Source organism: Ranitomeya imitator, chromosome 1, assembly GCF_032444005.1.
Source record: "Ranitomeya imitator isolate aRanImi1 chromosome 1, aRanImi1.pri, whole genome shotgun sequence".
Classification (NCBI taxonomy): domain Eukaryota; kingdom Metazoa; phylum Chordata; class Amphibia; order Anura; family Dendrobatidae; genus Ranitomeya; species Ranitomeya imitator.
Genome location: NC_091282.1, coordinates 483775724 through 483878764, shown reverse-complemented (window position 1 = coordinate 483878764; position 103041 = coordinate 483775724). Strand labels below are relative to the sequence as shown.

At 45.2% G+C, this 103041-nt stretch overlaps 1 long non-coding RNA gene across 1 annotated transcript; it reads right to left on the bottom strand.

Annotated features, from left to right (window-relative positions):
• Positions 1-28082: 28082 nt before the first annotated feature.
• On the bottom strand, positions 28083-94993 carry LOC138676411 (uncharacterized). Its single transcript, XR_011320783.1, has 3 exons — positions 94933-94993; positions 34768-34934; positions 28083-29143 (listed from the first exon to the last, which is right to left on the bottom strand). It is a non-coding gene; the product is annotated as an uncharacterized lncRNA (long non-coding RNA).
• Positions 94994-103041: the final 8048 nt, after the last annotated feature.

Here is a 103041-nt window from a genome sequence, read left to right as displayed (position 1 = left end):
CACACTGACCTTTATCGCAAGGAGACTTCTGTTAATGCCCTGTTGCACGCCACCTCATCACATCCACATTCCACCATTAAGTCGATACCAGTGGGACAGTTCCTCCGAGCTCAGAGGATTTGTACTACCGAGACCTTATTTGAGAGACGGGCTGTGGATTTTGGGGAGAGATTCTCTGATCGAGGATACAGCAGGAGATGCATCAAACGCGGATATGTGAGAGCAAAAAAAAGCCTCCAGGGATGATCTGCTGGCAAAAAGGGGGAGAGAAAATAGATCTGACCGAGAGGAGTCTGGTGAGCTGAGATTCATATCCACTTTCAATCATAGATGGGATCTTATGCGATCAATTCTTGATCGCCACTGGTCCGTCTTAAAGACCGACCCTATCTTACAAAAGTGTCTTCCACCACGCCCACTCATGACAGCAAGACGAAGCAATAATTTAAAGGATATGCTGGTCAAGAGTCACTATATGGCCAAGACTCCTAACCCCTTTAATATTCATGCACCAAAGGTGGGTTTTTATCCTTGTGGTGATTGCCTGGCATGCAAAAATCTTAGGTGTGCCACATCCTTTACATCCTCTGATGGCTCGAGGGACTTCAAAATTTGCGACTATATCACGTGTCACACTTCCTTTGTAGTGTATTGTGCAGTGTGAAAAAAGAAAGGAATGTCCAGCTTCACCGAGTCCGTAAAAAAGAGTTTTCTTTATTCACAAACTTTAAACATGGAGGATACAGACTTCAGCACAACCATATGGGTAAGAATCTCAACGCGTTTCTGGAGACTAGGCTCCCTTAATCATGACATAGGTCGCCTATTTGTTTCTATTGCTTTCATAGGCCAAAAAGACGGGGAAGACCAAGCATAAGAAGTGTGCATTATGTTCTGAACCCCTGCCTGATATCCTAAAAGATTATGCCAGTATTGCATAAGTAGCACCTTGCAGGAAGAGGGGTCGGTCAAAATGGAGGACATTTGTTTAATGATCCGAAAGGAAATACAGTCCTTTAGTGGCCCCTCCATGAATGTAGAAAAGAAATCCAGCAAAAGATTACCTTCACCCAGAGCTGACACTTCTTCTGAGAGTGGAGAGAGAGACTCAGATCACAAACTTCTGGTTCTTCAGATGAGGAAGACTGTGTGTTTTCCAACAGAGGGGGTTAATAATCTAATTAAATCTGTAAGACACAATGGGTCTATCAGAATCCAAAGAACACCAGACTCAGCAAGAAGTTATGTTTGCGGGTCTCTCCCAGCGGAAAGGTCTTGTCGTGTTCCCAGTAATCCAGACTATTAACCCTTTAACCCCTTCCCGACCTGTGACACAGCGTATGCATCATGAAAGTCGGTGCCAATCCGACCTGTGACGCATATGCTGTGTCACAGAATGATCGTGTCCCTGCAGATTGGGTGAAAGGGTTAACTCCAATTTCACCCGATCTGCAGGGACAGGGGGAGTGGTACTTTAGCCCAGGGGGGGTGGCTTCACCCCCTTCCCCCCCCCGTGGCTACGATTGCTCTGATTGGCAGTTTCACTTTCAACAGCCAATCAGAGCGATTTGTAATATTTCACCTATTGGGGTCCAATTTCTCCTGTTACCCTTGTGAAAATAAAATAATTTCTCTTTCCTCAAAATGATGTTTTAGCAAGCAATTTTTTATTTTCACAAAGGTAACAGGAGAAATTGGACCCCAATAGTTGTTGCCCAGTTTGCACTGAGTATGCTGGTACCCCATATGTGGGGGTAAACCACTGTTTGGGCGCACGTCGGGGCTCGGAAGGGAAGTAGTGATGCTTTGAAATGCAGACTTTGATGGAATGGTCTGCGGGCGTCACGTTGCATTTGCAGACCCCTGATGTGCCTAAACAGTAACCCTCTCCTCCCCCACGAGTGACCCTATTTTGGAAACTAGACCCCCAAAGGAACTTATCTAGATATGTGGTGAGTACTTTGGACCCCAAAGTGCTTCACAGAAGTTTATAACGCAGAGCTGTGAAAATAAAAAAATAATTTCTCTTTCCTCAAAATGATGTTTTTGCAAGCAATTTTTTATTTTCACGGCTCTGCGTTGTAAACTTCTGTGCTCACCACATATCTAGATAAGTTCCTTGGGGGGTCTAGTTTTCAAAATGGGGTCACTTGTGGGGGGTTTCTACTGTTTAGGCACATCATTGGCTCTGCAAACGTAACATGATGCCCGCAGACCATTCCATCAAAGTCTGCATTCCAAAACATCACTACTTCCCTTCTGAGCTCCGACGTGTGCCCAAACAGTGGTTTCCCCCCCCCACATATGGGGTATCAGCGTACTCAGGACAAACTGGACAACAACTTTTGGGGTCCAATTTCTCCTGTTACTCTTGTGAAAATAAAAAATTGTGGGCTAAAAAATAATTTTTACCCCTCGCCATGACAGCACCCTACAGGAGAGAGGGATCCGCCCCACAGGAACAGGAAACCTACAGAAAGATAAAGGGGGGCAGTCTGCCTTTCCTCCTCAGTTTTAGGTTTTCTGTTCCTGAGGGAACGACAGGATTCTAGAAGCTACAGATGTACCTGGGCATGCCTGTGCAGTCTATTCGGAACGGCAGGGGCTGCAGCCTGGAAGCAGCGTCGGGGGAGTTCCGCTAGACGGCTCCCTCCTCGTCTGGGAGGCATGCATATGGCCGGGTCCGGAGAAAGCCGCCCGGCATCTGCATTATGCGGCGGCTTCAGCGTGGAAGATCCTCGCCCGGCAGAAGGGGTGAGTGAGAGGAACTTCCTGAATGGCGGTCCGGGGCTGGAAGGCCGCACCGCGCGTGCGCTGACCGCCATAAGTGAGTTCACCCCGGAAGTAGATGCTAAAGCAGGCCGAGATCAGCGGTGGGGGAAGCGCGAGTTCGCGCATGCGCAGTACCGCTTAAAAAAAAAAATTTAAAACCTTTTTTTAAAAATTGGCGCTCCATATAAACCGGCTGACCACTGTTACCTGCGATGCAAGATGTGATCTCCAGGTGCCATGGATCCTGCAGCAGGAGATCCAGTTCCCACCAAGGATCGCTCCAGCAGAGGATCATCAGATACCGGTCGAAAGAGCGACACTGTGGATAAATCCAAATGATCTCGGCCGTCTGATCCGGTAATAATGGCTTCACTGGGTGAGTTTATAACTGCCTATTAAGCTGACGCCATCTCCCCTCCTTTCTCTCTCTTTCTCCTTCTCTCGCTATGTCTTATTTTGATCAGGCCAAAAAACGACAAAAAACTAAACATAAGGAATGCGCCTTATGTTGCCAGCCCCTACCAGACTCATACCCAAAAAAACTCTGCAAAGATTGTATAGCAGAAACCACACAAGGAGCGGCGGTGTCTATTACGGACTTACGCGCCATTATTAGAGGAGTTAAAGGCTATGTCACAGGATAAACCACAAAAATGTAAATCCAAAAGGCCAACGCCTTCGTCAGATTCTGATAAGTGAACAAGCTGTACTCTCAGATATCTCTATAGCCTCTTCATCATCATCATCATCTTCACAAATCGAGGGACGTTCATGTTTCCCCTTAGATAGTGTGGATAATCTAGTGAAATCAATAAGAGACACTATGGGGTGTGAGGAGACAAAGGGCGCACAAACCACGCAGGATATGTTTGCGGGTTTGGCGGAGAGCAAAAGGAAATGCTTTCCAGTCATCCCAGCAGTGAAAGCATTAATAAAAAGAGAGTGGGAGAAACAAGATCAGAGAAGTTTTTTACCCTCTGCGTCAAAACGGAAATACCCGTTTAGTGACGATGAGTTACTTACGTGGACCAAAATCCCTAAGGTTGACGCAGCTGTTGCCTCTACCTCTAAGCCGTCTACATTGCCTGTTGAAGACACGGGATTGCTCTCAGACCCTCTTGATCGCAAAGCCGAGTCGTCCCTTAAAAGATCCTGGGAGGCAACTACAGGCATATTCAAGCCAGCAATAGCGAGCACTTGTACCGCCAGGTCAATGCTCATCTGGATTGACCAGCTAGACCAAATATTGAGAATAAAATTTCACGGGAAAAATTACGATCTGCTATTCCCTTAATACGAGGTGCAGCAGCCTTTATGGCGGACGCGTCCGCAGATTCTCTCCACCTGGCAGCAAGATCTGCAGGTCTTGTAAACAGTGCAAGACGGGCGTTATGGATGAAGAGCTGGAAAGGGGACGCACAATCAAAATCTAAGATATGCGCAATCCCATGTGAGGGTGAGTTCCTTTTTGGCAAAACCTTAGATGAGATACTCAAGAAGGCAAAAGACAGGAAAAAAGCTTTTCCTGATACCTCTATTCCCTTTTATAGGAGAGCCTTTAAGAGAAGGCCATTCGGCAAGAGAAGGCAGACGGACAGGTCGGCAACATGGTTCCCTAAAGAAGACCGAGAGGTACCATGTTCAGAAGACCCAACCCCCCCCAAAAGAAAACAAATACTGAGGATATAACCATTCCAGTAGGGGGCAGATTAAAATCTTTCGCCACCCAGTGGGAAAAAATTACAACCAGTTCGTGGATTTTAAACATAATCAGAGATGAATAAAATTACAATTCTCTCGCTTTCCCCACAAATCATATATTATAACATCACTCAGCTCGCCTATACAACAAGAGGCTCTTGAGATTGAAATTCAAACTCTATTATCAAAAGGGGTTTTAGTCCAAGTTCCGAAAGGACAGGAAACTAGAGGATTCTATTCTCCTTTATTCTTAATTTCCAAACCTGATGGTTCATTCAGAACAATCATTAACCTCAAAAAGCTTAATTCATTTATTAAAAATAATACATTTAAAATAGAGTCTATAAAATCCACCATAAAGCTACTCTTTCTAAACTGTATGATGGGAGGTATTGATCTAAAAGATGCTTATTACCATCTCCCTATTCATGACAGATACCAGAAGCTCTTCAGGGTAGCGGTGACAATCAAAGGCAAGATTTGTCATTTCCAGTATGCAGCCATGCCCTTCGGCCTTTCTACAGCGCCAAGGATTTTCACCAAAGTGATTCTAGAGGTGATGGCTTATCCTCGCCAAAATGAGACATTAATTGTGCCCTGCTTAGATGACTTTTTAGTCATCGGAAATTCAGTTTCTCAGTGTGCTGACCGTTTAGCTCATGCAATTTCATCTCTACAGGATCTAGGTTGGATAATCAATATCGACAAATCCAGACTGGCTCCACTGTCACTCCAAGCGTTTCTGGGTTTCCATCTAGACTCCATAACTCAAAAATGTCTGCTCCCTCAGGTAAAAATCTCACTCATCAGACATAGTCACAACAGCAATAAATAATCCACACATGACCCTAAGGAAAGCCATGTCATTACTGGGATCTCTTATTTCCTGTATCCCTGCAGTCCAATGGGCACAATACCATACCCGGACACTGCAGCACCAAATCCTCCAAGAGGAAAGACGGCTACTTAGCTTAAATGCAAAGATAACGTTGTCCCAGGAAGTTTTATCTTCTTTAACGTGGTGGCTGGATTCTAACCATTTGAGTGGTGTTCCATGGGTAATAACACCATCTCATACTATAACCACTGACGCCAGTCCTCACGGATGGGGCGCTCATATGGGGAATGATTTTTGCCAAGGGTTATGGGACACGGAAGAATACCACAACTCATCTAATCTAAAAGAACTAAATGCAGTAAGATACGCCTTATGTCATTTTCTCCCACAGCTCCGGGGAAAAGACGTTCGAATCCTTTCTGACAACACCACCACAGTGGCTTATATAAACAGACAAGGAGGTACTCAGACTCTGATGTCTTCCGCTGGGAAAATTCTGGATTTGGCAGAAAAACATCTATTATCCCTCACTGCAGTTCCCATAAAGGGGGAAAACAGCCAGCAGGCAGACTTCTTAAGTCGACATACCTTAAGGCAGGGAGAGTGGTGCCTAAACCATCATATCTTCCAACAGATAGTATCCCTATGGGGTCGTCCGCAAATATATCTCTTCGCCACGAGAAAAAACAGGCAAATCCGGAAATTTGCCTCCCTATCGTTAGCAGATCATCCGGACATTCTAGACTCTCTCCAAACCCCTTGGCAATACAGTCTAGCATACGCCTTCCCTCCGATAATATTGTTACTACAGGTTATTTGGAAGATCAGGGAGGATGGAGCGAGAATTATACTAATAGCACCATTCTGGCCCAAAAGGCCATGGTTCTCATGCCTACAAGCCATGTTGGTTTCGGACCCTTGGGTCCTCCCCTCGACACCCAACCTTCTCTTCCAGGGTCCGTTTCTCCACCCCCACGTGGACAATCTCCATCTGACGGCCTGGAATTTGAGAGGCATATGCTAAAACTAAGGGGATTCTCCGAGCGACTAATTGACACACTCCTCCAAAGTAGAAAACATTCTACCACAAAAATTAATACAAAAATTTGGAAAAAATTCCTACAGTTCCATAAATCTCCCAACACATCAGAAATTCCAATACAATGACCCCCTGCAGACTGTGAGCCCTCGCGGGCAGGGTCCTCCCTCCTTATGTACTCGTGTGCCTTGTTATCTGCTCATGTTTAATGTATTTGTCTATATTTGCCCCGTATTCACATGTAAAGCGCCATGGAATAAATGGCGCTATAAAAATGTATAATAATAATAATATTGGAATTCCTTCAAAAAGGGAGGGAACTAGGTTTAGCTGTAAATACGTTAAAAGTTCACGTATCCGCACTAGGAGCCCTCTATGGCCATAATATTGCGGGAAATAGATGGGTATCCTGTTTTATCACGGCTTGTGAAAGGATAAATCCTGTTAATATACCTAGAATTCCACCCTGGGATCTAAATTTAGTTTTACAAGCCCTAACAGACTCTCCATTTGAACCAATAGATTCAATATCCATTAAATACCTATCACTAAAGACGGTCCTCTTGGTAGCACTGACTTCAGCTAGGAGAATCAGTGACATCCAAGCTCTTTCTATAGATCCACCTTTCCTGCTAACTTTTCAGGATAAGTTGATTCTTAAACCAGACCCTTCCTACCTTCCCAAGGTAGTGAAGAAATTCCATAGGTCACAAGAAATAGTCCTGCCCACCTTTTTCAGTAACCCTTCCACTCCTGAGGAATGCAAATATCACACTCTAGATGTTAAAAGAGTAGTTTTAAAATACATTGAAAGGACTAGGAGCTGGCGACAGTGTAGGGCTCTGTTTATATCCTTTCAGGGTCACAAGAAGGGTCATGCAGTCACAAAAAGCACCTTATCCCAGTGGATCAGGGAGTCTATTACACTGGCTTACTCCGCGAGGAAAGAAAACCCTCCGGAAGGCATAACGGCACACTCTACCATAGTTATGGCATCCTCCTGGGCTGAAAGAGGAGACGTCCCAATAGAAAGAAAACATATGTAAGGCGGCGACTTGGTCAGATCCTTCTACTTTCTATAACCACTATAGGCTTGACCTATCATCTATTTCTGATCTAGACTTTGGCAGGACTGTCCTCAGCACGGTGGTCCCCCCCTAGGTGATGGTCTCTGAAAGATCTCCTGTAGGGTGCTGTCGTGGCGAGGGGTTAAAAGCCGGATTACTCACCGGTAATACTCTTTTAGTGAGTCCACGACAGCACCCTATTACATCCCTCCCTAGGTTAATATAGTATATTATAATAAAGTAAAAAGTTCCTCTTACTAGATATAGTGCAAATAAGTTTAAACTTAAATAATGATATTTTGCCTAATACTGGCGGTCCTCCGGGTACTCTGAAATCAAAACTGAGGAGGAAAGGCGGACCGCCCCCTTTATCTTTCTGTAGGTTTCCTGTTCCTGTGGGGCGGATCCCTCTCTCCTGTAGGGTGCTGTCGTGGACTCACTAAAAGAGTATTACCGGTGAGTAATCCGGCTTTTTGAGGAAAGAAAAATGATTTTTTATTTTCACGGCTCTGCCTTATAAACTTCTGTGAAGCACTTGGGGATTTAAAGTGGTCACCGCACATCTAGGTTAGTTCCATGGGAGGTCTAGCTTCCAAAATTGGGTCACATGTGGGGGAGCTCAAATGTTTAGGCACACAGGGGCTCTCCAAATGCGACATGGTGTCCGCTAACGATTGGAGCTAATTTTTCATTCAAATAGTCAAATGGCGCTCCTTCCCTTCCAAGCCCTGCCGTGCGCCCAAACAGTGGTTTACCCCCACATGTGAGGTATCAGTGTACTCAGAAGAAATTGCCCAATAAATTTTAGGATCCATCTTATCCTGTTGCCCATGTGGAAATAAACAAATTGAGGCTAAAATTAATTTTTTTTGTGAAAGTGTTTTCATTTTTACGGATCAATTTGTGAAGCACCTGGGGGTTCAAAGTGCTTACTATGCATCTAGATAAGTTCCTTGGGGGGTCTAGCTTCCAAAATGTGGTCACATGTGGGGGAGCTCCAATGTTTAGGCATACAGGGGCTCTCCAAATGCGACATGGTGTCCGCTAACGATTGGAGCTAATTTTTCATTCAAAAGTCAAATGGCGCTCCTTCCCTTCCGAGCCCTGTCGTGCGCCCAAACAGTAGCTCCCCCCCACATATGGGGTATCGGCGTACTCAGGACAAATTGTGCAATAACTTTTGGTGTCCAGTTTCTCTTTTTACCCTTGGGAAAATAAAAAATTGTTGCTAAAAGATCATTTTTGTGACTAAAAAGTTAAATGTTCATTTTTTCCTTCCATCCTGCTGCTGTGAAGCACCTGAAGGGTTAATAAACTTCTTGAATGTGGTTTTGAGTACCTTTAGGGGTACAGTTTTTAGAATGGTGTCACTTTTGGGTATTTTCAGCCATATAGACCCCTCAAACTGACTTCAAATGTGAGGTGGTCCCTAAAAAAAAAAAAAAATGGTTTTGTAAATTTTGCTGTAAAAATGAGAAATCGCTGGTCTACTTTTAACCCTTATAACTTCCTAGCAAAAAAAAATTTTGTTTCCAAAATTGCGCTGATGTAAAGTAGACATGTGGGTAATGTTATTTATTAACTATTTTGTGTCACATAACTCTCTCGTTTAACAGAATAAAAATTAAAAATTTGAAAATTGCGAAATTTTCTAAATTTTAGCCAAAATTCCATTTTTTTCACAAATAAGCACAAAAATTATCAACCTAAATTTACAACTAACATGAAGCCCAATATGTCATGAAAAAACAGTCTCAGAACCGCTAGGATTCGTTGACGCGTTCCCGAGTTATTACCTCATAAAGGGACACTGGTCAGAATTGCAAAAAACGGCCAGGTCATTTAGGTCAAAATAGGCTGGGTCATGAAGGGGTTAAGCCCCAATGGTGGCTTGCATGTTAATGACGGGCCAATTTTTACAATTCTGACCACTGTCCCTTTATGAGGTTATAACTCTGGAACGCTTCAACGGATCCCGGTGATTCTGACATTGTTTTCTCGAGACATATTGTACTTCATGATAGTAGTAAAATTTCTTTGCCTTTTTTTCACAAATAAACGCAGGTAATATCAATTTGGTGAAAATGTTCCAACTTTGAATTTTTATGCCCTTAAATCAGAGATGTCAAACAAAATACTTAAGTAACATTTCCCACATGTCTACTTTTACATAAGCACAATTTTGGAACCAATTTTTTTGTTTTTTTTGTTAGGGAGTTATAAGGGTTAAAAGTCGACCAGCAATTTCTCATTTTTACAACACTCTTTTCTCTTACCCCCATGACGGCACCACGGAGAGAGAGGGATCCGCCCTCAGGGACAGGAAACACACAAGATAAAAAGGCGGAACCTCTCCTCCACCTCAGTTGTGGGATAACAGGGACCATCGGGCCGAATTCAGGCAGTGGGGGGCCCTGCCGCGGTCATAGATGTCTCCCTCCCTGAAGGCACTTTCCGGGGTCGGCGGGCCCTGCAAGTATGTGCAGAGGGGAGGCAGTGAAGAGGACCGAGTCTGCCTCTTCTCTTTCCACACAACAGCCGGTAATAGGTAGCGGTGGCTACCTGGTGCGATACCGCCGGTCTGAGGGCTCGTGGGAGGTGGTGACGCCGGTCACCGACAGGAGGTTCCAGCATGGAGTAGCAGCGGCGGCTGCGGCATCTTCTCCGACGAGCCGGCATCAAGAGAGAGCGCGCAAGGAGTCGGCAACTTTCTGCGCAGGCGCGGACGGGTCACTTCCGGGGCGGCGCAGGGCACCTCTGGGTAAACCGAATGCTCCCTTGCGCCGGTCGCCGAGGATATATTCGGCAGGGAAATCAAACAGGGAAATGGTTAGAGCGACCATGGAGAATTTTTATTCGGACCCAGCCTAGATGATATTCTTGAGAAAGCGGTAGATAAGAAAAAAGCTTTTCCGGGATTTCCAAATCCATCCTATAGGCGGCCCTTTCGAGGGAAGAAATTTATGCGAAGACGTCCCCCAAAAAACCAAAAAGAGGGATGGGAAGATAAAAAATTTAAAAGAGGAGGTTTCTTGTTCAACAAGCCAGATAATAAAAAACAACCACAATGAAGGTGCGCCCCAGGTAGGAGAGAGACTCTTACTTTCTCCAAACCTGGGAAAAAATCTCCGGAAGCACTTGGGTTTTAAATATAATAGAGATGGGCCTGAAGCTGAAGTTTCACACAAGACCACACCATCAATTTGTAGTGACGCCACAAAGGAAATCGGAGATAGAACAACTAAGCATCCACAAAGAAGTCCTCAACCTTCTGGAGAAGAAAGTCCTACAGGAAGTTACACAACAGAAGGAAGCAACAGGGTTCTACTCTCTGCTTTTTCTTCAGACGAAGCCAGATGGAACTTTCAGAGCAATAATAAACTTGAAGAAATTAAACAAATACCTAGTAACAGAAAAATTCAAGATGGAAACAATAAAATCATGTGTCCGAACCCTTCATCCGTCTTGTTTTATGACCGTCATAGACTTAAAAGACGCATACTATCATGTGCCGATCCATCCAGATTACCAAAAATATCTCAGGGTGGCAGTAGTGATACAAGGGAAACTGAAACGCTATCAATACAGAGCGCTTCCGTTTGGCCTGGCCATTTCCCCGAGGGTATTTACAAAACTAATGGCGGAAGTAATGGCCCACATAAGGGAACAGGATATATTGATTGTCCCTTATCTGGACGACCTAGTGATGGGCAGATCTCCTCTCCATTGCAGCCAGCAACTAGACAAAGTAATGTCAGCCCTATCAAATCTAGGATGGTTATTGAATCTGGAAAAATCCAGACTTATCCCAACACAAGTACAACAATACTTAGGGATAATAATAGACTCAACAAAACAAGAATGTCGTCTTCCAGAAATAAGTGTCCAACATGATACAACTAGTGGACCATTTGAGTCACTCTCCAGTCGTTACTTTAAGAAAAGCAATGTCCATACTAGTGTCAATGACGGCTTGCATCCCAGCAGTCCAATGGGCTCCGGGTCACTCCAGAGATCATCCTACCTTCCCAAAGTGGCATCAAAATTTCACAGATCCCAAGAAATAGCTTTACCATTTTACCATCCTTTTGCCCAAATCCTAAAAATGAAAAAAAAAAAACTCTGCACACACTAGATGTGAAGAGATGCCTGACACACTATTTATCAGCAACGAGGGAGTGCAGGAAAGGGAGGGCTCGGTTTGTCTGTTTTCAGGGATCAAACAAGGGTCATAAAGCATCAAAAGCCATGTTGGCGAGATGGGTAAGAGATGCCATCACCCTGTCATATACCTCATCCAAGGAACCTGTTCCAGACACAATTAAGGCCCATGCAACCAGGTCGGTGGCAACCTCTTGGGCAGAACGAGGTGGAGCATCGATTGACCAGATATGTAGAGCAGCCACTTGGTCTTCTCCCTCTACATTTTCCAAGCACTACCAACTTGACCTATCTCCCGCTTCGGACTTAACCTTTGGTAGAAGGGTGCTAGAGGCAGTAATCCCACCCTAAAGTACTCATTCTTTGAAATTCTCTCTGTGGTGCCGTCATGGGGGTAAGAGAATATCGTAGTTACTCACCGATAACGGTATTTCTCTGATCCCATGACGGCACCCGTATATTCCCTCCCTTCACGTGTGGGTGTGCACACTACTAATGCTTTAGTCACGTGGTGCCGCCAAAAAAATTGTGTATATGTGTGTATATATATATATATATATATATATATATATATATATATATATATATATATATATATATATATATATATATATATATATATATATATATATTAGTATGTGTGTGTATATATGTGTGTGTGTATATATATATATATATATATATATATATATATATATATATATATATATATATATATATATATATATATATATATATATATATATATAATTTATTTTCCCTTTCGCCACGACAGCACCCCACTGGAGAGAGAGGGATCCGCCCCGCAGGAACAGGAAACCTACCGAGAAATAAAAGGGGGCGGTCCGCCTCTCCTCCTCAGTTTAGGTTTCCTGTTCCTGCGGGAACAATCCAGGAACGACAGGACGACTACACGTACCTGGGCTAGCATGCCGCCTGTGCGGTGTCCGTGAGAACGGCAGGGGCTGCAGCTCAGAAGCAGCGTCGGGGGAGTTCCGTTAGATGGCTCCCTCCTCGGCTGGTGGATAGAGCAGACGGCCGGGTCCGGGGAGGGCCGCCCGGCGTCTTCTCCTGCGTGCGGTGCGGCCAGGAGCCAGGTAAGAGATCCTCCATTGCGGTCCGGCGCTGAACCCCGGGCCACGCATGCGCCGACCGCCGCAATACTGGCTACCCCGGAACTGAAGGAGCACTTCCGGGGCGCCTAGGCCGGATCTGGGGCGGGGGAGCCAGCGGCGACCCGCGCATGCGCATTGCGCAGCGGGAAAAAAAAAAAAAGGGCGCAATATTTAAAAACGCCCAGAAACAATAATGCGGCGATGCAGAGATGTCATCCCCAGGTGCCATGGACCCCACAGCTGGAGACCCAGTGCCCCCCACCAAAGATCACACCAAAGGATCCTCGGAGTCCGCTCGTAAGAGTGACGGTTCCAGAACAGGATCTCGGCCTTCTGATCCGGTACTATTCGCTTCACTGGGTGAGTGTTTAAACTCTGCCTATTAAGCTGACGCTGTCTCCCTATTTCTCTCTTTTCTCTCTCTCTCGCTACTTATTACGCCTAGTCTAAAAAACGACAAAAGTCCAAGCATAAGGAATGTGCCTTGTGTAGCCAGCCCCTTCCGGACTCATACCCCAAAAAACTGTGCAAAGACTGTTTTAAGGAAACAACTCAGGGAGCGACAGTGTCCGTTACGGACTTACGGGCCATTATTAGAGAGGAGCTTAAAAATATGACCCAGGAAAAACCGCGTAAAGCTAAGTCCAAAACACCAACACTTATGTCAGACTCCGAAAGTGACCAGACGGTACTGTCAGAAGCCTCCCTATCATCATCATCATCATCATCATCTTCCTCAGAAATCGAGGGGCGTTCATGTTTCCCCTTAGACAGTGTGGACAACTTGGTAAAATCAATCCGCAATACCATGGGGTGTGAGGAGGTAAAGGGTGCGCAAACCACGCAGGAAATTATGTTTGCGGGTTTGGCAGAGAGAAAGAGGAGATGTTTTCCGGTTATACCAGCGGTGAAAGCATTAATTAAAAGAGAGTGGGAGAAGCAGGATCAAAGAAGCTTTTTGCCCTCCGCGTCTAAACGTAAATATCCGTTTAGTGATGAGGAGCTCCTTACTTGGACCAAAGTCCCTAAGGTCGATGCAGCCGTAGCTTCTACCTCCACGCAATCCACTCTGCCTGTGGAGGATGCGGGACTTCTGGTCGATCCATTAGATCGCAAAGCTGAATCATCCCTTAAGCAATCTTGGGAGGCGGCTACAGGAATTTTTAAACCTGCAGTAGCCAGCACCTGCGCTGCCCGGTCAATGATCATTTGGATTGATCAGTTGGACCAGGAGATCGAAAATAAAGTTTCGAGAGAGAAACTTAGAGCGGCCATCCCCTTAATACGTGGAGCAGCAGCTTTTATGGCGGACGCATCTGCCGACTCTCTTCGGTTAGCAGCGAGATCTACAGGCCTTGTGAACAATGCAAGACGCGCACTTTGGATGAAAAGTTGGAAAGGGGACGTGCAGTCTAAATCCAAAATATGCGCAATCCCATGCGAGGGTGAGTACCTCTTTGGCAAGACCTTAGATGAGATACTCAAAAAGGCAAAGGACAGGAAGAAAGCTTTCCCTGATTCCTCTATTCCCTTTTACAGGAGAGCCTTAAAGAGGAGACCGTTTGGTAAAAGGAGGCAAACGGATAGGTCTACAACATGGACTGCTAAAGAGGACAGGCAAAGAGGTACCATGTTTAGAAGACCCAACCTCCCAAAAGACAATAAATTCTGAGGATATACCAGTAGGGGGCAGACTGAAATTTTTCGCCACCCAATGGGAAAAAGTAACATGTAGCTCGTGGGTTTTAAACATCATCCGAGATGGAATTAAACTACAATTCTCTCGTGTTCCCCACGAGTCATATATTATAACATCCCTCAGCTTGCCTGCACAACAGGCTCTGGAGCTCGAAATTCAAACCCTATTATCAAAGCGGGTTTTAGTCCAAGTCCCCGAGGGACAGGAAGGCAGAGGATTCTACTCTCCCTTATTCCTGATTTCTAAACCCGACGGTTCTTTCAGGACCATCATAAACCTTAAAAAGCTCAATTCAGTTGTTAAAAACCATACATTTAAGATGGAATCCATTAGATCCACTATAAAACTCCTCTTTCCAAACTGTATGATGGGGGCATTGATTTGAAAGATGCTTATTATCATCTCCCTATCCATGACAGATACCAAAAGTACCTCAGAGTAGCAGTGACAATCAACGGCGAGATTCATCATTTCCAATATACAGCCATGCCCTTCGGCCTTTCAACAGCACCGAGGATCTTTACCAAGATAATGCTAGAGGTGATGGCCTACCTTCGCCAAAAAGAAACCTTAATTGTTCCCTATCTGGATGACTTTTTGGTCATTGGAAATTCAGTTACTCAATGTGCTGATCGTTTGGCTCATGCAATTTCCTCTCTACAGGATTTAGGCTGGATAATCAATACCAACAAATCCAGACTCACTCCGCTATCCTGCCAGGCGTTCTTGGGGTTCCATCTAGACTCCGTATCTCAAAAGTGTCTCCTGCCTCAGGTAAAAATACTACTGATCAAACACAAAGTCCTAGCGGCGATAAACAATCCACGTATATCCCTAAGACAAGCTATGTCCTTACTAGGATCTCTTATCTCTTGTATACCTGCGGTAAAATGGGCTCAACATCATACCCGTACACTGCAACACCAGATTTTACAAGAAGATAGACGGTTATCTGGTCACCTAAATGTGAAAATAACCTTATCTCGGGAAGTTTTAACATCCTTAACGTGGTGGCTGAATTCAGACCATTTAATGAGTGGTGTTCCATGGATAATAACACCATCTCATACCATAACCACGGACGCCAGTCCTCATGGATGGGGCGCTCATATGGGGAATGATTTTTGCCAAGGGTTATGGAACATGGAGGAAAGCTGCTACTCCTCTAATGTTAAAGAATTAAATGCAGTAAAATACGCCTTATGCCATTTTCTCCCACAGCTACGAGGGAAAGACGTCCGAATCCTTTCCGACAACACCACCACAGTGGCGTATCTAAACAGGCAAGGAGGCACGCGATCAGAGACTCTGATGTCTACTGCTACAGAAATCCTGAATCTAGCAGAAAGTCACCTAACATCCCTTACTGCACTGCACATAAGAGGGGAAAACAACCAGCAGGCAGACTTCTTAAGTCGACACACCTTGAAACAAGGAGAGTGGTGCCTAAACCAGCAGATTTTTCGGGATATAGTATCCCTATGGGGTCAACCTCAAGTAGATCTCTTCGCCACAAGAAGAAACAAAAAAGTCCGGAAATTTGCCTCCCTATCTCTAGCGGATCATCCGGACATTCTGGACGCTCTCCAAGCCCCTTGGCAGTTCAGTCTAGCATTTGCTTTTCCGCCGATCATACTGCTGCCCCAAGTCATTCGCAAAATCAGAACCGAAGGAGCGAGGGTGATACTAATAGCTCCATTCTGGCCCAAGAGACCATGGTTCTCGTGGCTGCAAACCATCTTCTCTTCCAAGGTCCGTTTTTCCACCCTCAAGTGGACAGTCTACATCTCACGGCCTGGAATTTGAGAGGCAGATGCTAAAATCAAGGGGGTTCTCGGAGGGATTGATAAACACACTCCTCCAGAGTAGAAAACCTTCCACTACAAAAATTTACACAAAAATATGGAAGAAATTCCTACAATTCCATACATCTTCAAACACCTCAAATTCCGATACAGTCTATCCTGGAATTTCTTCAAAAAGGGAGAGAACTAGGTTTAACTGCAAACACCTTAAAAGTTCATGTTTCAGCACTAGGAGCTCTCTATGGCCATAACATTGCGGGGAATAGATGGGTATCCCGATTTATTACAGCCTGTGAACGGATAAATCCAGTTAATATACCTAGAGTTCCTCCCTGGGATCTAAACTTAGTTTTACAAGCCATAACAGACTCTCCATTCGAACCAATAGATTCAATACCAATCAAGATCCTATCACTAAAAACGGCCCTCTTGGTAGCACTGACTTCAGCCAGGAGAATCAGTGACATCCAAGCACTCTCTATAGATCCACCTTTCCTGCTAACTTTTCAGGATAAGTTGGTCCTTAAACCAGACCCTTCCTACCTTCCCAAAGTAGCTAAGACATTCCATAGGTCTCAGGAAATAATCTTGCCCACTTTCTTCAGTAATCCTTCCACTCCTGAAGAACAAAAGTACCACACTCTAGATGTTAAAAGAGTAGTGTTAAAGTACATTGAAAGAACCTGTAGCTGGCGACAGTGTAGGGCTCTGTTTATTTCCTTCCAGGGTCACAAGAAGGGTCATGGAATAACGAAAAGCACGTTATCCCGGTGGATCAGAGAGTCTATCAGACTGGCCTATTCCGCGAGTAAAGAAAACCCTCCGGAAGGCATAACAACGCACTCTACCAGAGCTATGGCATCCTCCTGGGCAGAAAGGGGAGAGGTCCCAATTGAGACTATATGTAAGGCGGCAACTTGGTCAAATCCCTCTACATTCTATAATCACTATAGGCTTGACCTATCGTCAACTTCTGACCTAGACTTTGGCAGGACTGTCCTCAGCACGGTGGTCCCCCCCTAGGTGATGGTCTCTGTAAGATCTCCAGTGGGGTGCTGTCGTGGCGAAAGGGAAAAAGCCAGATTACTCACCGGTAATACTCTTTTAGTGATTCCACGACAGCACCCTCTTATATCCCTCCCTATATTAATATAGTACTTACTATTGAGTAAAATTCTTTTAATCATATATGAGCAAATAAGTTTGAAATGAAATAAAATTATATTTGCCTAATACTGGCGGTCCTCCGGGTACTCTGAAATCAAAACTGAGGAGGAGAGGCGGACCGCCCCCTTTTATTTCTCGGTAGGTTTCCTGTTCCTGCGGGGCGGATCCCTCTCTCTCCAGTGGGGTGCTGTCGTGGACTCACTAAAAGAGTATTACCGGTGAGTAATCCGGCTATATATAGATAGATATAGATAGATATATATCTATATATATATATTTGTACATGTAAATAACCAATTAAATTACAGCTGAAGTCCTTACAAGGCTCTGTAAATCAACTGAGGTGGAGGAGAGGTCCCGCCTTTTTAACCTGTGGGTTTCCTGTCCCTGAGGGCGGATCCCTCTCTCTCTGTGGTGCCGTCATGGGATCAGAAAAACACCGTTATCGGTGAGTAGCTACGATATATATATATATATATATATATATATATATATATATATATATATACAATTTGTTTTTTTTTACCAAGGGTAATAGGAGAAAATGGACCCCAAAAGTTGTTGTACAATTTGTCCTGGGTAGGCCGATACCCCATATGTGGGGGTAAACCACTGTTTGGGCGCATGGGAGAGCTCGGAAGGGAAGGAGCGTTGTTTGACTTCTCAATGCAAAATTCACAGGAATTGAGATGGGACGCCATGTTGCGTTAGGAGAGCCACTGATGTGCCTAAACATTGAAACCCCCCTAAAATTGACACAATTTTGGAAAGTAGACCACCCTAAGGAACTTATCTAGATGTGTTGTGAGAGCTGTTGTGAGTTCTGTTTTTGGGCTCCCTCTGGTGGTTAATGATGGTACTGGGTGACTTGTCTTTCCTGGGTCTCTGGGTTCCACCTGTTCCATCAGGATATGGGAGTTTCCTATTTAACCTGGCTTTGCTGGCATTTCCTCGCCGGTTATCAATGTATCCAGTGTCTTGTTACCTCTGCTCCCTGCTCCTAGAACCTTCTGGTCAAGCTAAGTTTGGATTTTCCTGTTTTGGTGTTTTGCTTTATTTGGTTTTTAAGTCCAGCCTGCAGTTATGTTATTCTTTGCTGCTGGTTGCTCTAGTGGGCTGAAATTGCTCCTCATGTACCATGAGTTGGCACATGAGTTCAAGTAATTTCAGGATGGTTTTTTGAAGGGTTTTTCGCTGACCGCGCAGTTCACTTTTGTATCCTCTGCTATCTAGCTTTAGCGGGCCTCATTTTGCTGAAACTGTTTTCATAATGCGTATGTGCTTTCCTCTCATTTCACCGTCATTATATGTGGGGGGCTGCTGTTTCTGTGGGGTATTTCTCTGGAGGCAGGAGAGGTCTGTGTTTCTTCTAATAGGGGAAGTTAGATCTTCGGCTGGAGCGAGACGTCTAGGATCATCGTAGGCACGTTCCCCGGCTACTTTTATTTGTGTGTTAGGTTCAGGGTCGCGGTCAGCTCAGGTTCCATCGCCCTAGAGCTTGTTTGTATCTGTGCTTGTCCTTTAGTGATCCCCTGCCATTGGGATCATGACAGTATAACCGGCCCACAAAGTGTTTAATTGTATTGGCTGAAGTAGGAGGATAAGTAGTCTGAGGAAGTTTTTTTTTTTTTTTTCTCTTTCCCTCAGAGTTTGCTGCCTAGCCTTATTGCAGCCTGGCTACTTCCTCCTCCTCTTAATCTTTGAATGGCTCTGATCCCAGCTGTTTATCATGGACGTCCAGAGTTTGGCTTCCAGCCTGAATAATCTTGCCGCTAAGGTTCAAAATATACAGGATTTTGTTGTACATGCTCCTATGTCTGAACCTAGAATTCCTGTCCCAGAGTTTTTTTCTGGAGATAGATCTCGTTTTCTGAATTTTAGGAACAATTGCAAGTTGTTTCTTTCTTTGAAATCTCGCTCCTCTGGAGACCCTGCTCAGCAAGTCAAGATAATTATATCTTTCCTGCGGGGTGACCCTCAGGATTGGGCATTTGCATTGGCACCAGGGGACCCTGCGTTGCTTAATGCGGATGCGTTTTTTCTGGCATTGGGTTTGCTCTATGAGGAACCTAACCAAGAGATTCAGGCTGAAAAAGCTTTGTTGGCCCTCTCTCAGGGGCAAGATGAAGCAGAAATTTATTGTCAAAAATTTCGTAAGTGGTCGGTGCTTACTCAGTAGAATGAGTGCGCCCTGGCTGCAAAGTTCAGAGATGGCCTTTCTGAGGCCATTAAAGATGTTATGGTGGGGTTCCCTGCGCCTACTGGTCTGAATGAGTCTATGACTATGGCTATTCAGATTGATCGGCGTTTACGGGAGCGCAAACCTGTGCATCATTTGGCGGTGTCGTCTGAACCGTCACCTGAGATAATGCAATGTGATAGAATTCAGTCCAGAAGTGAACGGCAAAATTATAGGCGGAAAAAAAGGTTGTGCTTTTATTGTGGTGATTCAGCTCATGTTATATCAGCATGCTCTAAACGCACAAAAAAGGTTGATAAGTCTGTTGCCATTAGTACTTTACAGTCTAAGTTCATTCTGTCTGTGACTCTGATTTGTTCATTATCATCCATTTCCGTCGATGCCTATGTGGATTCAGGCGCTGCCCTGAGTCTTATGGATTGGTCATTTGCCAATCGCTGTGGGTTTAGTCTGGAGCCTCTGGAAGTCCCTATTCCTTTGAAGGGAATTGACTCTACACCTTTGGCTATGAATAAACCTCAGTACTGGACACAAGTGACCATGCGTATGACTCCTGTTCATCAGGAGGTGATTCGCTTCCTGGTACTGTATAATTTGCATGATGTCCTAGTGCTTGGTCTGCCATGGTTACAAACTCATAATCCAGTCCTTGACTGGAAATCGATGTCTGTGTTAAGCTGGGGTTGTCAGGGGGTTCATGATGATGCACCTCCGATTTCTATCGCTTCATCTACTCCTTCTGAGATTCCTGTGTTTTTGTCTATCGGGATGTTTTTGAGGAGCCTAACCTCAGTTCGCTTCCTCCTCACAGGGATTGCGATTGTGCTATAAATTTAATTCCAGGCAGTAAATTTCCTAAAGGTCGTTTGTTCAATCTGTCAGTGCCAGAGCATACTGCTATGCGGGATTATGTTAAGGAGTCCTTGGAAAAGGGACATATCCGTCCATCTTTGTCCCCTTTGGGAGCAGGTTTTTTTTTCGTGGCCAAAAAAGATGGTTCCTTGAGGCCTTGTATAGATTATCGTCTTTTGAATAAGATTACCGTAAAATATCAGTATCATTTGCCATTGTTGACTGATTTGTTTGCTCGCATTAAGGGGGCTAAATGGTTCACTAAGATTGATCTTCGGGGTGCGTATAATCTTATACGAATAAAGCAAGGTGATGAGTGGAAAACCGCATTTAATACGCCTGAGGGCCATTTTGAGTATTTGGTAATGCCTTTCGGACTTTCTAATGCTCCTTCAGTCTTCCAGTCCTTTATGCACGATATTTTCCGTGAATATCTGGATAAATTTATGATTGTGTATTTGGATGATATTTTGGTTTTTTCTGATGACTGGGAGTCTCATGTTCAGCAGGTCAGGAAGGTGTTTCAGGTCCTGCGGGCCAATTCCTTGTTTCTAAAAGGCTCAAAGTGTCTCTTTGGAGTCCAGAAGATTTCTTTCTTGGGGTATATTTTTTCCCCTTCTACTATTGAGATGGATCCCGTCAAGGTTCAGGCTATTTGTGACTGGACGCAGCCTACATCTCTTAAGAGTCTACAGAAGTTCTTGGGCTTTGCTAATTTCTATCGTCGTTTTATAACTAATTTTTCTAGTGTTGTTAAGCCTTTGACGGATTTGACTAAGAAGGGTGCTGATGTTGCTAATTGGTCTCCTGCGGCTGTGGAGGCCTTTCAGGAACTTAAGCGCCGGTTTTCTTCTGCTCCTGTCTTGCGTCAGCCAGATGTTTCGCTCCCTTTTCAGGTTGAGGTTGATGCTTCCGAGATTGGAGCGGGGGCGGTTTTGTCACAGAGAAGCTCCGATGGCTCAGTGATGAAGCCATGCGCATTTTTTTTCTAGAAAGTTTTCACCGGCTGAGCGGAATTATGATGTTGGTAATCGGGAACTTTTGGCCATGAAGTGGGCATTTGAGGAGTGGCGTCATTGGCTAGAGGGTGCTAGACATCGTGTGGTGGTCTTGACTGATCACAAAAATTTGATTTACCTTGAGTCTGCCAGGCGTCTGAATCCTAGACAGGCTCGTTGGTCACTGTTTTTCTCTCGTTTCAATTTTGTGGTTTCATACCTGCCAGGTTCAAAGAATGTGAAGGCGGATGCTCTTTCTAGGAGTTTTGTGCCTGACTCCCTTGGAAATTCTGAGCCCTCTGGTATCCTTAGGGATGGGGTGATTTTGTCTGCTGTCTCCCCAGACTTGCGACATGCTTTGCAGGAGTTTCAGGCGGGTAAACCTGATCGTTGTCCGCCTGAGAGACTGTTTGTTCCAGATAATTGGACCAGTAGAGTCATCTCCGAGGTCCATTCTTCTGCGTTGGCAGGTCATCCTGGAATATTTGGTACTAGAGACTTGGTGGCCAGGTCTTTTTGGTGGCCTTCCTTGTCGAGGGATGTGCGTTCTTTTGTGCAGTCTTGTGAGGTTTGTGCTCGGGCTAAGCCTTGCTGTTCTCGGGCCAGTGGATTGTTGTCACCTTTGCCTATCCCGAAGAGGCCTTGGACGCACATTTCCATGGACTTTATTTCGGATCTCCCGGTCTCTCAAAAAATGTCCGTCATCTGGGTTGTGTGTGATCGTTTTTCTAAAATGGTTCATCTGGTACCCTTGCCTAAGTTGCCTTCCTCCTCTGAGTTGGTCCCTCTGTTTTTTCAGAATGTGGTTCGTTTGCATGGGATTCCTGAGAACATCGTTTCTGACAGGGGATCCCAGTTTGTGTCTAGATTTTGGCGGACGTTCTGTGCTAAGATGGGCATTGATTTGTCCTTTTCGTCTGCATTCCATCCTCAGAAGAATGGCCAGACTGAACGAACTAATCAGACCTTGGAAACTTATTTAAGGTGTTTTGTTTCTGCTGATCAGGATGACTGGGTTACCTTTTTGCCGCTGGCCGAGTTTGCCCTTAATAATCGGGCTAGTTCTGCTACCTTGGTTACTCCTTTCTTTTGTAATTCGGGGTTTCATCCTCGTTTTTCCTCTGGTCAGGTGGAACCTTCTGATTGTCCTGGAGTGGACATGGTGGTGGATAGGTTGCATCGGATTTGGAGTCATGTGGTGGACAATTTGAAGTTGTCCCAGGAGAAGGCTCAGCAGTTTGCTAATCGCCGTCGCCGCGTGGGTCCTCGACTTCTTGTTGGGGACTTGGTGTGGTTGTCTTCTCGTTTTGTTCCTATGAAGGTCTCTTCTCCTAAGTTCAAGCCTCGGTTCATCGGTCCCTATAGGTTCTTGGAAATTCTTAACCCTGTGTCGTTTCGTTTGGATCTCCCGGCATCGTTTGCTATTCATAATGTGTTCCATCGGTCGTTGTTGCGGAAGTATGAGGTACCTGTTGTTCCTTCGCTTGAGCCTCCTGCTCCAGTGCTGGTGGAGGGAGAATTGGAGTATGTTGTGGAGAAGATCTTGGATTCTCGTGTTTCCAGACGGAAACTCCAGTATTTGGTCAAGTGGAAGGGTTATGGTCAGGAGGATAATTCTTGGGTGGTTGCCTCGGATGTTCATGCTGATGATTTGGTTCGCGCTTTTCATAGGGCTCATCCTGGTCGCCCTGGTGGTTCTCGTGAGGGTTCGGCGACCCCTCCTCAAGGGGGGGATACTGTTGTGAGTTCTGTTTTTGGGCTCCCTCTGGTGGTTACTGATGGTACTGGGTGACTTGTCTTTCCTGGGTCTCTGGGTTCCACCTGTTCCATCAGGATATGGGAGTTTCCTATTTAACCTGGCTTTGCTGGCATTTCCTCGCCGGTTATCAATGTATCCAGTGTGTCTTGTTACCTCTGCTCCCTGCTCCTAGAACCTTCTGGTCAAGCTAAGTTTGGATTTTCCTGTTTTGGTGTTTTGCTTTATTTGGTTTTTTAGTCCAGCCTGCAGATATGTGATTCTTTGCTGATGGTTGCTCTAGTGGGCTGAAATTGCTCCTCATGTACCATGAGTTGGCACATGAGTTCAAGTAATTTCAGGATGGTTTTTTGAAGGGTTTTTCGCTGACCGCGCAGTTCACTTTTGTATCCTCTGCTATCTAGCTTTAGCGGGCCTCATTTTGCTGAAACTGTTTTCATACTGCGTATGTGCTTTCCTCTCATTTCACCGTCATTATATGTGGGGGGGCTGCTGTTTCTGTGGGGTATTTCTCTGGAGGCAGGAGAGGTCTGTGTTTCTTCTAATAGGGGAAGTTAGATCTTCGGCTGGAGCGAGACGTCTAGGATCATCGTAGGCACGTTCCCCGGCTACTTTTATTTGTGTGTTAGGTTCAGGGTCGCGGTCAGCTCAGGTTCCATCGCCCTAGAGCTTGTTTGTATCTGTGCTTGTCCTTTAGTGATCCCCTGCCATTGGGATCATGACAGAGAGCTTTGAACCCCCCAAATATTTCACTACAGTTTATAACGCAGAGCCGTGAAAATAAATATTTTTTTTTCCCACAAAAATAATATATTAGCCCCCAGTTTTGTATTTTTCCAAGGGTAACAGGAGAAATTGGACCCCAAAAGTTGTTGTCCAATTTATCCTGAGTACCCTAATACCCCATATATGGGGGGGAACCACCGTTTGGGCGCATGGCAGAGCTCGGAAGGGAATTAGCGCCACTTGGAATGCAGACTTGGATGGATTGGTCTGCAGGCATCACATTGCGTTTGCAGAGCCCCTAATGGACCTAAACAGTAAAAAAAAAAAAAAAAAACAAGTGACCACATATTAGAAACTAGACCCCCTCAAGGAACTTATCTAGATGTGTTGTGAGAACTTTGAACCCCCAAGTGTTTCACTACAGTTTATAATGCAGAGCCGTGAAGATAAAAAATCATTTTTTTCCCTCAAATGTTTTTTTTTTTTTTAGCCCCCAAACTTTTATTTTCCCAAGGGTAACAAGAGAAATTGGACCCCAAAGGTTGTCCAATTTGTCCTGAGTACACTGATACCCCATATGTTGGGGTAAACCCCTGTTTGGGCGCATGGAAGGGAAGGACCACTGTTTTTACTTTTTCAAAACAGAATTGGCTGGAATTGAGATCGGACGCCATGTCGCATTTGGAGAGCCCCTGATGTGCCTAAACAGTGGAAACCCCCAATTCTAACTGAAACCCTAGCCCTACCCCTAGCCCCAACCCTAAGGCCGGCGTCACACTAGCGAGTTTTACGGACGTTGCAAGCAGCATGGCATCCATCATTAATGTGGATATGCTCCTCATCCTGGTCCAAGAAAGGCCTGAAATCTGGGACCAGTGGGATCCAAACTATTCCAACCGGGCCAGGAAAGGGGCAGCTTGGAGGACCATCTGTGGGATCCTATTCCCAGATTATGCCCAACGCACACGTGCGGAGCTGACACAACTTTGTAAGTACACTCATGTTGCGACATTAATTAACCTTGAAAAATGCTTTACCTACATGATTTCATGCAGATTATTTTTTTGGCTTAGTCTGGGTTTTGTTTTTTTTTTTGGATTTTTGAGCAAAAACAAAGATGCTGAACATGAGAAAGGGTTTACGTACATAGGTAATATAGATGTTGCGTTGGGTACTATTTTTGGGAACGCCAGACTGGTACAGAGGGGAGTGGACCCTGTCCTTGTGGTGTTTCATTTCATTGTGTAGAATGTGTTTGTTGTTTTCATCAATTTAAACTTTAGGAAATTCATTTAAGAAGGCATTTTATTAGCATCGTTAAAATATGATCAATCAATGCCAACTGTTTTAAGCAATGTGCAGAATGAGCTTATAGAATTTTTGTTACCATGTCATTGCAGTGGAAGATGTTATGACACGATGGCGCAGCATCAGGGACCAATATCGCCGGGAAAGGTAGCAGCGAGAAAGAAGTGGGTCAGCAGCTCCAACCAAAAAATGAAAGTATGTACCGTATACTATGATCGGCTTTCCTTTTTGGATCCCAGTATAGATCTAAGACCGTAAGTAAAAACATCACAACACTATTATTATTTATTATTATTTTATATTGTTATAGTGCTATTTATTCCATGGCGCTTTACATGTAAGGAGGGGTATACATAATAAAAACAAGTACAATAATCTTAAACAATAGAAGTCATAACTGGTACAAGAGGAGAGAGGACCCTGCCAGCGAAGGCTCACAATCAACAAGGGATGGGTGACAATACAGTAGGCAAGGGTAGAGCTGGTTGTGCAGCGGTTTGGTCGATCAGTGGTTACTGCAGGTTATAGGCTTGTCGGAAGAGGTGGGTCTTCAGGCTCTTTTTGAAGGTTTCGATGGTAGGTGAGAGTCTGATGTGTTGTGGTAGAGGGTTCCAGAGTAGGGGTGATACGCAAGATAAATCTTGTATACGATTGTGGGAAGAGGACATAAGAGGGGAGTAGAGAAGGAGGTCTTGTGAGGATCGTAGGTTACGTGTAGGTAAGTACCGGGAGACAAGGTCACAGATGTATAATACATTTCAAAAACCTGACCTGCACATCCAAACATAGACTGAGTGTGAACAGGTGCTGAACCCAGAGTCGCCAACTCGTATATAGTTAAATAAATAGGGCAGCACACTGCAGCGCCAAAACATGTAAACTTGAAAAAACGAAATTTGAACTGCATTACTGCACTAGAAATATGAAAAATGAGAGCTTTTAGCGCACAAAAATGGCCAATTTTATGTGTACCTCGTAGCCACGTTAAGGCATCTCTCTTATACGAGGTCCTAAGTTTGACCTACCTCACTGAGAATAAACGTCTCCATCTGAATGGGTACATGCAAAAACCTCTTCTTGGACTCAAATTCTCTCTCTATGTGGAGGGGTATTGGACCTACTATAATTAAAACACCTGAAGCTAGGAGGCGGGGAGTGCACGATCAGAAGGCTAGAGAATACATTTCAAAAACCTGACCTGCACATCCAAACATAGACTGAGTGTGAACAGGTGCTGAACCCAGAGTCGCCAACTCGTATATAGTTAAATAAATAACTATATACGAGTTGGCGACTCTGGGTTCAGCACCTGTTCACACTCAGTCTGTTTGGATGTGCAGGTCAGGTTTTTGAAATGTATTCTCTAGCCTTCTGATCGTGCACTCCCCGCCTCCTAGCTTCAGGTGTTTTAATTATAGTAGGTCCAATACCCCTCCACATATAGAGAGAATTTGAGTCCAAGAAGAGGTTTTTGCATGTACCCATTCAGATGGAGACGTTTATTCTCAGTGAGGTAGGTCAAACTTAGGACCTCGTATAAGAGAGATGCCTTAACGTGGCTACGAGGTACACATAAAATTGGCCATTTTTGTGCGCTAAAAGCTCTCATTTTTCATATTTCTAGTGCAGTAATGCAGTTCAAATTTCGTTTTTTCAAGTTTACATGTTTTGGCGCTACAGTGTGCTGCCCTATTTATTTAACAGATGTATAATAAACTTATGTTAGCAATTGACTCAACTATTAGGGTTATTTTATTTTTTTCATAACAGAACACAGTCCAACCTCACTGAGAGGGAGACCGGCTCTGACTTGGAGGTTGTCATAGATCCGGTTGGTGTAGAAGAAGAGGTGGCAGGCCCATCTTTCTCCTCTTCTACCTCCATCCTTCCTGGACCATCGGCTTCTGCATCCCAGGAGACAGCAACAAGTGTCCAAGATGCAGCACCACCACCCTCAGCAGCACCTGATCCTGTAAGCCAGGAAGAGCATGGACACAGCAGCAGCCCTACTGTCCCACTGGTGTCCTCCCCACAGGCAGCTGGGCCTTTACGTAAAGGCCGCAGAAGGAGAGAGCTGCAAGACAGTAGGAGGTATGTGGACGCTGGGGTTCTCAATTATTTGGCCAGGGCAGCTACGGATGATGGTGTGGAGGCCTTTGCTCGCAGCCTGGCCCGGTACCTTCGTCCCCTTCCCCATGAGGTGAGGCTATGTGTGAGAGGGTGTATTCAAATCCTGATTGATTTATGCACCTTCCCAAATGACCCCTATGAGGTTTTGGAATTTATTGAGAAGGCAGCTTTCACCACATAACCTCTTGCGCCTTCCACGAACTCAACAGGTGCATGGTCAATCAGGATTTGAAGCACCTCCTCCACGTGTGCCTACACCTCAACCCCTCCCCGCCCAAAATCAACCAAGGCCAGCACCGTACCATATGGCAGCCTACAACCAACCTTCCCAATATGCCCACTTTTCCAGACCCAGTGCTGTAGGCTGGCCCCAACCTGGGTTTGGACGACATGGCCATATTGGGGTTGGATATGAGTCCAGCCAATATGTTCAGCAGCATGAGGGCCAGAGACAAATCCCTTATGGCCAATACCCAACTGGCCAATATGATCAAGGCCTGTATTTGGATCCGCCACACACAGCATTCACACAGGGTGAAGGACAATTGGCCCAACAAAGGCCACCTGAGCTGCCGCCATCACACACACCAACGTACAGAAATCTAACCCAAAGTAATTTTTGTTTATATTTATTCCGCCTAACCATGTTTTGGTTAACTTTGTGCTGTAATTGCACTTTGTTCTGTTGTGGTTTACAAAAAAAAACAAACATATGAAACAAATATGGTTTAAAGTTTACAACAAAAGGTTTTTTATTATAAGTAAAAAATGTTGTCAAAAGCCAATTGATGTTTGTGGACCAATCATTATTACATCACACACATATGCTCTTTTCTTAAACATCTGGTAATTAAGTAAGTACAACACACAGAGTACAGTTTCTGTAGGCATAAAATATTTTATGGTTATGATATATTTTGAGAATAAGGAAATCACAACTTATAAACTGCATAATCTTGCCAGGGAGTAGCACCCTGAGGAGAAACAAAATAATTTGTGAAAATATCTCACTTTTATTCCAGAAAGGATATGGCACAGAGGAGAGCAATGTGGTGTAGGCCTACTCACATTGGGCAACATTTCTTCACCAATAACAGATGACGGGCAATCATGAAGTCTAGTAAAATTGTGCAATACACAAGCCTTAATCACTTCATTAATAGTAGCCTCACACAGCTGAATGGCAGACTGGAGGAGACACCATTTGGCACACAGAATCCCAAAGGCACACTCCACCAGTCTACGCGCCCTGGAAAGCCTCAAATTAAAAACATGCCGCCGGTGATCCAGGTTGCGCCTGGGATAAGGCCTCATGACATTCCTTGTCAATTGGAAGGCCTCATCTCCCACAAGAACATATGGCACTGCTTCAGCATTGGAGCCTGGGAGTTGTTGTGGTGGTGGGAGGTCTAACGGGTTTTCACGTAGCCGCCGACCCATAATGGACGAATTGAACAACCCTGAGTCTCCTGTTCGCCCATAGGCCCCATTGTCTACAATTATAAACCTGTAGTTCCTGTCAACTACAGCTAACAGAACTACAGAGAAAAACTGCTTATAATTGTAGAATTGGGAGCCAGACTTCGGCGGCTTACGCACCCTGATATGTTTCCCATCCACGGCTCCAATGCAGTGTGAGAAGTCACAAGTGTCATTGAACCCACGGCCATTTTTGGCTCAGGCATGACAAGTTCATGTAGTTTCTCCCATATTTCACTATATGTTGAGTGCACAATGGTCTCTCCACGATTTCTGGCAATGAGAAATTCCAGGTGTAGTCCCGCATAAGACAATCCAGTTGACAGGAAGCTGAAAGGACACAACAAATCATATTAGTTAGGTAACAATAGTTTGGACAAAACATGACAAAGCGCAAGTATGTTGTTTACTAAAAAACACAGGAATATCAATTAAATTAATCGCTATCTACCTAGGGTACATACGTAGAAAATTAAAAATACATGTTTTCCCGTCTCCCATGACAGCACACCTGAGAGAGGGATCCGCCCAGTCGGGACAGGAAACCTACCGAAACAAAAGGGCGGTACCTCTCCCTCGCTTCAGTTGGGTTTCCTGTCCTGACGGGAACCCTTGTGCTGAACCACGGCGGTACTTTTTTGTTTTTATTTTTTCGTTGATAGAAGATCCACTTACCCACTCCCGTCCCGGCACTTGAAGAGCAGGCAGGACGCCTGTATGTCGGCCTTCGGGACGCTGGTAGCGCCGTCCGCAGATCCTTCGGGCTCTTGCGCACGTGCAGGCGTCGGTCCAGCGCAGTCCGGATCTCTGGAGCCATTCTGCGGCTGCCACGCCGCTCTCTCCCCCTCTGCTGGAGCGACTTCCGGGTGCGCGGCTGGCGTTCAGTGCAGAGCACGCTGGGTATGGGCGTGCCTGCGTGACGTCAGAGAGGCGCGCCGGATCCAAGATGGCGGCGCCCATGGATTGAAACGCCGGTAATTATGTGAGCTCTCCGGCGGTGTTCTGGAGGGGGAGAGGAGCAAGAATTGTTACCGAAAGACGCGGGGAGCGCTGTGGAACGACCCCTTATTAAGGGGGTGGCTGCAATAGATCGCTGCTCATTCCCATACAGTTTCCAGAGATGGAGGGTATGGAGCAGCAGCAGCAGCTATTACAGCAGCAGCAGCAAGAGCCCTTATCAGGCGACACATCTGCTCGTCATCATCCTAAGAAGAATAGCCGCTCAAGTGGAAGGAGCAGCAATCATCCTAGTCGGACGTCTCAGGACTCTTCGACATCCAGGAGGAATGTTCCCCGTGCTCCCAGTCCGCCTCGGAATCCGGCGCCGAGGAAGGCTAGTTCCAAGACAAAGAATAAAGAATGTGCCCTCTGTAATGTCCCATTGGCAGTTCAGTGGCAGAAAAGTCTTTGTATAGATTGTATTCAAAAGACTATCCAGGAAGAGACCCCTGACTTTGCCTCTAGTCTTAGAGCAATAATCAGAGCCGAAGTACAAGACTCTGTTAAAGCAGCCCTTAAGAAAAAGGGTAGTAAGCACCCTGAACCAGTTTCGGGTTCTGAGGTATCTCCTTCTGATGAGGAAGGTCAGGAGGAACTGTTATCTCCCTGCTCCTCTTCTCCTAAGTCCTCTGGCTCCTCTTCTGATAGTGATGTTGGGGGCCGTCCGTGCTTTCTTACTGAGAACACGGACAAGCTAGTAAAAGCCGTTAGAGCTTCAATGGGCCTTAAAGATGAGAAAGCGGCCAAATCCCTGGAGGACATAATGTTTGGGGGTTTAGAGGAAAAGAAAAAACGCACCTTCCCAGTCAATTCCAGAATAAAAGCCCTTATAGAAAAAGAGTGGAGGAAACCAGAAAAATCGGGTAATCTTCCCTCGGCTTCTAAAAGACGTTACCCCTTTGAGGATAAAGATTCAGAGACTTGGGATAAGGTTCCGAAAATCGATGGTGCGGTGGCTAGATCGTCTAAAAAATTATCCCTTCCCTTAGAAGATTCTGGCGTATTAAGGGATCCTTTAGATAAAAAAGTGGATGGGTTCCTAAGACACACCTGGGAAGCAACCGCAGGGGGCTTGAAACCAGCAATCGCTGGAACCTGTGTCTCTCGCTCCCTTATTGTCTGGCTGCAGCAGATAGAGGAGCAACTGAAGTCTAAAGCCCCGAGAGATGAAATTCTAACCAATGTAACTTTGGCTAAAGGTGCAGCTGCCTTCGTAGCGGATTCCTCTGCAGACTCTGTAAGACTGGCAGCTAGGGCTGCAAGTTTATCCAATGCAGCTAGACGTGCTCTCTGGTTGAAGGGATGCCCGGGGATCTACCTTCAAAAAATAGACTTTGTTCTATACCATGTGACGGCCATTTCCTCTTCGGTCAAAAATTGGAAGACATTTTAGAGCAAGCAGGAGATAGGAAAAAGGGATTCCCTCGTTTTCCTGTGGACTTTAGAAGGCCTTATTTTCGGAGGGGCAAATTTAGTAGAGGCCGCCCCCCGGGAGATAGAAGGAATTGGGACTCCAGAGACAGAAGGGGATCTGGATACATGTTTAAAGGTCCCTCAACATCGGCGAAAAAGCCCTCCCAATGACGCCAGGCCAGTGGGGGGAAGGCTTTCATCTTTTCTCCCAGCCTGGGTAGACATCTCCCCCAGTCATTGGACTCTAAAGGTCATCGAACACGGCCTAAGAATAGATTTTGTTTTTCCACCGCGACAAACTTTTGTTTTAACGCCCCAAAGAAAGACTCCAGAGGAGCAGCTAGCCTTGGAGGCAGAGGTACTGGAGCTCGTATCAAAACGGGTTCTTGTGGAGGTCCCGGGGGAAGAGCAGGGAAAAGGTTTTTACTCTCCTCTTTTTCTCATACGAAAACCAGACAGGTCCCTGAGAACTATTATCAATTTAAAAAATCTAAATCGGTCAATAGTAAACTGCTCCTTCAAAATGGAGTCAGTAATTACGGCCATAAAACTCTTATTCCCAGGTTGCTTCATGGCAGCCATAGACCTGAAGGACGCCTATTACCACGTCCCAATTCATCAAGACCACCAAAAATACCTAAGGGTGGCGGTTTATGTACAGGGCTGTCTCAGGCACTATCAGTATGCTGCCCTACGATTCGACCTATCAATAGCGCCGAGAATTTTTACAAAATTAATGTCAGAGGTCATGTCCTTCCTCCGCTCTCAGAATGTAGTTATAGTTCCGTATCTGGACGACTTCCTCATAATAGGGAACTCATCAACACATTGCCAAACACAAATAGAACAAGTCATATCAACGCTACAGCGGTTGGGGTGGAAAATAAATCTTGCCAAGTCAAGGTTGACGCCGGAGCTAGTGCAATCTTTTCTGGGTTTAGTCCTGGATTCCAGGCGTCAGCTTTGTCTTTTGCCAGAAAACAAACTGGTCAAAATTCAAAATCTTGTAGAGTCAGCGATTCATCACCCCGTAATGACATTGAGAAGGGCAATGTCCCTGTTGGGTTCTCTGACTTCATGTATACCGGCAGTAAGATGGGCACAGTTCCATTTAAGACAATTACAATGGGAGGTCCTGTCAGCCAGAGGTGGTTAAAAGGGCATTTAGAGGGGAAACTACGCCTTTCGTTAGAGGTAACAGATTCCCTAAAATGGTGGGCGGTAAGAGACCATTTGATATCAGGGGTCCAGTGGATAACTCCGGTAGATCAAATCATAACCACAGATGCAAGCGGTTCAGGATGGGGAGCTCATTTGGGGACTCTCTCAGTTCAGGGATCATGGTCCCAATCGGAATCACAACAAGCGTCAAACCTAAGAGAGTTATGGGCAGTAGAAAAAGCTGTGAAACATTTCCTACCCATCCTCCAGGGCCATCACACCAGGGTCATGTCAGACAATCGCGCTGTAGTCGCATATATCAACCACCAAGGGGGGACGAGATCCCCTTCCCTGATGAAGTCAGCATCTGTCCTCCTACAACTAGCGGAGCGCCACCTACTCTCCCTCTCGGCTCTCCATATAAAGGGAGTCGAGAATACGAAAGCAGACTTCCTAAGTCGCAAAACACTGAAACAAGGAGAGTGGTCTTTGAATCCCCGAGTGTTTCAACAGATAGTGCAGGCTTGGGGCCTACCTGTGATAGATTTGTTTGCCACCCTAAACAACAGGAAGGTAGAGAACTTCTGTTCACTAGACCCAAGAGAAAGACCCTTTGCAGTAGATGCCCTCCACATACAATGGAATTTCAGTCTCGCATATGTGTTTCCACGAATAGCGATGATTCCGACGGTAGTGAGAAAAATCAGAATGGAGCAGGCGAGAGTAATTTTGATTGCTCCATTCTGGCCAAAAAGACCTTGGTTCTCCCTCCTGAGACAAATGTCAGTGACCGATCCATGGATCCTGCCAGAAATTCCGGACCTGCTTACTCGGGGTCCAATATGCCACTCTCAAGTGAAGGGCTTCCATCTTGCAGCCTGGAATTTGAGAGGGCATTACTGAGTAGGCAGGGGTTTTCACCAGGGCTTGTCTCTACCTTGTTGAAAAGTAGAAAACCAGTTACATCAAGGATATATGGCAGGACATGGAAAAAGTTTCTAGATTTTTCAGGGCAACCTTTGGGGGACAAAGCTCCTGTGGGTACTATTTTAGAATTTTTACAGGCGGGGTTGCAGTTGGGATTAGCAACTAATACGCTCAAGGTACAAGTGTCGGCATTAGGAGCCTTGTATAACTAATCTGGCCTCCAATAGATGGGTGTCCCGCTTTATTAAATCGTGTAGTAGGTCTAGACCAGTGATAATTCAGAGGGTTCCTCCATGGGATTTAAATCTGGTGTTAAAAGCTCTGACTAGTGTTCCGTTTGAACCCTTGCACGTGTCATCAATAAAAATACTTACACTTAAGACAGTACTTCTGGTAGCGTTGACATCAGCCCGTAGGGTGAGTGACTTGCAAGCCCTGTCCATCTCCCCTCCTTACACACAGATATTTGATGACAGAGTAGTGCTCAGACCGGATCCGGCATATCTGCCGAAAGTAGTTCTTAAATTCCATAGGAGTCAAGAAATTGTGTTGCCCTCTTTCTGTAATAATCCTAACAACCCAGGGGAAGAGAAATTTCATACGCTTGACGTAAGAAGAGCTATTTTACAGTATATATCTGACTAGTCAGTGGAGGAAGGATCAATCACTATTTATAGCTTTCCAGGGTAGCAGGAAGGGATATGGGGTATCCAAGGGTACTATTGCTAGGTGGATTAGGGAGGCCATTTCCTTATCCTATGCTTCTCATGGTGCCCCGATCCCTGAAGGCATCAAGGCTCACTCCACCAGAGCCGTGGCTACTTCCTGGGCAGAAAAAGCAGAGGTATCGATTGATCAAATCTGTAAGGCCGCTACCTGGTCCTCACCGTCTACCTTCTTTAGACACTACCGGCTAGATCTATCCTCCTCAACTGACCTTACCTTTGGTAGAAGGGTGCTGCAAGCGGTGGTCCCTCCCTAAGGTGTTCCTTTCTCCAAAAATCTCTCAGGTGTGCTGTCATGGGAGACGGGAAAACACCAAGGTTACTTACTGGTAGCCGGTTTTTCCGGAGCCCATGACAGCACCTGTATATTCCCTCCCTTCTTTTGTCACCCTTTGGTGCGCACTTTTAGTTGGGTGTTTTTTGTTATTATTATAATGTGGTGATGGATTACCATGTGTACTAACCAAGGAGGCCTCTCATGCTCTGAAAACCAACTGAAGCGAGGGAGAGGTACCGCCCTTTTGTTTCGGTAGGTTTCCTGTCCCGACTGGGCGGATCCCTCTCTCAGGTGTGCTGTCATGGGCTCCGGAAAAACCGGCTACCAGTAAGTAACCTTGGTGTTTTTGTGGTTTTGTCCTAAGTAACACATATATTTTAAAATAGGTGCCAGCAAACAACCCTGAAGAAAAAAACATCAACATACAGTATGTGATGATGTTCAGTACATACCGTAAGGTAAGAAGACGCTCCTCTGCGGATATGCTTTTTCGCATCCTGGTGTCCTGATACGCGAGTCCTGGGCGTACTGTCTCCAACAAGATATCAAATGTTGCTATTGTCATTCGAGAGTATAGGTGGAACATATCAGGATGTGCCCGCAGAGCTGTATAGAGCATCTGAAAATGACAAAAACCACAAAATGGCCATATGGGAGGGTGTCACCTGTTGTAGAGGCCTTAAATAGGGTTGCTGATGCTGATTTAAATTAATTTCAGGCTCCAAAACCGTTAAATGTCCATTTTGTCAGGTTGCGTGGAAAAAACGCATTACGGATTACATGCACAACATTACATGCGCAAAATATGCGACCACACCTTGCCAACGGATTACATATGGATCACGATTGCTGGATTTTTTTCTGTGCATTACGGCCGTAAAAAACGGACTGTATTTCCCTACGCTGAGTGTGACGCCGGCCTAACCCTAATGGGAAAATGGAAATAAATTTATTAATTTTATTATTTTTCCCTAACTAAGGGGGTGATGAAGGGGGGTTTGATTTACTATTTATAGCGTGTGTTTTTTTTAGCGGATTTTTATGATTGACAGCCGTCAGACTAAAAGACGCTTTTTATTGCAAAAAAGTTTTTGCGTCTCCACATTTTGAGAGCTATAATTTTTCCATACTTTGGTCCACAGAGTCATGTGAGGTCTTGTTTTTTGCGGGACGAGTTAATGTTTTTATTGGAAGCATTTTTGGGTGCGTGACATTTTTTTGATTGCTTTTTATTCTGATTTTTGTGAGGCAGAATTACCAAAAACCAGCTATTCATGAATTTCTTTTTTTGAGGGCGTTTATACAGTTCCACGTCTGGTAAAATTGATAAAGCCGGTTTATTCTTCGGGTCAGTATGATTACAGCGATACCTCACTTATATCTTTTTATTATGTTTTGGCGCTTTTATACGATAAAAACTTTTATAGAAAAAATAATTATTTTTGCATCGCTTTATTCTGAGGACTATAACTTTTTTTTTTTTTTTATTTCGCTGATGATGCTGTATGGAGGCTCGTTTTTTGCGCGACAAAGATGACGTTTTCAGCGGTACCATGGTTATTTAAATCTGTCTTTTTGATCGCGTGTTATTCCACTTTTTGTTCAGCGGTATGATAAAGCGTTGTTTTGCCTCGGTTTTTTTCCTTTACTGCGTTCACTGAAGGGGTTAACTAGCGGGACAGTTTTTTATAGGTGGGGTCGCTACGGACGCGGCGATACTAAATATGTGTACTTTTATTGGGTTTTTTTTATTATTATTATTTAGATAAAGAAATGTATTTATGGGAACAATATTTTTTTTTTCTTTTATTTAGGAATTTTATTTTATTTTTAACTTTATAACATTTCCCCGGGGGGGGCATCATGTTATAATGACAGGTTGCTGATCTGACACTTTGCACAGCACTGTCAGATCAGCAGCACCCGGATGTAGCCCTGCGGCCATTTTGGATCCGGGGCCTGCAGGGAGAAGGAGGTAGGAGACCCTTGGAGCAACGCAATCACATCGCGTTGTTCCGAGGGTCTCAGGGAAGCACGCAGGGAGCCCCCTCCCTGCGCGATGTTTCCCTATATGTTTGATCGCAGTGTTCCGGGGGTTAATGTGTCAGCTGACACTCGGCCGCGCTCCCCCCCATGAGCGCAGCCGATCGCATATGACGTACTATCTCGTCACTGGGAATTAAGTCCCAGGTCACCTCGACGGGATAGTACGTAATATGGGATTAAGGGGTTAAAGATCTGGTTAAGAGATTGGAACAGACGGGCAAAAAGGGTTAGTGGCCATAGCTTGTAAAAGACGCTACCCGTTTGACGAGGGCCTAGCGACTTTGGCTAAAATACCTAAGGTGGACGCTGCTGTGGCCTCTACCTCTCGCCGCTCCTCCTTACCTGTAGAAGAGGCAGGGACCCTGTCTGACCCTATGGATTGGAAATCAGATGCACTTCTGAAAAGATCCTGGAAGCTTGCATTACTACATTTAAGCCAGCAATTTCAGGAACCTGTACGGGCAGATCTATGCTAGTTTGGCTGGATCAGCTGGACCAGAATATAAAGAATGGTATGTCAAAAGAGAAATTAGGCTACTTTCAGACTAGCGTCGGATTCGGCCCGTCGCAGTGCGTCGGGCCGAGATTCCGACGCTAGCGTTTGATGCGCCGCACAACGGGTGTAGCGGATGCATTTCTCCGGCGCATCCGCTGCCCCATTGTGAGGTGCGGGGAGGTGGGGGCGGAGTTCCGGCCGCGCATGCGCGGTCGGCAGCAAAAGACGTTACATTTAGCGTTTTTTGCTCCTGGCGGTCCACCACAACACGGCGCAACTGTTGCATGACGGTTGCAACGTGTGTCAGTACGTCGCAATGCGTCGGTAATGTTACTCTATGGGGCAAAAACGCATCCTGCAAACAACTTTGCAGGATGCGTTTTTTCCCCTAAACGACGCATTGCAACGTATTCAAAAAAACGCCAGTGTGAAAGTAGCCTTAGGCTCTACTATTCCCTTGATCAAAGGTGCTGCGGCATTTTTGTCAGATGCCTCCTATAGACTCCATTTGGCAGCCAGGACAGCTAATCTAACTAATACAGCTCGTAGAGCGTTATGGTTAAAAAAAACTGGAAAGGTGATGCCCAATCCAGGTCCAAGCTCTGTGCGATACCCTGTCAGGGTGAGTACCTTTTTGGAACTGTGCTTGATGATATCCTGACTAAAGCAGGTGAGCGGAAAAGAGTTTCCTAATCCTTTCATTCCCTCCTACAGAAGGGCATTTGGCAAGAGAAAGGACTTTGAAATCTCTGTTATTCCAGGGATCTTTAGACAGAAGGGGAACCTATTTAACAGACGCCCCTACAAACCTGTGGATAGATCCCGCTAGTTCTTCCCTGCCAGTAGGGGGTAGATTACTACAGTTTAGTCATCAGTGGAGGAAGATAACTGCTAATTCCTGGGCCATTAATATCGTGTTATCCGGCCTTACCTTAGACCTTATCCAGAAAGCTCCGGATTCTTTCCTTTTGACTTCCTTAACCCCTTAATGACCGCCGATACGCCTTTTAACGGCGGCAGTTAAGGGTACTTAAACCACAGCGCCGTTAATTAATGGCGCTGTGGAAAAAGTGAATAGCGCCCCCCCCCCCCCAGAGTCGGATTTTCTCTGGGGTCTCGGTTGCCGGAGGTAGCAGAAAACTCAGAACCTGATTCGGGGGTTTTTTACCGACCCCCGGTAAATAAACATTTACCGGCGGTCGCAAAAAAAAAAATATGATTTCCCATTTAATTTCTCTGTCCTCCGATGTGATCGCACATCGGAGGACAGAGAAATGGGGTCCCCGATAGCCCCCTGATGCTCACCTGTCTCCCCTGGTGCTACTTGTGGCTCCCGATGGGCGCCGCCATCTTGTTCCGGCCAAAAAATGGCGGGCGCATGCACAGTGCACCCGCCCGCCGGCACCCGGAAAATCTTTGGGGTCTCGGCTGCCAGGGGTAGCCAAGACCCCAAAGAACATGATCGGGGTCGGTTTTTACGATCGCCGGTAATTAACTTTACCGGCGGCCGTAAAAAAAAAGGCGATCTGTCATTCTCTGTCCTCTGATGTGATCGCACATCAGAGGACAGAGAAATAGGGGGATTCAGGGACCCTGCTATACTTACCGGTGTCCCTGGGTCCTCCTGTGTCCCCTTCTGCCCGCCGGCTTCATCCAGTAAGAAAATGGCAGGCGCATGCGCAGTGCGCCTGCCATGATCGACCGGCAGCTGGACGAGTTGGGGCTAAAATTAGGGTTAGGGTTGGGGCTAAATTTAGGGTTAGGGCTAGGGATAAGCTTCTTTCACACTTGCGTCGGTACGGGGCCGTCGCAATGCGTCAGCCCGACATACCGATTCACGTTGTAAAAATTGTGCACAACGTGGGCAGCGGGTGCAGTTTTTCAACGCATCCGCTGCCCAGTCTATGTCCTGGGGAGGAGGGAGCGGAGTTACGGCCACGCATGCACGGTCGGAAATGGCGTATGCGACATACAAAAAAGTTACATTGAACTTTTTTTGTGACGACGGTCCGCCAAAACACAACAGATCCAGTGCACGACGGATGCGACATGTGGCCATCCGTCGGCAATACAAGTCTATGGGCAAAAAACGCATCCTGCGGGCACATTTGCAGGATCCGTTTTTTGCCCAAAGCGACGGATGCCACACAACGCAAGTGTGAAAGTTGCAGTAGAGTTAGGGTTGGGGCTAAAGTTAGGGTTGGGGCTAAATTTTAGGGTTGGGATTAGGGTTAGGGTTTGGATTAGGGTTACGCTTGGGATTAGGTTTGGGTTTAGGGTTAAGGTTAGGATTGGGGTTAGGGTTGAGATTAGGGTTTTGGGGTTAGGGTTATGATTATCATTAGGGTTGTGATTAGGATTATGGATTGGGTTGGGATTAGGGTTGGAGTTAGAATTGGGGGGTTTCCACTGTTTAGGTACATCAGGGACTCTGGTCTGTGGGCGTTATATTGCGTTTAGAGTCCCTGATGTACCTAAACAGTAGAAACCCGCCACAAGTGCTTCACAGAAGTTTATAATGCAGTCATGAAAATAAAATATTTTTTTATCCACAAAAAAGATTGTAGCCCCCAAGTTTTTTTTACTTTCACAAGGGTAACAGGAGAAATTGGAACCCAAAATTTATTGTGCAATTTATGCTGAGTAGGCCGATACCCCATATGTAGGGGGGACCACGGATTGGGCGCATGGCAGAGCTCGGAAATGAAGGAGCACCGTTTTGGAATAAAGACTTTGATAGAATGCAAACGCAACATATCAAAGTCTGCATTCCAAAACGGTGTTCCTTCCCTTCCGAGCTCTGCCATGTGCCCAAACCGTGGTCCCTACATATGGGGTATCTGCCTACTCCGCATAAATTGCACAATAAATTTTGGGGTCCAATTTCTCCTGTTACCCTTGTGAAAGTAAAAATTTGGGGGTGAAAAGATCATTTTTGTGGAAAAAATATTTTTTTTTATTTTCATGGCTCTACATTATAAACTTTTGTGAAGCAGTTGGGGGTTCATAGTGCTCACCACACATCTAGATAAGCTCTTTGGGGAGTCTAGTTTCCAAAATGGGGTCACTTGTGGGGGGTTTCTACTGTTTAGGCACATCAGGGGCTCTGCAAATGCAACATGATGCCCGCAGACCATCCTATCAGTCTGCATTCCAAGCGGCGCTCCTTCCCTTCCGAGCCCCGATGGGTGCCCAAACAGTGCCCCCCCCCCCCCCCCCCCACATATGGGGTATCGGCATACTCAGGACAAACTGGTCAAAAGATTTTGGGGTCCAATGTCTCCTGTTACCCTTGAGAAAATAAAAAATTGCAGGCTAAAAAATCATTTTTGAGGGGGAAAAAAAAGGATTTTTTATTTTCACGGCTCTACTTTATAAATTTCTGTAAAACACTTGGGGGTTTAAAGTGCTCACCACACATCTAGATAAGTTCCTTAAGGGGTCTAGTTTCCAAAATGGTGTCACTTGTGGAGCGTTTCCACTGTTTAGGCACATCAGAGGCTCTCTAAACGTGACATGGCATACGATCTCAATTCCAGCCAATTCTGCATTGAAAAAGTCAAACGGCGCTCCTTCTTTTCCAAGCTCTGCGGTGAGCCAAAACAGTGGTTTACCCCCACATATGGGGTATTGCTGTATTCAGGAGAAATTGCACAACAAAATTTATGGTTAAATTTCTGTTTTTACACTTGTGAAAATAAAAAAAAATGGTTCTGAACTAAAATGTTTGCAAAAAAAAGTTAAATGTTCATTTTTTCCTTCCACATTTTCAGTTACTGTGAAGCACATAAAGGGTTAATAAACTTGTTGAATGTGGTTTTGAGTACCTTGAGGGGTGCAGTTTTTAGAATGGTGTCACACTTGGGTATTTTCTATCTTATAGACCCCTCAAAATGACTTCAAATGTGATGTGGTCCCTAAAAAAAAAAATTTAAAAAATGGTGTAAAAATGAGAAATTGTTGGTCAACTTTTAACCCTTATAACTCCCTAACAAAAAAAATGTGTTTCCAAAATTGTGCTGATGTAAAGTAGATATGTGGGAAAACTATTTTTTTGTGACATATCTCTCTGATTTAAGGGCATAAAAATACAAAGTCTGAAAATTTTTGCCATATTTCAATTTTTTTCATAAATAATCGCAAGTAACATCGAAGAAATGTTACCACTAACATGAAGTAAAATATGTCACGAAAAAAATCTGAATCAGCGGGATCCGTTAAAGCGTTCCAGAGTTATAACCTGATAAAGTGACAGTGGTCAGAATTGTAAAAATTGGCTCTGTCATTAAGTACCAAATTGGCTCTGTCACTAAGGGGTTAAATTCCCAGCCTCAGCAGGAGGCATTAGAGTTAGAAATTAAATCTCCTGGCTAAACGAGTATTAAGAGGTGCCGATGGCTCAAAGAGGGAAGGGATTTTACTCTCCCTTGTTTCTGATTCCCAAGCCTGATGGTTCATTCAGAACTATAACAAATTTAAGAAAATTAAATACCTTTTTAAAATCTAAGACTTTTAAAATGGAGTCCATACGTTCAGCTATTAAAAACCTGTTTCCCGGTTGCTATATGGTGGTTTTAGGTTTAACCCTGCTGTTCTGTTGGTCAAAAATGACCGACTTTGAACTTCAATATTCTTTAAAATATTCAAGATGCGGCTCTGAAACCCGTGGCCGACCGACCCATCCTCATTTAAGTCAATCAACCACAAGTTTCAGAACCGCATCTTGAACACCCCAAAAAATACCAAAGTTCAAAATAGGTCTCCCCAGACCGAACAGAACAGCAGGGTTAAAAGATGCGTATTACCATCTACCTATACACTATTCACATCAGCAGTATCTTCGAGTAGCTGTTCCATTAGGAGGCCAAATTTGTCATCTACAATTTAGAGCAATGGCTTTCGGGTTGTCAATGGCCCCCTGAGTTTTTACCAAATTATTATTAGCGGTAATGTCCTTTTTTATGACTCAAAGACACCCTAATTATTCTGTATTTGGATGACCTTCTAATAGTAGGGAAATCCCCTGTTCAATGTGAACAGAGATTGGGGGAGGTGGTTTCTTCTTTGCAAACACTTGGCTGGATTATCAACTGGGAAAAATCCAGACACCAGCCGGTGACGTGTCAAAGATTCCTTGGACTTTTTCTAGACTCAGTAAGTCTGCTTCCTGAGGAAAGGAAGACATCCATACTTAATATTAAAGTGAGCTTATCAGTGGAAAAACGTAGCATGTCATTAAGGAAAGCCATGTCTTTGCTAGGTTCATTAACATCATGTATCCCTGCGGTAAGGTGGGCACAACTACATACTAGAAAACTACAAAAGTTGATCCTAGAGGAAGATATCAGTATGCAGGGACATTTAGAACGCAAAATATCCCTCTCATCAGATGTAGTTCACTCCCTTACATGGTGGTTAGACTTAAAAAATCTCTCGGATGGAGTTCCTTGGGTATAGTCCCTTCTAACATAATTACCACAGATGCTAGTCCTTGTGGCTGGGGTGCACGCTTCAACAAAGATAGTTCAGGGTCAATGGTCTAGGACCGAAACTAGTGACTCTTCAAATTTTAAGGAATTGAGGGCGGTATATTATGCCATACTCCACTTTCTTCAACAGCTACGAGGCTCCCATACAAGAATTCTTTCCGACAACGCTATCTCAGTAGCTTACCTAAACCATCAAGGAGGTACGCGGTCAAACAGTCTCATGAGTGTTACAGCAAGCATAATGAATCTAGCCGAGAGGCATCTTTTGTCCCTTTCAGCTGTACATATCGGGGGTATAGACAATATTCATGCAGACTTTCTCAGCCACCGCTCCCTTCAATCAAAGAGAATGGATGCTCAATGGAAGGATCTTCAAGATGATAACTACCCGATGGGGTGTTCCGCAGGTAGACTTATTTGCAACAAGGTCTAACAGACAGGTCAAAACATTCACCTCGTTGTGCAGACAGGACAATCCGAACATATTCGACGCCCTGCAGGTACCATGGACATTCAGTCTGGCCTATGCCTTTCCCCAATGGAATCTTCTTCCTGTAGTTATCAGAAAGATAAGGGAGGAAGGGGCAAGAGTACTGTTGATAGCTCCATTTTGGCCCAAAAGGCCATAGTTTTCCTGGTTAAGGGCAATGTCTATTTCCGATCCTTGGATTCTTCCACAGACCAGAGATCTATTGTCACAGGGGCCCTTCTTTCTCCCTCAGGTCAAGGGTATGAACTTGACAGCTTGGAATTTGAGAGGCAATTATTGAAAGCTAAAGGATTCTCTGAAGGTTTAATAAATACCCTTATGAAAAGTAGAAAACCATCCACAACAAAAATTTACGCTAAGGTCTGGAGAAAATTTCTTGAATTTCATACAGCACAGGTATCTACAGACATACCTATATTACCCATATTGGAGTTTCCAGCAGAGAGGGCTTGAATTGGGTCTCTCTGTAAACACTCTGAAAGTTCAGATTTCAGCTCTAGGAGCTCTCTTTAATTATGACGTTGCAGGCAATAGATGGGTTTCTCGTTTTATAGCTGCGTGTCAACGATCAAAACCGATCCATATACCACAGGTCCCCCCCATGGGATCTAAATTTAGTTCTGGATGCGTTAACGGAAAGTCCCTTTGAGCCTCCTCACATAGCCTCATTGAAATATATCTCGTTAAAGACAATATTATTAATAGCTTTGGTATATACTAGGAGAGTGAGTGATCTCCAAGCGTTATCAATAGTTCCTCCATTTTTGTCAATAAGACCTGATAGAATAGTTCTAAAGACGGACCCGTCTTATCTTCCCAAAGTCGCTACTAAATTTCATAGGTCCCAAGAGATTATTCTGCCTACTTTTTTATGAGAATCACTCGACTCCAGAGGAGGAGAAACTTCACGGCCTGGATGTAAAGAGAGCTGTTTTGTCCTACTTAGACAGAACCAAGTACTGGAGGCAGAGCAGGGCTCTCTTTGTATCTTTCCAGGAAAAAAAGAAGGGTTCCAGGGCCGCGAAAAATACGTTATACTGCTGGATTAGAGATGCCATAATACTGGCATATAAGGCTAAAGGAAGAGATACACCTGAAAATGTAGGAGCACACTCTACAAGGTCTATGGTCTGGTCTTCGCCTTCTACCTTTTATAGGCACTATAGGCTAGACCTATCTTTTTACTCTGACTTAACCTTTGGAGTATCGGTACTTGACACGGTGATCCCACCCAGGTGACTGTCTCTGTAAATCTCTCAGTGGGTGCTGTCGTGGCAAAAAGAAAAAACTGATTACTTACTGGTAATGCTCTTTTATAGAGCCCATGAAAGCACCCACTCACATCCCTCCCTTACTATTATTATTATTATTATTTATTATTATAGCGCCATTTATTCCATGGCGCTTTACATGTGAGGAGGGGTATACATAATAAACAAGTACAATAATCTTGAACAATACAAGTCACAACTGGTACAGGAGGAGAGAGGACCCTGCCCGCGAGGGCTCACAATCTACAAGGGATGGGTGAGGATAGAGTAGGTAGGGTAGAGCTGGCCGTGCAGCGGTTTGGTCGATCGGTGGTTACTATAGTGGCACGTGGTACTTTCGTGGTAATGCTACACTGTAAACATTAAGAAATTGTAAATATGTATATATATAATTGATATTATTATTTATTATTATAGCGCCATTTATTCCAAGGCACTTTACATGTGAGGGGTATACATAATAAAAACAGGTACAATAATCTTGAACAATACAAGTCACTACTGGTACAGGAGGAGAGAGGACCCTGCCCATAAGGGCTCACAATCTACAAGGGATGGGTGAGGATACAGTAGGTAAGGATAGAGCTGGTCGTGCAGTGGTTGGTGGTTTGGATTGATATGGAACTTATTGACTAAAGCCTGGTGGTGGTTCCTCCTATTCTCTAATACCACTGAGAAGCGAGGGGGCCACCTCTTTTATCTGTCTATAGGTTTCCTGCTCTTAGGGGCGGATCCCCTCTCTCAGTGGGTGCTTTCGTGGGCTCTATAAAGGAGCATTACCGGTAAGTAATCCAGTTTTTCTTACCTTTTCAGGTTACATCGGGGGCTTATCTACAGCATTACAGAATGCTGTAGATAAGCCCCTGATGCTGGTAGCCTTAGCTCATTTTTGGGGTGACAGACTCCCTTTAAACTAAAATGTTCAGCTGCAATAGTATTAAAACCTATAATTGCCTAATGTACCAGCTCTGTTTCTGCAGTGGCAGCACTCGCTCACTGGGGCTGTGATGCGGTGATAGTCTCATGTCCATCATAGAAGACATTCCAGAACTGACCGAGAATCATCTCTTGTCCCTGTCTGCCCTGCATATCAGAGGCATAGACAACTCGGCAGATTTTCTCAGCTGCCACACCCTGCACCAGGGGGAATGGGTGCTCAGCAGATGAATTTTCAGAATAATTGTCATGTGGGGCATGCCACAAATAGACTTGTTCGCCACGAGACACAACAGACAGGTCGAAAGATTTGCTTCATTGTACAGGATAGACAGTCCAGATGTAATTGATGCCTTGCAGACCCCATGGACATTTTGCCTAGCATATGCCTTCCCGCCATTGATTCTATTACCCACAGTCATCAGAAAGATAAGGGAGGAGAAGGCAAGAATAATCTTAATAGCCCCTTTTTAGCCCAAAAGGCTGTGGTTCTCATGGCTCAGAGCCATGTTGGTCTCCGCCTAGACCTAGGAATTGGACCTGCTCTCACAAGGCCCTTTCTTCCACCCTCAGGTCAAGGGCCTGCACCTCACTGTGTGGAATTTGAAAGGCAGCTACTAAAAATTAGAGGTTTCCCGGATAGTTTAATTAATACCCTCTTAAAGAGTAGAAAAGAGTCCACAACAAAAATCTACACCAGAGTCTGGAAAGAATTTCTAGAGTTCCATTCGGTAAATATATCTACTGAAGTACCTATATCTCCTATATTGGAGTTCCTACAGAAAGGACATAATTTAGGGCTTTCGGTTGGTACTCTAACAGTTCAAATTTCAGCTCTGGGAGCCTTATATAATTATGATGTTGCAGGCAATAGATGGGTGTCTCGATTTATATCAGCATCCCAGCGTACAGACCCAGTCCATATACCACAGGTTCCACCATGGGATCTAAATTTAGTCCTAGATGCCTTAATGGAGGCTCTGTTCGAGCCTTTCCTCTCAGCCTCAATGGAATGCATCTCATTGAAGACCATCTTGTTAGTTGCCTTAGTTTCGACTAGGAGGGTGAGTGACCTCCAGGCTCTATTAATGGATCCTCCTTTTTTGACTATATATCCTGACAAAGTAACCTAAAAGGCAGACCCGTCCATCTTCCCAAGATGGCTACTAAATTCCATAGGTCCCAAGACATCTACCTGCCTGCCTTTCATGATAATTAGGGTTGCGTGAAACAGATCGGACAAATTCAAAAATCGCCTACTTTCTGCAAAGTCGGGTTTCGTGAAACCCGACCCCATCCTAGTGTGGGATCAGCCATGTTGTTGGCGATCTTCGCACCAAAGTCGCGTTTCGTATGACGTTTTCAGCGCCATTTTTCAGCCAATGAAGGAGGACGCAGAGTGTGGGCAGCGTGATGACATAGGTCTCGGTCCCCACCATCTTAGAGAAGGGCATGACAGTGATTGGCTTGCTTTCTGCGTCGTCACAGGGCTATAAAGGGGCGTGCACGTCGACCGCCATCTTCTGCCGATCGTAGCATAGGGAGAGGTTGCTGCAGCTGCATCAGAAGAAGGGATATAGTTAGGGAGGGAAGATTAAGCCACGAAACTGCTTGTGCTGTAGCGATTTCCACTGTCCAACACCACCTTTTCTTTGCAGGGACAGTGGAGTTTATATTTTTGTGCATCAGCTCTGTAGCTTATTAGGCTGCCTTATAAGGCTCCCCGATAGCTGCATTGCTGTTTGTACGCCGCTGTGCAAACCAACTGCTTTTTTAAAGCAAAAATCCTGTTGCTCCTTTCTGCACAGTTCTCTTGTTTATTTGTCCACACTTGTGTGCAGCAGTCTTTTTTATTGCTGCCATACTTGTCCTGAGATCATTGTAGGGAGATTGAAATTGTACTACAGTCCTCGTATTTTTTTCATATATCTTCCAGCCACGTTCTGCCACTTACATTGTGTAGTATTATACACTGTGCCTGAGTTTTGGTGCAGTCTCCCCCCCCACCCCCCCAAAAAAAAAAAGGGAGATTCAAATTGTCACAAAGTGGATCTACGTCAGTTCTGTTAGTTTGTCGTATATCTTCCAGCCACGTTCTGCCACTTAAATTGTGTAGTGTTATACACTGGGCCTGACTTTTGGTTCCGTCTCCCCCAAAAAAGGGAGATTTAATTCTCAAGTTTTTATACACCTTCTACCTTGTTTTACAGCACCATATAACGGTTGTTATTTTGGTTAGATTTTCCCAAAAATGAGGAAGTCTGGTGGAAGAGGCTGTAGGCGGTCGTTGCCAGCTGGTACTGATGGTAGTGGTGGAGCAGCTGGTAGTAGTGGGAAAAGCAAAATAACACCAAAGGCTCGAGGTGTTGAGCCAGCGTCATCGTCTGGCTACACAAGGCCTCGAAGGCTCTCTTATCTGGCAGTAGGAAAACCGCTTTTAAAGCCGGAGCAGCAGGAAAAAGTTTTGGCTTTCCTTGCTGACTCAGGCTCTAGCTCTTTCACCTCCTCTTCAGAAAGTTTGAAACTATAAAAGCAGCGAGTCATCAGTGGATGCTCCTGGTTAGGAACAAGTCGCTTCCTTGTGTCCTTCACCCAAACCAAAATTGAAGGATGCAGCAGGTGACACTACAGTTTACTCCATGGAGCTCTTTACACATACCGTGCCTGGGTTAGAAAGGGAAATTAACAGGCCATGCCCATTACAAGATGATCGGACATGGAGTGCACTGATGCACAACCACAGCTAGATTATTCTGCTATTCCATTGACTCAGATCACTACATTGCCGTCGCAGTGTACTGAGCCAGAATCTGACCCTAATGAGACTATGGTGCCCGTCACGAACGCTATAGCACCTTACATGGTGACACAGAGGAAGGTGCACATGACATTGAAGAGGAGGTGATAGATGACCCAATTGTTGACCTAGATTGGCAGCCATTGGGAGAAGAGGATGCCGATGCCAGTAGCTCAGAAGCGGAGGAGGATGATCCGCAGCAGCCATCTACATCGCAACAGCTTTCATCTGTCAGGCCCGTATCTGTCAAAAATAAAAACAGTTTTAGGACAGCGTGGCCATCCGGTGAAAGTAGCACAGTGTGCAATGCCTGAAAAGGTGTTCCATAGTAGGAAGAGTGTAGTGTGGCAATTTTTTTTACCAAGATCCAAATGATCAGTGCAAAGTTATCTGTAAGAAGTGCTCAAAGACCTTTAGCAGAGGGAAGAATATCCAAAATTTAAATACAACGTGCATGCTTAGACATTTAGTCCAGGCTTGCAAGTGCATGCTGGTTAACTACCAAATGTCCCGTGCCGTTGGTGCAACTGCTCAGAATGAAGGTAGTTAGCAATGCTACATTGCTTCCCTCACTGTAAGCCCACCGGTTAGGACACCACCAGCAGCAAATGTGGAGGTATCGTCACAAGGCCAAAGCAGTCAGGGAATCACAAGGTTATTGGTAGAAAACACTGTATGTAGGCCAACATCAAGAATACATCACCAACCCTCTCTCAATCTGCCATGTCCACCACCCCCGCTAGTTCCTCCATATGCAGCTCTCCAGTCCAGCTCACCCTACAAGAGACTCTCGTTAGGAAAAGAAAGTACTCATCCGCGTACACAGGGTTTGAACGCCCACATTGCTAGACTAATCTCGTTAGAGATGATGCCCTACCGGTTGGTTGAAAGCAAAGCTTTCAAAGCCCTGATGGCCTACACAGAACCACGCTATGACCTACCCAGTCGACACTTCTTTGCGAGAAAAGCCATCCCAGCCCTCCACCAGCATGTCAAAGACCGCATTATCCATGCACTGAGGCAATCAGTCAGTAGAAAGGTGCACCTCACACCAGATGCATGGACCAGTAGGCATGGCCAGGGACATTACGTGTCCATCACGGCACACTGGGTTAATGTGGTGGATGCAGGGTGTAACGGGGTCTACTGTGCTGGAGTACCTCTTTCAGCACCCCCCCGTGTTTCAGGAGGTCCACTCTGCTTTTGCTGGATTCTGAATGAAGGACGCTGCCTGGAATTCCTTGATTACGTGAGAGCATATAAAAGCTGACTGCTACTCCACGTATTTCCAGTCTAAAAGAACACACTTTATTCACAGCACACAGAATATATAACACAGATACACAGGGCAGGCCAATAGAAAAAGCAGGCCAGACATACATTACAATAGCCGCAGGGGGCCGGAGCCTGCTGATATTTACTGTGGGAATCACAAAGGTTGGGGAGGTCAGAAGGAGAATATTTTGTCCCCTCTGACCAGGGGCGCAGCCTGTGGACTGATGCATTTCACATGGAACCTATTATACATAATATATACTGCATAACATATTCTTGGTGCTGGGGGTTCTGTAACATCGGGTCCACAGGGGACAGCCATAGTGGGACAGTTCTGCCTAGCCCACGGTCTAGGAAACTGTTAGCTGTAGGCTTTTGCCACCCCTCCTCCTCCTCCTAGAAGCAAAAGCTCGTCCACTGAGCGCAGTCGCACGACCACGCCATCCGCAGCTGCCAGTATTGCACACCAGGTGTCCCATTATCGAACAGCTAGTGGTAGGCGTGAGCAGGCTGTGCTACAAATGAAGTGTTTGGGCGACAACAGACACACCGCGGAAGTACTGGCTGAGTGCTTGCAGCAAGAAACTCAGTCATGGCTGGGCAGTGTACATCTTGAGGCAGGCAAGGTAGTCAGTGATAACGGAAGGAATTTTATGGCTGCCATAGCCCTTTCAGAACTGAAACACATTCCTTGCCTGGCTCACACCTTGAACCTGTTGGTACAGTGCTTCCTGAAAAATTATCCAGTGTTACCAGCCCTGCTCCTGAAGATGCAAAGACTTTGCTCGCACATCCGCCGGTCGCCCGTACACTCCAGCCGTATGCTGAACCATCAGCGATCGCTGAATCTTCCCCAGCACCGCCTAATAATCGAGTTTGCAACAAGGTGGAACTCCACACTGCACATGCTTCAGAGGCTGTGCGAACAGAGGCGTGCTGTAATTTATTTGTGGGAGGATACACATACACGGGCAGGCAGTTGGATGGCAGACATGGAGTTGTCTGGTGTGCAGTGGTCGAAGCTACACGACCTCTGTCAAGTCCTTCAGTGTTTTGAGGAATGCACACGGCTGGTAAGTGCAGACGACGCCATCATAAGCATGAGCATCCCACTAATACATCTGCTGATGCAAAGTTTGACGCACATTAAGGAGCAGGCGTCTGCAGCCGAGGAGGAGGGAAGCCTTGATGAGTCAGCCTTGTCTGCTCAGGGAACTCTCCTGGATGAGGTGGCGGATGAAGAGGAGGAAGAGGATGGGGATGAATATTTATTGGAGGAGGATGCTTCTCAGGGGGAAATAAAAAATGGTGGCGTTGCAAGGTCAGGTACTGTTATGGAGGCAATCCAGTAACACAGTGTGCCAGTAATCAGAGCACATACAGTGATCTGACAATAACCCAAAAACAATAGAACGAGCTCTGAGACGTGGAATCTCTGTAGACCGCAATACCTGAACCTATCCTAAACACAGCTAAAGGCAGCTGTGGATTGCGCCTGACACTACCTATGCAACTCGGCACAGCCTGAGGAACTGACTAGCCTAAAGATAGAAATACAAGCCTGACTTGCCTCAGAGAAATACCCCAAAGGAAAAGGCAGCCCCCCACATATAATGACTGTTAGCAAGATGAAAAGACAAAACGTAGGGATGAAATAGATTCAGCAAAGTGAGGCCCGATATTCTAGATAGAGCGAGGATAGCAAAGAGAACTTTGCAGTCTACAAAAAACCCTAAAGTAAAAAACCACGCAAAGGGGGCAAAAAGACCCACCGTGCCGAACTAACGGCACGGCGGTACACCCTTTGCGTCTCAGAGCTTCCAGCAAAAACGAATAGACAAGCTGGACAGAAAAAACAGCAACAAAAGCAAAGAAGCACTTATCTAAGCAGAGCAGCAGGCCACAGGAAAGATCCAGAAGCTCAGATCCAACACTGGAACATTGACAAGGAGCAAGGAAGACAGAATCAGGTGGAGTTAAATCACAAGGCAGCCAACGAGCTCACCAGAACACCTGAGGGAGGAAGCCCAGAAGCTGCAGTACCACTTGTGACCACAGGAGTGAATTCAGCCACAGAATTCACAACAGTACCCCCCCCTTGAGGAGGGGTCACCGAACCCTCACCAGAGCCCCCAGGCCGACCAGGATGAGCCACATGAAAGGCACGAACAAGATCTGGAGCATGGACATCAGAGGCAAAAACCCAGGAATTATCTTCCTGAGCATAACCCTTCCATTTAACCAGATACTGGAGTTTCCGTCTAGAGACACGAGAATCCAAAATTTTCTCCACAATATACTCCAATTCCCCCTCCACCAAAACAGGGGCAGGAGGCTCAACAGATGGAACCATAGGTGCTACGTATCTCCGCAACAACGACCTATGGAATACATTATGTATGGAAAAGGAGTCCGGGAGGGTCAGACGAAAGGACACAGGATTGAGAATCTCAGAAATCCTATACGGACCAATAAAACGAGGTTTAAATTTAGGAGAGGAAACCTTCATAGGAATATGACGAGAAGATAACCAAACCAGATCCCCAACACGAAGTCGGGGACCCACACGGCGTCTGTGATTAGCGAAAAGTTGAGCCTTCTCCTGGGACAAGGTCAAATTGTCCACTACCTGAGTCCAGATCTGCTGCAACCTGTCCACCACAGAATCCACACCAGGACAGTCCGAAGACTCAACCTGTCCTGAAGAGAAACGAGGATGGAACCCAGAATTGCAGAAAAATGGAGAGACCAAGGTAGCCGAGCTGGCCCGATTATTAAGGGCGAACTCAGCCAACAGCAAAAAGGACACCCAATCATCCTGGTCTGCAGAAACAAAACATCTCAGATATGTTTCCAAGGTCTGATTGGTTCGTTCGGTCTGGCCATTAGTCTGAGGATGGAAAGCCGAGAAAAAAGATAGGTCAATGCCCATCCTACCACAAAAGGCTCGCCAGAACCTTGAAACAAACTGGGAACCTCTGTCAGAAACAATATTCTCAGGAATGCCATGCAAACGAACCACATGCTGGAAGAACAAAGGCACCAAATCAGAGGAGGAAGGCAATTTAACCAAGGGCACCAGATGGACCATTTTAGAAAAGCGATCACAGACCACCCAAATGACTGACATCTTTTGAGAAACGGGAAGGTCAGAAATGAAATCCATCAAAATATGTGTCCAAGGCCTCTTCGGGACCGGCAAGGGCAAAAGCAACCCACTGGCACGTGAACAGCAGGGCTTAGCCCTAGCACAAATCCCACAGGACTGCACAAAAGTACGTACATCCCGTGACAGAGATGGCCACCAGAAGGATCTAGCCACTAACTCTCTGGTACCAAAGATTCCTGGATGACCAGCCAACACCGAACAATGAAGTTCAGAGATAACTTTACTAGTCCACCTATCAGGGACGAACAGTTTCTCGGCCGGACAACGATCAGGTTTATTAGCCTGAAATTTTTGCAACACTCGCCGCAAATCAGGGGAGATGGCAGACACAATGACTCCTTCCTTGAGGATACTCGCCGGCTCAGATTAACCCGGAGAGTCGGGCACAAAACTCCTAGACAGAGCATCCGCCTTCACATTTTTAGAGCCCGGAAGGTACGAAATCACAAAATCGAAGCGAGCAAAAAATAACGACCAACGGGCCTGTCTAGGATTCAAGCGCTTGGCAGACTCGAGATAAGTAAGGTTATTATGATCAGTCAATACCACCATGCGATGCTTAGCTCCTTCAAGCCAATGACGCCACTCCTCGAATGCCCACTTCATGGCCAGCAACTCTCAGTTGCCCACATCATAATTACGCTCAGCAGCAGAAAACTTCCTGGAAAAGAACGCACATGGTTTCAACACTGAGCAACCAGAACCTCTCTGTGACAAAACCGCCCCTGCTCCAATCTCAGAAGCATCAACCTCGACCTGGAACGGAAGAGAAACATCTGGTTGACACAACACAGGGGCAGAACAAAAACGACGCTTCAACTCCTGAAAAGCTTCCACGGCAGCAGAAGACCAATTAACCAAATCAGCACCCTTCTTGGTCAAATCGGTCAATGGTTTGGCAATGCTAGAAAAATTACAGATGAAGCGACGATAAAAATTAGCAAAGCCCAGGAACTTTTGCAGACCTTTCAGAGATGTCGGCTGAGTCCAATCCTGGATGGCTTGGACCTTAACCGGATCCATCTCGATAGTAGAAGGGGAAAAGATGAACCCCAAAAATGAAACTTTCTGCACACCGAAGAGACACTTTGATCCCTTCACGAACAAAGAATTAGCACGCAGGACCTGGAAAACCATTCTGACCTGCTTCACATGAGACTCCCAATCATCTGAGAAGATCAAAATGTCATCCAAGTAAACAATCAGGAATTTATCCAGATACTCACGGAAGATGTCATGCATAAAAGACTGAAAAACAGATGGAGCATTGGCAAGTCTGAACGGCATCACTAGATACTCAAAATGACCCTCGGGCGTATTAAATGCCGTTTTCCATTCATCTCCTTGTCTGATTCTCACCAGATTATACGCACCACGAAGATCTATCTTAGTGAACCAACTAGCCCCCTTAATCCGAGCAAACAAGTCAGATAACAATGGCAAGGGATACTGAAACTTAACAGTGATCTTAAGAAGGCGGTAATCAATACACGGTCTCAGCGAACCATCCTTCTTGGCTACAAAAAAGAACCCTGCTCCCAGTGGTGATGACGATGGGCGAATATGTCCCTTCTCCAGGGATTCCTTCACATAACTGCGCATAGCGGTGTGTTCAGGCACGGATAAATTAAATAAACGACCTTTAAGGAATTTACTACCAGGAATCAAATTGATAGCACAATCACAATCCCTATGCGGAGGTAGGGCATCGGCCTTGGGCTCTTCAAATACATCCTGATAATCAGACAAGAACTCTGGGACCTCAGAAGGAGTGGATGACGAAATAGACAAAAATGGAACATCACCATGTACCCCCTGACAACCCCAGCTGGATACCGACATAGAGTTCCAATCCAATACTGGATTATGGGTTTGTAGCCATGGCAACCCCAACACGACCACATCATGCAGATTATGTAGCACCAGAAAGCGAATAACTTCCTGATGTGCAGGAGCCATGCACATGGTCAGCTGGGCCCAGTACTGAGGTTTATTCTTGGCCAAAGGTGTAGCATCAATTCCTCTCAACGGAATAGGACACCGCAAAGGCTCCAAGAAAAACCCACAACGTTTAGCATAATCCAAATCCATCAGATTCAGGGCAGCGCCTGAATCCACAAACGCCATGACAGAATACGATGACAAAGAGCATATCAAGGTAATGGACAGAAGGAATTTGGACTGTACAGTACCAATGACAGCAGACCTATCGAACCGCTTAGTGCGCTTAGGACAATCAGAAATAGCATGAGTGGAATCACCACAGTAGAAACACAGCCCATTCAGACGTCTGTGTTCTTTCCGTTCAACTCTGGTCATAGTCCTATCGCACTGCATAGGCTCAGGTTTAATCTCAGACAATACCGCCAGATGGTGCACAGATTTATGCTCGCGCAAGCGACGACCGATCTGAATGGCCAAAGACATAGACTCATTCAAACCAGCAGTCATAGGAAAACCCACCATGACATCGTTAAGAGCCTCAGAGAGACCCTTTCTGAACAAAGCTGCCAGCGCAGATTCATTCCACAGAGTGAGTACTGACCACTTCCTAAATTTCTGACAATATACTTCTATATCATCCTGACCCTGGCACAAAGCCAGCAAATTTTTCTCAGCCTGATCCACTGAATTAGGCTCATCGTACAGCAATCCGAGCGCCAGGAAAAACGCATCGACACCACTCAATGCAGGGTCTCCTGGCGCAAGAGAAAATGCCCAGTCCTGAGGGTCGCCGCGCAAAAAAGAAATAATAATCAAAACCTGTTGAACTGAATTACCAGAAGAATGAGGTTTCAAGGCCAGAAATAGCTTACAATTATTTTTGAAGCTCAGAAACTTAGTTCTATCACCAAAAAACAAATCAGGAATAGGAATTCTTGGTTCTAGCATAGATTTCTGATCAATAGTATCTTGAATCTTTTGTACATTTATAACGAGATTATCCATTGAAGAGCACAGAGCCTGAATATCCATGTCCACAGCTGTGTCCTGAAGCACCCTAATGTCTAGGGGAAAAAAAAAAAGACTGAACACAGAGCTGAGAAAAAAAAATGATGTCAGAACTTCTTTTTTCCCTTTATTGAGAATCATTAGTTTGGCTCCTTGTACTGTTATGGAGGCAATCCAGTAACAGTGTGCCAGTAATCAGAGCACATACAGTGATCTGACAATAACCCAAAAACAATAGAACGAGCTCTGAGACGTGGAATCTCTGTAGACCGCAATACCTGAACCTATCCTAAACACAACTAAAGGCAGCTGTGGATTGCGCCTGACACTACCTATGCAACTCGGCACAGCCTGAGGAACTGACTAGCCTAAAGATAGAAATACAAGCCTGACTTGCCTCAGAGAAATACCCCAAAGGAAAAGGCAGCCCCCCACATATAATGACTGTTAGCAAGATGAAAAGACAAAACGTAGGGATGAAATAGATTCAGCAATGTGAGGCCCGATATTCTAGATAGAGCGAGGATAGCAAAGAGAACTTTGCAGTCTACAAAAAACCCTAAAGTAAAAAACCACGCAAAGGGGGCAAAAAGACCCACCGTGCCGAACTAACGGCACGGCGGTACACCCTTTGCGTCTCAGAGCTTCCAGCAAAAACGAATAGACAAGCTGGACAGAAAAAACAGCAACAAAAGCAAAGAAGCACTTATCTAAGCAGAGCAGCAGGCCACAGGAAAGATCCAGAAGCTCAGATCCAACACTGGAACATTGACAAGGAGCAAGGAAGACAGAATCAGGTGGAGTTAAATAACAAGGCAGCCAACGAGCTCACCAGAACACCTGAGGGAGGAAGCCCAGAAGCTGCAGTACCACTTGTGACCACAGGAGTGAATTCAGCCACAGAATTCACAACAGGTACAGGGTTTTTGCGGGACACAAGTGATGTTGATTTGCAAGAAAGTGCTCCTCAACCCAACACAAGCAGTGAATTGACACCTGGAACATTGGCCCACATGGCTGAGTATGCCTTGCGTATCCTAAAAAGGGACCCCTGCATTATCAAAATGATGACCGATCATGATTACTGGTTGGCCTGCCTCCTGGATACACAATATAAAGGAAAATTACAAAATATCATGCCACATGAGAACCTTGAGCAAATTTTGGCTACCAAACAAGCAACTCTTGTAGACCGTTTGGTTCAGGCATTCCCAGCACACAGCGGCTGTGGTGGTTCTCACACGAGCTGTAGGGGGCAACATGGCAGAGGTGTTAGAGGTGCACAAATCTGAAGTTGTGTTGGACAGAGGGGTTTTAAGACCAGGTTGCGGAGTGATTTCGCAATGACCGCAGACACGACAGGTACTGCTGCATCCATTCAAAGTGACAGGAGACAGCATTTGTCCAGTATGGTTACCAACTATTTTTCCTCCCTTATCGATGTTCTCCCTCACAGGTCATTCCCCTTTGATTATTGGGCATCTAAAATAGACACCTGGCCTGAATTGGCAGAATATGCATTACAGGAGCTCGCTTGCCCAGCTAGTGTGCTATCAGAAAGAGTCTTCAGTGCTGCTGGTTCAATACTGACTGAAAAAAGGACACATCTGGCTACCCGAAATGTTGATGATCTAACCTTCATTAAAATGAACCAATCATGGATTTCAAATTATTTTGCCCCACCTTCCCCTGCTGACACGTAGCTTGCCTGAAAAATGTCTTGCTTTTGGCCTCCTCTTACTGACTGCTCCAATTCCTCCATTTGCAGCTGTTGAATGTCCACAATAGGCCATTTTTATACCTCCCTAAATAGGCTGACTCCCCCCACCGGGCCGTGGTCACCACTTGGCGCAAGCACCCGTGCGAGTGCCGTTTGGCTGGACAGGTGGGTGTGACCACTCTTGGGCGACGGCACTGGCACAGGGTCCCTTAAGTGTCTCTGACGGTGGTGGTGCACAACCAACGTCAGACACACCGTCGTAATATGAGGGGCCCTGTGCCGCCCATGAGAGAGTGTTCCCCCCAGCTCGAACAGTGCTCTACCACTTGCAAAACTTACCTCTCCCTGCTCCACCACTGTGTAGTCTGTGCTGTTAAATCCTTCAATGGCACTGCCAATACAAATTTGTTGAAATGATGGATGATAGTAAAAATAGTCTCGAAAAAAATCCATTTAGACCAGTTAATACTTTGCGCCAACTACCACTGTCTGCTACTCAGCAGAGGAGCCCACCCCTGTACCTAGCTATGCCACCTGTTTATTTATGAACAATTTTTTGGCAGACATTTAGCCCACTTTCTTATTTTGGCCTACTAACTGTCAGCCACTCATTACAGTTGTCCTCCACTGAATAAAGCAATGCTGCCTGTTTAGTCCTGTTACCAATTTTGAACTGCATTTAGCCTACTTACTTATTTGGGCCTAGTAACTGTCTGCCTCTCATTAGTTGTCCTCCTCCACTGAACAAAGCAATGCTGCCTGTGTACTCCTGTTACCAATTTTGAACTGCATTTAGCCTACTTTATTATTTGGGCCTATATCTGTGTTTCCTCCTCATCCTGCCCATTGACCAGCCACTGCTTGATGAGTCTGCTGGTACATTGACCCAGACCACTACATTCCCCTTGCACTCTACACAGCCAGAATCTGACCCTGCTAAAAGTCAGGTTCCCCTTCCCGCATACTATACCACCTTACACGGGGACAAAGAGGAAGGCGCAGATGAAAGTGCAGGTTCCTTCATCAGGTGGGGGGACATACTCGTTGGCACAGGGCCCCTCATAGTATGCAAAAGTGTCTCTGGCTGTGGGAGGCGCCACCCGCCGTCAAACACACCGCCATACTATGAGGGGCCCTGTGCCAGTGCCAACTAGTGGGCCCCCCTGCTTGCTCAGGATCACAGCACTTGCAAAGTTGAAATACTTACCTCTCCCTGCTCCACCGCCGTGACGTATTCCGCGTTTCCTGGACCCACGAATATCTTGAGCCAGCCCTACCCCCCCACAACTTTAGCCAAATGACCCCCTGTTTTCAATGCTTAACTGTTATTATAAAGTAAATTAAGATTGACAAGCTTCAGTAATACGAATTGATGTTTTTGGCATTAAAATGGGCACTGTAGGTGTTTTCCTGTCCTCCACTCACTGCCGACTTTGATTCCCCATTGACTTGCATTGGGTTTCATGTTTCAGTCGGCCCCCGACTTTTCGCAATAATTGGCCGATTTCACCCGACCCAAAATTTGAGAAAGTCGGGTTTTGCGAAACCCAACTCTATCCTAAAAAAGTAAAAGTCGCTCAACTCTAATGATAATCCCTCAGCACCAGAGGAAGAGAAACTCCATACCTTGGACGTAAAAAGGACTGTTTTAGCCTATCTGGATAGGACTAGGCCCTGGAGGCAAAGCAGGACTCTTTGTGTCTTTCCAGGGTAACCAGAAAGGATCCAAGGTCACGAAAAACACGCTGTCTCAGGGATGCGATAACACTGGCATACAAGGCAAAAGGAAAAAATCCACCAGAAAATGTGGGAGCACTCTCTGCAAGGGCCATATCTTCTTCTTGGGCCAAAAGAGCAGATGTTCCGATAGATCTTATATGTAAGGCCGCAACTTGGTCTTCGCATTCTACCTTTTTAAAGGCATTATAGGCTAGATTTATCTTCAACTGATTTGGTCTTTGGCAGATCAGTTCTTGACACGGTGATTTCCCCCCCCCCCCCCAAAGGTGATTGTCTCTGTAAATTTCTCTGCTGTCATGACGAAGAGGAAAAACAGGATTACTTACCGGTAATGCTGTTTTATAGAGCCCACGACAGTACCCACTCACTTCCCTCCCTTAATCATAGTTGCACGTGGTACATTCCGGTGGTGAGGGGTCAATTCTATATAGTAGACTGTACATAACTTAAAACTGTAAATATGTATACGTACAGAGCAGATTAACTAAAACCCGGTGGCGGTTCCTCCCATTCTCTGTAATACTGAGGAGCGAGGGGGGCCGCCCCTTTTATCTCTCTGTAGGTTTCCTGTTCCTAGGGGTGGATTCCCTCTCTCAGTGGGTGCTGTCGTGGGCTCTATAAAAGAGCATTACCAGTAAGTAATCTTTTTTTTTTTTTTTTCTTTACACTCGCTACACCAGACCAACCAATATTCATAATGCATTACATTCAATATACACCATCATCATGGGTGACTTCAACACCCCAATTGACGCCCACCAGTCAGCAGCCTCCAAACTTCTGTCCCTTACTTCATCTTTTGGACTTACTCAGTGGTCCTCCTCAGCCACCCACACAGACGGACACACATTAGACCTGGTCTTCCCCCTTCTTTGCTCCCTATCTAACTTCACCACCTCCTCTCTCCCTCTAACTGACCACAATCTACTCACTTTCTCATCACTGTCCTCCACACCTGTCACCCATGTCGAGCAACATGCACACCCCCACAGAAACCTCACAGATCTAGACTCTCGCACACTCTATTCAGCCACTGTTCTCCATAGCTTCGCTCCACGACACAGACACTGCCACTGGTTTCTACAATGCCACTCTGGCATCAGCCATCGACTTGGTCACCCCAGTCATGCTTCGGCAAGTATCCAGAATTGCAGAACGATGTTGGAAGAAAACGCATTCGCACGATGATTTCACTGCACTCAAACAAGCAACACTCGCATTCAAATCAGCCCTCACCTCTGCTAAACAGGCCTATTTCACATCCCTCGTATCTTCTGTGTCCCACAACCCCAAACAGTTATTCAACACCTTTAACTCCCTCCTCCGCCCACCACTGCCCCATCTGACTTCCTTAATCTCTGCTGAGACCTTTGCCACACACTTCAAAAATAAGATAGATCAAACAAGGCAAGTCTTTGTTGTCCGACCACCACAACCCCTTTGTATGCCAGACCAATGCCCTAACCCCATAACTTCCCTCTACAAAATCACTGAAGGGCAACTTGCTCATCTTCTCTCCAAATCACAACTCACCACTTTTGTGCTGGACCCCATCCCACCTCCTCCCCAACCTCACCACTACACTAATCCCATCCCTAACCCATCTCTTCAATCTATCAATAACTTCTGGTACCTTCCCCTCTGCTTTCAAATATTCCACAATCACACCTATCCTCCAAAAAGTCTTCCCTTGAACCGCGAGCTATGTCCAGCTACAGCCCCATATCTTTGCTCCCATTTGCTTCCAAAACTACTTGAGCAGCACATCCACGCTGAACTTTCCTCTCACTTTGCATCTAACTGTTGTTCTTGATTTCTTTTAGTGTCTCTTAAAGCCAGAAAGTTGCCATTTGAAACAACTTTAGTTTTGTTCCATGTCTGTGATCTGCTTTTTGTCTACAAAATTAAACAACTGAATGAACATCCACAAAGGCCGGTGATTACGTAATTTTTGGCAGGGGTTGTATATTATATTTTGTCATCTCAGACTAATACAGAGCTCCTATGTTTCAAGAAAGAGCGGGAGAGAGAGATTGGGATGACCTTCTCGGAGGAGCAATGGAACAAAGCTTTTTTTGCACACATAGACTAGATGGTATCGTTGCCCAGTAGATCTTCATAAGATATTTCCCTCTGTCTCCAATAAATGCTGGAGATATGAAAATGCTGAAGGCACAAAGCTTCATATCTGGTGGGAATGCCCTCAAATAAGTGTCCTCTAGAGCAAAGTCTTTGATGTTCACAAACACATTACAGGGGAATTATCATCTTGAACTCCCCATATCGGTCTTCATTCTATGATACCAGGGTCTTTTAAATCGATCAAAAGAGGATTGCTGAGACACTGTTTATCCGCCAATAGAACAGTCATTTCCAGACACTGGCGTTCAAAAATCACTCCATCTATCCAAGAATGGTCTCTTGAAATTGATTTTTTGTGTAGAATGGAAATACTCTCTTTTCATAAGAAAATTAGCTCAGACAACTTTTTCCCATGCTTGGCAAGGATGGATTTTATTCAGAAATTCCCCCGAGTACTCCTCAATCTTTATGTCGTGATGAAGACACTATATATTGTACTTGTACATACCTGAATCTGGGTGGATTCATAAACCTTGCTCATCTCTTCCTCTCCCCTTAGGATCTATTTTTTTATTTTGTTATAATTTTCTACTAAAAGTTTGTTTCTTTCCTTTTTAAGGCTTGACAGAGCCCAACTTGATTGCAAGAAATAAATGAACAACTTGTTAATATGTCATACTTTCCTTAAAAAAAAAAATGGGTATTCTGATATGTGATTTGATTATCTTGATATTTGTGGAATCTTTCTTTTAGACTGTATAACTATAATGAAAACTACCTGTTTGGTTGTATTTAGAAATGTTGCAACTACATGCTGTTCTTAATTAATAAATAAATTAGTTCATGAAAAAAAAATACGGGGGACCGCACGCAGGTTTTTTTTCTAATTATTCATAACACAGGAGCCAGCTGGTGAATACTCCCATCAGCTGCTCCTGCTCTCACTGTTAATGGCGGCATCAGGCGTCAGCTGGTGGTAGCAGTAGTTCCTTCAGCTGACAGCAGTGACCGGAGGTAAACTTTATACTTCCGATCACAGCTGCATGCTTACGGTGTCTTTCACAGTGTGGGAACCACATCTGTCTGCCCAGCGGGGATGATTTTACCACCGATCAGAAGCAGTGTTTGCGGCGTTGTCATGGACATTACAGCGTGTCAAACACTGAATCTTCAGACCCACCATTCAAGTGAATGGGGTTCGGGTCCGCAACTCAGTGTCTATGATGGATGATAAGCTGTACGGTCGCATAATGAAACCATGCAGCCTGCCATCTAGATGCAGCGGAGCTGACTGTGAGGTCAAATCCTACTGTCCTTGACTTTTCTGCACCAAATATGCTGCAAAAAAGTCAACCTGAGGTTTTGCAGTGTTTTTTCACCATCCATTCAAGTCAATCCTAATTTTAAAAAGAACAGTGTGTGCATGAGATTTCTCAAATCTCATAGGCTTTGCTGGTACTGGAAATAGCAGCTGAAAACTTGCATAAAAAAGTGCAGCCAAAAAAATGCCCAGTGTGAACATAGCCTTAACCCCTTTACCCCCATGGGTGGTTTGCATGTTAATGACCAGGCCAATGTTTACAAATCTGACTACTGTCCATTTTTTGGAGGTAATAACTCTGGAACACTTCAATGGATCCCAATGATTCTGAGACTGTTTTTTCGTGACACGTACTTCATGTTAGTGGAAAAAAAAATTTGATAAGACTTGCGTTCTTTTGTGAAAAAAAATGGAAATTTGGCAAAAATGTTGAAAATTTCGCAAATTTTCAACTTTGAATTTTCATGCCCTTAAATCACAGACATATGTCACACAAAATACATAGTAAGTAACATTTCCCACATGTCTACTTTTACATCAGCACAATTTTGGAAATATTTTTTTTTTTTGTTAGGAAGTTATAAGGGTTAAAATTTTAACAGCAATTTCTCATTTGTACAACACCATTTTTTTTTTTTTTTTAGGGACCACCTCACACTTGAAGTCACTTTGAGGGGTCAATATGATAGAAAATACCAAAAAGTGACAATATTCTAAAAACTGCACCCCTCAAGGTGCTCAAAACCACATTCAAGACATTTATTAACCTTCAGGTGCTTCACAGGAATTTTTGGAATGTTTAAAAAAAAAATGAACATTTAACTTTTTTCACCAAAAAATTACTTCAGATCCAATTTTTTTTTTCTTTTACCAAGAGTAACAGGACAAATTGGACCTCAAAAGTTGTTGTGCAATTTGTCGTGAATATGCTGATACCCCATATGTAAGGCTAAACCACTGTTTGGGCGCATGGCAGAGCTCAGAAGGGAAGGAGTGCCGTTTTACTTTTTCAATGCAAAATTGGCTGGAATTAAGATTGGACACCATGTTGCGTTCGGCGAGCACCTGATGTGCCTAAACAATGGAAACCCCCCACATGTGACACCATTTTGGAAACTAGACCCCCCAAGGAACTTATCTTGATTTGTGGTGAGCACTTTGAACCCCCATGGGCTTCACAGAAGTTTGTAACATAGAGCCGTAAAAATAAAAATCATATTTTTTCCACAAAAATGATCTTTTTGCCCCAATTTTATATTTGACCAAAGTTAAGAAGAGAAATTGGACCACAAAAGTTGTTGTGTATTTTTTCTTGAGTACGCCGATACCCCATATGTAGGTGAATACTACTTGTGAGGCACAGTGCAAAGCTCAGAAGAGAAGAGGTGCCATATTGGAGTTCAGATTTTGCTGGAATGGTTTGAGGGTGCCATGTCACATTGGCAGAGCCCCTGAGGTGCCAGAACAACAGAAACCCCCTATACATGAACTCCTTTTACAAACTACACTACCCAATGAATTCATCTAGGGGTGCAGTGATCATATTGACACCACATGTGCCTCACAGAATTTTATACCCTTGAGCGGTGAAGAAAGAAGAAATTACATTTCTACCACTAAAATGTTGTTTTAGCCCCAAGTTTTTAATTTTCCTAAGGGCTAATAGGAAAAATTTTTACAACAAATTGAGGTCCTATTTTCTTGAGTGTGCCATTACCCTACATGTAATTGGGAAATATTTTTCATGTACAGTGCAAAGTTCAGAAGGGAAGGAGTGTCAGATTTTATTGCTATGGTTTGCAGATACCATAACTCACTGGGAGAGCCCATGAGGTGCCAGAACAGCAGAACCCCCATATGTGACCCCATTTTACAAACTACACCTTTCAATGAATTCATCTAGGGGTGCAGTGATCATATTGACACCTTGTCACAGAATTTTATACCATTGGGAAGTGAAGACAAAATAATTACATTTTTACCACCAAAATTTTGTTTTAGCCAAAGATTTAACATTTTCACACAAAAAATGGGTAAAAAATGGCACCAAAATTTGTCCCACAATTTCTACTGAATGTGGCAATACCCCATATGTGGCTGTACAGTACGACTTAGCCATATGGAGAGACTCTGGAAGAATGGAGTGCTATTTGCCTATTCAAGTGAATGGGTCTGTGCACGTCAGTGTGTTTCCACGGACTGTGTGTTTCCACGGACTGTGTGTCCGTGGGCAAAACACACTGACATGTCCATTTTTTAATGTCAGCATGGGCCATGAAATGTCCTGCACACGTGCATACGCATAACACACATGGGTGTCATCTATGTGACATCCATCGGCGCCGGGGAAAGAGTTCCACTAAGCCATGTTCCCCGTCGGCGGGTGCTGAACATGGGTCTCATCATTCTCCCCTGCTCTGCCAGCGATCGGCGCGAGCAGGGGAGTATGATGAGAGCTACATTTAAGTGATAAAAGTGACAGCAGGTGGTGGCGACTGATGGGACTATTACTCCCATCAGCCTACCCTTGCTGCTGCTAATAACAGTGACAGCAGGAGCGGCAGGTGGGAGGATTCATAAGCCGCCGCCTGCGCTATCTATATATATATATAAAGTTCAGTGTATGTGTGTGTATCAAGCCATGCCTACTCCCAGGGCCGGCGTCAGCACCCGGCATACCCGGGCAAGTGCCGAGGCCCTGGCGAGACAGGGGGGCCCATTCAGGGCCGGCGTTAGGGGCATGCAGCTGCCAGTGCCTAGGACCACCGGGAGGGGGAGCTGCCAGAGGCTGTCTAATTATACTCATCTACCTACTCCTGGCGGCTGGCGCGGTCCCTGCAGGTCCCTGTCTGCCCAGCTTCTTGTACTGAGCGGTCACATGGTACCGCTCATTACAGTAATGAATATGCAGCTCCACCTCCCATAAGGGTGGAGCCGCATATTCATTACTGTAATGAGCGGTAGCGGTGACCGCTCAATACAGGAAGAAGCTGCCGCTTCTTCCTGTGACTGCGAGGGACTGCGCCAGGAGCAGGTGAGTATACAGGGAGGGGAGCGCTGTGCTGCACGATAGTCACCTGCTCTTCATTCCAGCCACCGCTCCGCCTCCTTCTTCAGCGTCTTCTGCAGTGACGCCGTGGTTAGTGCGCGCCCTCTGCTTGGCGTCAGTGCAGAAGATGCTGAAGAAGATGGAGCAGTGGCTCGAACGAGGACAGGTGAATATTGAAAGTGCTGGGGGCCTGAGCGACGTAGAGGTGAGTGTGATTTTTTTTATTTTTATCGCAGCAACAGCAAATGGGGCAAGTGTCTGTATGGAGCATCTTATGGGGCCATAACGTTTGTGCAGCACTATATGGGGCAAGTGTCTGTATGGGGCCATAATGTTTGTGCAGCACTATATGGGTCAAGTGTCTGTATGGAGCATCTTATGGGGCAATAACGTTTGTGCAGCACTATATGGGGCATGTGTCTCTATGGAGCATCTATGGGGCCATAACGTTTGTGCAGCACTATATGGGGCAAGTGTCTCTATATACTACATGGCTGTTCTATATACTACGTGGGCTGTTATATGCTACGTGGGCTGTGCTATATACTAGATGGCTGTTCTATAAACTACGTGGGCCATGTTATATACTATGTGGCTGTGCTATATACTATATGGGCTGTTATATGCTACATCGGCTGTGCTATATACTACGTGGCTGTGCTATATACTACGTGGGCTGTGTTATATACTACATGGCTGTGTTTATATGCGATCATGAATCGTGGTATGTGTTAAAGGGGGGCCCACTGAGACTCTTTCGCCCGGGGCCCTCAAAAACCTGGAGCCGACCCTGCCTACTCCACATAGCACACACAGGACACATCTAGCTCTGTCGTGGCTAGAATGGAGTTGCACCTGTGAGGAAAGGGAAAGGGAGGAGCCTCATGGATAGAGATGTGAGGGGGAAAATGAGAGAAGTGAGGTGCTGCTGCAGTATGAGGCTGTGTATAGAGAAGAGTGAGGTGCTGCAGGTGGAGGCTGCGTATAAGGCCAAATTCACACGTTCAGTATTTGGTCAGTATGTTACCTCCGTATTTATAAACCAAAACCAAGAGTGGGAGAAAAATGCAGAAGTGGTGACGTGTTTCTAATAAACTTTTCCTCTGATGTATGGTGTGGTGTGTGGTGCTGCAGAAGAAGTAGGCTGTGTATATAATATGTATATAAGAAGCGTGGTGTGCTTATCCAATGGAATTTATACTGTATTATAGCAAATGGATAAAATTTTACCTTTATTAGGTATATATTAAAAAATAGGCCTCCATAGGCACTTTTGACAAACCAAAAAATACTACCAAGACAAACAAAAAATGGAAACCGAACGTGATGTGTGCCCTATTACCTACACAGAATGGGGGAACGACAAACAGACAGACAGATACAAATAGCAAACACTCTGAAGCACTGACTGTGCTGACAATAGATTGCCAATCCACAATAATCCTTGTAGGCTCACCGAAAGTGGGCCAGCTACTGTACAACCCAGCTGGACATAAATATATTGACACTAAATACACCACTGTATCAGGATATTGTAACCATAACTGTGTCTGTTCAATCAAAGAAAAGTGTCCACTTTTCAAGGCTGGTTTCTAAGCAAGAGAGTATTCTCGTAATGTGTACTTAGTACAAAGCTCAATATGTAATCACTCTACCAAGATATACACATACAGATGTCTCTTCATAGGATTGGAATAATATCAGTGCAGAGTAGCAGACCACATATGCAGCATTATGAGATGCCCAACAATTGAAAATACCCTTTAATATAGCTTTTGGGATACATATTAACTCATTTAAACATACTATGAGTGTTCCCTGATGGGTTCAGTTGTGACATCTTAGAGGGTTAATGATGGTGGGATATGATCATGGGAGCGCTGTGATGCACGAGATCAGATATACAACAACCATATGCATTGGTTAGATCTCACCGCATATTCAACTCATCACCAGCTGATCCTCTTTCATCGTCCACCTCATGTCCTGGCCCTTAAACATTTACAATGTGGTACTGCACGTTGTAAATGTGGGAGACGCTTCATGCAGTACCACGTTGTAAATGTTTAAGGGCCAGGACATGAGGTGGACGATGAAAGAGGATCAGCTGGTGATGAGTTGAATATGCGGTGAGATCTAACCAATACATATGGTTGTTGTATATCTGATCTCGTGCATCACAGCGCTCCCATGATCATATCCCACCATCATTAACCCTTTAAGATGTCACAACTGAACCCATCAGGGAACACTCATAGTATGTTTAAATGAGTTAATATGTATCCCAAAAGCTATATTGAAGGGTATTTTCAATTGTTGGGCATCTCATAATGCTGCATATGTGGTCTGCTACTCTGCACTGATATTATTCCAATCCTATGAAGAGACATCTGTATGTGTATATCTTGGTAGAGTGATTACATATTGAGCTTTGTACTAAGTACACATTACTAGAATACTCTCTTGCTTAGAAACCAGCCTTGAAAAGTGGACACTTTTCTTTGATTGAACAGACACAGTTATGGTTACAATATCCTGATACAGTGGTGTATTTAGTGTCAATATATTTATGTCCAGCTGGGTTGTACAGTAGCTGGCCCACTTTCGGTGAGCCTACAAGGATTATTGTGGATTGTTAATCTATTGTCAGCACAGTCAGTGCTTCAGAGTGTTTGCTATTTGTATCTGTCTGTCTGTTTGTCGTTCCCCCATTCTGTGTAGGTAATGGGGCACACATCACGTTCGGTTTCCATTTTTTGTTTGTCTTGGTAGTATTTTTTGGTTTGTCAAAAGTGCCTATGGAGGCCTATTTTTTAATATATACCAACCTAATAAAGGTTAAATTTTATCCATTTGCTATAATACTGTGTATACAATATGCTTTATTACAATTAGTGTAATTTCTCTCGGAATCAAGTGTTTTCCGATTGTATATGGCCGGCCGCCTGATTGCCACGCACAGCAAACTGCGCGCGGCCATGTGTGCTGTGCTGTGGCACTGGCAGCAGGCACGGCCACACGCATCAGTCTAATAATAATCTTTATTTTTATATAGCACTAACATATTCCGCAGCGTTTTACAGTTCTGCACAAATTATCATCGCTGTCCCTGATGGGGCTCACAATCTAAATTCCCTATCAGTAAGTCTTTGGAGTGTGGGAGGAAACCGGAGAACCCACAGGAAACCCACCCAAACACTTGTAGATGTTGTCCTTGGTGGGATTTGAACCCAGGACTCCAGCGCTGCAAGGCTGCTGTGCTAACCACTGAGCCACCGTGTTGCCTGTCTCATAAGCTGCAGACTGAGGCTTGTGAGACCTCAGCGTGCTCATGCAGGGGGTGTGATGACATCATTCTCGTGCTGCTCTACAGGCCAGAAGAGAAGATGGAGGCTGCGGTGCCAGGAATAAGGATGAGGTGAGTATAAACTTCATTATTTTTTATAAGAATGCGCTGTGGGACCATCCTACAGTATATAAGAGGGCTGGGGCCATCATACTTTATATATGGAGGAACTGGGACCATCATACTGTGTATATGGGGGCTAGGGCCATCATACTTTATATATGGGGGAACAGGGGCTATCATACTGTAGTACTGTATATATGGGGGCTGGGGCCATCATATTTTATATATGGAGGAACTGGGACCATCATACTGTATATATGGGGGCTGGGGCCATCATACTTTATATATGGTTAAACAGGGGCTATCATACTGTAGTACTGTATATAGGGGGGCTGGGGCCATCATATTGTATGTATGGAGGCTGGGGCCGTCATACTTTTTATATGGAGGAACTGGGGCCATCAAACTGTTTATATGGGGCCTGATGCCATCATACTTTATATATGAGGGGAACTGGGGCCATCATACTGTAATACTGTATATGTGGAGGCTGGGGCCATCATACTTTATATATGGAGGAACCGGGCCATCATACTGTATATATGGGGACTGGGGCCATCATACTGTGTATATGGATGAACTGGTGCCATCATACTGTATATATGGGGAAACTGGGGCCATCATACTACCGTATATACATGGGGGAAATGGAGCCATCCTACTATATACACGGGGGGAACTGGGGCCATCATACTTTATATATGAGAGAACTAGGGCTGGAGTTCTATATTTCTATGCTGCCGCACTCTCCGGTCTGAGTGCCGGTGGCAGTGCCGGGTATTGATGCGAGAGACTCACGCGAGTTTCTCGCATCTCACTCGCAAGTGTGACCCTGGCCTAACAGAAAAAGTGACTGAAACAGCGAGAACTAGTCTGAATAGATGTACTCCGCCTTTCACCATGCGGTGAACATCAGGTTCCGACCAAACCATAAATGTAGGCTTTACCAAGAGAGGTGTTTATATTCACCCATACATTCAGCATTAGCCATAGGTAAGTGTTTACACTAGGAAGTTAGGTCGTGGACCCATCCGATTCATGAGATTACCTTGACGATGTTGGATATGCTCACATTATTTGACCAAATTTTGTGCTAAGTGTCTCGTGTACTTTTATTAAATTTCAAAAGCCATGTTGCTATTCACACTTCATGTATTTCACATTGACATGCTTTAACACTATTGAGTGCAGCCATTTTTTTGTATTTTGAAATATAAGTCGTTTTTTGGTATGTACCTATTCAGACTACGGTAGTTCTCGTTGCTTCAGTCCGTTTTTCTGTTACTTATATGGGGAGAACTGGGACCACCCTACTATATATATGGGGGAACTGGGGCCATCCTACTATATATATGGGGGAACTGGGGCCATCCTACTATATATATGGGGGAACTGGGGCCATTCTAATATATATGTGGTGAAAACGGGCATACTATATATACGGGGCAGTGGGGACATCACATTGTACATAGGGGCTATGTAGCCATTTTACTATATGGGGAGGTATGAGGTCCTCAATGTATAATAAATACACAATATTGTGTATTGGGGGCTTTAAGACCATCATTCTGTATATGCAGAGCTCTGAGGGCACTCAGGACATTATATGTTATAAATGGGACATTAATAGTTTTGATAGGGGCATTCAGGTTCCAGTATCTTTTTGGGTGGGGACATTGTTAACTTGAAATGAACACTCAAGGGTATTTGTTGCTGGAAGGGGGCACATGGCATATTATATCCTTCAAAGGAGCATACAGGCCTTTGCACAGTGGGGGTATTAATACTTTCTATAGGACACTTTAATTTTGGGGGGAGGGAGTAATCATAGTAATGACACAGTTTTTTAAATATTGGGGTCAGTATTCTATGCCGCATGCGTGGGGAGTTTTTAGGTTGGGAATAGATGGAGACATCGCTAGAAATGTGAGAAGTCAAATGTGTTTTTGTTGTAATCTGTGCAGACGAGTTGTGGCTGGAGAAGTGGTAATGGAGGTCTGGGCGAGATGGAAAATATGTGAAAAGTGAGCGACCAAAATCAGAAAGAATGTCAGCTGTAAGTTAATATATAAAACTGTACTGTACTCACGTGTATGTTCTGCTGGACTGGTATCTACCAATATACGATTACAGTAAGGTGGTAATATTGCTCTTTTTAGTAGTTTTTTTTAATTTATTTTTATTTAGTAACAGCTGAATTTGTTTCAATCATTATGTAGTAGGTGTATGCTGGTGTCATTGGTCTCTGTATTGTGTTTTGTTATATAATATTACCGTATATACTCGAGTATAAGCCGAGATTTTCAACCCATTTTTTTAGGCTGAAAGTGCCCCTCTCAGCTTATACTCGAGTCATTGTCCCAGGGGGGTCGGCGGGGGAGGGGGAGCGGTGACTGTGACATACTCACCTGCTTCTGGCGAGGTCCCTGCATCTCCGATGATCTCCGTGCACTGACCGCTTCTTCCAGCGTTGAGCGGTCACATGGTACCGCTCATTACAGTAATGAATATGGACGCAACTCCACTCCCATAGGGGTGGAGCAGCATATTCATTACTGTAATGAGCAGTACTGGTGACCGCTCAGCGCTGGAAGAAGCTTTCAGTGCCCGGAGACCATCAGTGAAGCTGCCAGGGACCGCACTAGGAGCAGGTGAGTATAACGGCAGAGGGTGAGCAGCATTGTGCGATATTCACCTGTCCTCGTTCCACCGCCCGGCTCCATCTTCCACGTCCTCTGCTGTGACGCTCATGTCAGAGGACGCGATGACGTGGTTAGTGCGCTCCCTCTGCCTGAACGTCAGTGCAGAGGACGCTGAAGACAGAGCCCGGCGGTGGAACGAGGACAGGTGAATATTGCAAGTGCTGGGGGCCTGAGCAACGAGAGGTGAGTATGTCATTTTTTTTATCGCAGCAAAAGCATATGGGGCAAATATCTCTATGGAGCATCTTATGGGGCCATAATCAACATTTGTGCAGCATTATATGGGGCAAATACTGTATCTCTATGGAGCATCTTATGGGGCCATAATCAGCATTTGTGCAGCATTATATGGGGCAAATATCTCTATGGAGCATCTTTTGGGGGCCATAATCCACATTTGTGCAGCATTATATGGGGCAAATATCTCTATGGAGCATCTTATGGGGCCATAATCAACATTTGTGCAGCACTGTATGGGGCAAATATCTCTATGGAGCATCTTATGGGGCCATAATCAGCATTTGTGCAGCATTATATGTGGCAAATATCTCTATGGAGCATCTTATGGGGCCATAGTCAAAATTTGTTCAGCATTATATGGGGCAAATGTCTCTATAGAGCATCTCATGGGGCCATTATTAACCTTTGTGCAGCATTATATGAGGCATATTTTAATATGGAGCATCTTATGTGGCCCATCATAAATTTTATGGAGCATTCTATGGGGCGTATTTTGTATGGAGCATCTTATGGGGCCCATCATGAACTGCATGGAGCATTATATGGGGCTCCTGATTCCCATTTTTTTTGTGGCAAAGTTAGGTGTCTCGACTTATACTCCGATTGGCTTATACTCGAGTATATATGGTATATTATGTATTCGCTGTGTAGTGGTGATGGTGGTGGACATTGAGTAGTTTTATTGTTTTGGTCTTTTATAGTAGTAATTTTGATAATATTGGTCTTTGCATTGCGTGTTTTTGGTTAGCAACAGTGGTATACTGTAATAATATATGTATAGATGCTCTTTTAAATGGCTATAGAGGGGTTAGATGGGAAGACATGCACTTTGGGGCTTGGACCCTTGATCTTTTAGAACCTTAGCGATGTCCCTGCCGTACTGTGTGTTTACTTGTCAGTGTTTCTAGAGATATATGTATGTTTGCAAGTAAGCTCAGTTATGGTACCATATCTAAGCTGTAAGCTTGGTTCTGGTACTGTATCGATGTAGTAATCTAGATTCTGGTACCATATGCATGCCGTAAGCTTGGTTCTGTTCCTTATCCATGTAGTAGACTTAGTAAGCTTGGTCATGCTCCCATATCTCTGTAGTAAGCTCGATTTTGCTCCCACATCTCTGTAGTACGCTCAGTTCTGCTCCCATACAGTATCTCTGTATTAAGCTTGGTTCTTCTCCCACAGCTCTGTAATAAGCTCAGTTCTGCTCCCATATCTCTGTACTAAACGTATTAAACTCCTTTCTGCTCCCATATCTCTGAGGTAAGCTCTGTTCTGCTCCCTTATCCCTGTAGTAAACTCCGTTCTGCTCCATTATCTTTGTAGTAAGCTTGGTTCTGCTCCCTTATCTCTGTAGTAAGCTTGGTTCTGCTCCCTTATCTCTGTAGTAAGCTCAGTTCTGCTCCCATATCTCTGTAGTAAGCTCACTTCTGCTCCAATATCTCTGTAGTAAGCTCAGTTCTGCTCCCTTATCTCTGTAGTAGTAAGCTCAGCTCCTCTCCAATATCTCTGCAGTAAGCTCGGTTCTGCTCCCATGTCTCTGTAGTAAGCTCGGTTCTGCTCCCATATCTCTGTAGTAAGCTCATTTCTGCTCCTATATCTCTGTAGCAAGGTTGGTTCTGCTCCCTTATCTACGTAGTAATCCATTCTTCTCATATCTATGTAGGCAGCTTGCTTCTGTTACAGTATCTATGTAGGCAGTAAGCTTGGTTCTGCTCCCATATCTATGCAGCAAGCTTCATTCTATTTATATATCTATGTACAAGCCTGTTTTTAAAGCCTGTTATCTCTGTTGCTTTAATGCAGCAGCCAGCAGTAGGGCAAAGGTGAGCGACTGCAAGTCGAGGGCCACTGCCTTGTGATTGCCTCCCAAGCTGAAAAGTGCCAGCCAGCCCCTGCCTGTGCTGCAGAAAAATGTTGTGTATAAAGGAGGAGCGTGAGGTGCAGGAGGAGGCTGTGTAAAAAGGAGCATGAGGTGCAGGAGGAATAAGACCCCTTAACTGCCGCCGCTAAAAGTTGGATAGGCAGTAGTTAAGGGGTTAATCTGTTAAAAAAAAGTTTTGCTTCAACAAAATGGCACCGGTTGCGTTCCGTGTATCAGTGCGGGAGCATTGCTATGTTCAACAGCAACAATCTATTTTTCTTTATTATACAGTTGTGGCCAAAAGTATTGACACCCCTGCAATTCTGTCAGATAATACTCAGTTTCTTCCTGAAAATGATTGCAAACACAAATTCTTTGTTAGTATTATCTTCATTTAATTTGTCTTAAATGAAAAAGCACTAAAATAATTATCCTAAAGCCAAATTGGATATAATTCCACACCAAACATAAAAAGGGGGTGGACAAAAGTATTGGCACTGTTCGAAAAATCATGTGATGCTTCTCTAATTTGTGTAATTAACAGCACCTCTAAGGGTACCGTCTCACAGTGCCACTTTTGTCGCTACGACGGTACGATTCGTGACGTTCCAGCGATATCCATACGATATCGCTGTGTCTGACACGCAGCAGCGATCAGGGACCCTGCTGAGAATCGTACGTCGTAGCAGATCGTTTGGAACTTTCTTTCGTCGCTGGATCTCCCACTGTCATCGCTGGATCGGCGTGTGTGACACCGATCCAGCGATGCGTTCGCTTGTAACCAGGGTAAACATCGGGTTACTAAGCGCAGGGCCGCGCTTAGTAACCCGATGTTTATCCTGGTTACCAGCGTAAAAGTAAAAAAAAAAAAACCACTACATACTTACATTCCGGTGTCCGTCAGGTCCCTTGCCGTCTGCTTCCCGCACTGACTGACTGCCGGCCGTAAAGTGAAAGCAGAGCACAGCGCGCAGACGGCAAGGGACAGACACCGGAATGTAAGTATGTAGTGTTTGTTTTTTTTACGCTGGTAACCAGGGTAAACATCGGGTTACTAAGCGCGGCCTGCGCTTAGTAACCCGATATTTACCCTGGTTACCTGGGGACTTCGGGATCGTTGGTCGCTGGAGAGCGCTCTGTGTGACAGCTCTCCAGCGACCACACAGCGACGCTGCAGCGATCGACATCGTTGTCGTATCGCTGCAGCGTCGTCTCAGTGTGACGGTACCCTAACTTACCTGTGGCACCTAACAGGTGTTGGCAATAACTAAATCACACTTGCAGCCAGTTGACATGGATTAAAGTTGACTCAACCTCTGTCTTGTGTCCTTTTGTGTACCACATTGAGCATGGAGAAAAGAAAGAAGACCAAAGAACTGTCTGAGGACTTGAGAAACCAAATTGTGAGGAAGCATGAGCACTCTCAAGGCTACAAGTCCATCTCCAAAGACCTGAATATTCCTGTGTCTACTGTGCGCAGTGTCATCAAGAAGTTTAAAGCCCATGGCACTGTGGCTAACCTCCCTAGATGTGGACAGAAAAGAAAAATTGACAAGAGATTTCAACGCAAGATTGTGCGGATGTTGGATAAAGAACCTCGACTAACATCCAAACAAGTTCAAGCTGCCCTGCAGTCCGAGGGTACAACAGTGTCAACCCATACTATCCGTCGGCGTCTGAATGAAAAGGGAGGGACTGTATGGTAGGAGACCCAGGAAGACCCCACTTCTTAACCAGAGACCAGTAGCGTAGCTACCAGGGGGGCAGAGGGTGCGGTCGCCCCGGGCCCACCGCTCACAGGGGCCCACCTGGAGCTATGCTACACTTAATTATATCAGCGTGCACAGCCCGCGGTAGAGAAGAAGGAGACATGATCTCTCCCTGCACTACCGCGGGCTGTGGCTGAAGAGAGAGGAACATATTCCCCAAAGCCCCCGGCCCCCCCCACATGCTGATACACGCTGAGTGCCAGCACTGTACCTGACAGCTGCCTGCCTTCAGTATACTGAAGACACTCCCACATTGCACTGAGGGGGCATGCCATGTCTGCTGCAGAGCAGACAGGAGGAAGCATCTTTTCCCAGTGAGAGGAGCAGGACACAGTGGTGTAAGTACAGCTCACACTTCTACTCTATCTGCTGCTCTCCTGATAAGACCCAGCAGGATTCCTGTGCTGTATCTGCACAGGCACTGAAGATTTATGGCGGCTGGTGAGTAATGTGCACTCATAGAGTGAGTGACCCTGGCTGCAGGACCCCACAGATGAGGATATACAATATGTCTCTTTCCTATATATACCATATATGGGAAAGAGTCAAATATCCTCATGTGTGGGGTCCTGCAGCCAGGGTCACGTCTTTCAATGCACATTACTGACCAGTCTTGTCAGTATGTGTATATATATATATGTGTATATATATATATATATATACACATATATATATATATATATATATATATATAATTGTCTAAGGGTCACTTCCGTCTGTCTGTCTGTCCTTCTGCCACGGTTATTCATTCGCTGATTGGTCTCGGCTGCTGCCTGTCATGGCTGCCGCGACCAATCAGCGACAGCCACAGTCCGATTAGTCCCTCCCTACTCCCCTGCACTCACTGCCCGGCGCCCGCTCCGTAATCCCCTCCGCTCACCGCTCACACAGGGTTAATGGCAGCGGTAACGGCCCGCGGTGTAACGCGCTCCGTTACCGCTGCTATTAACCCTGTGTGTCCCCAACTATTTACTATTGATGCTGCCTATGCAGCATCAATAGTAAAAATAGGTCATGTTAAAAATAATTAAAAAAAACAAAAAACCTGCTATACTCACCATCCGCCGCCTTTCCCGCTTCTCTGGATGCTCCCGGGACCGCTCCATTGCAAGCGGCAGCTTCCGCTCCCAGGGCTGGTGTACGACAAGGACCTGCCGTGACGTCACGGTCATGTGACCGTGACGTCATCATAGGTCCTGCTCACACCAGCCCTGGGAGCGGAAGCGTGCGCTTGCAATGGCGCGATCCCAGGAACGTCCAGAGAAGCGGGAAAGGCGGCGGAGGGTGAGTATAGCAGGACTTCCAATGGGCCTTCGGAAGGTGAGTATATGTTTATTTGTTTTTTAAGTCTCTATACTACGTGGCTCCGTGCTGGGCAATATACTACGTGGCTGGACAATATACTACGTGGCTGGGCAATATACTACGTGGCTCTGTGCTGTAAACTTCGTGGCTGGGCAATATACTATGTGGCTGGGCAATATACTATGTGGCTGGGCAATATACTATGTGGCTGGGCAATATACTATGTGGCTGGGCAATATACTATGTGGCTGGGCAATATACTATGTGGCTGGGCAATATACTATGTGGCTGGGCAATATACTATGTGGCTGGGCAATATACTACGTGGCTGGGCAATATACTACGTGGCTGGGCAATATACTACGTGGCTGGGCAATATGCTACGTGGCTGGGCAATATACTACGTGACTGGGCAATATACTACGTGACTGGGCAATATACTACGTGACTGGGCAATATACTACGTGACTGGGCAATATACTACGTGACTGGGCAATATACTACGTGACTGGGCAATATACTATGTGGCTGGGCAATATACTACGTGGACATGCATATTCTAGAATACCCGATGCGTTAGAATCGGGCCACCATCTAATATATATATATATATATATATATATATAACACTGGTCTGATAAGACCCCGACCCATATATATGTTCAATCCTGTAGCCTGGGTCAGGATCCTATCAGACCAGTGTCTGCATGATTTCATATCAGTAAATCTAAGGTGGTAAACACGAAAAATAAAAAACACGAAATATGAAAAATAAAAGGTAAAACCTTTTTTTAAAAAAAGTTGAGGATGAATATATATTTACTATATAGAGACCCGATGCTATCGCATTGGGAGGGCGGTAATGTCACGATGGGGTCAGGCTTTGTAGCGTTGAGAATCTCTCCCCCCCATGTGCTTGCCCACCTATCCACTCTCTCTTTCCCCCGTCTGTGCTCTCTTCTTTGACCTGTCTACCCCATGTGCTCTGCGCTCCTCTTGTACAAAGATGGCGGCGGTCAGTGAGTCATTCGGCTGATCCCGGCAGTGGCATGTTTGCAACGGTGTTCCGCTGGTGGTACCACTCAAGAGGATGAGTATAAAGTGTGTGTGTGTACTGCCTACGGCGTATACAGTGTGTGTGGGTGTGTGGTGCGTACGGCATATACAGTGCGTGTGGTGCGTACGGCGTATACAGTATGTGTGGTGGACGGTGTTCAGCTGGTAGTACCGTGCAAGAGGCTGGTATCGTAAACAGTTTCCAAATTGAGACACCCATCACTTGGGTGTCCCAATATGGTGGTCGGTGAACTTCCGCCTCTTAGAATTCTGGGATCCGGACACATCTGGACGGAACAGGATGTGAAGACATTACAAGGTAAGTATATATTAAGATGAAAAATAGCCAGACAGAGGGAAATAGAAACAGCAAGTAGGTGCATATAGAAAATCACATATGGATGCGGGCCCATTTACATATACTCAGTCTAGACCACAAGATCCCCAAGGGGGAGAAGAGGAAAAAGGAACAGAAGAGCCAGGGGGTGTACTTTTTTCTTTAGATAGGTAATATTCTGCCTCCCCCTCTTTTTTCTGATTCCCTCATTTCCATTTCCCTCTTTGGGGTCTTGTCCAGACAAGAGTATTCCTTTAGGGTTACCTGGACACGTTCAGGGAGCTATACCCATATGATGGCCTCTATACACACCCACTGGCAGTTTCTTCTATTTATGTCTTTGTCATATATTTCTGGGCTGTGCCAGTATCAGCCCCCAGAGAGGGACAGACAGTGACCAGAATCCAAGGAGTGGGAGCTACAGCGGGTTCCATTATACAGCGTGGAAGCTAATGCGGGGGTCATTATACAGTGTGGAAGCTAATGGAGGGGTCATTATAAAGTGTGGTAGATAATGTAGGGGCCGTTACACAGTGTGGGACCTAAGGCAGGAGTCATTATACAGTGTGGGAGCTAACGCAGGGGTCACTATACAGTTTGAAGGTTGCTGTCGGGCCATCATACAGTGTAGGGTCTATATACAGTGTGGGGACTACTGTGGGGGCCTGTAAAGAGTTTGGGGCTACTGTGAGAGCACAAAGGAGACATTGTACTATGTAAGGGCACAGTGGTGGCATTACTATGTGATGCAGTATGAGGAGCATTGCATTTGTACCACAGAGCAGGAGCAGTAATAGGGACACATACGGCAGCCGGGGCTCAGTATTGGGGTATCAGGTGCAGTAATAAGGACACATACGGCAGCAGCGGCTCAGTATTGGGGTATCAGGTGCAGTAATAGGGACACATACGGCAGCAGCGGCTCAGTATTGGGGTATCAGGTGCAGTAATAGGGACACATACGGCAGCCGGGGCTCAGTATTGGGGTATCAGGTGCAGTAATAGGGACACATACGGTAGCCGGGGCTCAGTATTGGGGTATCAGGTGCAGTAATAGTCACATACGGCAGCAGCGGCTCAGTATTGGGGTATCAGGTGCAGTAATAGGGACACATACGGCAGCAGAGGCTCAGTATTGGGGTATCAGGTGCAGTAATAGGGACACATACGGCAGCAGAGGCTCAGTATTGGGGTATCAGGTGCAGTAATAGAGTCACATACGGCAGCAGCGGCTCAGTATTGGGGTATCAGGTGCAGTAATAGGGACACATACGGCAGCAGAGGCTCAGTATTGGGGTATCAGGTGCAGTAATAGAGTCACATATGGCAGCCGGGGCTCAGTATTGGGGTATCAGGTGCAGTAATAGGGACACATATGGCAGCAGTGGCTCAGTATTGGGGTATCAGGTGCAGTAATAGGGACACATACGGCAGCAGAGGCTCAGTATTGGGGTATCAGGTGCAGTAATAGGGACACATACGGCAGCAGAGGCTCAGTATTGGGGTATCAGGTGCAGTAATAGTGACACATACGGCAGCAGCGGCTCAGTATTGGGGTATCAGGGGCAGTAATAGTGACACGGCAGCAGCGGCTCAGTATTGGGGTATCAGGTGCAGCAATAGGGACACATACGGCAGCAGTGGCTCAGTATTGGGGTATCAGGTGCAGTAATAGGGTCACATACGGCAGCAGAGGCTCAGTATTGGGGTATCAGGTGCAGTAATAGTGACACATACGGCAGCAGCGGCTCAGTATTGGGGTATCAGGTGCAGCAATAGGGACACATACGGCAGCAGTGGCTCAGTATTGGGGTATCAGGTGCAGTAATAGGGTCACATACGGCAGCAGAGGCTCAGTATTGGGGTATCAGGTGCAGCAATAGGGACACATACGGCAGCAGTGGCTCAGTATTGGGGTATCAGGTGCAGTAATAGGGACACATACGGCAGCAGAGGCTCAGTATTGGGGTATCAGGTGCAGTAATAGGGTCACATACGGCAGCAGAGGCTCAGTATTGGGGTATCGGGTGCAGTAATAGGGACACATACGGCAGCAGAGGCTCAGTATTGGGGTATCAGGTGCAGTAATAGGGACACATACGGCAGCAGAGGCTCAGTATTGGGGTATCAGGTGCAGTAATAGTGACACATACGGCAGCAGCGGCTCAGTATTGCGGTATCAGGGGCAGTAATAGGGACACATACGGTAGCAGCGGCTCAGTAGGACTGGTATCTACCCCTATATGGTCACAATATGGCGGTAATATCAGTATTGGTCTTGTGGAGATGTTGTTTTTTTTAGTTGCAGCAGGATCATCTGCTGACGTTCAACGTCCACTATTAGGGTGCATCACCATAGTTGTAATCAGAGGTTAGGGGCCCACTCAGATATCTCGCCCCCCCTGGGCTGAACCCCTAGCTACGCCTCTGCCAGAGACATAAAAAAGCCAGGCTGGAGTTAGAAAAAAACTTACCTAAAAAAGCCTAAAACGTTTTGGAAGAATGTTCTCTGGTCAGACGAGACAAAAGTAGAGCTTTTTGAGCAAAGGCATCAACATAGAGTTTACAGGAGAAAAAAAGAGGCATTCAAAGAAAAGAACACGGTCCCTACAGTCAAACATGGCGGAGGTTCCCTGATGTTTTGGGGTTGCTTTGCTGCCTCTGGCACTGGACTGCTTGACCGTGTGCATAGCATTATGAAGTCTGAAAACTACCAACAAATTTTGCAGCATAATGTAGGGCCCAGTGTGAGAAATCTGGGTCTCCCTCAGAGGTCATGGGTCTTCCAGAAGGATAATGACCCAAGACACACTTCAAAAAGCACTAGAAAATGGTTTGAGAGAATGCACTGGAGACTTCTAAGGTGGCCAGCAATGAGTCCAGACCTGAATCCCATAGAACACCTGTGGAGAGATCTAAAAATGGCAATTTGGAGAAGGCACCCTTCAAATATCAGGGACCTGGAGCAGTTTGCCAAAGAAGAATGGTCTAAAATTCCAGCAGAGCATTGTAAGAAACTCATTGATGGTTACTGGAAGCAGTTGGTCACAGTTATTTTCGCTAAAGGTTGTGCAACCAAGTATTAGGCTGAGGGTGCCAATACTTTTGTCTGGCCCATTTTTGGAATTTTGTGTGAAATGATCAATGTTTTGCTTCATTCTCTTTTGTGTTTTTTCATTTAAGACAAATTAAATGAAGATAATAATACAAAAGAACTTGTGATTGCAATCATTTTCAAGAAACTGAAAAGAAACTGAGTATTATCTGACAGAATTGCAGGGGTGTCAATACTTTTGGCCACAACTGTAATTTGTTATAACTAACCACAGTTCATTACTATGTCTGGACTCTTTAGCTAGTAAATAAATAAAATGCAAAAAAAAAAAAACAGCGTGGGTTCCCCTGTATTTTCTATAACCAGCCAGGAAAAACTCACAGCTGTAGGCTGCAACCCTCAGCTATCAGCTTCAGCAAGGCTGGTTATCAAGAATAGAGGGAGAGGGGTCCCCACGCTGTTTTTTTTATTATTTAAATAATTAAGAAAAATAGGCATGGGGTCCCCCCCATTTTAGACAACCAGCCTTGATAAAACTCACAGCTGGGGGCTGGTAATCTCAGGCTGGTAAGGGGCCATGGATATTGACCAACCCAGCCTAAAAATAGCAGCCTGCAGCTGCACAGAAAAGGCACATCTATTTGATGCGCCAATTCTGGCGCTTTGCCTGGCTCTTCCCACTTGCCCTGTAGCAGTGGAAGTGGGATTCATATTTGTGGGGTTGATGTCACGTTTGTATTGTCAGGTGACATCAAGCCCACGACTTGGTAATGGAGAGATGTCTATAAGACACCTATCCATTACTAATCCTATTGTTATATGGTAAATAAAGACAGAGCCAGAATAAAGTCCTTTAATTGAAAAAATGACACAAACTAATGTTCTCAATTAAACCAAACTTACGACCTCGCCCAATTCCACCGAAGCCCTCTATCTCCTGTAATAAAAATAAAATAAAAAAACAAAATACCATACCTGTCCGTCGTTCTGTCCCACGTTGTAATCCATGTCTGGGGAAAATTAGTTTTCAACCTGGATGGTGCCAAGATGCGACCGTCCAGGCAGAGAATCACTGGTGAATGAGCTGCTGGGAGTCCAGCATCAGTGACCGGCGGTGACATCATAGAGGTTACCTCCAGTCACTGGGCTCTGTTCCCAGCCGGCTGAGCTGGGGTGAGATTCCCGCTAGCACCGTGAGTGCTCAGCGACTGGGGGTGACATAATATAGCTTACCTACAGTCAGTGGGCTCCGTTCCCAGCCGGGCTGAGCTGCAGTGAGATCCACACTAGCACCGTGAGCGCTCATGCTGCTAGCGAGGATCTCACTGCAGCTCACCCAGTGACTGGAGGTAACCTCTAATGTCATGCCTCACAGAAGCAACTCCATTCTAGGCACGACGGAGCTAGATGTGGCCTGTGCCTGCTATGTGGAGTGGGTGTGGCTTGATACATACACACACACACACACTCTGAACTTTATATATATATATATATATATATATATATATATATATATATATATATATATATACACACACAGTGCAGACCAAAGGTTTGGACACACGTTCTCATTTAAAGATTTTTCTGTATTTTCATGACTATGAAAATTGTACATTCACACTAAAGGCATCAAAACTATGAATTAACACATGTGGAATTATATACTTAACAAAAAAGTGTGAAACAACTGAAATTCTGTCTTATATTCTAGGTTCTTCAAAGTAGCCACCTTTTGCTTTGATGACTGCTTTTCACACTCTTGGCATTCTCTTGATGAGTGTCACGCCGTAAATGGCGATAAAAAGGCAGGACGGCGTACTGGGACCCGCACCTGTCCTTGACTCTATAAAGGGGCCCTGACTTGCCCTTATCTCAGGGGTACCTATAATGGTTAGGAGGCCTGAGCCGCCAGCGTATCCCTGTCTCTTGTGTAGACCCTATCAGTGGCCCCCTCTCCCCCCCAGGAAGGAGGACTGCACAAAAATAGCAAAACGACAAATAGACAGGGAATACAGACAAAGTAACTTAAATAGCAAACACCCTGAAAACTCACACAACCACAGAGGAAACACTGAGTAGGAAAAAGGGGGGGGGAAACAAGGAGAGAAAACCGGTTTAACATGCAACCAAATAAGCAGACAACAATCTAAGTAAATAAACCTCCAAGCTCCAACACTACGCTCCTTCACACTCCAAGCCAGGCAGCTGAACCGATCACTGACAACAGTTGTAGTCAAAGCTAGGTCTATATAGAGGATGAGATTACAAAATCCAATTCAGCTGAGAGACCAAGCTCTCAGCAACTTCAGCAACAAGGTTAACTCTTGCACTGCTGGCACAAGGCAGCCAGGTCAGAATTCAGGAGAAGAGCTTCTGTTCACTGTGTGTGAAGGAGGCCCAGAGCGCTGCGGTTCTCTGAAGCCTCTTAGTCGCGGTAGCTCCATGACAGTACCCCCCCTTCTACGAGGGACCTCTGGAACCTCAGGGCCAGGTTTCTCAGGATGGGCTGTATGAAATGCCCGAACCAACCTAACCACATGGACATCGGCAGCAGGTACCCACATCCTCTCCTCAGGACTGTACCCTCTCCAGTGTACCAGATACTGTAGAGACCAACGAACTAAACGAGAATCCAAGACCCTGGCTATCTGGAACTCGAGATTTCCATCAACAAGGACCGGAGAGGGAGGGGAAGGTGACGGATTGGATGACGCCACAAACTTCTTGAGTAAGGAGCGATGGAAAACATTATGGATCTTAAATGACTGAGGCAATGCCAGCCAAAAGCAACAGAATTCACGACGGCCACAATCCTATAAGGGCCAATGTCGTAGCCGTGTATCCAGCCTGTTCGGAATCCGTATGGGGGAGCTTCTGGGAGATTGGACATGCAAAACACCAGCTGCAGCAAGGTGAGAAAAATTATTCTTACAAACCTGTTTTGCACTTGCAATCTCTCATCTGGATCTCTCCATACCTCTGGGTAAAAGGCTGCGAGCATGGTTCAAAGAATCCACATCACCAGTGAGTTTTGTGTTTTGTCTATTTATGTCCGTATGAGAGTTGAATAATAGAGTTATAAGATGATAATTGTTATCTGTATCATTTGTCAGTATCCTAATTGGTTGTGTATTTGTGTAGTGTGTAATACAGAGCTGGGATAGACTCTGTGCAGTGTTGTTATTTTGGTCATTTTGGATTGGCAGTACATTATATGAAGCTGTATTTTGTATTAAGGCCGTGGTTTTTGTTGTTTGGCCTTAAAGTGCTTTCAGAGTGTCAGTGGACACTGCTGCAGTTTTTGTTATATAGAGTTATAGAGTTATATAGAGTTGTGTTAATTCCAAAGTGCAAAATAGGCAGGCTGTGTGAGCCTTGTATGTATGTACGGTGGGGCAAAAAAGTATTTAGTCAGTCAGCAATAGTGCAAGTTCCACCACTTAAAAAGATGAGAGGCGTCTGTAATTTACATCATAGGTAGACCTCAACTATGGGAGACAAACTGAGAAAAAAAAAATCCAGAAAATCACATTGTCTGTTTTTTTAACATTTTATTTGCATATTATGGTGGAAAATAAGTATTTGGTCAGAAACAAAATTTCATCTCAATACTGTGTAATATATCCTTTGTTGGCAATGACAGAGGTCAAACGTTTTCTGTAAGTCTTCACAAGGTTGCCACACACTGTTGTTGGTATGTTGGCCCATTCCTCTATGCAGATCTCCTCTAGAGCAGTGATGTTTTTGGCTTTTCGATTGGCAACACGGACTTTCAACTCCCTCCAAAGGTTTTCTATAGGGTTGAGATCTGGAGACTGGCTAGGCCACTCCAGGACCTTGAAATGCTTCTTACGAAGCCACTCCTTCGTTGCCCTGGCGGTGTGCTTTGGATCATTGTCATGTTGAAAGACCCAGCCACGTTTCATCTTCAATGCCCTTGCTGATGGAAGGAGGTTTGCACTCAAAATCTCACGATACATGGCCCCATTCATTCTTTCATGTACCCGGATCAGTCGTCCTGGCCCCTTTGCAGAGAAACAGCCCCAAAGCATGATGTTTCCACCACCATGCTTTACAGTAGGTATGGTGTTTGATGGATGCAACTCAGTATTCTTTTTCCTCCAAACACGACAAGTTGTGTTTCTACCAAACAGTTCCAGTTTGGTTTCATCAGACCATAGGACATTCTCCCAAAACTCCTCTGGATCATCCAAATGCTCTCTAGCAAACTTCAGACGGGCCCGGACATGTACTGGCTTAAGCAGTGGGACACGTCTGGCACTGCAGGATCTGAGTCCATGGTGGTGTAGTGTGTTACTTATGGTAGGCCTTGTTACATTGGTCCCAGCTCTCTGCAGTTCATTCACTAGGTCCCCCCGCGTGGTTCTGGGATTTTTGCTCACCGTTCTTGTGATCATTCTGACCCCACGGGGTGGGATTTTGCGTGGAGCCCCAGATCGAGGGAGATTATCAGTGGTCTTGTATGTCTTCCATTTTCTAATTATTGCTCCCACTGTTGATTTCTTCACTTCAAGCTGGTTGGCTATTGCAGATTCAGTCTTCCCAGCCTAGTGCAGGGCTACAATTTTGTTTCTGGTGTCCTTTGACAGCTCTTTGGTCTTCACCATAGTGGAGTTTGGAGTCAGACTGTTTGAGGGTGTGCACAGGTGTCTTTTTATACTGATAACAAGTTTAAACAGGTGCCATTACTACAGGTAATGAGTGGAGGAAAGAGGAGACTCTTAAAGAAGAAGTTACAGGTCTGTGAGAGCCAGAAATCTTGATTGTTTGTTTCTGACCAAATACTTATTTTCCACCATAATATGCAAATAAAATGTTAAAAAAAACAATGTGATTTTCTTGATTTTTTTTTCTCAGTTTGACTCCCATAGTTGAGGTCTACCTATGATGTAAATTACAGACGCCTCTCATCTTTTTAAGTGGTGGAACTTGCACTATTGCTGACTGACTAAATACTTTTTTGCCCCACTGTATGTCTATGAGAACTCTGAATGAGATGACAGGTGAGTAAATAAGTATAAGGAATAAACATAAATCCCTGATTGATGAGGGGTTCCGTTAGGTGTGGTCCTCTGTATGTGACAGAAGACATTATTCAGCGCAGTTTGAGCTGAATTAGGTGGAGTGTTTGAGATAAGGGATTTTCTTCTTGTAAAAATCAACTGAAAAGTGGAAGGAAAAGAAACAACAATCCCTGAATGAGCATGTATGTATGAGTGATCACATAAGTATCATTACTTATCTAACTGTTGTTAATTGTCCAGGATGAATGAGTTGTGGATATTTTTAATGTACATTTAATTTACATCTGAGATTCAGTGAAACCCGTGTTATGTGTGGTTTGACATTGGATAGGTTTCTATATGTGTTTTGGCCGGACGCGGTCAGAATCAGCTTATTCAAGTTATGCAGTGATCTGCCTGTATAGAGAAACTATTTTTAATTCCGAGAGAATGAATGTTTTGTAGAGATTAAGTCTGAAAACTGCTGCATTCTGTTTGTGTGTGTGTGTAAGACAACAAGCTTATCAGCGCGAAATAGCTGATGGGAGGGGTAAGCTTGACATTTCTCCCTTTTGTGCTGTGGGCCAGAGAAAGGGGGGGCCATACAGTCGCACTGTAGAATATAGAGCTGTGCATATTTTATCCTCGGGTCAGTACGCGCTGAGAGATTTTGTGTTTAAAGCAATAGTACTGACTGTATTGAAGTAGAAAGAAATATCGTAAGTTCAAGTTGGAATTTGAAAGTGAAAGAATTGTGCCTAGTATAGAGGAAAATTTGTAAGTGATTGAAAAGATTGGTAAAAGATTCTCCTGCTTCAAGTTGAGTGATTGATATAGCGAATTGAGGATCCACAGAGGAGGTATCCAATTGCACGGCTGATGTAGTGTACGGAGTAACCTGCTACAGTCAGTCTACGGCATTAGGTGGTGTAACCTTGCCGTCCATGGAGCTGTGCTAGCCAGCTGATTTACTGAGTGGTAGGTAGTGAACCTGCTTGGTAAAATCCTTTAAGTCCACCGAGTGGTAGGTAGTGCACCTGCTCGGTGCCACCGAGTGGTAGGTAGGGAACCTGCTCGGTGTTGTTGAGCGGATAAGTTGAAGCCATGGGCAACTTATTCTGTGTGCAGTCAGGGCCCCCAATGGGATCCAAAAACCGCTGTACAGATTGGAAAAAGGAAGCAGTGAAAGATGTGAGACCAATATTGAAACAGGCAAAAATGCCAGTGAGTGAATGGATGTTTGGATGTTCAAAAAGGCACAGACAAATGAGGAAAATAGCATGTGAATAAATGGCATCTGAGAGAGTGCAGCAGGACGGAAGCAAGGTGTATTATGAATGTTTTGATGCTTAAAAGTCCGACTATGACTGACACATTACTGCTACGGTCATACCTTTGTATAACCAGAGACCAAGACAAGACAGATGGACTTGTAAACATTGCGGTCAGACAAACCCAGACTGGAGAAATACTTGTATGATCTGTGATGTAATCAGGTAGTGTAAGACAGATACAGGAGTATTATCCCTGGAAGCCCTCTGACTAGCTAGCTACGCTAAAACAATTGGCTGACCCTGAGAACAAACCTTTCCCATTTTACAGACAAAGACAATATGATGGACGAATAAGTGCACCTGAGCAGACCTAGAGAGTTGGTGAGCACCAAAGCAGGTGACATACTAGGATGCAAATTAAGACTTTTACAGATGTGACTAAAGGAGAGAGAGTACAGATGTACTCTGGACGGTTACAGCTGAAATGGGCAGACATGGGGTACAGTCCAGTAAACCCACTCGATGTTAAAATATTGGTAAATACATTCATTGACGGTATGACAAAAGGCTTATGAGACGCAGTACAGACAGCCAGACCTAAATGGAGAAATGTAGATCCAAAGACCTCCTGAAGGTTGCTCAGGAGTTGAAGAAACTAGGACAATAAGACGACGTGCCATGTATGCTGGAAAACGAGGAAAACAGTAGAGACGTAGTAAGGGACCTAAGGACTTAGAAACAGTGAAGTGCTGGAATTGTGGAGAAAATGGACACTCAGACCAATCTTCCACCTCCTTCACCTTCAGACTAGGAAACTGACAACCCAGCGACAAATGTGTGCCCTGTTCTTGTCCCCTCCGGACCTGGTCCTGCCTTGATGACCACCATACCAATGCTGGGAGGGAAATAGACAGAATTCTTGACCAACACTGGGGCAGCTGGGACTAGTACACAAAGACTTGATACTGCCAGACATGATTACTGACGAGACTGTGGAATACGCGAGGGTAGGGGGACAAGCGACTGAAGCCCCTATGACTAAACAAGAAAAGACTAGAGTCACGAGACAGCCAAGAGGTGCTTACAAACTTATTGTTAGTGACAATACCCCTATGAATTTGCTGGGAGCAGAGTTGAGTGCTGTCTAGGCCACTATACAGTACTCTCCTGAGGGTATTACAGTCACAAGTCCACTTTCATATAAACACTTAGGGCAGAGGGACGCCAGGGTCTTCCACGTGCTCATTATACCACAGGTAAATCATGCCCTATTGTAGTTGCACTTAATTCCATTCATTTGCCAGTTTTAGTAGTTTCCTTACACAAAGATGGTATAGTTACTGTGTATTTCTAGGTTGTCTTCATATGATATATAGTTTTTTAGCAATTCATTATATTGGCTCAAACCATAGTCACTGTTTATTTGTCTTTTCCAGTTCATATACCTTATCGCAAGCAACTGGCATTGATATTTGGCATTTTTCAAATCCCTTCTTTTCGTATTCGGAACTGTTAGTTATGGATTTATATAGGGCTGCTACTTTCTTAGAATAAGCTTGTGCTTTGCTGTGGCCTATGGCATTGTGCTCCCCCGTTTTATGACTCAGTATCTTTCGTAATTATATATATATAATTTTCTTTTGGTAACATTTTGTGAATCAAATTTAGTTTTTTTTAAGGGGTACTCTACCCAATCAAATACGGGTAGAAATATTTGGACATTAATGTGTGACTTATATAAACACTTGTGTAATATTGCAGAAATGGTGTATATGGCAAGAGTAGTGAAAGTAACACCTGACACCAGAATGTCTGAGGACAGGGAAAAGAGTCGGGTACCAGACACCGTTTGGGCAAGGGGAAAATCTGTTATGGGTCGACTGCCCATTCCCCCTGTCATGATAAATCAAGAGAAGTAATCACTCCTCTTTGGTTAAGGCAATACCCCTTAAGTCTAGTCAAATCAATGGCCCTGAGCAGGGATATTAAAGAGTATGTTAAGGCAGGGGTTCTAGTGCAGAGATATTCCCCCTGCAACACCCCTTTGTATCCCATTAAGAAAAAAAAAGGACCCAAGGGTTCCCCTGACACTTACAGAATAGTTCATGACTAACGAGCTATTAATGATGTTACAGTGAGTGTGACCTCAACTGTACCTAACACACACACCGTACGGTCACAGATCCCCGCGATGTCAAAATGTTTCACAGTTATTGATTTGGCAAATGCATTCTTCTCTGTACCACTGCACTCTGACAGTCAGTATCTTTTGTCTTTCACTCACGAAGGTAAACAATACTGTAGGACGGTCCTCCCACAAAGGGGGAAAGAACTCCCCAACCATCTATTCAACAGCGATGGCAGGGATTCTTGAGCAGTGGCAACCACCTCATCCACAGATTGTACTACTACAGTACGTGGATGACCTCTTGCTCTGCTGCCCGGACCAGATGTCCGGAAGCTACAGTTTCCTTGCTGTGTTTTTTTTTGGCAGAAAAGGGTTGCAGAGTCTCACGTGACAAATTACAGTATTGCAAATAAAAGGTGACATTTTTAGGACATTGTATTGCTGAAGGTACAAGACACCTGACTGAAGACAGAAAACAGGCAATACAAATCTCCCTTTACCCAGGTCACACCAGCATCTACGCACCTTTCTAGGTTTGGTGACTTACTGTAGGCCTCAGATAAAGTCTGCTTCACAAATGATGCACCCACTCTATGACTGTTTGCCGTCAGAACCCTACAATCTCACTCAAGAAGCAATTGACTCCTTCCACTCTCTCAAACTGCTCATTGTGTCAGACATTCCAAACTATGATCAGCCATTTTTCTTATTTTTCACAGAGCAGGGTGGACATGCTACCGCAGTACTGACACTACAACATGGAAAGAAACAGAGACCGATAGCTTACTACTTAGCACAATTAGACCCAGTGATTAGAGGGTCTTCTACATGTGTACATGCTGTAAGAGCTGCTGTATTACTGAAAGACATGTGAGATCACACTGACTTTTTCTTTTTGACATTTTGTTCCCCACGTGACATTAATGCCAGACTCGTACAAGTTCAACCAAAACACCTGTCTAAGATCAGACAGATCAGACTTGAATATGCTCTAATACTAATCCCTGAATATGTCACCCTCAAAAGACATAATGTTCTGAATACAGCCACTCATCTGCCTGTGGATTCAGTAAAGGGGGAATTGGTGACAACAGTGGCAGGTGGGAAAAAGAACATGACATGACGTTGACATGACGCACGAACATGACTGCATAGGAACTGATGAGTCAGGAGACAGTGGGTTTTACATATGTTCGTGGGAAGAAAAAAACCTGTTCCTAATGCATATTTTGAGGTTTTTTTATTTTTGTAGATGGCTTCAGATACCACCAGAATGGGCGACTCTACATTGGATATGCATTAGTATCCTCACATGAGGTAATCCGAGTTGAACCACTCGCTCCTCACATGTCGGTGCAGGAGGCAGAGTTGAAGGCACTCACTGAAGCGTGTAGAGCTGCTGCAGGTAAAGTCGCTAACAGTTACACAGATTCGAATTGCGCATGGGGAATATCCCATGATTATTGCCCTATCTGAAGAAGCAGAACGTTTCTTACATCAGCCGGTGAGCCCATTAAAAATGCAGAGCTGGTGAAACAATTAGTGGAGGCATTGACGTTATCAGTCCAGGTTGGCATCGTCAAGGTAAAAGCACACACGGACGGTGACTCTGTGGAGGAAAAGGGCAACAGAAGGACAGACGAGGCTGCTAAAGTAGCAGCAAGGCGGCCTAGGGAGCAGTGGACGGTGGCGGGGAGTCAGAGTATTCCAGCCACACTGAGCCTAGATGTCCTGAAATCCCTCCAGCTGCCCAAACAGAGAAGGAACACTGGGAGAATGGGAGCTGAGCTGAACTCAGAAAGAGTATGGGAGAATCAGGATAAATCGTATATACCAAGATCCCTGCTCCCAATCATGGCGCAAGCAACACAAGATGCCTCCTGGATCGCTCCTGGTTTCAGTTACGCAGCCGCAAAGCCCGTACGGTCATGCCTCATTTGTGCACAGCACAACCCAGGTAAAACAGTAAAAATCCCTAAGAAAGCGACACCCAGGCCTCTCTACCCGTTTCAGAGACTGCAGACTGGCTACATACAGCTACCCAAGGTAGGAGTGTGTGAAAAATATCCTAGTATGTGTAGATCTCTTCTCTGGTTGTCAGGAAGCCTATTTTGTAAAATGTGCAAATACTAAAGCGACTGCAGACAAACTCATGAAAAAAAAAAACTGATCTGCAGGTATGGTGTCCTAGAAACCATAGACAGCGATAGGGACACACACTTCACGGGAGAAATAATGAGGGAAGTCATGCAGGCCCTGGGAGTACAGCAAGCATATCATGCACCATATAGACCACAAAGTAGTGGGAAAGTGATGAGACTAAACAGGACACTTAAACTGGAAAATCAAAGGCCACGGCAGACAAAGGAAAGAGCGGGGTAGAGTGTTTGTCTCTTGCACTCTTTTCAGTCACACACACTCAAAATAGAAAGACAGGCTTGTGTCCTTTTGAAGTCCTGTTTAGTAGTTTGCCAGAGGCTGGTCTGTACTTCCCACAGGTGCTACAAAAGCAACACGGTGCTATAACAGCTCATGTCCAGGCCGTACAGAAAAGACTTAATGTGGTGCATAAACATGTGTTTTCATCCATTCCAGATCCTAATGCCAGTGCAGACGTATATCAGCTGAATCCAGGTGATTGGTGGTCATACACAGATGTACATCAGCTGAATCCAGGTGATTGGTGGTCATACACAGACGTACATCAGCTGAATCCAGGTGATTGGTGGTCATACACAGACACGTGAGAAGGAACCTAGATCCACGGTTTGACGGCCCGTTTTAAAGTCCAGCTGACCACATTCACCTCAGGGAAACTTGAGGGAAAGCCCACCTGGATCCATGCCAGTCACTGCAAAAAGATCTTTTCACCAGCAGAATGACTGTTGTCCTAATCACCTTGCTGGCTGTGGTAGGATGACACTGGATAAACAAACTTATTCAACATCTTGCTTTTCTTATAAAAGACGTGGAAGGACAAAAACTGCTGGACTGTTGGATCTGTGCACACAGCCCAGTATCTGCAAGGACTATGCTGTACTTAACCTTACCCCAGGACCCAAGGAAGGCATTAACACCACACTGCATGCACAAGTGAGACTTGGACTCAGATTTTCGTGGTTCCTTAAGGCTCTTAATGAGACTAATACAATATAGAGACTCCTTTTTAAATCCAGCCAATTGGCTTAGCGGCCTAGTGGGATGGATTATTTTTGGTGTTTTACAGACTTGTATGCAAATTTTGTTGCTTTGCTTATTCTTTTATGTAGCCGTAAAAGCGCTAATATATATATTACCTAAGCTATGGAATAATGTATGTGTAGAAAAAAACCCTAAGGCTGAACCTTCTGTAGTATATCATAGGCCCCGTATGGCCACTGTTGACGGGGGAGGTGAGTGTCCACACTGAGGGTGGATGGGTGAAGCAGGTAGGAAGTCCCCTTGTGGGTACTAGACCCATGAGACAGGAGCTCCTTTGTGGACATCAGCTGACCCCGTAGCAGAGGTTATACCATTTACAAAAGGGGGAAATTGATATAGAAGGGTTAATAGTTTGCCTTTAAGTGCCTTTTGCCTTTAATTGCTACAATTGCTAGAATCTGTTGATGCAGTAGTCTTAATGTCTCCAATTCAAGGAGACCATACTTCTTATCATGTATGTTCCCAATATTCAGTCACAACATGCTCTGGGTACGTTAGAGAATAAAGGTCAGTATGACCCTGGGTGATGGAGGGGGCTACATGAATTACATTAGAGTTACAGTTGTTGTAAATGGTATATAATATTGCCTCTTGCTCTATTACTTCAGATAAAAGTGACTTGCTCACAGGATATGTGTGAGGTGTCTTTTTGTCTCCAAGCGCGCCTGTAAAATGACGGGCGTAACTCCACAATTTGGTCTCACTGGTGATCTGTAAGCTGACATTTGGGTCAGAATGAAAAACAGCTACGACACCAATAAACCTAGGGCCCAATTTCCATGAGGGAACTTTCAGCTTAATATTTTTGGAGGACAACCAAACCCAATCACCCACACACAGGTCCGGACTTCCACACGTCTCCGATCAGCCGCATTCTTATATCTGGAACCCATCCTCTTCAATTTATCAAGAACCCCTTGCCATACAGACGTGATAAATGAAGAAAATCTCTCCTCTTCAGGAACACATGAGGAATCCCTGCTATTAAATGAACTAAATTGAGGATGAAAACCATATGCCCCGAAAAACGGGGACTTACCAGTAGACTCATGAGAACGGTTGTTTACTGCAAATTCTGCTAACGGTAAGAACTTAACCCAGTCCTCCTGATTCTCTGAAATGAAACACCTGAGATAAGTTTCAAGATTTTGATTTACCCGTTCTGTCTGACCATTGGATTGAGGATGAAAAGCTGAAGAAAACGACAAATGAGTCCCCAGCCAGCTGCAGAAAGCCCTCCAAAACTTGGAAATAAATTGCACCCCCTGGTCTGAGACGATATCTGAAGGAATACCATGCAGTCTCACAACCTCCTTGATAAAGACCTGTGCCAGAGTCTTAGCATTTGGTAACGCGGGAAGCGCAATGAAATGAGACATCTTGCTAAATCTGTCAACTATGACTAAAATAACTGTATTACCCTCCGAAACCGGTAAGTCAGTGATGAAATCTATTGACAAATGAGTCCAAGGTCTATTGGGAATCTCCAGAGGCTGGAGAGACCCAGACGGACAAGAACGAGAGGTCTTGTAACGTGCACATACACTGCAGGCAGCGATATATTCCTATACATCATATTTTACCCCAGACCACCAAAAACGCCGAGAGAGAAGGTCCGTGGTAACCTTACATCCAGGGTGTCCGGCCAAAACCAAGTCATGATGTTCATTTATGACCCTGAGACGGAGAATAGCAGGAACAAAAAGTTTACCTAAAGGACAGGCTGCTGGGGCATCCCCCTGTGCCTCTACCACCTCTCTCTCAAGATCAGAATTAATTGCAGCGACTACTACACCCTTCTGCAGTATAGGACCTGGCTCACAATTATCCCCACCCCCCGGGAAACAACGGGACAACGCGTCAGCCTTGACATTCTTGCTTCCTGACTTGTGCGTAATGTAGAAATTGAACCTGGCAAAGAACAGAGACCACCTTGCCTGCCTAGGTGTAAGACACTTCGCAGATTCTAAATACAACAGATTTTTGTGATCTGTGATCACCATGACAGGGTGAAGTGCTCCCTCCAAAAAAATGGCACCATTCTTCAAATGCCCATTTAATTGCTAGCAGCTCCCTGTTACCAATATCATAATTATTCTCCGTAGGAGATAATTTTTTCGAAACAAATGCACACGGACGCCACTTACTCGGAGAAATCCCCTGTGACAATACAGCTCCCACCCCTACCTCAGAGGCATCCACCTCTACCACAAATGGCTGAGTGATGTCAGGCTGTATTAATATGGGTGCAGTGGAAAAACACTTTTTCAAAGTTTCAAAAGCCTTGCAGGCCGCACTGGGCCATGCAGAGAAGTCCGTGCCTCTTTTGGTCATGTCTGTTAATGGTTTGGCTACCACAGAAAAGTATTTAATAAATTTGCGATAGAAGTTTTCAAAACCCAAAAACCTCTGTAAAGCCTTACGGTCCTCAGGACGATCCCACTCCAAGACTGCCCTGACCTTGGCCGGATCCATACGAAATCCTGTGGAGGACAAAAAATAACCTAAAAATGGAATCTCTTTGACTGCGAACATGCATTTCTCAAGTTTGGCAAATAATTTATTGTCCCTGAGTACCTGAAGGACCTGTCTAACATGAGCCCAATGAGACTCGAGGTCAGGAGAATAAATTAAGATGTCATCAAGATATACCACCACAAACCTACCAATCAGGTGACTAAGTATATCATTGCTGAAATGTTGAAACACGACAGGGGCATTACATAACCCAAAAGGCATAACCAAGTACTCGTAATGTCCCTCTGGACTCAGTATTGAATGCCATCTTCCATTCATCCCCCTCCCTCATGCGAATGAGATTATATGCCCCCCTGAGATCCAATTTGGAGAACCACTTAGTCCCCAGAATTTGATTAAAGAGATCCGGAATAAGAGGGAGCAGAAAAGGATCCTGGACCGTAATTTGATTTAATTCACGGAAATCTAGGCATGGGCTTAAACCCCCGTCTTTCTTGTTTACAAAGAAGAACCCAGCTGCAATGGGAGATGACGAGGGTCTGATATGTCCCTTGGCCAAACTCTCCGTGATATAATCTTTCATGGCAAAACTCATTCCATTTAGAAACCTCTCGAGTCCGCCAGTCTAGCACCAGATTGTGTAGCGTGAGCCAGGGTAAACCAAGAACTATTGGCGACGGTAATCCCCCCAACACAAAACAATCTATTGACTCAGAGTGCAATGCCCCTATTTGCAGGATCATCCCTCGGACAATCTGGGTGAAAGTTCCCTGGCTCAAAAGTGCAGAGTCAATCACAATTATGGGTATGGGTCTAGACAACTCCTGAGTTTTAAGCCCCTGGGTCTGAACGAACCCAGCATCGATTAAATTAAACCCTGCCCCAGAGTCTAAGAAGGCAGAAACTATGAGCTTATTTTCACCAAGACGAATCTTGGCTGGTAAGAAAAATTGTGGCTTACCTATGGAGGAAACAAGTACACCCGAGTTGCCAAACTCCCCTCAACCTGGGCTCATTAGTTTTACGGCGGTTGTCTTCTAGAAGGATACACATACGCATAATGACCCTTTCCGCCACAGAAAAAACATACACCTCCCTTACGCTGTACTGCTGCTGTCCCCTTAGACCGAGTTGCGCCACCTAACTGCATAGGTTCCCCTAGAGACTCAGGTTCTGGTAACTCCAAATTCGAGTCACCCTTAAAAAGCAGCGTCTCCTTAAGTCTCTGGCGCAGGCGGCGGTCTACACAAATAGCCAGAGACATAGCAGCCTCTAGAGTAGCTGGTCTCTCCTGTAGGGCGAAGGCATCTTTTATCTTATCAGATAGTCCCTGATAAAATTGACTGTGGAGTGCAGGGATCATTTCACATTGTATCAGTAGCCCATCTCCGAAACTCAGAGCAGTAATCCTCCACTGGCCGGTCACCATGGCGGAGGTGACGTATTGTGGACTCAGCGAGGGATATGTGGTCAGGATCATCAAACATGTGACCCAAGGCTCGAAAGAACTCCTCCACAGTCCATAACGGCAAAGCGTCAGCGGGAAGTGAAAAAGCCCAGGCCTGGGGATCTCCTTGTAAGAGCAAGATTACAATCCCGACCTCCTGCTCCTCGGAACCTGAAATGTGGGGATGCAACTTAAAGTATAATTTACAGGCCTCCCTGAATGTCACAAACTTGTCGCGCCTCCACAGCTTGTGGAGGTGCGGCAACCCCTGCAGTTGCCGCTGGAGTGCGCTGTACAACCGCCGAGCGGAGGTCAGCCACCTCTAGTCTGAGTTGCTGCAATTGTCCAGCCAAAGCAGCAACGGGATCCATATTGGACCGAGAAAAACCTTTAGGTCAGTGATACTGTCACGCCGTAAACGGCGATAAAGGGGCAGGACGGCGTACTGGGACCCGCACCTGACCCTGACTCTATAAAGGGGCCCTGACTTGCCCTTATCTCAGGGGTACCTATAATGTTTAGGAGGCCTGAGCCGCCAGCGTATCCCTGTCTCCTGTGTAGACCCTATCAGTGGCCCCCTCTCCCCCATAGGAAAAATAGCAAAACGACAAATAGACATGGAATACAGACAAAGTAACTTAAATAGCAAACACCCTGAAAACTCACACAACCACAGAGGAAACACTGAGTAGGAAAAAAAGGGGGGGAAACAAGGAGAGAAAACAGGTTTAACATGCAACCAAATAGGCAGACAACAATCTAAGTAGATAAACCTCCAAGCTCCAACACTACGCTCCTTCACACTCCAAGCCAGGCAGCTGAACTGATCACTGACAACAGTTGTAGTCAAAGCTAGGTCTATATAGAGGATGAGATTACAAAATCCAATTCAGCTGAGAGACCAAGCTCTCAGCAACTTCAGCAACAAGGTTATCTCCTGCACTGCTGACACAAGGCAGCCAGGTCAGAATTCAGGAGAAGAGCTTCTGTTCACTGTGTGTGAACGAGGCCCAGAGCGCTGCGGTTCTCTGAAGCCTCTTAGTTGTGGTAGCCCCGTGACAATGAGCTTCAAGAGGTAGTCACCGGGAATGGTTTTCACTTCACAGGAGTGCCCTGTCAGGTTTAATAAGTGGGATTTCTTGCCTTATAAATGGTGTTGGGACCATCAGTTGTGTTGTGCAGAAGTCTGGTGGATACACAGCTGATAGTCCTACTGAATAGACTGTTAGAATTTGTATTATGGCAAGAAAAAAGCAGCTAAGTAAAGAAAAATGAGTGGCCATCATTACTTTAAGAAATGAAGGTCAGTCAGTCCGAAAAATTGGGAAAACTTTGAAAGTGTCCCCAAGTGCAGTGGCAAAAACCATCAAGCGCTACAAAGAAACTGGCTCACATGAGGACCGCCCCAGGACAGGAAGACCAAGAGTCACCTCTGCTTCTGAGGATAAGTTTATCCGAGTCACCAGACTCAGAAATCACAGGTTAACAGCAGCTCAGATTAGAGACCAGGTCAATGCCACACAGAGTTCTAGCAGCAAACACATCTCTACAACAACTGTTAAGAGGAGACTTTGTACAGCAGGCCTTCATGGTAAAATAGCTGCTAGGAAACCACTGCTAAGAACAGGCAACAAGCAGAAGAGACTTGTTTGGGCTAAAGAACACAAGGAATGGACATTAGACCATTGGAAATCTGTGCTTTGGTCTGATGAGTCCAAATTTGAGATCTTTGGTTCCAACCACCGTGTCTTTGTGCGACGCAGAAAAGGTGAACGGATGGACTTTACATGCCTGGTTCCCACCGTGAAGCATAGAGGAAGAGGTGTGATGGTGTGGGGGTGCTTTGCTGGTGACACTGTTGGGGATTTATTCAAAATTGAAGGCATACTGAACCAGCATGGCTACCACAGCATCTTGCAGCGGTATGCTATTCCATCCGGTTTGCGTTTAGTTGGAGCATCATTTATTTTTTAACAGGACAATGACCTCAAACACACCTCCAGGCTGTGTAAGGGCTATTTGACCAAGAAGGAGAGTGATGTGGTGCTACACCAGATGACCCGGCCTCCACAATCACCAGACCTGAACCCAATCGAGATGGCTTGGGGTGAGCTGAACTGCAGACTGAAGGCAAAAGGGCCAACAAGTGCTAAGCATCTCTGGGAACTCCTTCAAGATTGTTGGAAGACCATTCCCGGTGACTACCTCTTGAAGCTCATCAAGAGAATGCCAAGAGAGTGCAAAGCAGTCATCAAAGCAAAAGGTGGCTACTTTGAAGAACCTAGAATATAAGACATAATTTCAGTTGTTTCACACTTTTTTGTTAAGTATATAATTCCACATGTGTTAATTCATAGTTTTGATGCCTTCAGTGTGAATGTACAATTTTCATAGTCATGAAAATACAGAAAAATCTTTAAATGAGAAGGTGTGTCCAAACTTTTGGTCTGTACTGAATATAGATAGCACAGGTGGCGGCTGATGAATACCCACATCAGCCACTCCTACAGTCACTGTTATTAGCAGCAGGGATAGGCTGATGGGAGTAATAGTCCCATCAGCCGCCTCCTGCTGTCTTTTTTATCACTTAAATGTAACTTTCATCATTCTCCCCTGCTCACGCCAATCGCCAGCAGAGCAGGGGAGAATGATGAGAGCCGTGCTCAGCACCCGGCATCGGGAAACAGTGCTTACTGTAACGCTTCTTCCCTGGTGCCCGTCTGTAGGATACTGATGTGGCACACAGATCACAAGTGTGCCGCAAGTATTACACACACGTACACTGACATCTCTGGTACTGAAAATATCAGGACGTGTGACGTCCAGATAATTCCAGTACCGGAGAAATCGGTACCGGAGTTATCTGTGTCCGTGTGCTCACATAGCACATCAGTGTGGCACACGTGCGGCAGCCGTGTGCCGACTGAGGACCACACGGACCGTGCAGGAGACAGCGCTACAGTTAAGTGCTGTCCCCTGCTTTTGGTGCTGAAGCCGGTATTCATTGCTGCTCCCCAGCAGCGTTCACTGGAGAGAAGGAATGAAAAATCAAGGTTTTCTTTTTTGTTTGTGATAAAAATAAAGATTGGGGTCACCTCCCGCCTCCCATCCCCTGTGTGCCCACCCACTTGCCGAGAAATACTCACCCAGCTCCTGCGATGTATGCTCTCAGCGCCGGCAGCCTGTCCTGTGTGAGCGGTCACGTGGTACCGCTCATTACAGTGATGAATATGCACATATTCCTCACTGTAATGAGCAGTACCATGTGACCGCTCACACAGGACCTGCTGCCAGTGCTGAGAGCATACATCGCCGGAGCTGGGTGAGTATTTCTCTGCAAGCGGGCGGGCGCACAGGGGATGGGAGGCGGGAGATGACCCATATCATTATTTTTAACACAAACAAAAAAACGCCTTGATTTTTCATTCCTTCTCTCCAGCGAACGCTGCTGGGGAGAAGGAATGAATGCCGGCTTCAACACCACACGCAGTGGGGACAGCGCTTACTGTAGCGCTGTCTCTCCTGCGGACGGTACGGGCACACGGAGGAGAGTGCACACTGTTCTCCGTGTGCACGTGTGCGGGACGTATTGCGGTACATGCTGCCAGAGAAAAGCGGACATGTCTCCGTGTTTTGCACACGGACACACGGTCTGTGAAAACACGGAGACATGTGCATAGACCCATTCATTTGAATGGGTCTACGTGTGTCAGTGTCTCTGGTACGTGAGAAAACTGTCAGTACACGTACCGGAGACACTGACGTGTGAAAGAGGCCTTATAGCGGGTTTTTATGTTTGGCAGCTGTCACACACTAAAAGACGCTTTTTATTGCAAACAAAATAGTTTTTGCATCACCACATTTTGAGAGCTATAATTTTTCCATATTTTGGCCAACAGAGCCTTGTGAGGTCTTGTTTTTTGCGGGAAGAGTTGACATTTTTTATTGGTACCATTTGAGGCAGAAAGAACAATGACCAGCAATTCACTCATTTTTTTTTGGTGGGGTGGTTTATACTGTTCCGTGTGTGGTAAAGTGGTAAAATTGATAAAGCAGTTTTATTCTTCGGGTTAGTTCAATTACAGTGATTCCTCTTTTATATAGTTTTTAATGTTTTGGCGCTTTTATACAATAAAAACTATTTTTTTTTTTTATTCTTTTTATTAACTTTAAGATAGCAATACATACGAGGGGCGATCCAAAAGTAATGATAATCAGTTATTTCTATTGCACACAGAAATTAAAATAAAATGTTTTCTCCTCTCTTAGGTACCCACTAGTCCAGGAAAATAAAATTACTAAAATAGACCACGATTCCCGGGAGCTACATTCATTTGAATATGAACTGCCGAGGAGTGAACATCAAAATGGAAAAAAACGAGCTCAGAGCTGTGATCAAATACCTCTGCTTGAAAAAAAATGACTACCAAAGACATACACAGCGACTTGGTGGAAACATTGGGGGACTCTTCTCCATATTCCACAGTTGCACGCTGGGCCAAGGAATTTAAGCTGAGAAGAACATCGACGGAAAATGAACATCGTGAAGGACGCCCATCCACGTCCCTCAATGAAGAAAACGTGAAAAAAGTTGAAGTTGTATTGGCAGATCGAAGAGTGACTATCAGGCATGTAGCTGAGGTCCCAGGGATCTCATATGGCAGTATTGAAAGAATCCTTGCAAAAGAATTGCATATGAGAAAGGTCTCCGCGCGTTGGGTGCCAAAAATGTTAACCGACGAACAAAAGAAGAAACGAGTTGACATTTCAATAGCAAATCTCGAAAAGTTCCAAGCAGACAAGGAAAATTTTTTGTCACGTTTTTTGACCATGGACGAGACCTGGATCCACCACTTTGATCCCGAAACTAAACAACAATCGATGACATGGAAACGAGCCGACGAACCGACGCCGAAGAAATTCAAAGTGTCAAGCTCAGCAGGGAGTTATGGCGTCCGTTTTTTGGGACGCTGAAGGAATTATTATGGTGGACTATTTGGAGAAGGGAGCCACTATTACGGGCTCCTACTACGCAGAACAAATAAGAAGATTGCGGGAGGCTATCAAGGAGAAAAGGCGCGGCAAACTGCGGGCTGGAGTGTTGTTTCACCAAGATAACGCGCCGGCTCACAAAGCTGTTGTTGCCATGGCTACCATTCAAGAAGCGGGCTTTGAACTGGTGGAACACCCCCCCCTATTCACCAGATCTAGCCCCCAGTGACTTCTTTCTCTTTCCTCGGCTCAAGGAACACCTCCGGGGCAAGAAATTTGACGACAATAGCGACGTGATAACAGCTGTTGGGGATTTTTTTGAGGGTCAAGATCAAGAATTTTTTTCTAAGGGAATTCTAAGTTTAGAAAAGAGATGGATTAAATGTATAGACTTGTTAGGAGACTATGTAGAAAAATAAATTTATTTTTTGACTATATTTATTGTGTTTAGTATTGATTATCATTACTTTTGGATCGCCCCTCGTATATGCAGTATATTCAAACTGATCACATAGCAATAACAACCCCCCCCCCCAAAAGAAAAAAAAAACCTAAATCCTCCCCAAACTCTTCTCTGACAAAAACTATTTTAGGCCTGTCCCACACGTCCAGATAATTCCGGTACCGGAAAAATCGGTACCAGAATTATCCGTGTCCGTGTGCCCGTGCGTTTATGTGGCACATCAGTGTAGCACACGTGCGGCACACATGTGCTGCCCGTGTGCCGACTGGGTACCACACGGAGCGTGCAGGAGACAGCGCTAGAGATAAGCGCTGTCCCCTGCATCTGGTGCTGAAGCCGCGATTCATATCTTCTCTCCAGCAGCGTTCGCTGTAGAGAAGATATGAATAATCCTTTTTTTTTTTTTTTCTTTGTTCGTGTTTAAAATAAAGATCCCTGTCCCCACCCCCCTCCCACCCCCTGTGCGCCCGCCCGCTGTTACTAAAATACTCACCCGGCTCCCTCGCAGTGTCCTGTCCTGGCCGCACCTTCTCCTGTATGCGGTCACGTGGGGCCGCCATTACAGTCATGAATATGCGGCTCCACCTCCCATAGGGGTGTAGCCGCATATTCATGACTGTAATGGGCGGCCCCACGTGACCGAATACAGGAGAAGCTGTGGCGCAGAGAGGACGCTGCGAGGGAGCCGGGTGAGTATTTTATTAACAGCGGGCGGGCGCACAGGGGGTGGGAGGGGTTTGGGGACAGGGATCTTTATTTTAAACACGAACAAAAAAAAAAGAAAAAAGGATTATTCATATCTTCTCTACAGCGAACGCTGCTGGAGAGAAGATATGAATCGCGGCTTCAGCACCATGTGGGGGGGACAGCGCTTACTGTAGCGCTGTCTTCTGGGTGGCACACGGACTGCACACGGACAACGTCCGTGTGCGGTACGTGTTTTACATGGACCCATTGACTTTAATGGGTCCGTGTAATCCGTGCGCTCCCACGAACACTGACATGTCTCCGTGTTTTGCACATGGACACACGGTCCATGAAAACACGCTGACATGTGCAGAGACACATTGATTTAAATGTGTCTACGTGAGTCAGTGTCTCCGGTACGTGAGGAAACTGTCACCTCACGTACTGGAGCCACTGACGTGTGAA